The 126,708-nt window shown below is 45.3% G+C and overlaps 1 protein-coding gene across 3 annotated transcripts; it reads left to right on the plus strand.

The window, feature by feature from the left end:
* Nucleotides 1-23,756: 23,756 nt before the first annotated feature.
* Nucleotides 23,757-100,446, plus strand: INTS10 (integrator complex subunit 10). 3 transcript variants are annotated; one of them, XR_015869898.1, is made up of 18 exons: nucleotides 23,757-23,976; nucleotides 29,943-30,010; nucleotides 34,092-34,195; nucleotides 40,715-40,854; nucleotides 43,101-43,182; nucleotides 43,511-43,651; nucleotides 43,749-43,920; nucleotides 44,244-44,413; nucleotides 57,477-57,610; nucleotides 65,979-66,132; nucleotides 68,946-69,028; nucleotides 70,145-70,300; nucleotides 81,915-82,023; nucleotides 88,574-88,653; nucleotides 89,682-89,844; nucleotides 92,375-92,468; nucleotides 95,938-96,029; nucleotides 98,415-98,460. XR_015869898.1 is itself a non-coding variant. In XM_088448415.1 (18 exons), exons 1-18 carry the CDS (start codon nucleotides 23,848-23,850, stop codon nucleotides 98,569-98,571), a joined length of 2,214 nt encoding a protein of 737 aa, XP_088304541.1. In that variant the 5' UTR covers nucleotides 23,757-23,847; the 3' UTR covers nucleotides 98,572-100,446. The 3 variants fall into 3 exon arrangements, 2 of the variants coding, with proteins under 2 accessions (XP_088304541.1, XP_088304543.1); XM_088448415.1 differs by lacking the exon at nucleotides 95,938-96,029 and adding an exon at nucleotides 96,068-96,145 and having other exon boundaries at nucleotides 98,415-100,446; XM_088448417.1 differs by lacking the exon at nucleotides 95,938-96,029 and having other exon boundaries at nucleotides 98,415-100,446.
* The last annotated feature ends 26,262 nt before the right edge of the window (nucleotides 100,447-126,708 follow it).

A 126,708-nucleotide genomic window follows, 5' to 3' on the forward strand; every position in this document is an offset into this window, starting at 1 on the left:
GGCATTTTCAAGTAGTGTCAGTACAGTACATGCGGCCAAATTAAAAAAAAGTCAGGATAAAGTTAACCTGAGAGTGGTGTATTAGTTTAAGGGGAACCACATTCAGGGAGAAAAAAGTTTTGTTAGAAAGATTTTATTGAACCATAAGGCCTGATTCAGCATCTGCAGCTGCTGTGTGCATATATCCTAATGCTGCAGGAGGCTTCTGAAGGACAAAGACGCCTCCGGACAGAATTTCAGATCAGATGCCTTCGTCCGTAGATGCAGGATGATCGGATCAACATCATGACTATCAGTCGCAATGTTTGCGGTATTAGCCACCTGAGTAAGCCTAAACTTGCAAGGCCAGATAACCTGCATCAGCAGACACAGACACTGGCTTTGACACTCCCAGAAAACTGGGCCTACATGCCCCCATTGTTTGGGAACACACACAGGGCCGCTAGATCTCCATCCCTATATGGCTGCAGCATGTCAATCATACTATGACTTAGAGGGGACTGCGATTGCCATCGCAGTCAGTGATCGGCATATGCAAAGTACAGATCCTGCACATGTGCTGATCATTATACAATTCTGAATCTGGCCCATAGTCAATAGTGTGATGGAAAAATAAAAATCATAAAAAAATATTAGTCAAAAAAAGTAGCCCCTTTAACAGCAAAGTACCAAATGAATAAGCAAATACGTATAGGACTTCTTACTACTTATCATAACTGTTGTGTCTGAGGGTAAATCTGCCAGCCAGGTTCCAGCATCTGTGTAGGGGATTTCTGTGCAGAATCAGTCATTGGTGCAAGGAGAAGGGATGATTACTATCCTGCGCTTGTCCAATTTTCAATGTGTCTCAGCTGTCGTCTGCCCCTGTGAGTCAGAGCTGCAGCAACTGCCACTCTTACATTAGTACCGTTGCCACAGCAACCACTGGTACATTGCAGCTGTCACTTGTAAAGGACCCACAGTAGGCTGTCCTCTGCAGTGCCAGTCTAGATAAACACTGCCGTCAGCAGTGCACAGGGGAGATTGGGTAGCAAATCTAGGCTAAGTTACAGATTTGGCTTCTATTTACTTTATTTACATGAGCAAGGAAATGTGGGACCTAGTATAAGGAGGTACATCGGCTCTGCTCTCTGGAGGGAATTAGGCCAACAGGTAGTGGGGCCTATGGGGATATCCCCAATGTCTCAGTGAGCCAGACCAACACTGACCATACCTCATCTAAAATCAGCCAAAATAAAAGAAAAAACACCAAAATATCTTTACAACATTGTTATTTCTTAAATGAAATTCTCCTCTATGTATGTATATTGTTTAATGTGCTCTCTCCTCATCTATATGTTCTATTTTGAGCTCTACCTCTACGTCTTTAGCATACATATCTTCTGTATTGTGCTTCCCAGCTTAACCCCCTATATGTTCTTCACTGCTCTAAACAACCAATCCCTTCCAATCGATATGTTCTGTATTGTGCTCCCCTACCTTACACACCTTCTTCTTTATTGACAGGCAACTTCACAACGTTGGCGTCATTACATCATGTTCATGTCACTGCCGGGAACAGGGATCCCATGGCGGCCTGACTGCATTACCTCCTTCCCCCAGCCATACAGCATGCATCATGAGGCATGCAAAGCTTGCACTGTAGACTCTAGGTTAGGCACTGGCAGGGTCACCTGCTGTGCGGGGTCCTTGGCGGCTGCCTAAGCTGTCAAAGCCTCAGGCTGGCTCTACAACTACAACTATATTTTCATACATCAAGTGAATAAAATGTTTTGTATTTTCTGACTTAAGACCAGTACACACTAGATGATGTCTAGTGTGTACTGACCTCGTTAGCAACAGTACCCGGCGGGGTTCCGGCATCGGTAAGTGCATACAAGTGCAGATGGAATGAAGGTGGGGGCCATGCTGAATTCGGCAAAATGGCCCTTGTTACCAATGTCGCCCGTCGGACCTACATTCAGGAATGGCGATGTCGCTAACGACGATGTGTGGGAATGCGCATTGTCAGCAACATAGCGGATACACACTGGCCGATGTGCCATACATCGGGCGACATATCGCTTACTTAATGTGTACCCGGCATAAGAGCCTCCAAAAAAATTAACAAACATTTATATTATTTAGAAAATCTCAGTTGGTTGCCTTGTGTGCCTAGGCCTAAAGCCAGCCCTGTTGAATAGAAGAACATTGGCATGGAGGCACTCAGATATTACATTTGAACAAAATACAATATTTACAATTTTTATACTTTGTTAATTTCTCTTAAAAGTATATGTTAGTTGCCATTCTACAATGTTGCAAATTATTTAAAAAAAAAGTGTATTAATTTAAAAATGTGATTGTTGTGTTTTCAAAATATGTAAAAAAAAGTGATTTAAGATCAAACTTAATATATTGAATTTACTATTTAAATATATAATATAAATTAAAGTTTTGTGAAGGACTGAGAAATATTGATTTTAAATGGTGGTGTTCTTGTCAATTGGCAAGAGGGTGTGGTGAATAGGGCTTTCAAATCTAGCATAGCAATAGCCTTGTTCTAATTGACATCACAGAATAGGGGCTGAAATAAAAAGTGAGTTTAAAACACATGGAGAATGTTTTGCTGTGAAGGGTGTTATTATGGGGAGGTATGTGTATTATAGAGCTGATGGGGGAATGGGTTACTACAGAAGTGAGGGGGAAATGTGCGGGGAATGGGTTACTACATAAGTGAGAAATAGAAATGCCTTTGTTAGGTTGGTGCAAGAAGGTAAAACAGAGGCAGCTGTGATTACTTATACTGTACATAGGCTTAACATACCATACCATACTATTCCGGTGGCTGGCTGACTTCAAGGCAGGGGCGTATCTATAATAAGTGCAGGGTGTAGGGGCACACGGGCCCCCGAGTCCAGGGGGGCCCCGCACCGCATACCCTGCACCCATATAATTAAAACTCACCTGTCCATGGTCCCGCGTTGGGTGTCAGCGCTGCACAGAACACCGGAAAATGGCCACGGCGGCCATCTTTCCGTCGTTCTGCGCATGCGCAGTAGACTCTGGGCACACTCTAGTGCCCAGAGTCTACTGCTTCTGCGCTGGCCGGCCAGCCACGTCAGTCGGCTGCCGGCCACCGTGGAGAGAGGAGGGGACCCTGCATGGAGAATGCACACGGGCCCCCTCCTATCTTAAGACGCCCCTGCTTCAAGGGATATATTTACTAATGTGCAGGTTGTTAGAAGTGGAGATGTTGACCATAGCAACCAATCAGATTCTATCTAGCACTTTCTAGAAGGTAATAGCTGGAATCTGATTGGTTGCTATGGGCAACATCCCCCCTTCTAAAAACACGCACTTTAGTAAATATACCCCCAAGCCTACAAGGTTTAATTAGTCACAGAACCTGTGAAATTCATAGGTGTCCTGGTTTAAAGGGATAGTATGGTCCGCCTACATACAGGTAGTCAGTTTATTAGAAATTCATTGTTCACACAGATGTAGGAATTTCAGATATATAGTAAGCACATGAAACAGGTAAAATAATCATTTTGCATATGTTAGCAAGCAGAATGACAGCATTTGATTATTGTTAGTGTAAACACAATAACAGATGATAACTTGATGCAGAAGGTAAATGCCGGCCAGAGGCGTATCTATAATAGGTGCAGGGTGTGAGGTGCACATGGGCCCCTGGGTGTTATACTTACCTGTCCATTGTCTCCTGAGTTCTGCTCCAGAGGAGCCGGGTGACATTGCAGAGCAGCAAAAATCACTGGGAAAAAGGCGACGTCACCAAGCTAGAATCTACTGCTCCGTCAGAGAGGAATCGGTATGAGATGCCAGCGGCTGAATAGCCGCCGGTTCAAATACCAACAGTGAAATCCCAAACGCTGAAGATCCCAACTAGGGCTGGTAAGTAGCCTAACCCTCTCCTCTTCCCCCCTAACCCTCCCTTAGTGGTGCCTAACCCTAACCTCCCCCCCCCGATGGTGCCTAACCCTAACCCCCTTTACCGCACTCTGAACTGAACCCTCCCGGGGGTGTGCCTAACCCTAACCTTTCCCCAGGGGTGCAAACCCTAACTACCCCCATACCCGGCTAAGCACGCATACTTACCACTGTCCGGATGTTCTGGTTTCCGACAGACGGGATGCCGACGCCGGTATCCTGACGTCCATCAGGCTATCGGCGTTGGCGTTATGCCAGGCATCGGGATTCCGGTGTCCATATTTTGAATGCCGGCATCATGTCAACTTCATCCCATCTGGGAGGAGGAGATCTACACTGAGTCTGCACACGTGCCCTCTCTTTTAAAACGCCCCTGATGCTGGCAATGCTTTAGTTCTGTTAATAAACTTGTGAGTGGCATGAGAGATGCTGGCACAAATGGTTATAGCAATAATAGACAGACAATACTGGAAAATATACTATATGAAAGTAAAGAGGTCACAGTAAATTACAGTTAGGACCAAAGTCCACAAATTAACGTCCAGGTAACTCAAAACAATGATATGTGATGACTGTGAAAGGCACAGAACCCCCAACTGTGGCAGGTAGCTGAGAGAGCTTCAACACGTGATATACAGATGCAGTATGGTAAGTCTACCATGTAGAGGAGTAGCAATCAGAAGCAGGAGTCACCCAAATCCAAAGCCAGTAAATGAAGACAGAAGTAACCAAACTCCAGAGCCAGAAGACTCAGGAATTAGAACAGTCTAAAGCAGGGTTTCCCAACCACGGTCCTCAAGGCATACTAACAGTCCAGGTTTTAAGAATAACCATACTTGAGCACATGTGACTTAATTAGTACCTCAGTTGTTTTGATTTAACCATCTGTGCTTAAGCATGGATATCACTAAAACCAGGACTGTTAGTGCACCTTAAGGACCGAGGTGGGAATCACTGGTCTTAAGGAAATCTAGTAAGAAATGCTATCACCAGCAATTGAAGACAGGACAGGTGAGGACCTAAATTTGAAAGATCCTAATAAGATCAGGGAAATAACACATATGTTATGCAAATCAGAAACTTCACCCCCTTGAGAAGGGGTCACTAAACCCCAAACAGAGTTTACCTGGAAATAACTTGTGAGATTTCTCTGCATGGAAATCTGTGGTAGGAACCCCTGACCTTTCTTCAGATCACTAGCCTTCCAGGTGAACCAGATACAGAACCTGATGTTGCACTTTCCTGGAGTCAAGAATATTCTCCACCTTATATTCAGGAGAACCATCTACCACCACAGAATGTGGGGACTTGGTTGGTAGTCTTCAACTCTGGACCTATAAACATGTTTCAGGAAAGAGCAATGAAAGGAATTATAATTTTTTTTTTAACATTACTTTATTCATCAGAGCAAAACATAGTACATCACTTCTCAGAATATAATTGGTAATCATATTATAGTAATAGCATGTAGCTACCCAGACTAAATATATATTAATTTGGAGAAGATAAAGACCTGAGGCATCTTACCAAAAGGTATATCGAAAGCAGTTCTATATTTGAGGTTTAAGTTCCAGGGTCAGAGAATCTATAAAACCCTCCCACAATTGAAAAAAAAAAAAGAGGTAGTTTTGACTTCTCTATGTAAGGTGGTCTCCAGCCAAACCATCTGAAGGGCGTAGAATAATTTATTTCTAAATAAAGAAACAGATGGGGGCTGTGGGCGGTCCACATTTGGAGTATGTTCTTGCGGGCTACCGCCGAAATTATCAGCAACAATTTCTTGCTGTGACTTGGAGGGGAATTCAATTAGAGGCGAAGTTTTCGCCTGTCCGACATTTCACTTCATTCGCCTGTTCCAGAGGCAAATTCATTCTGTGCTCGTCCCCGATTTTCGCCTAATTCAATTGCAAAACAGGCGAACACGGAAATAGGTGAATGCGGAACAAGGCGAAATGTACTGAAAGAATTGGGGAAATCAGTCTGTACCCCAGAAAAAGATACATTAACATAGGGAATCAATATAGATGTGTACTAATAGCCTTAATATGACTATTTTGGGTACTTAACTTGTGTAAATTGCTTGCTATTAGTGTCTTTGTAAAAGTGGTGAAGAATAGCATTAAGCAGTATTTTTTGGTGAAAATAAGTAGTCCTGTCAAATTTGGGGTACTTGAAAATGGGTGCTAGTATAGTTTTATCTCTAAAGTGAACTTTTTAAAAACATGAAAAATGCACCTGCTGCACGCACCTGCAATACCCAAAACACCTGACCCATACTTGGGGACCCCCAAGTAGTCTATTTCGCTACTGTTAATCCCCCCCACTTTTTAAATTTTCACCCCAAAAATGACATGTCTCTTTTGGGGTGTTCTTAGGTTTTTGGTTTTTTTGCAGATTTGTCCCCTGGGGGGCTGTCCCAAGGGTTCTGAGTCGTTTCCCCACATTTGCACCCCAAAATAAAGATTTTGAACTTCTTTTCACCTGCTATTGATTGGAGAATCTTTTTTGGAGAATTCAATGCATCGAGTTTCCGCTTAGGCAAAATTGTCCTGGAACTGAATCTGGCTAAATTTTTTTAGGCAAAATTTTCTCAAAAAAACAGGCCTGATATCGCCCACTCTGCCGATAGTGGGAGATAATTAACTAAATAAGAAGCAAATCTACTAACAGATGTCCAAAATTCCCACATACAATGTACAAAAGTTACATTAGTCGCTCCACACTTAGAACAATTACTAGTGTCCGACAAACCCATCGCGAAATTGCGGTGGCGGGAAAGATACCCGTTATGATAAATGTTATAAAACATTTCTGTATACATGCTTGATGAGAGGACAGATTGAGAATAAAACAATGGCCCTCATTCAGAGCCGCACGTTAACAACAGTACGCTCGTTGCGTTCCGATGTTGACTAACCGCGCATGCGTCGGTGTTACACTGCGCATGTGCGTACGGCAGATTGCGTTTTTTTTTTCTCTCGTTCCTAAAATAGCGTACAGGAAGTGACATGTCAAATGTGATTGACAGAACAGGGCGTTTTTGGGTGTTGACGGGGGTGGAGATGAAAAAACGCAGGCGTGGCGAGGCGTTTTTGGGGCGTACATACATTAGCAGATGCGAACGTCAAATGTGTTCGGACCGTCTCATACGTCACTGAAACATCCGCTTTCCCTTCAAAATGCTCGCACAGCTTAGGGTCAGGATTACTCGACCACATTGGCGATGGCCTTCTCCTCCGTCCCGGGACTCCACGATGGTGCTGCGATTAATTGCGGCTGGTCAGTAAAGTAATTAGTGTTGGATTGAAATCCGGCTTGGTATGTGTTTGGAAAGCAGTTTATTGGGATAGCACAAAAGCGTACGCAGGTGGAAATCAGAGCTGCTAATGTCATGATTACACAATCAATTAGCGTACATTTTTGGGGTTTTATTTTGGCCACAATTTGTTGGTTATGGCCTATTGTAACAATAATGTCATCATCTTTTAATTAGCTCCCCTTTTTTTTGGTTTACTGTGGAATTTGCATCGCTATGTGATTTTTGAAACGTTCCTTAAAGAGGCCTTTTTTTTGTTTTAAGAGGATCAGTTTTTGCCTTTAGGGCCAGGATTAAATGTAACCCATTTGTACAATAATGTCACAATACAATGTCAGTTTTTTGATTTTAATTTATTGTTTAAACACAAACAAATTGGCCTAATATTTTGTTGCCTTTTTTTGTGGCAAAGATATTTGATCAAAAAAAAAAAAAACCATAACTGATAACATAAGCGTAAATACAAAATTTAAAAACATTTCACAAGAAAGGAGAGGGAAGTTTTGACCAGAAAGGAATATGAGCCAAGCACAGAAGGAGTGTGGGAAAAGTCGCCATTGCTGTCACCGTTTTCTCGCCCGTTTGGCTGGGTGAGGGTGGGCGCCAGACCGGGTCCGGGATGCCATCGGGCTGGCCTGTCCAGAGGCAGATGTTGTGGCCTCTGGACTAGGCACATTTGGAGGATTGGCTGATGTTGTGCCAGAGGTGGAGGATCCGGATGTTCCGGCAGGAAGGGAGGTCGGCTCCACCATGTGCTGGCGAACGAGCTGCTCCAGGGCATCGGCGATGCGGATGTTGGCCCTGGTATTTTCCGCCAGGGCCTGAGCAATGGTCACGTTGGCCGCAGCATTTTGCTCCAGGGCCTCAGCCACCCGTATCAGACTGGCGTCCATCCTCTGCAGAATCTCCGTATGGAAATCCGATTTAAAATTGAGTTCTGTGAGGAGGCCCACTGCCTGCGAGGGGGCACGCCCTGGACTGGCTTCTGCAGGGTCCTCAGCCGGATGTACTGGTTCCTCCCCTGCAGAGCCAGCAGAAATTCTGCGGCCAAGGCTCCCCTCTGGAGCAGACTCATCCGCCTCTGTCTCTGTTAGGAAATTTGTGAAAAGACTCACATTAGAATCTACATATTGGCACAATAGCATTTCAGAGTTGGTGACATCACAAGACTTACCTTGGCCAACATGAGGAGCCGCAAAGTCTGGCATGTCCGTATCCATGTTGGACACGCCAAACACCTCCACAGCCTGCACACACCCCTGTGCCATCTCTTCTAAGTCTGTCAACTCCAATGACACAGGGGTGGGACCCCCACCTGTCCCCCTTGCATGCCTAGCCCTGTCGGCAAGTTTTTGTTTGAGACGATATTTGAAGTCTGCCCATCTGTGGAATGAAATTGGAACCATTATCCTTTTTTTTACAATGGGGTTTGTTTATAGGATGGGAAAGTGTTTACTTACCGCCGTTTGACATCCCGGGCTAGACGGACATAATCACCCACCCTATTGACAGCAACGGCGACCTCCTCCCACATTCTCCACTTCTGGCTTTGGCTCATATTCCTGGCTGCCTGGGGCAGGATGTCAACGCACTTCTGGATCAAAACCTCCATCTCCTTGCTTGTGAAATGTGGCTGCCTTTTTTTTTTGGCAGCTTTGGCGGGTTGACTGGGGCCAGCAGTCTCTTCCATGTCATCCTCCTCACCTATTTGGGTAAATATGCAGATTTAGGCACTTCACAACTTGACCAATATATTTGTTTTAAAATAATCATGGAGACAAAATGCATGAAGGCCTTACCGCCGGATTTTTGGCCATTGTTTCCCTGGTCTGAAGCCATGTTTCTGCTTCCAGAATGAAATCAACCAGAAATTCAATGTGATTTCGTGACGTATTTATACATGCGTCCTTTGTTTGCGGCCGCATCATTGATTGTGCGTCCCTATGATTCATCCTTAATTTGTGCGGGAAAATAAACACTATTTATGGCTTGGTGTGTGTGGAGTCGAGGTGGGGTTGTTGGATTGTTGGCGGTTAAGTTGTTTGGATTTGGTTGTTTGCGGTTGGAGGATTTGGCAGAGTTGGTTTTTTGTTTGTTTTTGCTACAGTTCTTTTGTTTTTCCGTTCGCATTTTTTTCCTTTTTTCCACATCCTTTCCTGATTTGGTAAGTTTTGTGCAGTCAAATTTGTGGCCAATTGGTGTCTTCTTCTGTTTTTTGGTTAGTTAATTTTTTTAACACAAATTTCATCTTTTTTAGTTTTTTTTGGCTTTCGGACCCAAAGACCTTTTTTTGGAAATCTTATATATTCGAGTTGGGTAAGTCCATTTTTTGTCTTGCATTTGCGAATTAATTACCGCATTTTTGACTGTTGGTGTAGTGACTTGCATTTGCGAATTAATTACCGCATTTTGACTGTTGGTGTAGTGACTTGCATTTGCGAATTAATTACCGCATTTTTGACTGTTGGTGTAGTGACTTGCATTTGCGAATTAATTACCGCATTTTTGACTGTTGGTGTAGTGACTTGCATTTGCGAATTAATTACCGCATTTTTGACTGTTGGTGTAGTGACTTGCATTTGCGAATTAATTACCGCATTTTTGACTGTTGGTGTAGTGACTTGCATTTGCGAATTAATTACCGCATTTTTGACTGTTGGTGTAGTGACTTGCATTTGCGAATTAATTACCGCATTTTTGACTGTTGGTGTAGTGACTTGCATTTGCGAACTAATTAACGCATTTTTGGCGGCTTATTCATCATGTAATCCAGTTTTGCTTTTCCCTTTTCCATTTTTGGGGTCCATTTGAACCCTATTTGACGTACGGTGTGCAATGTCGTTTTCATCGATGGCCAAATGTGTGTTTCGGCTATTTTCTGTGTTGGCTTGCAACAATTATAAAAAAAAAAATTCACCCTCTAAATTTTTGAAGTCTCATTTTTGGCTTTTTTACAGTTTATACGTATCATGACAATACCCCGGCATGTAAGCAGCTATGGATGGTATCAGAAAGCTAAGTTGATTTTTCTTACTTTTGGGGTGGCTCAAAAGCCTTACATTGTAAACTTTGAATTTCAGGTAGATCTGGGGCGAATTGTTCTGGCCCTGCTCCCGGAAGACGACCAACCTCAAACTCGTCCCAGGCGTAGGCATCGTAGGCATGCAAGGCCCCAGATATTTCGAACACGTGTCACCCTTTTTGGAATGCCCGATGATGAGGTTTTAAGACGCTACCGTCTACCTCCCAAAATCATCATAGACACTCTCTCATTAATAGAAAGTGATCTTGAGCGGCAAATTGACAGTCCAACAGCAATTCCACCACTGACGCAATTTATGGCGGTGTTACATTTCTGTGCCTCAGGATCGTTTCAAACAACGGTGGGAATAGTGGCGGGCATCTCCCAATCCTCCTTTTCCAGGATCCTGAGGGCAGTGATGGAGGCACTTTTCAAGCACCTCCATCATTTTATTATAATGCCTTTGGATATGGGTGCCCTTAGTGTGGCCAAGGCCAATTTTTACCAAATAGCTGGCTTCCCACACATCATAGGGGTTGTGGATGGTACTCACATACCACTTCAGCCTCCAGCACGGCTGGAGGCAATATTTAGAAACAGGAAACACTATCACTCCCTGAATGTAATGGTGGTATGTGATGCCTCCCTCCAGATCCTGTCCCTGAATGCTAAATTACCCGGAAGTGCTCATGACTCCTTCGTCATCCGGCAATCAGGGATATGGCAGAAATTAACCAACCTACAAGCTGGTGATGCGTGGCTTCTGGGTAAGTGGAGACCTTTAGTACATAACAATGTTAAGCTTGATACACAGTGTTCCTGATGTGGTCTATTTTTGTTCACAGGAGACAGTGGATACCCTTGCATGTCCTGGCTGCTCACTCCTTATTTGGCTCCCACACCAGGGCCACAAAGTGCGTATAATTCCGCACTTACAGCCACCAGGCAAGTGGTGGAGCGCTGTATCGGCCTTTTAAAAGGCCGATTCAGATGCCTCCACCGCTCTGGTGGCGAGCTCATGTATGTGCCGGATATGGTGTCTAAAATTGTGGTCCTGTGTGGGATATTTCACAACATTGCCATAAGGAGTGGTGTCCCAATGCAGCCAGAGGATGCCTTACCTGAGGATGGCCCCCCCGAGGTTGGTCGAAGGTCAGTATGTGGGGGGGCCATACGCGATGATGTGGTGGCCAGATTTTTTAGGTAAGTTTGAACCAAACTCCAGTGTTTATACCTAATGTGTTTGTGTTTGTTTGCGAACATCTAATTTATTTTTATTTTTCTCACCATCTTCTGTTTGTTCACATAATCTTTGGCACTCCAACGCTCACTACTTCCTGCTACCCTTACCAAACCTGGATCTGGTCCTTTTGGGCATATATTCTGGAACCCATATCGCAACGCCATGTTTGTGGAATCATGTTGGCATGGTCCTTCGTCAACCAGTTCTTGATTTTGTGTTTTTATTTAATTATTTCTTGGTATGTGTTGTATTTGAATTTATCACTGTGTTTTTTTTTTGGGAGTGACCACTTTGTTTTCTCTGTTATGTTGTGAATAAATGTTTGGAGAGTGAAATGGTCTTCCTTTTTTGGGACGTTAACAGCAAGTGTAACCAGGTTAACACAAGTTACATTTGACTAAGGGGTAAACCAGTACTGACGCCAGTTGAGCTAAACTGAAATATGTTTTCAGCTTCCCAATCCACACCAAAAGGAAGCCTGGCCCAACCTTGGGATTTGTAAGATTGGCCTAAGCAGCTTGCGCACCAAGTAGGAACCTGGAAAATGTAGAAATATGTAACTGACACTACACCCAAAAAGGGAAATGACATTGTTACTGTTATGTGTTTCTTGTGTCTGTTTGACATACAAAGACAAAACACAATCTAACTTTTAAAAAAGGGAAATCCTTGCAGGAACAGTCTACTTATGTCATGCTAAACTATCTTGGTTTGGGTTTTTAAAAATGAGCCACAACGTATATTTGTCTTAATAAATTTAATTGGAAAATATAACAAAAATAAAAAAACTAATGCCGAAGGAGGCCAGACAGCCGGTCGAGGGCCACCAGAATGCCGATGACATGTTGGCGCATCTGCCCCACAACATCCGCCACCTCTTGCCGACGCCTCTGTTCCTCTGTGGGTGAGAAAAGTGTGTGGGTTAATACAACAATAGGGAATCCACATAAAAAAAAAAAAACACAACCAAATCACTCCTAAACCCAAAACCAAAAAAAAAAAGGGGGGGCTGGCAAAAATACAAGGCCTAGGTACAAATTCCCACAGGTATGATATGTGTATGTTTAAATCACCAGGAAGAGGTAAAGGCAAACCTTCACAATCACCAAAAGTCAAGCCACAAAAACACGAAGAAAGGCACGACACATGATTACATACAAACAGTTTGTGCTTTAAAAAAAAAAAAAAAAAAAAACATACCGGGAGACAAAACGGGAGCTCCGGCCAAACCTCCATGATCCTCCTCGGAGGATCCGTCATTACCCAAAGAATGGGGCGGAGTTATGATGGACTCCGGGGAGGGGGTAATTGGAAGAGGGGTGGGTGGAGGAGAGGGGGAAGTGGGACGGAGGGGAAGGAGGCCCGACATTTCCGGGAGAGGGTCTGGGAAGGATGGGGAGGAGTGGGGAATAGGGGAAAGATTTGGGGTGGAGTGTTGGCTGGGGGTTGGGGATAGTGGCCGGGAACGCCGTCTGGACGGACGGTGACGGCGGAGTCTTGGCTGTCCCCCTAAAATATGTCAATGAAATTGCGTTTAGTTTATGGACAAATCCGGGCAACCAAACTAAAAAAAAAAAAAAAAAAGCCAAATAGCAGTAGAATTAATAAATCAGAAATAGAGGGGAAACATGCACACGCAGATATGAGTACAAATAATAAATAGAACAGACAGGAAAACATGCACACGCAGATATGAGTACAAATAATAAATAGAACAGACAGGAAAACATGCACACGCAGATATGAGTACAAATAATAAATAGAACAGACAGGAAAACATGCACACGCAGATATGAGTACAAATAATAAATAGAACAGACAGGAAAACATGCACACGCAGATATGAGTACAAATAATAAATAGAACAGACAGGAAAACATGCACACGCAGATATGAGTACAAATAATAAATAGAACAGACAGGAAAACATGCACACGCAGATATGAGTACAAATAATAAATAGAACAGACAGGAAAACATGCACACGCAGATATGAGTACAAATAATAAATAGAACAGGCAGGAAAACATGCACACGCAGATATGAGTACAAATAATAAATAGAACAGACAGGAAAACATGCACACGCAGATATGAGTACAAATAATAAATAGAACAGACAGGAAAACATGCACATGCAGATATGAGTACAAATAATAAATAGAACAGACAGGAAAACATGCACACGCAGATATGAGTACAAATAATAAATAGAACAGACAGGAAAACATGCACACGCAGTTTGCCACACAAACACAAACATTAAAACCACAATACATAACACTTACTTGCCAGGATCTGCATGCGAAAGCATGCCAGCAAGCGGGGCGTTCGCCGTTGCAGGTCGGACCACCTGCGCTCCAGCTGCCCGATGTTGCGGCGTGAGCCGAAGGACCGCAGGCGGGACCGTGCCTCCGCATACGCGGAGCGCTTCTGCCGGTTGGTCATGGGTTGAGGCTGGCTGGTGATCCGGCGATCCATGACCTCCGTAAGCACCAGCAGCTCGCGCCTGGTGAATGCGGAGGCTCTCATGATGGCAATGGGGTTTTTCTTAAAAATCATTTTTGATAAAGTGTGTAAAAATTTTCTGATTGGCTAATGTATTTTGGAAATTAACAGGAGCAATTTTATTGGTTAGTGTATGAGTCATGTGTTCGACAGGGCCAGAAATCTCTGGAGAGTTAGGATAGGCTTGATGCAGTGACATGCGTAAGCAAATTTAAATAAAGAAATGAACCCAGGGAAATATGCGGGGATCCACAGCAATAGTACAATTGTTTAATTGTGGTTCACATGTTTTTTGAACAATAAAAGCGAATGTTTCATCCGTACGTATTCTGCGGGTAAACACAAACACGGACAAGAGTAAAGTTTCTTGCATTGTGTTGAAAAAAACAAACAATTAAGCTAATTGATACATTGATTGGCATGATACGATTGATGGAGGTAGGCAGAATAAAGGAGCAGGTAATCGACATCTGACAAGGCCACTTCCTGTTTATACTTGTGCGTGCGTTCCTTTCAAGGCATTTCGGGGATGTACGCTCGCTATTTCGTACGCTCATTAGTTAGAGGAGGGGTCGTCAGAGTTTTGGGAGGAATTTTAGATGCGAACGAAAATACGAGCGAGCCATTGAATTTAAATATTTTTGTACGTACGCCTAACGTACGTGCGCCCGCTTGCGAGTGGGTCTGAATGAGGGCCAATGATCGTAGTAGTTTATCCATGAGAATATGAGGAAATCTCATTCTCCAAGAAGAGTGTCCTGTTGTGATCCTATTATGGTCCATTGGGGTATGGAGGACTTTATAGTGCAGTGAAATGATCCCACCTCCCCCCATGGGTCGAGCCAATAAGAGGTCTAGAGAATTGAACCAATCTGAAGGTGATAAGACCCTGGTCACCGAGCTCACATAGTGTTGCGCGTGATGTATTGCCAATATATGAGACTGAGGGCCTGATTCAGCAAGGAACGCAGTTGATAACACGCACGCAATTGGGCGATTGTTGCGTACTGCATATGCATTGCAGTGAGCGTACGTGAACTAGTTATTGCGATCGGGACTGCGATCACAGAGGCTACTCAGACCCATCGCAGATTGATTGACAGGAAGCCCCATTTGTGGGTGGTGATGGTCAGGGAAACGCAGGAGTGCCAGTACGTTCGCACGCTGTTGAAGTGGCGTGCATAAATTATCCACTGCGATGCCATACACAGTATGAGGTCTCATAGCGTGCATGGTTGTTAGCAATTTCTGAGTAAGGTCAGAGCTTGTGCAAGTGTGTGTGAGGCCGTGATGGTACTCAATTGTACCGATGGTTTTGCTATTCTGCTAAGTATTACAGATGTGTGCAATGTAAAGTGGGCGTCCATATGTAGTGCTGAGTTTGCAATGCAATCGTAGCGGATTAGCATACTGTCGCAGTTGAACTGCTTGCGTATGCAATATTGCGTACTGTAGTGAATCAGGCCCTGAGACATCTTATATTTAGTAAAGATTTCAGCTATTCGTAAAGGCCGACAAGCCTTAATATCAACCAATGCACTAATCCACGAGACACCCATGCTTTTCCATGATGTGAAGGGCATGGATGCACAGCCATTTTGAAATTCAGGGTTAAGGAGAAATGGTAGAAAAAGGGAGTGGTGACAATTTAGATTCCGCTGTTTTCGCGTAAAGTGCCAGATAGTCATTAACAAAGGATTGCGGACAGGGGCTGGCTGGCAACTTTTAGCGTGGGGGGCAAATGCATACAAGCGGCCCTGGCAAGTATGGATGGCACCCTGCCATCCGACCCTCTGTAAGCAGTTATGTGGGGCCCCTCCAGCCATATGTTTCTTTTTGAACCTATTACAGGTCAGAGAGGTTTTCTGCTTTACGTGTAAAAGTGAAATCACAGACCTACTCTGCTTTTGCTCACACACTAGGTGGTAACGTGACAAGGGGGAATGCTCATTATGGGTGATGACAGGGTTTATATATGAGCTTTTTCATATGAGCTTTTTCTGTTATTGACGCTTTGTTTCACACAAAAAAAAAATCACTGGCCCAGTGATTGCGCTGAGCGACAAAATATGTGGGTCCCAGGGACCTCCACTTAAAAAAAAATAGGGTCCTACCTGACCATTTCTGGGTCCCATCACAATTTATGTTTTAGCATTCCCCATATACCACCAAACATCCCCACATACCCCTAGAATGCCAAGCTGATACCCCCAATAGCATGGTATTGTCTAGATTCACTTCAAGGAGAGGGCTCTGACGTTATCAGCTACTAGCCAACGTTATTTCCTACCATCCAAGTGGGCATAGAGGAGAAATGCAATCTTGTAGTGAGCCACCGAGCCCGAAGCGTGGCGAGCATAGCGAGGGAACAAGTTTCTTCTTTAGGTGGCCTTTATGGGCATGGAACTGCACTTCCACCCTCACTCACGCCACTTCCAGGTCCCCAGCACGAAGGGGAAATAAGCTCTACCCAATAGCATCAGTTTTATACCTAGAGGTCAGACTGCAGTTCCCAAACGACGAACCAATAAATACATTATTAAAATATACCATAAAGATTTTGTTCTCTTACCTTTGAACAAAAATGCTCAACGAATTCTCTGCATCTAGCTGTGCACTCTTCTGTCCTTTTATTATTATTATTATCCTTTACTTATATGGCGCCACAAGTGTTCCGCAGCGCCTTACATAGTACATAGAACTAATAGGTGAACAAGAAACAAGTAACTTACAGTACATTACAGTGCAGGACAAGGACACAACTTACAGTCAGGTCCATAAATATTGGGACATTGACAGAATTTTCAGATTTTGGCCTCTATTCACCACCACAATGGTTTTGAAATGAAACAAACAAGATGTGCTTTAACTCCAGACCTTCAGATTTAATTTGAGGGTAATTACATCCAAATCGGGTGAACGGTGTAGGAATTACATCAGTTTCAATATGTGCCTCCCACTTTTTAAGGGGCCAAAAGTAATGGGACTATCAACTCAAAAGCTATTTCATGGACAGGTGTGGGCTATTCCCTTGTTATTTCATTATCAATTAAGCAGGTAAAAGGTCTGGAGTTGATTCTAGCTGTGACATTTGCATTTGGAATCAGTTGCTGTCAACTCTCAATATGAGATCCAAAGAGCTGTCACTATCAGTAAAGCAAGCCATCATTAGGCTGAAAAATCAAAACAAACCCATCAGAGAGATTGCAAAAACATTAGGTGTGGCCAAATCAACTGTTTGGAACATTCTTAAAAAGAAAGAACGCACCGGAGAGCTCAGCAACACCAAAAGACCCGGAAGACCACGGAAAACAACTGTGGTGGATAACAAAATAATTATTTCCCTGGTGAAGAAAAACCCCTTCACAACAGTTGGCCAAATCAAGAACACTCTCCAGGAGGTAGATGTATATGTGTCAAAGTCAACAATCAAGAGAAGACTTCACAAGAGTGAATATAGAGGGTTCAGCACAAGATGCAAACCATTGGTGAGCCACAAAAACAGGAAGACCAGATTAGAGTTTGCCAAACAACATCTAAAAAAGCCATTACAGTTCTGGAACAACATCCTATTGACAGATGAGACAAAGATCAACTTGTACCAGAGTGATGGGAAGAGAAGAGAAAGAAAGGAACTGCTCATGATCCAAAACATACCACCTCATCAGTGAAGCATGGTGGTGGTAGTGTCATGGCGTGGGCATGTATGGCTGCCAATGGAACTGGTTCCCTTGTATTTATTGATGATGTGACTGCTGACAAAAGCAGCAGAATGAATTCTGAAGTGTTTCAGGCAATATTATATGCTCATATTCAGTCAAATGCTTCAGAACTCACTAGACAGCGCTTCACAGTGCAGATGGACAATGACCCGAAGCATACTGCAAAAGCAACCAAAGAGTTTTTTAAGGCTAAAAAGTGGAATGTTATGCAATGGCCAAGTCAATCCCCTCACCTGAATCCGATTGAGCATGCATTTCACTTAATGAAGACAAAAATGAAGGGAAAATGCCCCAAGAACAAGCAGGAACTGAAGACATTTGCAGTAGAGGCCTGGCAGAGAATCACCAGGGATGAAACGCAGCATCTGGTGATGTCTATGCGTTCCAGACTTCAGGCTGCAATTGCCTGCAAAGGATTTGCAACAAAGTATTAAAAAGTGAAAGTTAGATTTAGGATTGTTTAGTATGTCCCATTACTTTTGGCCCCTTAAAAAGTGGGAGGTACATATAGAAACCGTTGTAATTCCTACACCGTTCACCTGATTTGGATGTAATTACCCTCAAATTAAATCTGAAAGTCTGCAGTTAAATCACATCTTCTTTGTATCATTTCAAAGCCATTGTGGTGGTGAATAGAGGACAAAATATGAAAATTCTGTCAATGTCCCAATATTTATGGACCTGACTGTATATACATTGCTGAAATAGTGATTAAAGCACTCACAATAAGCTGCCGGGAGTTGGCAGTCCCGTGTTAGGTGCCCTAATGAGGAGTAGAGAGTAGAAGAAAATGTAAAGAGAAGCACGAGGGAAAAGGTTTCCTGCTCGTGTGAGCTTACATTCTAAGGGGAGGGGCAGACAGACAGGCGTGACACAGAAGGGGAAGATAGGAAGGAAAGAGCATGAGGTGGGTTAGGATGAGTGCTGGATGAGGGTGGCTGCGCACATGCTACAGGTCCTTATGGCTCCTCATCTTCTTGATGTGTGGGAGGCGGAGCTGGAGACAGGTGGAGGTAGGAAGCCGGGCACAGGAGTAGGAGATGGGGAGCTGGGAACAGGAGTAGGTGGTAGGAAGCCGGGCACAGGAGTAGGAGATGGGGAGTCGGGGACAAGAGTAGGAGGTGGGGAGCCGGGAACAGGTGTAGTAGATTGAAGTAGGGGAAAGGAATAGGAGGTGGGAAGTCAGGGATTGGAGTAGGAGGTGGGAAGTTAGGGACCATAGTAGGAGGTGGGAAGTCAGGGACCGGAGTAGGAGGTGGAGAGCAGGAAATAGGAGGTGAGGAGCCAGTTATAGGAGGAATCGGGGAGGGGAGCTGGGAGCAGGAGGGATAGGCAGGGACAGGAGAAGGGACTGGGTGCCACTCAGTATTAGAGGGGAAGGGGAACCCCATACAGGACATGGTAGAGGTGAGCTGGGGATAAAAGAAGTAGGTAGGAACAGGAAAAGGGGTTGGGTGCCACTGGGCATTAGAGTGGGTGAGGAGCTACATACAGAGGTGGTGGAGAGGACCTGGGGACAAGAGTAGGCAGGGACAGGAGAAAGAGCTGGGTTCTGGGTATTAAATGTTAAGGGAAGCCACATACTGTACAGGAGAAGGTGGAGGGGGAGCTAGGAACAGGAAGAGTAGGCAGGGACAGAAGAAGGGGCTGGGTGCCACTGGGTATTAGAGGGGGTGGGGAGCCACATACAGGAGGAGGTGGAGGGGAGCTGGGGACAAGAGGAATAGACAGGGGAAGCAGAAGGAGCTGGGTGAATGGGTATTAGGAATGGAGGGGAGGCGGGCATTACAGGCAGAAAGCCGGGAATACTGGAGGCCAGGTGCGCTGCAGTACTCTCACCCGCATTCGCAGCAGGCACCTGTATTTTGTAACACTTTAGGCTATGGCCGCGCTGTCCTCTGGCAGGTGAAATGAGAGACTGAGGGCAGAGCCATAGCTCCGCCCCTTACAAGTCAAGTCACAAGTGATGTCAGTGGGAGAGCTTTCGGCTCTGTTTGAGCCGAAAGCTCTCTGGGGCTTGCGGCCATGAGACCCTACCACAAGGGTCTCGTCGCAAGCGTGATGGTCTTGACCATCGCGACCATCATCCTGGCCGCTCGCATTAGCTGTGGGTGGTGACCCACAGCAATGCAAGCGGCCAGGAGGCCGCTGCATAAATAATAAAAAAAGACGTCCTGATTCAGGGCGAGCGCTCTGTCAGAGCGTCCGGCTCTGAATCAGGGCCAGAATGCTCTTCTGCAGCTCCACTGCACAGAGCAGAGCTACTATGGTGGCAGCCAGCAGCACTGCGACGCGGTGTTGCCCTCATTTCCGAGTCAGTTAATCACAGTGTGTGTGTGCCAAGATAGGGCTGGGCTGGCACACCACGCTGTCAGTCAGCGGTCCAACCTGATCTGCATTTTAGAGTCTTAACCATCTGGATGCATGCGCAGTGCGACTCTGGTGTATTCGCAGACTGAAAACATCAACCACTTACGAGCGCCATCGATAAGACGTGCACCTCTATCTCAGGCCCTAAGGCTTTTTTATAGATTCAAAAGCTTGTAGGGCTTGAGGACACCAAGAAGCACCCTTCTTAATAAAGACTGTGACTGGAGCCACCATAGTAGAGAAGGAATAGGTGAACCATCATAATACTTTGAAAATCCTAAAGACCTATGAAATGGCTTTCAAATTTCTAGGTAAAGCAAAAATAATGGCCACCCCCTGCCCACTTGTGTGTCTATCTGAGTAAATCTGCATCGGAAGACACTAGCCTTGGCACTCCCAGAAAATGGGGCAGACATTCCCCCGTTTTCGGGAAAAGCTGGCCCGTCCCCTCCCCCAAACATAGGGGGAAGCCTGACCGCAGATCAATAAACATCTGAGTTGTTTGTAAACCATCGGGTTTACGTACAATTCTACATCAGGCCATATATATGATGGCCACCACAAATGTTACCTCAGCCCCACCAATTGAGTATCATCTACAGGGCCGTAGTATGGCAAATTTCCTCCCTGCCCTGGCCTGATCATGATGGGGGTGGGGGTCTGCAGTGGCCAGGGAGAATTTAAGGAATAAATGTACTAAAAGGAGAGTTTTTAGAAGTGAAGATGTTGGCAACCAATCAGATTCTAGCTATCTACTAGAAGGTGCTAGTTAAATGTTAAGTAGAACCTGATTGGTTGCTATGGACATCTCCATTTCTAAAAACTCTCACTTAAGAGCCTTATGGTGCACACACACGGTTAGATTTGTTGTCAGATATGAACGATAACGATTTTAAAAATCGTTCATATCTGAAAGAAAATCTGACATGTGAGCCTGCAACGATGAACGATGCGCGTTCCCGCATGTCAGATAACGATATCTGACATCGTCTGTGTTTGCAGTCAGATTTTGACGATTTCATTCATTTTAATACTGTCTGAAATCGTTCATCTGACAGATCTGACCGTGTGTATGCACCATTAGGATGGTCTGGGTGGCTCTCTAGGTTGCATGCTGCAAGCCAAATTCAGGTGCCATGGGGCAGTGACGGGGCCGCCCTCAAGACCCTGCGCACTGGGTGGCGGAATTGCTTGCCCACCCCTAGTTACCGTCCTGATCATTTCCCAATGCGAACCTTGTGCACCCCTGATCAAAACAGTCCTTATGTAATGTTAAATGTGTAAGTTGTTATATTTCTTCTCATTAGATTATGCATCCAGGGAAATTATTTTGAAAGTTGCCAAGCAAACTTTTACAGTCAATTCAAGTGGACCACATTTAAAAAAATAAATAAAAATTAAACGTACTAAATGCTTTGAAAAATGATTTCCTACTCTTATTTTTCAATTACTGTGTTTATACCATGTCTCCAACAAATGATAAACAAAATATAGACTATACTACTTTCTACAGAGGAAAAGAATACACATGATTTTCACTTCTTTCAAATGTATACAATTCCAGTTACTCCAGGATAAACTGGGCATACACGTGCAGATAAAATGCCTGTCAGACCGACAGTGTATGTCCGCGGCATACACTGATTTCTCAAAGTGTATTATCCCCAACTCTGGCCCCGGGGGGGAGGAGACATTTCCCTGTTAACACAGGAAATGTCTGTCTATCCGCCACTGCTGGGCAGACACAGCCCGCTGCGGCCGACAGTTTACCTGTCAAATATGGCATTGGATGGGCATGCTAGACAATCCGGCATGCCCGACCGAGCAATATTTAACCCTCGGTTGCCCGCAAACACGCTACAATTATCGGGGCGATCCGCGGATATCGGACGGATCGCCCTGATAATTGTAGCGTGTATAGCCAGCTTAAGAATTACTTAACCACTTGCCTGGCATGGTCGTATCAGATACGACCATACCAGACTGTGCTTTCCCTGACATGGTCGTATTTGATACGACCAGTCAGAAAAGCACTGTGGGTGGCTGCTGGAAAATCATTTTCTAGCAGCCGCCAATCACAGAGGGACCTCCTGGTCCCTCTGCACACTTTGGACCTCATTCAGAGTCGGTCGTTGCGGCCGCACGGTTGTAAGGGAAAAGGGGCCGGATATGCAAATGATGCACTCGCAAGTTGCGTCCTTAAGATCGGATCGTTAGCTGGCCGACCAAGGGGAGGATGCGGCCGTAAGACAAAAAATACACCCCCGCTCTGGCGCACCCACCCCCTCCCGAGAGGACAGGGCAGAGAAGGCAGCACTGACAGCGCTGTCCTTCTCTCCCTACTCCGGAGAACAGCAGCCCAGCGGCTGCCGACAGGGAAGAGAAGGCAGCGTTGATAGCGCTGTCCTTCTCTCCCTCCTTGCCGGCTAGCCGCAGCTCGGCGGTTGCTGACAGGGCAGAGAAGGCAGCGCTAACAGCGCTGTCCTTCTCTCCCTCCAACTCCGGCTAGCAGCAGACGCCGAGCAGGGAAGGTAGTGCTATAAGCGCTGTCCTTCCCGCACTCCACCCACGCTATCAGCAGCCTCTCCCCCATTGTGGAAATCCCCACCTCCTTGAGTAAATCAGAGCCCTGGCCATTATATATATCTATATATATATATGTATATATACAATATATATATATATATATACATGTGTATATATGTGTATATATATATATACATGTATATATATATACATACATATATATGCGTATATCTATGTATATGTGTGTATATATACACACACACACATATATATATATATAGCTAAGGTGCAGCACTCCCTTATAAAAAAACACACAGACCACCAGGGAAATAAAGGAACGTTTCAGTACTTTAAGTACTATCTTCAGCCAAAACACACAGACCACCAGGGAAATAAAGGAACGTTTCAGTACTTTAAGTACTATCTTCAGCCATATGGCTGAAGATAGTACTTAAAGTACTGAAACGTTCCTTTATTTCCCTGGTGGTCTGTGTGTTTTTTTATAAGGGAGTGCTGCACCTTAGCTGCATATTCAGTCCTTTTTGTGCAGGCACCCCTGCAGGATATGTATCGTTTTTTGGAGTGCCGGACCTCTTGAAGTAAGTGTGTGTGTGTGTGTGCGCGCGCGCGCGCGCAGTGGTCACAATCAATGTTTCTATCGATGGCCATCAGTACTAGTATATGCCATAAAAATTGACATTTTTATGGTATACAGCAATTTTTTTTTTTTAAATTAGGTTGGATAAGTTTTAATAAGCTGTTCCTGACCTAATTCAATCATAAAATATACCGACAATTTCGGAGCGGTTTTTGGAGAAAGAATTCGTCAGTTAAGTGGTTAAAATGATTGCTCTGGATAAAATAATTAGGAATACCAAGCAGCACACAGAAGGTCCGGTTGGGGATAGATCCCCTTCAGTGAATGTACCCTGACGTCATAATTTACTAGTATCCACGTGGACATCGATTGGTTATAGTAACCTGTGGCGACTGCGAGCGAACTATACGCAAACAAGGCAAATCCGCCATACTGACCCCCGGTAAGGGCTTGTTGCTATGGTGATAGCAGACACAGAACGTGACGACATCAAAGTTGCGACGCAATACATGGCGCATGCGCAGAGCACTATCCTGGCCGTCGCTTCGGAAGCAGCTAGATTCCTTTCAATAGATTGACCACCGCTTCGTTTCAGGGCACCGTTCTGGTCATGGCCGGCCTCGGGGACTGCGAATTCCTGGTGCGGAGGGCGCGCGAGCTGGTGCAAGAGGACACGTGCGCGGCACGAGCCTGGCTGATCACAGCCCGCACCCTGTACCCGCAGGACTTCAACATCCAGGTCTGTACCCATGCACGGGCGAGCAGGGTGACAGGCCTGGGCTAGCAAGCAGCAGGGGCTTATGGCTGATGATGAGCTACAAGTCCTATGTACCGTGTTACAAATTTGGTGGCAAGGGGTGCTTGGAATAGTAATTCAGTCACAGCTGCAGGACCACAGGGTGGATACAAAAACAGTTTCGCTTTCCTTAGCTCTCATATCATGTCTCATCTTAAAATAAAATTGGCTAAGAGGGATTTACCTATCTATGTAACATGACAAGTGTTATTTATGTATATAAATAATATTCTGGGTGTGATGTGTCACAATACAGATGGGTAATTCATTATTCATTAAAGCAAGAAAGAAAACAGTATGTGACTACTGGGTGTACAACAGCGGGGATCACACACAGTCATTTGAGAAACGGAAAAAATATAAACTTAGCAACTACCAGAGAAGATGTACTGTATCTTGAACTAATAATGGAAGCACAGGCAGTACTGTATCTTCCCTATAATTAATACACGGGGATGGACAAGAAAAGAATGCGATGAAGTCTGAGAGGATAGACTAGGACACAGGTTCTCAAACTCAGTTCTCAGGACCCCAAACAGTGCATGTTTTCCAGGTCTCCACAGAATCGCAGTGAATAATTAGCTCCACCTGTGGATCTTTTAAAATGTGTCAATGAGTAATGAGTACACCTGTGCACCTGCTGGTTGACCTGGAAAACGTGACCTGTGTGGGGTCCTGAGGACCGAGTTTGAGAACCAATGGGCTAGGAGATGTGTCCACTTGGGGATATCTTACAAAGAGGACCAGCTAGAATAGCTATAGCATTATAATAGGAAGAAGGAGCTGCCCTGGAATTAGGCTTTGGTGTAGAAGAAGGTAGGCATATCATTGTGGAAACGGATACGGGGAGACAGATATTCCTCAGTATACTTAGATTTGCCAGACTCAATTGATAACTATATGTGTATCTTAAAAAGCTCTCCTCGTGGCCTCTAGATCTACCTATGACCTGCTGATCAATTCAATCACCTCTTAAGGTGCATACACACACACAATTATTTTTTTTTAATGATTATCGTTAACGATATCGTTCAATCGTTGAAAAAATCGTTCACTTTCTGAGTTAAGGGGGATATCCACTTAGCGATTTAACCAAGCGATTGCACGATAACGACGTTGTAGTGCAATCGTTTGCAAATCTCGCATGCATTAGGCATGCTTTGGGCGGAAGCAACCAGCGATGCGCGTGCCCGCTGGTCGTTTCCGACATCGCCCGTACATGCTGGTCAACCTGACGATCTCGTCAGGTTCAGCATGTGCGGGGATGAGGGATGTGCCTGGACTGAGCGAGTGAACATTGTCTAGGCACATCACTAGATATACAAACGAGAGCACGACAGCAATGTCGTAATCGTGCTCTCGTTTGTATATCTATAAAGCTGCGTACACACACTGATTTTTTTGACCGATTATCGTTAAAAGATATTGTTTAACGATAATCGTTTGAAAAAAATCGTTCACTTTCTGAGTCAAACGATGAACGATCATCGTTCATATGCGTTCACGTTTGTAGTTCAGTCAGACATGTCAACTCAACGATTTTCATTAAGGGAATATGCAAAAATCGTTTGTAGATCAAAAAAATCGTTCATTACACTTTAAAAAATCTGATAGATAATCGTTGGTAACAAAATCATTGTGTGTGTATGCAGCTTAAGTGGATACCCGCCTTTAAAATGATGAACGATTATCGTTCATGCGCGTTCACGTTTGTAGTTCAATAAAGAAAGGTGTTAATAGCCTGTGCGCTTCACACATAAGAGAGAAATGCTTCAAAAGGTTAATCAGGTGTGCACCCAGGGAACACAATAAATTCAATACACAATACCCAGGTAAACCTGCGCAGAACCTCAAACGGGGAATTACTCTCCAAAAGTGGTATGCTTGCAATCACCACACAGTCAGCATATGAAATCCATAAATCAAGTGATGCTGTATTAGTTCTTCATAATACAGGGCAGCACAGACGGTGTAATGGTTAGCGTTACTACCTCACAGCACTGAGGTCGTTGGTTCGATACACACTACGGCCCTAACTGTGTGGAGTTTGTGTATTCTCCCTGTGCTTGCGTGGGTTTCCTCCGGGTGCTCCGGTTTCCTCCCACACTCCAAAAATACACTGGTAGGTTAATTGGCTCCTAACAAAATTATCCCTAATGTGTATGTGTGTGAGCATGTGATAGGGAATATAGATTGTAAGCTCCACTGGGGCAGGGACGGATGTGAATGGCCGAATATTCTCTGTAAAGCGCTGCGGAATATGTGTGCGCTATATAAATAACTGGTAATAATAATAATACGATAATTACATGCGTCTGAAACCTCTTCAAAAGAAATACTGGTCTGCCCAGACATCAAAATGGTCACTTGTTAATTTCTTCAAACACACTGAAGGGCCTCTTGTTCCTCAAAGACAAATAAGGGAAAAAAAGGCTGCAGTAGTGTGATACAATTTTATTTCAGTGACAATATGTTAAAATAATGAGGCTGCGTACCAGACATTAAGGTATAAATTAACACCATCAAGCATAATGGGTCATAATAACCGGGTACCTCCTGGGTTCAAGAATCCACCCTGTCTGCCTTGGTCTGGAACAGCTACTCCTCAGAAATTATAAGGCTCTTTGTTAGCTGAAACGCGTTGGTGATCATTTCTGAGGAGTAGCTGTTCCAGACCATTTTGATGTTTACCTGTGTAACGTTTGTAGTTCAGTCAGACTGACCAACTCAACGATTTTCAGTAAGGGAATATGCAAAAATCTTTTGTAGTTCAAAAAAATCGTTCATTAAGCTGCATACACACACAACGATTTTGTTACGAACGATTTTCTGTTAGATTTTTTAAAGTGTAATGAACGATTTTTTTGAACTACAAACTATTTTTGCATATTCCCTTAATGAAAATAGTTGAGTTGACAAGTCTGACTAAACTACAAACGTGAACGCGCATGAACGATTATCGTTCGTTTGACTCAGAAAGTGGACGATTTTTTCAAACGATTATCGTTAAACGATATCGTTTAACAAATCGTTGTGTGTTTATGCAGCTATTACATTTAGTAAATGAACGATTTTAGTAAACTATTTTTGTTAATTTTTCCCTAAATTTTTACTAAAATCATTCATTTACTAAATTGTTGTGTGTATGCAGCTTTACTCTATAAGAATTTACCTCAGTCCCTGATCAGAAGCCTCATTCATTGTTCTCTGATAACCTTTTTTTTTTAAATTCAAGTGGTATTTTAATGGTTTTGACATCTTCATAACACTACCAAATAATAGAAAAACAAACCGCTAACCATATAAAAAAAGTCACGGATTCAAAGAATACAAAGTACATAAAGTGTGATAGATTGTATATAAAATTACTATTGTCCAAGAAGCAAATTGTCTTATTATGCTGGACACAATACAAAGAAATATATTTCTTATTATACTATGGGCCATATTCAATTAGGCAGCGAAAACTCGTTATTGGCGATACTTTATCGCCGATGATGTCATTTTCGCCGTTTTCACTTTTCCCCATATTCAATTTCAAAGACTTTTTTCGCAGGTGCGAAAAGTCATTGTCAAAATCCAGGGATAAGTTTTCACCATAGAATAGGTGTCGAAAAAAATGCAGAATTTGGGTACAAACTTAAAACAAAGTACCCTGCAGCCTTGGAATGTCCCCTAAAAGTATTCTGTGTTAAAAAAATTAAAAAAAAAGTTCCGTAGGACACCCCAAAAAAAAGTGGTTTCATTTTGGGGGCAAAAAAAAAAGTTTGGTGATAAACTTATAAACTAGCGAAATAGAATCAGGGGGATCCCCAAGTATGCGGCAGGTTTTTGTTGGTTGCGGCAGGTGGATTTTTAAAGTTCACTTTAGGGACTTAAAAATAAGCTTGCACCCATTTTCATGTACCCAAATTTGATGGGACTAGTTATTTTTTTTTTTTTAAATGTTGCTAAATGCTATTCTTCACCATTTTGTTAAAGACGCATTAAAGCACCTGTAGAGACCGTTTAAAAACCCCAAATACCTTTAGCAGGGCTTTTCAGGGGTACCCATAGTGATCCCCATGTTGGTGCATCTTTTAGGGGGTGACAGGCTGATTTCCCCAAAAGTGACAGGACTTTTAGCTACTTACCTTTCCACTGGGTCCCGTTTTTGCCGATTCCAAATTGAATTTGGCAATACGCGGCCACACGCCCGATACTTTATCCCCAAGAAAAGCTCAGATGACTGTGAAAAGTCCGACAACTGACTTTTCCCCTCTAATTGAACATTGCCCTATAACTGCTATTAAAATAATCAATGTGTGCTGGTAGCCCCCATTTAATGCAAAGCAGCTGTCTGTGTTGGTAACCTTAGCAGATAACCCTTCTTTTTATTACATTTTCCTCTACTCCCACCTACACTTCTGCCTCACAACTCTGCCCATTGCCACACTTTCTCTAATTATCTCAGCTGCACTGTTCTCCCATTATCTTATAAGTACTCCCCTGAGCAGGGCCCTCTCTACCCTTTGTTTTTGTATCTCCATCTCTTTTGTCTAGCCTGTATTTTATGTATTGCCTATATATTCCCTCAGCTTGGAGGTTGTGGCAATGCTAAAGGGGTCAATCCAATTAGGTGTGAGTTCTTTGCACTGCTAGTAAGTGCGACTGTATGCTGCACTTACGGACCTCCGGACTTGTATAATTTTGTTTCCAGCAGCATAGGGCTGCAAGCAACTATGTGCGAGGGGGGCGAATTACCATGCCGTTGGCGTTTCAATGCCATTGCAACAGCAATTCGCCCTCTTCGCACCCAATTGGACTTACCTCCTAAGAATGTGCATGTGAAGTTTAGCAGAAATAGGTGAAGGGAGAAGGATAGATTTTGGATGTATCGGACATAATTGTTGTGTTGGAGTACGCCAAGCTTCTGATATTTGCCCCAAAAAGTTGGAGTCAGGGGCAAGCTCCTCCAGATATGCAGGACGGACCCTCTCACGCCACAGTTGCTCCAATACAGTAGAGAGGCGCTAGGGAACATACTGTGTAGCTGTGTATAGTCTTAGGGCCTGATTCAGAGCCGCTCGTAAGCGGCCGCTCGTTCGTTCCGAGCGATGTTTGCCCAACTGCGCATGTGTACGGATCGTAATACGCATGCGCGAACCAGTCAGTGCGGCCGAAAATCGTTTGTTCGCTAAATAGCGAATGCCTGCTATTTTGAGTGACAGGAGGAGGCGTATGTGGGTGGTAACAGGGGAAGGTGCTTGAAAACGGGGAGTGGAGATCAGAACGCAGGCGTGCTTAAAGGTCAAAATGGGCGTTTTATGGGTGTGCATAATTAATACAGCAGCGTCATTGACCACGTCACTGGGTTATTTTATAGTCAGAACTGCTCGCAAGTTTGCAGTAGGAAAAACCAACCACAAGAATAGCGAGCAGTTCATACGCTGGTCGATGTACTCAATTAATCTAATAAATAGCGGACATGACGTAGGATGCGAGCGGCCAAGGGGCGTCGTTTTCCAAAAAATGACCGCATGTTTTGTACGCTCGTTCAGACCTAGAGACGTGAACAGACCACAAAGAGCGAACGGTTCATTTGACTAGTGACCCCTTTTTTCTGAACGAGCGAGCGCAAATAGCGTCCGGCTCTGAATCAGGCCCCTAGTCCCATATGTAAGCCATATTGCAATTTTAAATGAAATTTGTAAGCATTTATGTTTTAATACACACGTTCATGGGAAGATCAGAAAATTGTTGTTAATTTTCCACTGTAGCTTGGGGTTTATATTTTGGTTTACACTAATAGTTGTTCACACAGCTTTCTGTTAAACCGTCCTGAGTTCCCGCAGTGCTAAGTAGTTGGTGATGTATGTGATCTACCTATTTAAAAAAATTATTTTCATATATTTTCCCCCCTGTTGTAGTATGAGATGTACAGTATTGAAAGGAATGCAGAACGAACGGCTTCAGCTGGGAGACAGTTGTACGATATGTGAGTGATTCTTTCTATTCAATCCTGAAAAAAAACTAATGGCAAGAATTTAGGATAATAAAGCTAATTATACAGGGTGGTCCATAAGTGTGGAAACACCCTTATAAAAAGGAAACAAGTAAAGCTGGGTACACACTACACTATATTGTTAACGATTTGGCCGATACCGACGCATCGGAACGTCAATATCGTGTAGTGCAGGGCAGTCGGGCACCGGATCGTCCAGTGTGTATGGACCGGCTGATATGTCGGCGCTGGGATCGTGGGTCGCATCAGTGGGTACAGAGTCGTTTAGTATGTACCCATCTTTAGGAAATATTAATTCAGTGTCTACACATGATATGGGAGTGGGGGAAAACTTTTTAGGGCATTTCACTAGTATGGCAGCCATCTTCAAGTTGGCCATCATAGATGCAACTCTAATTAATTGGGAAGGTAGTCATGAAATTCTGCATCTGTTTGATATTTCACATAAGAAAAATAATGGTGTTCTTCGTTTTAACATACCTTTATTCATTCTTGAGTTTTAACATAAAGTTTATAGGCTATAGCGTTCCCGCCAGGCTGTTTTAGTGGGGGCCCCGTCTGATTTCAAAAGGGCAGAAAGCGCCCTACCCTTTTTGCGAAGCTGAGCTAAAACAACATGCTGGGTTGCCGCAGTGTCCTGCTGGTAAGTAGATGCATGCGCATGGTATCTATTCACAGGGGAGAGCTTGGGGGCAGCCCAGCATGTCCGTAAGTGCTGGACACGGCCCAGAGAGTGCTGAAAAGGGGGGGGGGTGTCTCTTCTTAATGCCACGCCCCCTTTTGAGGCGTGCACTAGAGTACCCTTTCTACGGTTCGTTGCCGGACCTAGAATGAACACTGATGAGCCTTGACCAACATGTCTGGCTGAATCTGAGCACAAGCATCAACAGATGATAACGATCTTGTATATTTACAGCAAAAATACATTCCTTCAGGTAACCCCACAGAAAGAGATCCAACAAAGTTAAATCTGGAGATCTTGGAGGCCACTTGACTGTACCTCTACGGCCAATCTACCTTTTGGAGAAACTGCACATCAAGATATTCCCTGACAAATGAGTCCATAATGAGGTGGGGCACCATCTTGGTGAAAGAAATTAGGATATGAGACCCATTCTCTGATAACAATGAGGGAAAAATCTCTTCATCTAACAACTTCTTGTAATGTGCTGCCTTTTAATGTTCCATAATAAAGAATGGTCCCACAATATGGGGGCCCCACAAACCACACCATACCAACTATTTTGCTGAGGCTGCAACTCCTCAGGCATCCATCCAGTGAGGGTTTGTCTCTGACCAGTACCTGTGGTTCTATTCATTTACCTCACCATTGATAAAGAAATTTGCCTCATCACAAAACAATAACTGAGGGTTCAGTTAAAGTTGCTGTGTTACCCAGTGTGCAAGCTCCACCCGACGGTCTGGGTCATCCTCAGTCAGGTGTTGCAACATCTGAATTTTGTAGGGGTGCCGTTTATGGGTAGACGAAATTCTCAAAATGGGCGTACGACTAACCTCACATTCACGAGACAGACGATGAGTGCTACATTGTGGGCCATTTGAAAATAATGCCAGCACAGCAGTTGTTATTTCATCTGTAACAGTTTTTTGTTGTCCACTTTTTTGTTTATCTGCAACTGATCCGGTTTCTTTAAATTTGGCAAGGAGTTTGGAAACTGCACTGTGAGTAATGGCCGGCCTATTTGGGTGAGGATAGTTAAAATCATTTGCAATAGCACGTTTACTTCTTCTTCCAGATATCAAGACAATCTCAACACGTTCTATTTGTGTTTAGTGCCATTGTCATTAATGTAAATACCTGCAAAAGAAAACTCAGTTAAAACTCAAAAATGATTAAAGACATGTTAAAATGAACAACGCCATTGTTTTTCTTATGAAATTCTGCATCTGTTTGATATGTCACATGACTACCTCCCAATTAGAAAATTAGAGTTGCATTCAAGATAGGCGCCATACAGTTGACATACCCTAAAAAGTTTTCCCCCACTCCCATATCATGTGTAGACACTGGATTAATATTTCCTTACTCCTTTCCTTTTCGTTTCTACACTTATGGACCATCTTGTATACTGTTCTAGAGACACGGATAGGATGGAATATTAATGTATGTTATGTTTTGTGTACTCCCTGACCATAGAGTTGGAATAATTGACTGAACTTCAAGATAAAGTAATAATGTGCTTTGAATTTGAATGATGTCTTTTATTTATAGTGTAACCAAGGATTTCTTATTTTATTGAATCTGGAAATTAATGTTACTGATTTAGACCATAATCACCGTTTGTTGTTAGATTCATATGAGAAACAGACGTGGATAAACATTTTATTCAATTAGAGAACATACACATTTGTGATATATTGCAAAGTTCTTATTATAATCTTTTAAAAATAGCCAACATTTAAAGTGCCATAATATTACGCAGTGCTATACATTGAGGGGTTCATGATCCAAATAAATATCATACACTGACATGAAACAGGAGGTCAAGGTATCGCTGCACAATTGATCTTAAGATGTGTGAGGAACACTTAATGCAGCCTAGCTGCCATCTTCTTGACTGTTTTATACTTGATCTGCCCTGTATTCTATCTGCCTATTCTTTTGCTGGATCCTATCATCTTATGTGATCAGAGTGTTTTTGATTCAGTCAGGAAACTGACGGTCGAAATGCGACCGCCGGCTTCCTGACTGTCTAATGCTGGCAGGGGTCTAATGACAGGCGTCGGGAGCCCGGCATACCAACCAAAGGTAAGCCGGGAGCGGACTGGGGGGGGTTTAGGCGCTCCCGGGGGGGACTTAGGGTTAGGCACCCCCTCGTGGGGTTTAGGCTAGGGGAAGGGGAGGTTAGGGTTAGGCTGTGGGGAAAAGGGGGTTAGGCTTAGGCACTTGGGGGGAGGTTAGGCACCCCTAAGGGAGTGTTAGGGTTAGGGGGTGGTTAGGTTAGGAAATAGTTAAAATACTGGGATTTTCACTGCTGGTCTTCTAGCGTCAGGATTTGAACCTATCCCTGACATGCATGAAGTCTCCTAAAAGTCAGTAGTCCTATGTGATGCAGGTTTCATGCAATCATGTGGCGAAACAGAGTCTGATTCAGAGATGGATGCAGTAGTGCAGCCGTAGCGTCTCTGCTAAAATATGCAGAAGCCGCAGGAAGTGGCGTAAGTAAAAATACACTCATTGCCGGCTTCTCTGATCCGCGTAGGTATTCAAAGATGCAGCCAACTGGTCAACTGAGTGACCCTCAGGTTACTCCATATGTCTGGGGTAATCACACTGCTGGGATCAGTGAAGCTGCGTCAAAGGTAGAGATGTGCGGTTCGATTTTACTCAGATATGTTCGGTTCTCATAAACAGCATCATATTGGCTACCCGGCTCTCACGTGTTTTGGATAGCCAATAAGATAAAGCCAAACTAATACGAACTTGCACTAATTTGGCGATAAGAACCGAATAAAACCAAACCCGCACATCTCTAGTCAAAGGACGCAGCCACTGGCTTTTACACACCCAGAAAACGGGGCCGAGATCCTGGAGCAGATCACATACCCAGCAGATACAGACAGCAGCAGTCAGCGGTAAAAGGCAGCAGCAGACATTTTTATTGTAAATTGCTGAACGCACTGTTCTGAGTAAGTATTTTTTTTTTTTTAATATAGGTCTTGTATGTTTATATGAGTAATAAACTGCACTAAATATGTTTTAAAGAGTAGTAACCTCCATTTATGATCCAATATTACTATATACGAACAAGGTGGCTGAGAAAATGTTAAGGGTGCATGGATCTCCATCCTATTTGTATAACTGCAATCACTAGTACAGCAGGGGACACTTCACCAGGAGATTAAGGCAGCACACACATCACCTCTTTTCCTTGCCACTATACACATTTACACAGGTGATACCTTCTGCTTATATTCTAAAAGCGTTCCAGATGTGTTACGTACATCTCTGAATTAGGCCCACAGCAAACATAACTGCCCGGCGAGTTTTTCTCTGTGGCTTGTAATTTTATATCTCGATTTGTATGTTCAGGTTTGTGAACTTCAACGACCAGCCAGTGGTTTGGAGGGAAATAAGTGTAATTACAGCAGCTCTTCGAAATGATTCACAGGATAAGCAGACACAGTTTCTAAGAGGTAAGAAACAACCTGTAATTTACATGTTAAAATCTCGCTGAACCAGTAAAATGCAGGATTGACACTCACTGTTGTGATGAAGGAAACCTTTAAGCCAGCATAAAGATGTATAATATCAGCCCAACGGCATCCGTTTCTGCTTAATCTAGGCCATCATCAGGGGCCCCATATGTGGGTAATGGCAGGAGAAAGTCTTGTGTACCAGAGATGAGGGGAGGTGCAGGTCAGAAGATGGATAACATTGAGAGTGTGGATTACTGCTACGTACTGCTACGTACTGAATTAAAATAAGCAGGATCAATGCATAATAAATGTTAAATAAGTGTAGAATAATTAATGGCTAATTGTATAATGAATATAAACCATAAAGTACAAGTATAAACAATAGAAAGACTGGTTGAATCGGTGATTTGCGCTTCCTCCTTGTCTTCTGGTCTCATGACCATGATTAGAATGTATGGCCTACTTGTAAGGCCCATGAAAATGAGCATGTTGCCCACCACTGAACTAAATCCGTGGGTTTAAAAATTTCTGTGCCCCTGCATATAATAATTTTTGTGCATTGATATTTTATTGGTTTTGACCCGTAGTTCCTAATGTCAGCGATCCCATACAGAATAGCGCTTTAGTGTATACACAGTTGTGTACAGATGCAGATTGGGACACAAACACCTGTGCACCTTTTCTAGCCTTATTATTTGTAGGTGGACAGGTACAAACGGCAGATAATGATGGTTGATAGCACTAGAGAACCGCTATTGTGTTCTTCATTGCTTGGGAATTTATTATACTTACATGTGTGTGTTTATGCTACCCCCACCCCCCCAAATCCCTCACATGAGACAGGGAGTTGTTCCTATATTGGAGAGGGTTTTTTCTCTTTATTAATGCCTAACAGTGAATGCGTGTGTAAGTGCATGTATAAATCAGGCGCATATGTTACTGGTGCTGACCTGTATTCATCATGTGATTGTTGCTGTTTCGTATATCGGGGGGGTAAAAATTGCACTTTTTAGGAATGCAATTTGCACCTATGATTTGAGGCGCAGTTGATGCTAATTCTTAATCTGTTGCAATATGTTTCCGCATTGAGAGAGTAATTTGTCCATGATGATGTTATTCTATAAAAAATAATTATGTGCTACTACAGGCAACATAGGGCCTGATTCAGACCCACTCGCGAGCGGCTGTCCGCTCGCAAGTGGGTCGATGTTGTGCACTGCGCATGCGCACGACGGGAGCTCCGTCGTGCGCATGCGCCAGACGCGACGAGCGAAGGACTTTCCTTCGCTCGTTGTGTCTGATCAAAGGGGGCGTGCTGTCGATGTTGATTGACAGCAAGCTCCCTTTGGTGGGCGTGCCGGGGGCATGCCTCCCTGCCGGGGGCGTTCCCAAGGGAACGCCTACCGTCAGAAGCCGGCCCACTGACATCACTAGTGATGTCAGTGGGAGTGATTTTGGCTCTGATAGAGCCAAAATCACTCCGGGCCTTGCGGTTGAAAACCTCAACCGCAGGCTCCGGCTCGCAGTTCCGATGGTCGCGATGGTCAAGACCATCGCGGCCATCAAACTGCACGCTCGTATAGGCTGTGGGTGGTGACCCACAGCTATACGAGCGTCCAGGAGGACGCTCCATAATTATGGAGGGCGGCCCTCATTCAGAGCGTGCGCTCTGCTCAGAGCGTACGTCTCTGAATGAGGGCCATAGTTTGCTGATCCATGTCAGTCACTTATGGAATTTATTATTTATATTAAACTATTTATAGGGCACCAAACGGAGGGCAAAACAATATGGGTAAAACAGTACTGTACGATACAGTGGGCAAGTAACAATTAGCAAATCTCAACATAGCCACTGATGCAAGGGAAATATTCAGCTTAAGCTGAAAGCAATAGCTATTGGCGTGGGAGCATAAAATGGGTCTGGGTTGTAGGACAGAAAGCCCAAGAAGGCGTTGTAGAGTGTAGCTGGTGAATTAAGTAATGAGAACAGGAGGGAGACGTTGTTCACCTGCTCTCATACATTAATACTTATTTTTTATGACGCATTGTTATCAGTGGCTAGTAGGAATTGATATCACTCCAGTGCTTTCATACTCTCTAAAGCACTGTGTGTCACATTTATTCCGAAAGCCAATTCATTGGATTATGGTGTGATAGTTAGGGGGGAATTCAGTTCAACGCGGTGAACATATCATACCGTAGGAATGGCATTGTAGAATGGCACATAGGGGGGAATTCATTTGTTTTCACCAGCGTCTCTGACTATTGCGTGCCCGAAGGAGTAATTCAATTGTTGCTCCGTTCGGGCACGACAGCCGTCGCCGGGATTTCTTTCTGCACCCTCCTGAAGTGGCGAGCAAAAATGTTAAGTGCTGGTTTTGAGTGTCCTAACCAGGACTTTAGACAAAAACAATTGAATTGCACCTTTGGGCACGCATTAATTAGTGTGCCTTACACAACTGGATCACCCCCATAGAGTTCTTTGCGCTGCATTTAATTTCTCCATAAAAGTGTATAAAACACTACATCCATTTAAAGAAAATATGTTAGTGCACAAAATGCACATCAGACACGAACATTATGTTGTTGGGTGGACTTCTTTAAAAATATGGTAATGTTCTCAGATTAACTTCTGAATGATTTTATAAGGCTATTTTGGCATTTAGGAAATACGCTTTTTTAGGTTTAGCTTCTGTGTCAGGATTTTAAAGATTTGACATGAAGCATGCTTTGTCTAAACCTAAAATTTAAGATAATATTTTCTCATTTAAGAAGCTAGTGCTTAATTTTAATTTTCAGTTTGGATTTGGTTCTGTTTGTAGCCTTTTTTTTTCTTTGTAAAACATTTATTCCTAATTTGTGTGTTCACTACATGCCCAAAAGAATGTGGACACCCCTTTGATTGTTTGCCACACCCAATGCTAGCAGGTTTTTAAAAAAACATACATACATGCAATCTGCATAGTCAAAACATCAGTAGAATGGGTCATACTGAAGAGCTCAATGACTTTTCAAAGTGGCGCTGACTTAAGCCGGGTACACACTGGAGCGATGTCTGATCAATTTGTAACAATAAATCGCCTACATCGCTCAGTGTGTATGGGCGTTTGCGCGCTCCTGCTGTTGCTAGATTTGATGTGCTGCACATTAAACCTAGCGACAACGCTAGTGACCTGTAGTAAATTACTGAAGGAACAGTGATCGTTCCATTGTTCATTAACTCGTTCCAATGTGTACGGGCAATCCCCGTTCAAGGACATTGGTTCCGACATCGTCACTCAATTGTATACCCATCTTAAGGATGGCACCTTTCCAGCAAGGCATTCTGACAAATTTCTACAGCTCCATAATAGCAGCTCCAGTCACCTGTAAGTGTGGTTATTGTGAAATGGAGATGTTGAAGAGCAAAAACAACAGCTCAACTGTGAAGTGGTAGATCACGCAGGCTCACCAAACAGGACTCCCAATTGCTGAAGAACATAGAATGTTAAAATTGTCTGTCTTCAGATGCAACATGTGCTACCAAGTTCCAAACTAGCAAAGTCTGCACAAGAACTGTTTGTCAGGTACTTTGTGCTTCTGGGACCAGGCACCTAATCACCAATGCGTAATACTAAGTGTCTGCTTTAGTTGTGTAAAGCATTTGATTCTAGAGGAGTGGACACGTGTTCTCTGGGGGTTGGGTATGAAATACTGGCAGTCGGGATGCCTACTGTCAAAATGCTGACAGCGGCATCCCGATTATATTAACCCTCCCCCCTTCTTCCCCTAACCCTCCTTTCTTGCACCCTAACCCTGCCCACCACGCACCCTTAGCATCCCCGTTAGTGCCTAAACTTAACCGTCCCCCCTTGGTGCCTAACCCCCACAGTGGTGCCTAACCCAACCCTCCCCCCCCCCACCCCGCTCCGGCTAACAGCTAAGACATCCCGGTGTACCTTTGATCAGGATGGCGGCTGTCGAGATTCCGGCATCAGGATTTCAATGCCTATCTTTGGCCCCAGGCTGGGCTTCCCTCGGCCAGCGTCCTATCCGCCGGTATACTCACTTCTTCCCGTTCTCTGGAGTTGACAGATTAATAAATGGTTTGCAATTTTGGTGTAGTTTGGTATGGAAGAACTTGATATAAACCCCATCGATTACTTTTGGAATAAATTGTATCACCAACTGCGAGCCAGGCCTCATAGCCCAACATCATTACCTGACCTTAATGTTCTGGTTACTGAATGCATTTGGATGCCCACATCCAAATTCCAAAATCTAGTGCGTGTAGTTTGCTACAGCAGCAAATGGGGTCTCATTGCATATTTAGTGCCTTGGTTTTGGAATGAGATATCCAGTTAGCACATACAGATGTGTCCACATACACATATCCTCACTTCACGTCAAATAGCCACGTTTGGTGCGCCACTTACTATGCAACTCAGCTGCAGCATGTAACTTTTTGTCCTTTTAAAATATGCATCTTAATGTGCTATACTACTCCTAACTACTTAGTACAGCATTTTTAGTACACTATTAGCGAATTAAGGACGTCATTCAGAGATTTACAGTAGTGCCACTGCAGCTGCAAATTATGTAATCAGCCGCTGTGCGAAAATATGCAAATGTTACAGCCCTAGGTATTTGTATTGAGCCGCCCACCAACGGCTTTGCCAATCTTAGCAAATGTGTACAAAGACGCAGTATTGGTGGCCGATCAGTCTAATCAGCCTTGTGGGTAACTCTATGACCGCGCAGAATGGCTGTGGGAACTGAGATGTCATGGGATCGCAGCCGCAGACTGAGACACCCCCTGAAACCGGTTGCGACAAACCTACGTTTGAGTCACCATCCCCTTTTCTGGTTCCCTGCCTGTCAATCACTTTGTGAATAAATCCTCACTGTGAGTGACAACAAGTAATGAAACTTGACGCATGCTGAGCAGTGTGAGACACATGCGCGGTTCACAGATAATCGCTCAACTCTGTAAACATCGGCACTGCGTACATCTGACTCAGGCCCTAAATCACCAAATTTAGAAAAAAGTATGTAATCTTAATCCAAAAGTGAAGACAGAGGTCCTACAGTACAGTATAGGGCCTCTATGTTTTTGTCTTGTTACCCAGATTCTGGTTTTATTTATTTTTTCTTGTGAATTTAGTGTCTTCATTTGCTGATAGTGTACTAAGGGCCTGATTCAGACCCACTCGCGAGCGGCTGTCCGCTCGCAAGTGGGTCGATGTTCTGGACTGAGCAATGGCACGACGGAGGGAGCTCCGTCGTGCGCATGCGCCAGACGCGACGAGCGAAGGAAAGTCCTTCGCTAGTTGTGTCTGATCAAAGGGGGCGTGCTGTCGATGTTGATTGACAGCACGCCCCCTTTGGTAGGCGTGCCGGGGGCGTGCCTCCCTGACGGGGGCGTACCCACGGGAACGCCTCCCGTCAGAAGCCGGCCCACTGACATCACTAGTGATGTCAGTGGGAGTGATTTTGGCTCTGATAGAGCCAAAATCACTCCGGAGCTTGCGGTTGAAAACCTCAACCGCAGGCTCCGGCTCGCAGTTTCGATGGTCGCGATGGTCAAGACCATCGCGGCCATCAAACTGCACGCTCGTATAGCCTGTGGGTGGTGACCCACAGCTATACGAGCGTCCAGGAGGACGCTCCATTTTCATGGAGGCCGGCCCTCATTCAGAGCGTGCGCTCTGCTCAGAGCGTACGGCTCTGAATGAGGGCCTAAGTATCTTATTGTATACTAAAAGTACTCCAGCACGGGAATCGCTAGTCGTGGCGGGCCATCTCGGTCGCGCCAGGCTTCTCGCGCCATATGGTGCAAAAAGGACCGGTGTACGAGGACACCTCTTTATGGGATTGATGTTTGGGTATCTGCATACTTTTGGCCATGTAGGGGTAAATCTACTAAGGTTAGAGATTTTAGAAGTGGAGATGTTGCCTATAGCAACCAATTAGATTCTACAGTGTACTTAACATTTAACTAGTAGCTTCTAGAAGATAATTGCTAGAATCTGATTGGTTACTATGGGCAACATCTCTATTTCTAAAAACTCTCACTTTAGTACATATATCCCATAGTGTATGTTTTCTAAAGAGAACGTCTGTCATGTATGAACTTCTTGTACTTTAGCTGTACAGTGAATGATACTTAAGTAGTGCATGGCTTACACCTATCACCAGTCTGTTGTATGATGTTACAAGGAGTGACTGTCTTAACAACGGGAATAAGTACATGAAATTTTCTTTAATTGTGATAGAGTTGTCATGTGTATTGCTCTGTAGAATGCAACCTGCACTGCTTCTGCATACTGCACCTAATTTAATTCAGTTTCACATTTGCAGTACGTTTGACTGTTTGAATAAATTATACTAGTCATGCCCCACAACTTGGTTACTATTTTTACATATTTCATGGATACAACAGTTGTTACAATGGAACAAAAATACTTAACTCATTTCTAATGTACATAATGCATACATGGTCAGCGAGATTTGGTCCATTGATAATTGTATTTGCAGGTCTGTTTGAGGCTCTTCCTGGTCGGGTACAATGTGAGATGTTGTTGAAAGCTACAGAACAATGTTTTAATACACTCGAAAGGGCTGAAATGCTGCTTCTACTGCTGAGACGGTTCCCTGAAACGGTGGTACAGCATGGGGTAAGCAGGTCTATTTCTATGTGTTATATTTTGTAATGATTGATCTATATATTGAAATAGATCTGTAGTTACATATCAAATTACATATTTTGGACTGTATTTCAGGAATATTCTAATTTAGTAAGCATAACCATGGGCAGATTAATGAAAAAACTTTGTGTTCATTCTTATTTGCCCATAAAACTAATTATATTTGTTCCAATATGACTCGGAAAGAAACCCAATTTGAATTTCTCCTTGGTGGACTATAGAGGAGTGGTGACATGGGGGTTTTCAGGAAATAGAAGATCATTTTTTTTCTTTTCTGCAATGCTGACACCTATTCATTATGAAGAGGGCCAGCTTTCAGTACACCCAGAATCTTAGGTAGGTTATCTTTGGGGGAAAAATCAAAACCCTGAAAGAGATGTTCTGCTTGCGTTATTTGTTAGCATGAGGACTCTGAACAGCTCCAGAACAGTGTTATTCCAGTGCCAGCCTCCATCCCCCCCCTAATTCAGGACTGTTAGTGCTTCTTGAGCTGGGTACACACTATACGATGTGTGTACCCAGTGACAGTGCAATGCGATGTAATGCAGGGGCGTATTTATAATGGGTGCATGGTGTGCGGTGTACGCGGGCCCCTGGTTACCTCTCCGGAGTCCCACGTCTGCTCCGGTGTCTGCACCTCTATAAAAAAGAATGGCATGCGCAGCACAGGGAAAAGGGAAAATGGCTGCCACGGCCATTTTCCCGGTGACCTGCCCATGCACTATAGACTCTGGGCACACTCTAGTGCCCAGAGTCTATAAGTGCAGCGCCGGCCGCGCACCGCTCAGTGCGCAGCCGCCGGACGGAGAGAGGAGGGGGCCAGTGACGGAGACTGCACACGGGCCCCCTCTAGAAACGCCCCTGATGTAATGATACATATTGTGTGCCGTACACACTGCACGATCCGGTGTACAGCAGCGCAATGTATCGTTACATGCTGCATGTAACTGCACCACATCGTTCACTACATAGTCCCATCTGCCCTGCAGAACAGCAGCGACAATGCGATGAATGACCGCCATTACAGACTGAATGGACATACACACTAAACGATGTGTACGATATATCATTCCGATCCCAGTTTAAGTGTTCAGAAACCCAGAGTATAGGATCTATGGAGAGGAGATAATTTATTTTTATTTATTAACAGTTTCTTCTATAGCGCAGCATATTATAGAACAAAACAGGGTAATAACAGACAGACATAGAGGTAAGAGGGCCCTGCTTGCAAGCTTACAATCTATAGGTGCTGCCCAACTGAACTGATAAGATTATTGGGCACAATACAATTCAGACACTGGCCCTCATTCAGAGCCGCTCGCTATCGGCAGTACGCTCGTTCCGAGCGATGTTCGCACATCTGCGCATGCGTACGGTTTTTAGTACGCATGCGCGAACCAGTCAGTGCGGCCGAAAATCATTTGTACGCAATATAGCGAGTGCCTGCTATTTTGAGTGACAGAATGAGGCGTATGTGGGTGGTAACAGGGGAAGGTGCTTGAAAACGGGGAGTGGAGATCCGATCGCAGGCGTGCTTAAAGGTCAAAACGGGCGTTTTATGGGTGTGCATAATTAATATAGCAGCGTCAATGACCACGTCACTTGTTTTTTTTTAACTCAGAACTGCTCGCAAAATAGCGGTTGAAAAAACCAACCACAAGAATAGCGAGCAGTTCATATCCTGTTCGATGTACTCGATTAATCTAATAAATAGCGGACATGATGTATGGTGCGAGCGGCCAGGGGGCGTTTTTAAGAAATAAAAGAGCGTATGTTTTGCTCGCTCGTTCAGACTTAGAGGTGTGAACAGACTGCAATGTGCGAACGGATCATTTGCATAGCCACCCCTTGTTTTTGAACGGACGAACGCAAATAGCGAACGGCTCTGAATGAGGGCCACTGTTGAGTAGGCATTTTGTTTGTGGTGAATTATACCTTAAAGCCAGTGTATTACAATAATGAAAACACTTTTCCTTTAGTTGGTGGATCATTTGTTATTTTTCTATAATACTGTAGTAAAGAAAATAAGAGTGTAAAAGTCTCGTTTTCTAGTTCCTGTTGGTATAGGTACATGCATCTATTACCAATATAAATAATATATATTAGGCACTTGCTCCCATACTCATGCTTGAATTTGTTAAATGCACTTAGTGATGCAGTATAGCAGTGTATGTCTACACATCAAATCGGAACTACCTGTTCTTTTTCTTGGCCAGGTTAGCTTGGGTGAAACACTGTTGGAAGCTGAGAGCCTTGAGGAACAAGAGTCCCCTGTAAACTGTTTTAGAAAATTGTTTGGTAAGTGTAATAAAACAAAATAACAGCTGTCATATTTCTTCATTAATGGCGATGTGTGCTGCTGAGAGTATCATGTATTTTATAGGATTTAAATGAATTAATCTTTATCGCTGCTTTCACTGTGAGACATACGTTACTGATATATAAAGCAGTGTTGGAAAGTTAGTATATGCCCATAATTGAGTAGAACTGAATAACGAGTGAGTGAGTGTGCTTTAATCCTACAGTTTGTGTGCTCATCCTCAGTGCAGCATACAGTATCCGCAGTTACTGTGTTTTGTTGTCATTCTTTTTTAAACTGATGTTTATAATCTTCCTGTATTGCCAGTTTGTGATGTTTTGCCCCTAATTATAAACAACCTGGATGTACGTCTTCCTGCCAGCCTGTTATTCAAATATCTCAACAAAGCTGCAGAGTTTTACATAAATTATGTGACCCGATCTCCCCAGGCAGACAACCAGCATCCAGGTATGACCGATTATGTATGTAACTTAATCATTCTAACAGAATGTGTTCTAATTATATTGCGTGTCTGTTTATTGATCTTGTGTTTCTTTGTACCCAGGCACACAGGACACATCTGATCTATTATCTCCCACAAAACGTACTTCCCAAAAATACATTATTGAGGGTCTGACTGAGAAGTCCTCACAGATACTGGACCCTTGGGACCGGCTGTTTAAGATGCTTTCTGTTGTTGGAATGAGATGTGATTGGCAGATGGACAAGGGAACCAGGTACAACAGTAAATCAATTAGTGCTGTTTTTTCAGTATTCCTTCGAGATACATAGATGCTTATTATACTCGAAAAATGTCAGGTTTTGTTTGTAGATTAAATTTATTTTATGGGTAAATTAGATGCATGACTCTACAACTTCACAGCACAGTGCTGGCTTACCTTAGTTTATGAACATAACTTTTCTTATTAGAAGCTTCATCTTCTCTATCATACTATCAGTCTCCCCTGCTTTTCATAACACCCATTACAAATAGTTATGTCATCGGATTTGTTTTCTTTATGTATCTATTTCTATTTCATTTATGTATTGTTCTGTCTAGGAATTTTAATGACTTGTTTCACCGCGTGAAAGAACTGTGCCGTTATATCAGCAACTTTGATAATGAAGCTCATGCTAAATACAAGAATCAAGTTGTCTATTCCACTACACTTGTTTTCTTCAAAAGCGTCTTCCAGTACATAAGTGCCATTCAGCCCTCCCTTTTCCAAGGTGCGTGCATGTAGGGTTACTTAGAGTAAGATTTCTCAGCAATCGTTCACAGAAGCTGACACTAATTCTTATACTTTATTGCCCAAAGTGCACAGGGTCTCTAAAGCTAAAGTTGATTACATTTGTAAATGGCCAAGTAATGGTAATAGCATGGGGAAAGTTCCCTCACCATGACTTAACTGCAAAATCATTCAACTTTTGCTTTCTGCTATAGAGATGCTTGTCAGGACCTGACCCACACCTAGGAGGCCATTGATAAATTCTATGTCTGTTGGCACCGGCAACCAATTATCTTACTGCAGTGACAGAGATTGTGTTGTCCATGCATTATAATTATGCCCTAGTGACCTAACGGAAACAAAAACATAATAACCATTGCTTTCTGCAAGGAAGATAATCTGTGTCTAGTATTACTCATAGCATCCCTAGTGTTAGAGCATGTATTTATGGTCACCATCAGAAACTTGAATGTCTGAAAAGTCTGTGGTAAAGCATGGTAAGACAAATAAGGATATTTCTTCTTCAGGGTCCATAGGGCACAACAGGGGAGACAATGGGGTGTAGGTGGGACCTGGAGGACCGGACATCAACAGCAACTCAGTTTCGTTGGTGTCCAGCCGGAGCTGGGTCACCCTTTTTTAACAGTGGGACTGCTTTAAGCAGCCCAAGTTAATTTTTTTTTTTAATTTATTTTAATTTCTAGTTATTTTACTACTGAGCAGTAGCGTGAGACAGTCCCTTGAATGTCTGCACTGCTTCTCCATCACCCCTCCGTGGCGCCATGACACCAGCCCTCGGCTAGGTACTCCTGGCGGGGCTCTGAGACGGACTAGCTAGCAGGCTCCCCAGACTGCAGCTCGGAATCCAGGGGACAGGTAAGGCGGATCCCGGCTGGCGGGGACCCGCATCTTTGCGTTGTCTCGCCTCCGGTCTCAGGAGACAGACCGGAGGCGCTGATGTGGACACTGTTTCGCCCAGGACTCCACTACACCACCAGGGCATATATATCACTGTCACAGGGCATATTTTACATGCCAGGGGACCCGGTGATTGTCAGCAAGGGGAGAAGGCACTCTCCCTCCCCCAGCTAAGGACGCCATTCCACTGCGGTTTTGCCCTGAGCTGTTCCACCCTCACCATCTGAGACTCACGGCAGCCAATATCTGCAAGCAGGTCTCCGGGAACTCTGGGTCCAGTCTCCCTGTATACCTTTCCCATGGGCCAGGTTATATAGCACTACCAGCCACTGCGGTCTGTGTAGTTGATTTTAGTGCCCACTGCAGCTATATTGTTTTTTTCTGCATTTGTATGTGACTTGTGCTAGCGCTGATCTCTATTTTCTATACTTTCAAGCTTATACCTTTCCTTTTATTCTACTATAACCCTGGCATACTAAGGTATAGGGGGTTCATTGTACCTCACAACTCCCAATATTTGTGAGGGCTATCGCATACTATATAACTCAGTTGCGCACTACACTGCCATATTACACATACATCTGGGTTGGTCACTGCACTGTGTCAGATTGTGTATTTTATTATTCTTGTGGCTATGTCTGGCAGAGGAAAGAATAACAAGCAGGCCACTGCTGCTGCTCCTACTCTGGTGTCTTGTAAGTCCTGCTCAGCGGGCTTAGCTCCAGAGGACCTAATTCAGGATGGTCTTTGTACTAATTGTTACACAGCCCCATGCTCCTCTCCTCCGGACCTTTTCACAGGTGCTGGAAAAAATTGCGGACTACCTAGCGGTCCCTGTGGTAGCTCCCCCTATGGGATGGCCACAGCAGGTGCTCCCTGCAAATCCTTTGCCTCTCCCATGGGTAGACGTACTTTCTACCTCAGTACAGAGTATGGCGGATACCTCTACAGCTTTTCAGCAAATGCTGCTTAAAAGAGAGACCTTTACCTAGTGAACCTACTAAGCGTGCTGTTACCTTCCCAGTCCACCCAGCTATCAAATTCAGATGTATCATCTGGGGAGGCAGAAGACACAGACCTATCTCACTCTGACTCCCCATCGGGAGACGAGGAGACCCCCTCTAAATTCAATATAGCTGCACTTGTGAGAGCTGTAAAATCTATTCTGCAAATAGAAGAGGCAGAACCCACTCCTAAGGCAAAACAGCCATTTTTTAAACGACAAAAGGTAGTTTTACCAGAGTTTCCTCACTCATTTACTCAACCAGCTATCTCATCACATGAGCGAGGCACAGTAAAAGATTTCAACTGCCTAAAAGTTTGTTCCTTTTGCCCTCTTCCCGATACTGATTGCACTATATGAGAAGTTCCCCCAACAGTGGATTCCCACGTAACACGTCTGGTCAAGAATGCTACCTTATCCATACTGCAACCTCCTTGAAGGAGACTACGGATAGAAGGATGGATGCTTGTCTAAAATCTATATACTCTCTTACAGGAGCTATTACTCGTTCTGCTAGAGCCTGGGTAAAAAAAGCCATTGAAAGTTGGGCAGAGGCCCTAGAAGAGACATTTCCCCCTGATGCTTCAAGGGAACAGCTGTCCTACATATCTCACATTAGAGATGCAGCCTCCTATTTAGGTGAAGCATGGATATTGCTCTCCTAGCCTCCAAGGCATCTGCCACTTCTGTAGTGACCCGCCTTATTGTTGGGCTCCACTCATGGAAGGCAGATTCGGACTCTAAAAGGGCTCTGGAGTCTCTTACTTATTCTGGGGATATCCTCTTTGGCCCAGGACTAGACAAAATTGTGACTACCTTGGCAGCTGCCAAGACGGCGTTCCTGCCCTCTGCATATATAAGCCTCGGATGTCATCCTTTCGGTCATTTCGTCCTCAAGGAAAACTTAAAGGTCCGTCCTTTCCAAGGCATCAGGCATCGACTAAGGCCTCCAAGCTTGGGTCCCAACAGACCTAGGCTACAAGAAGTCCACTTGCCATATCTGAGGTTAAGCCTTCAGCCTGACAGGGTGGGAGGCCGACTTCTGTAATTCGCCTAGTTTTGGCGTCAGACCACGTCAGAAGAGAAGTGGTCTCCCACAGATATACCCTATCCTTCCTCAGGCAACCCCCCCCTTCCCCCCAGCAGTTCTTTTGCATAGGACCTCCATCGGACACAAGCAAAGCCCTGCTGCTCCGAAATGCCATTTAGTCATTACTGATTTCAGGAGTAATAATTCCGGTCCCCGAGTCAAGGGCTATTTTCTACTTCAGGGTCCATAGGGTATCCACAGGATACCTTGGGGTATAGGTGTGACGTCAGTCGCAGGGCACCAAAGAGTTAAGCTTTCAGCCTCCCAGGATGCACTAGGTCCCCCTCCTATACCCCGCCCCCGAGCCAAGGCACCTCAGTTTAGTTTGGTGCCCGGCCGGAGTCGGGTGCACCTGTTGGAGTGGGGGCTAGAAGAGCCCCTGAAGCTTTTTTCTTCATGCAGCTGTGGCTGCACATCTGGATGAACAGCATGGACAGTCAGTCCTGACGTCCATGCTGTCTTCCCTACACCCCGCCGGTACCAGAACGCCGGTACTGATCCGGGGATGCTGGTGGGCATCTGGGGTCACAGCTAGCGGTGACCCCAGATGTTCCGGACCATGGGCGGATTCAAGGGGGACAGAGGTAAGCAGCGGGGTCCCGCGGTGGGTCCCCGCTGATCACATGGTCCTAAGTCCCCAGGCAGGGGGCTCCCTGGGGACTGGCTGCAGCGTGGAGCCAGGCGACCAACCTGCGCTTCCACTGCCCCCTGTGACAGCGGACCGCAGCAGAGCGGTAGCGCTGCGGCGTCCCAGGGGTTAAATGCATGCCAGGGGAGCGCGCCTTCCCTGTCTCACAGCCGGCGCCTCCCCCGCTGCACACAGCCCTCTCTGCACTGTGCTGACTGGCCCTGTGTCAGCGCTCCTCCCCCAGGCCAGCCTTCTCTCTGCTCCTCGGCGGCCATCTTTTCAGAAGCATGGTGAACGCTGCTGGAAGCCTGCATTGGAAGCATCGTGGTCTGCGTCCCCCCGCATACCTCTCCTACGCTGTGGTCAGGTCTGTGTATGCAGCGCTGTGTCCTACCAGGCCCTGTGTCTGTGTAGTTGAGTGATCAGCGCTGTTAGTGCAGGAATTGATTTTCTTTGCATTGTATGTGACTGTGCTAGCGCTGCTGCCTGTAACTTTTCTTCTCAAGACTGTCAGCTTTATTACTGTCCCTGTTTTTTCTGCTAAGCCCTTCCGGTGCGGTGCTGCAGGGTGGTCTCTCGCCTATTTAATATATAATTGGTGAGAGGGGTCACATACGTGGTGCCATCATGTCTGAAAGTGATTTTCCCCTCCGGCTACAGTGTACCACGTGTAAAGTACCGTTAGCGGAGGGGGAGGGTAGCGCGGAGGGCCTTTGCCGGCAGTGTTTGTCCATGGCGCGGCCTCTTACGGTTACAGCACCGGTACAGGAGCCGCCCTGGGCTTGTTTCGCTCAGGCGCTAACAGCTTTAGTGGGCCAGTTAGCTCCGCAGCCCGCGTTTACTCCGATGGGTTTGTCCCAGCAGTCTGTGGTGTCGTCACCCATGCAGGGTTTCCCACGACAATTGGTGGTACCCAACAGTCTCCCTATTTCCCCGCTCCCGGTTTCTCAGGAGCCAGCGTGGGTTAACTCCCTGACGAGTTCTGTACAGCACTTGTCGGATGTGTTGCAAGGGGAGTCTGTGATGAGGCCTCATAAACGGCCGGTGGCGTCTCTGTCCGCTCCTTATGAGGATGACGAAGGGACGTCTGATGATGGGGAGATTCTGGATCCTTACGATCAGGAACCTCTCCATACTAAGGACGCTGATGCTAAGTCCAAAGTATATATTCCTGGACTTATTCGGGCGGTCCGCACAACCTTGGTGATTGAGGACAAAGTTCCCCCAGCGGCTAAGTCTAAGTATGCCTTTTTCAAAGACGTGAAGGGCGATGCCACAGTCTTTCCTCTTTCGGGTCAGTTGGTGGACCATTTAGAGGAGGCGTGGAAACAGCCTGGCAAAAGATACCAGCCGCAGAGACGCCTGGCGGTGGCTTATCCGTTCGCGGATAATTATTTTGCAAAGTGGGAATCCCCTCCACAGGTGGATTCTCACGTGACCCGTCTTGTCCGTAGTGCCACATTGCCGATGCCATCCATGTCCTCCCTTAAGGATGCTACGGACCGCAAGGTGGAAATCTGCCTGAAGTCCGCTTATTCCCTTGCGGGGGGGGCAGCACGGCCGGCTATGGCCATTTGCTGGGTTGCCAGGGCGATGGAGCGCTGGGCGGATTCATTAGAGGCTTCTTTTGATTCCGACTGTCCGGCCGAACAGGCGGAGTTGATTGGCAATCTCCGTGATTCGGCCACCTACATCAACGAGGCGGCTCTAGACATTAGTACTCTGGTGTCTAGAATTTCTTCAGCAGCGGTAGCTGCTCGTCGCACCTTGTGGCTGCGATCCTGGAAGGCGGACGCAGATTCCAAGAAGGGTCTGGAAGCGTTGCCGTTTACCGGAGAAGTTCTCTTCGGTCCGGATCTGGATAAGATTGTGGCCACGCTGGCGGCAGCCAAATCGGCTTGTCTCCCGTCGGCCGCTGCTCCTTCTGGTTCTGGACCATCGTCCTTTCGGTCATCTAGGGCCCAGGGCAGGCCCAAACCACAGTCGTTTCCTCGTCAGGCTGGCCCTAGGAAATCGGTCAAGCCCCGGAAGCAGGCATGGAGTACCAGACGTCCGGCCCCCCAGCCAGATGACAAGCCTGCGGCCTAACGGTCCTGGCCTCCCTTTGGGGGATCCCAGGGTGGGAGGCCGCCTGCTGCAGTTCGCCCAGTGTTGGTCGGTCACTGCGACAGACACTTGGGTTCTGGAGGTGGTCTCCCACGGGTACGCCCTCTCCTCTCCGGCACAGACCCCCGGCTCGATTCTTCACCACGGGTCTACCATCAGACCGGAACAAGGCTACGGAGCTGCGGAAGGTATTGCACACTATGCTCCAGGCTGGAGTTATAGTGCCTGTTCCATTCTCCCAGAGGGGCCAGGGTTTCTATTCAAATCTTTTTTTTGGTACAGAAACCCAATGGGTCGTATCGTCCGATTCTCAACCTCAAAGCACTCAACAAGTCTTTGCGGGTACCGAAGTTTCGGATGGAGACCCTACGGTCCATCATTCTGGCGCTGGAACCTGGGGACTACATGGTGTCATTGGACATACAGTACGCTTACCTGCATGTCCCTATTCTTTTGCGCCATCAACAGTTCCTCAGGTTTGCAATCCGCAGCGACCACTTCCAGTTTCGGGCGTTACCTTTTGGCCTGGCGACAGCACCACGTGTTTTCACCAAGGTGATGACGGTCATGGCGGCTTCTCTGCGGCTGCAGGGAGTCCGCATGTTGCCGTACTTGGACGACCTGTTATTGGTGGCGGGATCTCCAGAGCTCCTGTTACGCCACTTGGACCTGACCATTGCCCTGCTGCAACGGCACAGCTGGCTAATCAACTGGCATAAGTCCACTCTAATCCCGTCTCGGAGGATTCTGCTTCTTGGAGCCTTATTGGACTCGGGACAGCAAAAGATCTTCGTGACGGAGGAAAAGATCTCTGCTTTACAGTCAAGGGTGCGCAGTTGTCTACACAGCCGCAGGGTGTCTCTACACTCGGCGATGAGGTTACTGGGCTCCATGGTGTCGGTGTTCGACATGGTGGAATATGCCCAGTTTCACTCCAGACCTCTGCAGCACCTGATCCTGTCAAAGTGGAACGGGCTGCCTCAGTCTCTGAAGTCCCAGACGATTGTGTTCACCCCGGAGGTTCGCCTGTCCCTTGCTTGGTGGTTACAGACGACCCACCTCAGCGAGGGACGTCCGTTCTGGGTTCCAAATTGGGTCCTGTTGACAACGGACGCCAGTCTTCGGGGCTGGGGAGCAGTTTCGGGTCCACATCTGTTCCAGGGCAGGTGGACGCCGACAGAAGCGGAGCTTCCAATCAATATCTTGGAACTCCGTGCGGTCTTCAATGCTCTCCAGCAGGCACATCGGTTTCTCCAGGGTCACCCAGTACAGGTCCAGTCGGACAACGCTACCACATAAACAGGCAAGGAGGAACCCGAAGCCGGGCGGCTCTCGTAGAGGTGTCTCGGATCCTGGTTTGGGCAGAGCGCAATCTTCCGGCCATATCAGCGGTCTTCATCCCGGGAGTGCTCAATTGGGAGGCGGACTTTCTAAGTCGCCAGGACGTTCATCCGGGGGAATGGTCCCTGCACCCGGACGTTTTTCAACTACTGGTGGACAGATGGGGTCTTTCAGAGATCGACCTCAGGGCGTCCCGGCACAACAACAAGTTGCCGTTGTACGGGTCTCGCACAAGAGACGAAGGGGCGTCTCTGGTGGATGCTCTGTCCGTCCGGTGGACGTTCCGGTTCGCATACCTGTTCCCTCCGGTCTCCCTTCTTCCACGGGTAATCCGGAAATTCAAACAGGAAGGAGGGACGCTCCTGTTGATAGCTCCCGCGTGGCCCAGACGGCACTGGTTCTCAGACCTTCAGGGTCTGTCCGTGGACAGTCCTCTGCGGTTGCCGCTACGACCGGACCTCCTGTCTCAGGGTCCTTGTCGTCACCCGGACCTGACTCGGCTGTCTTTGACGGCGTGGCCGTTGAGACGGCCATGCTGAGGTCCCGGGGGTTTTCCAGCTCTGTGGTGCGTACCATGTTGCGAGCTCGGAAACCGTCTTCCGCAAGGATATACCATCGCGTGTGGCATACGTTCTTCCAGTGGTGTCGACCGAGAGGTTATGCACCGCGGGAGTTTCGTCTGTCTCGGATTCTCGCCTTCCTGCAAGCGGGACTAGATCATGGGCTTCGCCTTGCTTCTTTGAAGGTACAGGTTTCGGCCCTGTCTGTCTGGTTTCACCGTAGGATTGCTACAATTCCGGATGTGCGCACCTTTATGCAAGGTGTTGTCCGCATTCAGCCGCCCTTTGTTCCACCTGTGGCGCCTTGGGATTTGGCTGTGGTCCTGAGGGCTCTCCAAGGACCGCCGTTTGAACCACTGGGATCAGTGGATCTTAAATGGCTAACAGCTAAGACTGTTTTCCTTCTGGCTATTGCTTCGGCCAGACGTGTTTCTGAGTTAGGGGCTCTTTCTTGTAGACCCCCTTTCTTGGTTTTTCATGGGAATAGGGCAGTACTCCGCACTCGGCCCGAGTTTCTTCCCAAAGTTGTTTCCCAGTTTCATGTTAACGAGGAAATCGTTGTTTCGGCCTTTAACTCACCGGGTCTTTCCGTGGGTGAGGCCTCTTTGGATGTTGTGCGGGCCTTAAGGACTTATGTTGACCGCACTTCTTCGTTTAGGAAGTCGGACGCTTTGTTTGTCCTCTATGGCTTCCGTAAAAAGGGTTGGCCTGCTTCAAAGCAAACGTTGGCAGCCTGGATCCGTATGGCTATTTCTGAAGCTTATCTTCATGAAGGCCTACCGGGTTCCTCCTTCTCTGAAGGCTCATTCCACTAGGTCTGTGGGTCCTTCGTGGGCAGCTCGACATGGTGCCTCTGCAGTCCAGATCTGCAAGGCTGCTACGTGGTCCTCTGTCCATACCTTCGTGAGGTATTACAGGTTTGACACCTTCGCCTCTCAGGATGCTTCCTTCGGGCGGCGGATTCTCCTTTCTGCACAGGAGCGTCCCCACCCTTAAAGGATACTGCTTTGGGACATCCCCAAGGTATCCTGTGGATACCCTATGGACCCTGAAGTAGAAAATATGAGATATGGTAAGAACTTACCCTTGTTATCTCTATTTCTACGAAGTCCATAGGGTTCCACAGGACTCCCGCCCTGTCGCACCTGTGCTGCAGATGGGTTTGCTCTGGTCACCGGTTTTTCCGTCTCCCTCTGGTGAGAATGTGATTCTTGTGTGTGTCCAGATCTTTTTTTCCTCTCTCTTCCTTCTCCTCCTCCGGCCTATGGCTTGGTAACTAACTGAGGTGCCTTGGCTCGGGGGCGGGGTATAGGAGTGGGACCTAGTGCATCCTGGGAGGCTGAAAGCTTAACTCTTTGGTGCCCTGCGACTGACATCACACCTATACCCCAAGGTATCCTGTGGAACCCTATGGACTTCGTAGAAATAGAGATAACAAGGGTAAGTTCTTACCATATCTCATATTATTCTACCCTTTTCTTAGGTCAGAAGCTCAACGGGTCTCATCGGCCTAACCTCAAATCTCTGAACAAGTTTATCAAGGTGCCCAGGTTTCGTATGGAAACCTTCCGCTCTATTATCATAGCTATTGAGCCTGGCAATTTTATGGTGTCTCTGGACATTCAAGACACTTGCCTACATGTACTTATAGCGCCTTCTCATCAACAATATCTTCGGTTTGCAATACTACAGCATTACCAATTTCAGGCTCTGCCGTTTGACCTCTCAACGGCCCCTCGGGTCTTTACCAAAGTCATGGCAGTTAATGCGTCCTATCTTTGTCACAAGGGATCAGACTACTCCCATACTTGGACGATCTCGTGCTGTTGGCCAGCTCCCCAGAGATTCTTCACTGCCATCTGCAGGTAATCATTGCTTTTCTACAAACGCACGGTTGGGTAATCAACTGGAAAAGTCTTCCCTGCCACCTTCTCAAAGATTGGTACATTCGGGAGCCCTCCTGTACTCTCAGGTTCAGAGAATCTTCCTAACAGCAGACAAGATCTTAATAATACAGCACTGAGTGCGCAGATTGCTCCGCAGTTGCAGAGGGTCAATTCACTCTGCAATGCAGACTTTGGGTCCACCTTAGACACGGTGGAGTTTGCTTAGTTTCACTCCAGGCGCCTACAACACCTGATCCTCTCCAGGAGGAATGGGCTACCCCATCTGCTCAGATCCCAGATGATGGGCCTCTCTCTGGAGGTTCGCCTGTCCCTAGTGTGGTGGCTACAAACATCCCATTTAGACAGGGGTCGTCCCTTTTGGATCCTGGACTGTGCTCTCCTCCCAACGGACGCATGCCTCCGAGAGTGGGGCGCAGTGACCGGCCAGCACTCCTAAGGCCGCTGGACCCCAGTTGAGGCAGTGCTACCAATCAACGACCTGTAACTTCGAGCCGTCTACAGAGCTCTCACTCTGGCACAGGATAGTCTTCAGGGCAGGCCAGTACAAGTACAGTCCTACAATGCCACAGCAGTGGCCTACCTCAATCACCAGGAGGTACTCGAAGTCAGACAGCAATGGCAGAAGTGTCCCACATTCTCACATGGACCGAACGCCATCTCCCAGCCATCTCCGCAGTATTCATCCCAGAAATTCTCAATTGGGAAGCGGATTTCCTCAGCCGTCATGACATTTATGCAGGCGAGTGGTCTCTACATCCAAAAGTATTTCAACTACTGGTGGACAAATGGGGTTTACCAGATGTGGACCTCATGGCCTCAAGACACAACCACAAACTTCCAGTGTATGGAGCCAGGACAAGGGACCCCAACGCGGCCTTCGTGGGATGCATTATCTGTGAAGTGGACCTTCCATTTGGCGTATCTCTTCCCTCCAATATCCCTGCTTCCTCAAGTTCTTCGAAAGTTCAAGCAGGAAGGGGGTACAGTCCTGTTTATAGCTCCGGCTTGGCCCAGACGCCATTGGTACTCCGATCTTCAAAGTCTCTCCATAGACGTTCCTCTACGAGTAGACCTGTTGTCTCAGGGTCCATGTCTACATCCGGACCTAGCCCGACTGTCTTTAACGGCTTGGTACTTGAGACATCCCTCCTAACGGCTAAGGAATTTTCCAACTCTGTGGTCCAGACCATGCTCAGAGCACGTAAACCGGCCTCAGCCAGAATTTAACACCGAATATGGCATACATATTTCCAATGGTGTGCTCCTAGAAACTATGACCTTCAAGTTTTTAAGGTCTCTAGAATACTTGCCTTTCTTCAGGCTGGATTGGATCTCTGCCTCCGCCTAGCGTCTCCAAAAGTACAATTCTCTGCTCTGTCCATCTGATTCCAGCGCAGAATTGCTCCTCTACTGGATGTTCACACCTTCCTGCAAGGTGTTCTACGTATGCAACCTCCTTTTATCACTCCTGTGGCTCCTTGGGATTTGTCAGTGGTACTCCACGCACTTCATGAACCTCCATTCAAACTTCTGGAATCAGTGGATGTCAAGTGGCTCACTGCGAAGACTGTTTCTTCTGGTTATAGCATCTGGCTGTTGGGTATCTGATTTAGGGGCGCTTTCATGTCGCTCCCCCTTTTTAATCTTTCATCGGGACAGGGTTGTTCTTAGTACATGCCCGGGCTTCCTTCCCAAGGTGGGGTCTCGTTTCCAGCTTAATGTGGAAATTGTGGTTCCGACTTATCAATCACCAGACCTCTCGGCAGGTGAGGACTCTTTGGATGTGGTCCGTGCTCTGAAGATCTATGTGGACCGTACTACTTCCATCAGGAAATCAGACACACTCTTTGTCTTAAATGGATTCCACAAGAAGGGATGGCTAGCTTACAAACAGACTCTGGCCAGATGGATTTGCATGACTATCTCACAGGCTTACACGCAGACTGGCCCTCCTGTGCCGGTTTCAGTATCCGCTCATTCTACTCGCTCTGTGGGTCCCTCGTGGGCAGCCCGGCATGGCGCCTCAGCTGAACAGCTATGCAAGGCAGCCACCTGGTCTTTTCTGCACACCTGTCTTAGGTTTAATGCCCTTGATACATTTGCCTCTCAGGATGCTTACTTCGGGCGCAAGGTTCTCCTCGACGCTCAGGAGCGTTCCCGCCCTTGAACAACTGCTTTGGGACATCCCCATTGTCTCCCCTGTGGAGCCCTATGGACCCTGAAGAAGTAAAGGAGAGTTATGGTAAAACTTACCCTTATTAACTCTTTCGTCGAAGTCCCATAGCGTTCACAGGGCGCCCGCCTTGACACACCTGGCTTCTATGGGTGACTTCTCTTCATCACTTGTTTCCTTCTCTGGGCGAGAGTGTGATTCTTCAGTGTACCAGTTTTCCTTCTCTCCTCTCCTCTCCTGCTCCTGCCTTGGGCTTGTTAACAAAACTGAGTTGCCCTCAGGTGTGGGTAGTGTGTAGGGAGAAGTACCGGAGCATCCTGGGATTGAAAAGCTTTGCTGTTGGTGTCCGATCCTCCAAGTCGCCCCTACACCCCATTATCTCTCCTGTGGACCCTATGGACTTCAAAGAAAGAGAGTTAACAAGGGTAAGTTTTACCATAACTCTCCTTTTTGAAATTTTTTACGTAAAAATTTGTAGTATTAGTAAACTATATAATAGGAAAGGTACTCTACATATGCCAGGTCACCTTCGTCTACCTAGCTCCGCCAACCTCTGTATCCACTGCTACATGCCCCGCTCTGACAGATCTTCTGTCCTGTCCCACCCATCTCTCTGCTACTCCATCTGGCCCTGACCACTTTGCCACGTTCAGCCTCCATATTTACCCCCATTCAGGTCAGGTCCTCCTTCTCTCCAGCTAGGACTATCCCCTCTCCTTCGTATGGGTATGCATGTAGGAGACAAAATGTCTAAAAATGTATGAATGGGGGAATTAAAAAGAAAAAGAAATATAAAAATATGCACATGGTGAAGCTGCAAACAATGGTGGAACTTTCCTGAGGTGCAATTTTGGCACAGGCCTCTGGCTGCAAGAGTTAAAGAACTTATCTGTAAGTGGAGTCCGTTTTAAAACTATTAAATGTATTTTCAAATAGAATAGTTTTACAAACTTGCACACTTAGGGGGTAGATGTACTATGCCGTGGAGAGAGAGAGAGAAAGTATCAACCAATCTGCTATTAACGGTCACTTTACAGGCTGTGTTTGAAAAATGACTGCAGCTGATTGGTTGGTACTTTATCTCTCTCTCTCCAAGGCTTAGTACATCTACCCTATATTCAGTTATGTTGTTGTCCCTGGTAAAAGAGAACCTAATTGTGTGCTTCTAGTGTCACAAGTTAACTGAGGACTTTTAATATTTTCCATTTATTAAAAAAGAGCTTGCACTTCACATGTACTCTCTAGCAAGGTGAAATTCTCCTTTTCTGAATCTTCTTTATCTGCTTTACAGTATATACATTTACAGTACCTTATTTATTTGAATGCATTGTGTTGTAGGACCAAACACTCCAAGTCAAGTGCCCATTGTCCTGTTGGAGGACATACCAAATGTCTTCAGTGAAGTTGAGCTTGCTACTGGAAAGCACATTCACAAGAGAAGGAAACTTGCGGAGACCAGAGAGAAAACAATGGTACATTTTTAGTAATCTTTGAGAGAAAAACTTGTAGGAAATTTTGTATCTAATGCTGCATTGACCTAATATTATAAAATGATACGTTGGAATGAGTATGTGCTGTGGATGGTCCTTTAATAGAATAGCTATAGTGTGAAGTAGGCAATACCAATTACAGCATTTAACCATTCCAGGTAGGAAGTTTTGGGAAGATGGATAAACTGTCCTAGTGATCTAATAACATATCACCATCTCTCATTTCAAACCATCATAGTGAGAAAACTAGTGTTTGTAAATGTGTAGATGATCTTTTTTGGTAGTTTTGTAGGATACAGCTTCAGTGGTGCATGGAAATCCTCAGGGTAGTTGTGTCCTGTGCCAACAGTTAACAATTGAGTTTTGTACACATTCAGGGGGAGATATATCAAGCATTGAAGAGAGATAAAGTGGACAAGTTGCCTATAACAACCAATCAGCTTCTAATGCCTGGTTCACACTAGCAGATAAATTCTGCAGATCTGATACACTCTGACCCGACAGAACGATTATCGGATCGGTGTGCACCTATACACACTGAGCGTTTTTTAGCTCAATGTGTGTGGCCTTCACTGGATCAGGAGGACGGGAATGAGATAGCATGTGCTGCTCATCAGATTCCTGACTACCTGAGCTGACTGATGGAGGAGAGTTTTAAACAGTTTATAGGCTCTCGCTCCTGCAGACACACTATACAATTATAGTGCTGATCGGTCCAATAAATGTATAGAGGGGTATTCAATATGAAACGTTAACCTCGCCATCGAAGATTTCGCTGCACATCGGAGCTTTTGCCGGCGAAAAAGTACCGCGCGCGCTCCCGCTTATCCCTGTATTCAATATGAAATCGTCGAAAACGGGACCCGCCGATACTTGGATCAGCGAAAACAAATGGGAATTTTTGGGAAATAATTGTAGGACCCCCCTAAAGATGTCCAGACCTCGGGGTTCACTGTGGGTACCCCGTTTTTTGCCTGCAGAAGAAAGTTGGGGTTTTTAAATAGCAGCGGCAGGTGTTTTTTTCCCGACTTTGAAGAAGTGATGCAGAAGAGCATTTAGCTTTTTTTTTCGTTTTTAAAAGTGGTCTCATCAAATTTGGGGTACATGCAAATGGGTACTAGCATATTTTTAAGTCCCTAAAGTTATTTTTAAAAAATTCGGCATAAATGCACCTGCCGCTACTTTGCGCAATGAAATAAACACCTGCCACATACTTGGGGACCCCACCAGAATTAATTTCGTTACTTTTTCATTTTTTTTCCCTTTTTTTTATATTTTCACAACAATTTTTTTTTTATATTTTTTTAGGGTGACCCGATTTTTTAAACATTTCCATTTAAGGGGACATTCCAAAAAGTACAGGCTATTTTTTATAAGCCTGCACCCCCAAACCCCAATTCTGCACTTTTTTTCACTTGCTGTAGTGAATTGAAAAATTATCCCTGTATTTTTAGAAATGACCCTTGACCCCATTAACGAATAAAAACGTGAATTTTCCGGAAATATGCCTGGAACCCCCCTAAAGATGTCCAGACATGGGGGATCACTATAGGTACCCCTATTTTTGCCTGCAAAAGAAAGTCTGGTTTTTACATAGCTTTGGCAGGTGTTTTTTCCTGCCTCGCTATTAGAAACCCCGACTTCCTTCAGTAGTTAAAAATGGGGGTACCCATAGTGATCCCCCATGTCTACACATCTTTAGGGGGGTCCCTAGAATATTTCCCGAAAATTCCCGTTTTTATTGAACCTGTAAAAAAAAAAGTAGCAAAAATTTACAATAAAAATGACATAAGGTCCCGTCCCCCCCCCCCCAAAAGCCAAACCAGCCCCAGGCTTGCCAGCCAGTGGTGGTTTCTAAAAATACGGGGAACAAAATGTGTAGGGTTCCACCGTATTTTTGAAACCAACACCAGGCTGCAGGGACTAGTGCTGGTTTTAAATATAGGGGGCAAAAAAGATGTGGGGTACCCCCTATATTTAAGACCAGCACCAGACCCAACCGACCAGGGTGTAATACCACAGCCCAGAGACCCAATCACTGGGGCTCCAGGTCCAAAGCATTACACCCCAAGTCGGTCAGCGCAAGCCGGTGATCTCGGGGGAGTCGGGTACCCCCCCAAAAAGGGTCCCCCCTCTCCCGAGCACCACAGGCTTATGCTGAAGCCTGGGGCTCTTCCCCATACCCCTTGCTTGGTGAGTATGGGGGTAATAGGGGGGCCAAATAATGTAACACTATTGTACTTTACAGTGGAACTACAAGTGCCAGCATGCCTGCCATTTTGCACTTGTGGAACTACAAGTGCCTGCAGACATGCGGCACCTGTAATTTCACTGTAAAATAAATAGTTAAAATAAGACACTAAAATTACACACACCTACCCATTCACACATACTTACCTATACCAGATGTTCGGTCCCCTTGTCCAAGTAGAATTTCCAAAAAACATGGCCCTGCAAAGAAAAAATCATACTCACCTCTATCCTGGCGCTGGTCTCCGCAGTAATCCACATACTTGGCAAAAAAACCCAAAAAAACGAATACACGACCAACGAACGAGCTATGAACCTGCTCGTTGAACCTGCAAAAAGTCTTTGAAATTGAATACGGTGTAAAACCAAAACCTCCGAAAATGACGTCATCTGTGCGAAAACATCACAAAAACTGAGTTTTCGCTCCATATTGAATACCCCTAATAGTGTATACTTGGCTTAACTGTCATTTATCTAGCACAGTCTATGAAATGACAGAAGCTGAATGGTTTCTTTGGGCAACTTCTACACCTTATCTCTCCATGGCTTGATACATCTCCCCTTTAGTGCTTTGCGCGGTCATGTTTTTTAATTGTTGAATGAATGTAAAATTGAAGCATTGTAATAAAGATGCATTTTGGGGGTAAAAGATGCTTGACACTAGCAAAGTTGCAAAGGACCTGGCGGCTCACTCATGCCAGGCGTCTCTTGCCACATGGCATATTAAGGCTAGGTGAGGACACATCTGTACTTTCTTGTCCAGGAACTTGATGTGTGTCCTATGCGTAAATACTTTAGAATTATCTTACATGTCTTTCTTTTTCAGGTTCCATAGGGATCCACAGGGATACCATGGAGATAATGTAACTGGAGTGATCCAGGCACCAAACAGTTGAAGCATTCAGCACCCAGGATGCCTCTGATCCTCCTCCACATATACCCTGCCCTTGGCCTCAGGCATTCAGTTGTACATTTGGTGTTGCAGGATTCAGACGCACCTTTGTAACGGGACTGCTCAGGCAGTCCTAATCTTTTATTTTTCTTTGTTTTGAGTTAGCAGTGCTGAGCGTTTGAATTATGACTCGTACACTGCGACTCCATCGACCTCTGCCGGGCTGCAACACCAGTAACCTCTCTGGTGATTTTGTCGGGTCACGACAGAGCTTGCTAGCAGCTATGCTGGGGCCCATACTGCAACCTGACGCACGGAGATGTCAGGTAAGGCGATTCCTCGCTTACGGGGAATTGCGTGCAGCAGCCCTTGCTTTAGTCACCGGAGACTCACCGGAAGCTGCTGCAGTGATGGCCCGGAGCGTCCGCATTCTCACTAGACCACCAGAGCCTTATCGTCTGATGCCAGGGACCGGCAGCAGACGCTTCTGCTGCCATGAGGCCAGTGTACCTGGCTGGTTGATGCAGCTTAGGGAAGGTAGGCTCTCCCCCGGCAGCTCCGACCCAGACGCAGTTCCTTCGGAGGTTTGCGATCATCTGGTTCGTTCCTCCTATCTGCCTCGTGTATATGAGACGCTCACAGTCCACTATTGGTGCGCTGTTGTAGCTGTTGGTCTCCGGAGGTTTTGGGTCAGTCTCCCTGTATACCTTTCCCATGGGTTAGGTATATAGTGCTCTATATCCTACCAGGCATCATGTTTTGAGTCGTTGATTCAGAGCCCATTGCAACTAAATTGCATTTGCATTGTATGTAACTGTTTGCTAGCTGCTGTATTGATACTGCCTTTTATTTCTAACACTTTTTCTCCTCATCCCTCTGTTGCAGGTGTGTGGGTTATATTTTATTTTTTTTTATACTTCACATTTACTTGTTATTTGTGAAGGCTGACACATTACATTTCTTTGCATTGTTACCTTTATAATTGATATGTAAAAAATGTAAGGGAATCAGGAGGGGGAAGGCCCCTGTTCTGGTTTCATGTAAAGCTTGTTTGGCGGGCTTGTCCTCTAAGGACTTTATAAAGGATGGTTTATGTGCTGTCTGTTATAAAGAGCCACCTCACAAGTCCAGTTTACCAGTTCCTGTACAGGAGCCATCGTGGGTGTCCTCCTTGTCTCAGGTAATGAAGCAGTTTGTGGATGGTATGGCTACTCCCACACTGCCTCCTTGTATGGGGTACCCACAGCATGCTATGTTTGCCCCTCCTATACATCCATCCTGGATGGATGCTCATGCCCGTTCAAGTCAGAGTATGGCGCAGTCAGCTGTTGCGAGCAGACCGGTAGTCACTAAGGCGCCTAAACAGAAGTTATCTTTTTATCGGTCTGTTCAGCATATGGATTCAGACGCATCATCGACGGAATCGGATGATGAGCAGGGTTCTTCTTCGAGGTCTAGCTTGGGAGAGGAGGACCATCCTTCTACAGTGGATGTTCCTTCTTTGGTGAGGGCGGTTAAATCAATCCTAGATATACAGGATGATGAACCAGCTTCTAGTAAGAAGGCTCCAGTGTTTAAACACCTGAAGGTGGTAAAAGCTGAGTTTCCTAAATCCGAGCAACTCACTGAACTTACAGAAGAGGCATGCGGGTAACCCGGATAAACTATTTTATGTTACTAAAAGATTAGCATCGTTGTATCCTTTCCCAGCTTCTGAATGTACTAAGTGGGAAATCCCTCCTACTGTGGATGCTCATGTGACACACTTAGTCAGGAATGCTACGTTGCCTATTCCGTCAGCCTCTTTTCTCAAAGATCCCACAGATAGGAAAATTGAAACATGTCTTAAGGCAATATTTTCAGCATCCGGAGCTGTTACTCGTCCAGCTATGGCTGGGGCTTGGGTAGCCAAACGGTTGAAGAATGGACGGGGACTTTGGAGGATTCTCTACCAGTTGCTACCAGAAAACAGCTCACATATATCTCCCACATACGGGAAGCAGCCTCCTATTTGGGAGGAGCTGCAATAGATGATGGACTCTTCGCAGCGGCAGCCTCAGTGGTGGCTTGTAGGGTCTTTTGGTTAAGGTCCTGGAAAGCTGATACACAGGGTCAAAGAAGGCTCCTTACCTTTCTATGGAGATATACTTTTTGGAGCAGAGTTAGATAAGATAATAGCTACCCTGGCAGCTTCAAAATCTGCAGGTCTGCCATCTAAGACTACATTAAAGTCTAGGCAGTGTTCTTTTTGGTTCTTTCGTCCTCGGGGACGAGCACAGGAACAGGATTCTTCCAGGCCGTCTTGTTTTCGCAGGACAACCAGATGACAAACTAATAGGTCTGGGCTGGCCAGACGTCCAGCTTCTAACCGGACTACAAACCCTCGGCCTGATGGGTGGGCCGCCTCCTGGGGGATCCCAGGGTGGGTGGTGGGCTGACTTCTTCAGTTTGCAGATTACTGGCATCAAACAGATGCCTGGGTCCGAGAAGTGGTCTCTCAGGGGTATGCCCTCACTTTCCGGAGGCATCCTCCCCAGAAGTTTTTTTGCAGAAATCCTCCATCGGATGTGGTCAGGGCCTTGGCCCTTCAGGAAGCCATTTACTCCTTGCTGCAGGCAGGGGTAATAATCCTGGTTCCTGTGTTGCAAGAAGGAAGGGGTTATTATTCCAATCTATTTTTGGTTCAGAAACCGAATGGGTCTCATCGCCCTATTCTAAATCTGAAAACCCTCAACAAATTTATCCGTGTACCCAAGTTCCGTATGGAAACTCTTTGGTCAATTATTTTGGCAATGGAGCCTGGGGATTTTATGGTTACCCTGAACATTCAGGATGCGTATCTGCATGTGCCTATTAAGCCATCCCACCAGCAATTTCTACGGTTTGCTGTCCTGCAATAACATTACCAGTTTCAGGCACTGCCCTTTGGTCTATCTACAGCCCCTCGGATCTTTACCAAAATAATGGCGGTTATGACGGCCTATATCAGGCGTCGGGGAATCAGAATACTACCATATCTGGATGACCTTTTGGTATTGGCACAGTCTCCAGTTGTTTTACAACACCTTCTCCAACTCACCATTGCCTGTCTAGAGAAACACGGCTGGATCATCAATTTGAAGAAATCCTCTCTTTCTCCAACACAGCAGATGGTACATCTGGAGGCACTTCTGGATTCTCAGGCACAAGAGTGTTTCTGCCAGAGGACAAGATTGCGGCTCTATTATTGCTAGTACACAAGCGAAGGGTATCCATTCTGTCGGCAATGCAGGTCCTGGGGTCAATGGTATCCACCTTCGACATGGTGGGGTATGCTCAGTGCCATTCCAGGCCTCTGCAAAAATTTATTCTCTCCAGGTGGAACGGACAGTATCATCTAATAAGATCTCAGAGGATCCCTCTCCCTCTCTCTCTCTCTCTCCTTCTCCTCCTACTTCATCCTCCATCCTCCTTCTTCATCCTCCTTCATCCTCCTCCTTCATCCTCCTCCATCCTCCTCCTTCATCCTCCTCCTCCCTTCCTCCTCCTGCCTACAACGTGAAAACAGTAGCCTATCTCAATCATCAGTGAGGCATGCAAAGTCATGCAGCCATGAGGGAAGTGACAAGAGTTCTGATTTGGGCATAACGTCATCTTTTGGCTATCTCTGCCATATTCATTCCGGGCATTCTCAATTGGGAAGCAGATTTCATAAGTCGTCAGGACATACATGCCGGAGAGTGGTCTCTCCATCCGGGAGTTTTTCAACTCTTGGTGAACAAATGGGGACTACCAGACATAGACCTCATGGCATCACATCACAACCACAAGGTCCCCAGGTACGGGTCCAGAGAATATGACCCTAAGGTGTTTAAGGTTTCCCGGGTACTGGCTTTTCTCCAGGCTGGATTGGACCTTGGTCTCCATCTGGCCACTTTGAGAGTGCAGGTTTCTGCACTGCCCGTATGGTTCCAGAGAAAGATTGCTTCTTTACCAATGTTAGAATTTTTTTTCAGTGAGTTCTCAGAGTTCAGCCTCCTTTTGTCCCACCGGTAGCACCGTGGGATTTGTCTTTGGTTCTCAAGGGGCTACAAGCTCCCCCATTTGAACCTCTGGACTCTGTAGATTTAAAATGGTTGACAGCGAAGACACTTTTTCTCCTCGCTATCTCTTCTGCACGCAGAGTCTGTGATTTGGCAGTAGTCTCTATTTTGACAGTGCTCTCTTGTCTCTCCCCATTTTTGATTTTTCACCAGCATAGAGCTGTTCTCCGCACAAGGGAAGGTTACTTTCCTAAGGTAGTGTCCCATTTTCATGTGAATGAAGAGTTTGTGGTTCCAGCTTTTTAGTCTTCATACCTCGCTTTAGGTGAAGCCTCCTGGGATGTAGTTTGTGCTCTCTTTATCTATGTGGAGCGTACAAACTCTTTTTTTTAGAAAATCAGATACACTTTTTTTTTTTTTTTTAATATATGGTTTTCACAAACGAGGATAGCTAGCTAACAGTCTATGGCTGGATGGTTACTTATGACTATCTCTCAGGTATACACACGGGCTGATCTCCCTGTTCCAAATACGGTGACAGCACATTCTACTCGGTCTGTAGGGCCATCATAGGCGCTTTGTCTTGGTGCCTCTGTGAGCAGTTGTGCAAGGCAGCCACGTGGTCTTCTGTTCACTTTTCTCAGGTTCTATGCCTTTGATACTTTTGCCTCTCAGGATGCTTCCTTTGGGCGACGAGCGTCCCCATCCTATGGGAACTGCTTTAGGACATCCCCATGGTATCCCTGTGGATCCCTATGGAACCTGAAGAACATAAGAGTTGTGGTAGACTTACCATTGATATCTCTTTTTTTTTTCTTCGACGTCCACAGGGCCCTCACCCTGACACACCTGGCTGCATTGGGAATTTTTTTTTCGTTCTCAGATTCCCTCATCTTGTATGAAAGTGTTTCTGGTGTACGATTGTTCTTCCTTCTCCTCTTTCCTTCTCCTGCCTTGGGCTTGTTTACGAAAATGGATGTCTGTGGCCATGGGCGGTGTATATGTGGAGGAGGACCAGAGGCATCCTGGGAGTTGAAAGCTTTAACTGTTTGGTGCTTGGATCACTCCAACCGCATTATCCCCAAGGTATCCCTATGGACCCGAAGAAAAGAGTTATCAATGGTAAGTGTACCATGACTCTTATTTTGGCAGTTTTCTATAATGTATACTACTTTAAATTCTCCAGAGTTCAGATGACGAAGACTTATCTGGAAAAGGTCGAAATCGCCATGTGGTAGTTAATAAGAATGATCTTGCAAATCCTACTGAGGTCCTTGAGAGCTTTAAGATGGCGAGAGAATGTTGGGACCTATTGCACTCATCGGATACCCTTGACAAAGGTAAAAAAAAAGTCCATACATAGATCATTACCATTAAGGGCCAGATTCAATTAGAGGTGTAAAGTGCCGTTTGGAGATAAGTTTCCGCGGATTCGGTCTCTGCGCCTGTTTTCAAAGTATCTCCATATTCAATTCCAGGATGATTTCGCCTAAGCGGAAACTCAGTACAAAAAAGTGGAAAATAGTTATTTTGGGGTGCAAACGTGGGGAAACGACTCCTTGAGACAGTCCTCCCCCCCCTTCCCCCCCGAAAGGGTCTGCAAGGATGGGTCAGGTGTTTTTGGGATTGCAGGTGCGTTTTTGACGTGTTTTTTTTTATTTTTTTTAAAGTTCACTTTAGAAACCTTAAAATATGCTAGTAGCCATTTTTAAGTACCCCAAATTTGACTGGACTACTCTCTTTCACCAAAAAATACTGCTTTATGCCATTCTTCACCACTTGTGCAAAGATGCTAATAAGAAGCAATTTAACTAACTTAAGTACCCCAAACACTTTTATTAGGGCTATTAGTACACATGTACATTGATTCCCTATGTAAGTGCATCTTTTTTTTGGGGGGGGTACAGACTGATTTCCCCAATTCTGACAGTAATTTCCTGTTCCGCATTCACAGCTTTCCGTTTTCGCTTATTTAGGAATTGAATAGGGAGAAAAGCGAGGACGCGCACGTAAACTTTCCGCTCTGAAACAGGCGGAAAGTCGGACAGGCTAAACTTTTCGCCTCTAATTGTATATGGGCCATAGTGTTCATTGTTGTAGATTAGTGCTTGTATGGCTTTTTTGTTTTATTTCACATGTAATATAAAGTTACTGAATAGACAGATTTAGATACTTTGATAATGTTACTTTTCATCTTAATATAGTTTACTTTAAGAACAAGGACCGACAGTATTTTGTGCTCAAACATTACTCTTATTATTCATGAAATCAATTCAAACTTTTCAAATCGCATTACATTTCATGGCATGTACAACATTGGTATTTATTTTCAATTTGATATATTAACCAATTAATATTTGTTGTATTATGATTAAATGATTCATATAAACACATGGGCCAGTATCCAAGTAGCAGCGGTAAATCACCGCTATACAATTAGCCCCGGAGTCCGGCCCGACGCCGGCACTTATCAGGAATCGTTTGTCCGGGACCTGATAAGTCCTGAAAAATAATCCCTGAAAAGTTCTGTGTTTTTGTCACCGTGATGGTGAAGACACACATAGGTCCATGAATTTATCATGGATAAAGTCTTTTGGGCCGAATAATCCTATTTGTTCTCCCGAACAAATAAGATAGTGATAAAAAAAATTGGTGAAAAACAGGGATTATTGGCGAAAAATCCTTGTTTTCGTCCCAAAAAATATATCTGGGCTAATTGGATACCGGCCTTTATATTAATTCGTGTATCTTGCTCTCAGGTTGATTAAACACATTCTTATTCCTATCAGTGGGGTCTCTTTGATACTGTTAGATTAGATGCTAGTGCTGCCGCAACTCTAAGATACCATTATTTGAGATGCTGGTGCTGCCACAACACTAATATGCCATTATTTGAGATGCTGGTGCTGCTACAACACTAATATGCCATTAGATGAGATGCTGGTGCTGCCACAACACTAATGGAGCATACACACGGTCAGATTTGTCAGATGAACGATTTTACCAAAGATTTTAACTATTTTTGACTGCATTAAAATGAATGGAATCGTCCAAGTCTGACTGCAAACACATCAGATGTCTGATATCGTTATCTGACCATTGGGAACGCGCATCGTTCATCTGACAGATGTCAGATTTTACTTAAGATAAAATTTGTTATCGTTCAGATCTGAAGAAAAATCTGACTGTTTGTATGCTTCATAAGATGCCATTAGATGAGATGCTGCCGCAACACTAAAATGCCGTTAGATTAGATGCTGGTGCTGCCACAACACTAAGATGCTGTTAGATGAGATGCTGGTGCTGCCACAACACTAAGATGCTGTTAGATGAGATGCTGGTGCTGATGCATCACAAAGATGCCATTAGATGAGATGTTGGTGCTGCCACAACACTTTGATACCGTTAGATGAGATGCTAGTGCTGCTGCAACGTTAAGATGCTGTTAGATGAGATGCCGGTGCCACTGCAACAACCTTTTACTAAACCTTAATCAGAGTGCAATGTGTTGTGCGTTATTCAAAGTATATCGGGGGAGATGTATTATCTGCTTTTCCCCCATGTATTAATGTGGGGTTGGGTGGTAAATGCTATGTGCCCGTCATTACCGGAGCTGCTATCTACAAAATAGAGTGCCGCTGTGCCCCCAATGTGTCAATGATCAGTGGCACTTACCATTCCAACAGCTGCAGCTGTCATTCCCCTATCACCACAGCAGGGATAGCACTGTCCCTGGCTGCGGTAGCTGCCGCCTCCGGGGTGCACGTGAGATCTAGCAGTGCTTGCGTGATTTCGCACCTGCCTAGTGCTGCCGGCCGAGAAGGGAGACACAGTGCATCAGCACTAGGCTGATGCGCTGTGGGCTCTGGCAGGGATCGCCGGAGGGGGGAGTTTTCACTCTCACACTCCGGCAGACGTCGGTAGTGCTTCCTGCTTCACCTCGGTAACAATACGTGCCGCTAGAATACATCTCCCCACCTGTTTTTCCAATAATTATGTGTTATTTTAAACGCTCATAATCTTTTGTCTGTTTTTGGTGATTGATCTCCTTTTAAGGAGAAACCTCATACACACACAATTGTGATCTCTGTCATAGCAGTCTATTCTCCCTTTTTATAAATAGTATCTCCTCTGTCTTCCTTTGAATACGTAGAGTTCTCCAGGATCTGCTTACCATGGAAGACAGACACCTGGCTGTGGTTAAGGATATTCCTCACAGATATGGTTATCTATCAGGTAGGCAAGTTCTTGTTTCAAAGAGTTACATATTATACGTATCTTAAGAACGCTCATTCAGCATCTAGAAATGTACAAAAATAGTTTTTGTAATGTGTTTTACTATATTTGGAAAACAGTTACGCGGATGAGTTATCATTCAACATGCCATGCAACACTTTTTCGCCCCCAAAAATGTGTCTTATGGTGCATACACATGGTCAGATTTTTCTTCAGATCTGAACGATAACAATTTAAAAAATCGTTCATATCTGAAGGAAAATCTGACATGTCTGAATGATGTGCGTTCCCGATGGTCAGATAACGATATCCGACATCTGACGTATTTGCAGTCAGATTTGGACGATTCCATTAATTTTAATGTAGTAAAAAATCATTCTTAGTTCAAATCGTTGGTCAGATCGTTCAAATCGTTCATCTGACAAATCTGACCGTGTGTATGCACCATTAGATGCAAACTGCTTCCCGAGACTTCACTGATTCATTTCATATGTGATACTTGTATATCTGTGTGCGACTGAGTCTGTATATGAAGTGCAACGGACCTTGGCATGGAAAGCAGTTGCGGCCGCATACGTTTGAGACGAAGACTCATTTTCGGGTGAAAAATATGCTTAGTGTAAGCGACTTTGTGCACCATGACGGGCTGTTTGCCGAAAAAACAGCAATAGTGTATGAGGACACATCTGTAGGGGGCAATTCAATTAAAAGTGATAGCTGTGAGTTGCTGGTGTTCTGATTGTTTCTCTGGCAGCACGCGCCCACAAACATCACAGATTTTCATTTGCAGCCCACAAAGATATGCAAGAAAATATATCATGTGGCTTTCCCGTAATTGCCCTTATAGGACCTATTGCGTCAGATTACGGTAATCCAGGTGTAATAGTTTTGCCATATGTATCAACTGGAACATGTCAGTTTTAGCTAGAATAATCCTGCTTTTCCCAGTGTCACTGTGATATGTTGCTAGTGGGCCAGTGCATAAGTAACAGTCCTCCAGTTCAAATAGACCTAGTTACAGGTTTTTATTTTATTTCTAATAAACAACCTTTTAGCCAAATGTTTGTCTCCTAGTGACTGGAGGTTGATGTTTGTTGTGTACTTTTCTTATATAAGGGGCAACATAAGAAAGCGATAAACAGCCTTCACCTCATGGCAGCTCTACAGGGATCTCATTCACCTCCACAACAGATCATGAGTCAGGGGACCCTAGAGCAGCAACAGTCTCTGATCCAGCTAGCAGCCTGTCACTTTGCCCTCGGAGAGTACAAGGTAATGAGACCCTGTAGTATGCTTACCTAAGATTTTCTTCTTCCACCACAGGGCACACAGGCTTTACGCTGGGTATAGGTTGGTGGAAAGGAGTCTGGGCACCACACAGTTAACTTTGTTAGACACAGCCCAGGCTCCCCCTTCCACCTATATCCAGCCCCCAGCCACAGGCCACTTCAGTTTTTTGTGTTGGTGCCTGCGATGAGGCACACTGTGGTAGCTGTAGTTTTTTTTTTTTTTTTTTTGTGCTATTGAGTAGGCAATGCTGCTGCTCCATCACCCAGCGGCCACGGCGCTGGCGACGTGCCAGGGTCCTCTGCTGGATGCTCTAGTCTCGGTGGAGCTCCAAGCCGCAGCCAGCGGAAGGTAAGTGCGGCTCCCTTGTCTAATCACCGCTGGTATGGGAGACGACAATGGTGCAGGCAGGGGGTGGCCTAGGTAGTTTCCGCATCCTCCCAAGACCACCAGGGCAGCAGGCAGCTGGGCGCTTTGGGTGACCATTGCCCTGGAGTCATGCCTGAAGGGGAAGGTAGGCTCTCCTCGCTGGCTCCACCCCCGCCCCTTGACGCTTTTCCTCTTAAAAGGAAGTCTGTTCCAGTGTAATTTCTCCTTCTCTCTCCCTCCCTCACAGATGCTGGGCAGCCATTTTTTCAGTGCCTGCAGTTCAGCTGATCTTGGAGAGTACAGGCTCCCGGTCTCCCTGTATTCCTTGCCCTCAGTGGTCAGGTTATATATTATTGCTCCTGCCTTCCCTGTTGGGGCTGGTTTGTTGAGCATTTATTGCCTTATATTGCATTGACTGTTTGTATGTTTGACTGTTAATGTATTTTCTCCTTCATCCACTAGGGGACACTGGAGTTCAAGACAGTGGGGTATAGACGGTGGTAGAGCAGAGCCTGGCACTTTAAATAATTTAGAAGTGTGACTGGCTCCTCCCCCTCTATGCCCCATCAGCCCCAGTTTTTAGAATGTGCCCGAGAGAGCCGGTCGCACATCAGGCTGTCTCCAGCCTTTCTCATATATTTATATTTTTAGCTATTATTACAAGCACTGAGGACAGGCAGGCTGCTTACTGTGGCAGTCTGCCTGCTACGGGGGAGCCGCCGGGAAGGGCACCACACGGCTACTGCAGCCTGTGTCCGGTGACCCTAAGGAGGGGGCACACATACTGGAGTCATCCGACCCTGCGAGGACCCGCCACTGCTGACAGCGGCATGTGACCGGGTTCCACGCCGCCCCCTCAGCCCAGCATCCCGGCCGCAGCAGTTGTAAGTATAACCACTGCTGCTGATAGCAGGAGCAGTGGATGCATAGCTGGGCTCAGTGACATAACATGTCACTGTTAGGAGACCCGACCATCCCCCCGCACGCACCCGAGTCCCTTATCGGGTAACAGCAGGTGCTAAGTGGTCCAAAAGAACGCACTGCAGTGGCTGTCGCTACTTAATGGCCCCTTCCAGCACCCGCCGCGGCCCTCACAGGCAGCGTCCGGGTCTCGGGCTTATCCCTAGTCGGCCAGTTACTCATGTAACGCTGACAGGACAGTGCAGTGGCTAGCGGGGGCGGAGCTTATTACCGGCGGCCATAGCATCAGCCGCCCATTCCGAATGGCGCGTCCTGCTTATCTAGCGGCGCCGTCTTAGTCGGGCTCTCCCTCTTCTGCCATATATAAGGCGCTTCGCAGTTGAAACCGGCTGGGTCCGGGACCTCCTCGCTACAGAGTACATATGTAGTGCTGGGGTAGGCGCGCTGAGCGGCCGCCGCGTGCGGACGCCAAATAGGAGCTCCAGCACAGCATCCAAAAGGTCTGGGGTTCAATTCCCCCACTAAACATCACCTTAGGTCAGTGTCCGGGTCTCTGATTATGGGGAGTGGCGCGATGACAGCGTTTAGATCCCCGTTGCACCGCGCACCCTCCCACCCTGTACACACGCTATACACTAGGGTATCTCCAGCTTACGAGGTAGGCAGGCACATGCGTGTCCCATCAGGGAGATATTACACACAGCAGCTGCCTGTCCTGTGCAGCCGGCCAGTCCTGGAGCTGGTGTCCCTATGCTACAGCTTGTTCTGCAGCACATGGAAGCATCCACTGCAGAAGTACTACAGGTACCAGCATAGCATGTACACCGCAAGGGAGGAAGCACAAGCACTGCCTTGGCTAATTAGCAGCTCGCCTCAGAGCAGGCTTCCCTGTTATAACTAGTCTATAGTAACAGGCTAATAGCCTTTAAGTACCAGCGCAAGGCTCTGATCCCGCAGCGGCCCTTTCTGTGTGGTGTTTGTATGTTCTCCATGTGCTGGCAGCACTGCATTAGCTATTACCATCTCTCCTCATCTAAATATCAGGAGGAGACGCCGCGTCCCGCAACTCCTGGCTGGGCTGAGCAGGCTTCCCTATTAGCTACTCTATAGCATAGAGCTAATCGCCTTATGTTATACAAAGCAGCGCTGTATGATGTCACGCTGCTGCCACAGCAGCACAACTTCAGTGCTCCCGTTAGCCCCTCTCCTGTCTTGCAGGAGAGACATTGATTTATGCTCAGTTTTGTGTCAGGAGCCTTGATTGCGCCCCGAATTCCCTGCACTGACCGGACTTTCAGCCTACTCCGCTTATACGACTAAGGGGGCTAGCAGCTCTATGCTGAGAAGTGTAACAGTTTGCGCACACACAGCGCGGTATTTCATAATCAAACAGCGTCCCCTGCTTCCCTTTTAAGGACAGTAATTACTACTGCACACAAGTAGTATAGCTCAGTGCACTACTTGCAGCTAGAAGTGCATTAGCGCAGGTCTCTTACGCCCACCACGCTGTGAGTGCTTCAGCAAGGGATGCCTGTCCTTGTATGACAGGAGTTTTAGTGCTAGCTACAGTGGATAGCTGGTTGCTAGCGGTAGGGGAACTAGCCCAATCCCGCTTTTCCACTATTAACACCGCGTTAAGCGGTTCTGAAAGGGGCCTGTTGTTCAGCCGATGCATCACGGCTACAAACGATGTGCTGACATTACTTCCAGGACCGGTGCACAAACGCAGTCCGGCCAATTGCAGTGCCGCTTGGTTTACCCCGTCAGGCTCCCCTTCGTTCTGTAACATAGGGTGCCTAGATTAATCTAAGGGCCTGTTATCTTAACCTGTTAAGTATCATAGCCTCATGGTGTATTAGCTCCACTGTTCTGGTGCTGCTGCCAGAACTTATGGTCATAGCATACCCTTCACCCAGGGTTAGCACATTTTTGCGTCCCATCCCCAGGCTTATGCCTCACATTGGCTTCCAATGCATATGTGGATACCATTATAGGCTGGTCTTAAAACCTTTCTCACCAGCTTTCTATGTTTACCTTAGAAGGTATGCATAGGTGCATCTTTTTATATCATGTGTTCCCTTTGGCAGCACATACAGGAAGAGGTTATTGACACGCGGCTGGTGTGGTTCTTGGCGTTGCTGCCTCACAGCGCTGGGGTCTTCCTGTTGATTCCCACTTTGAAGAATGGGTTCATCTGGCGCTTAGATGGCTCACCTGATAAGGCGAGTACGCCAGTAACATAAGGGTCCCAGGATCAATACCAGTCTGGGACAGCACACTGCTAAAATATCCTGCCCCTACGCCGTAGCAGAATGATGGCCACACGCGGCACATGAACAGTCTTTGTATGTATATTGTATTTTATACTAGCCCTGCTGTATAAAACACATGATGGAGTAAAATTTGTCCTTGGGCTCAGTTCATTCCATGGCTTCAATTATTGCTCATGTTCTAATTTTAAAATGTTACGTCACCTACTAAATTTGTATGTAGGTACGCATATCCATATGTGGATATCGCTTCTTATCCTTACCGTAGGAGCAGGGGTAGGATCTGTTCTTATCAATTTATGTCTAATACCTAGCATATTGATAGAAGGAGGCTGCGATTGGAGGCTGGCTCTCCTGATGCGGTAGTTGGTATAATGACTACGCTTTACACTCTCTCTCCCTGGGGATTGGGTTGTGTGTGCATATACATATATATATTTATGTATATGTGTAAAATGCCTATACCTCCACAATCATTAGGTTTACCTATAATCCGTACAAAGGAAGCCGCCTGGGATTACCAGAAGCTGTAGGCTACATAAATACATATTAATATTATATGGTGGCTCTAAAAACTAGAGTCATGTGCTGCAGCTTACATGGTGATAGTCACAATTCTCTGAGGCATTGCTTCTAGTATGGATCCTAGACATGTCACATGTGTATGTGTGTATATATATATATATATATATATATATATATATAATATATTTACACCCTCCTGGAGTTATAGTTCCATTCCTGCCAGTCTACAGCGCCCCGTTTCGGGGGACCTATTATCATTACAGTGGTGCAATCGGTAGCAAACTTGTAAGACGCCCATTCCTTGTATGAATATTTCCTTATAATTGGGAAACAAAAACCTGTTTTTTTGTTTAAACTACTGGGGTTATCTCTATTGATATCTCCCTTCTTTACTTGGGATGACCAACTCGTTCTATGTCTAAGTACAGGTACTCTTCTCAGTATCGATTCCGGTACTCCATATTATTGTAGCATATCTCAATAATATGAGTCTAAAGGGCCCTTAGGTACAATTCATCTGGAAGGCCAAGGACCACCTGCCGATATAGGCAGGGTCAGACCTGGGTTATATTAGACTGGTGGGCATAATACGCACTTCACCATTATAAATATTTCTGTAAGGATACTTAAACTAGCAGACTGTTTTTGGGGTCTATGTATAATACGGCTATACAGATACACGTCTCTAATGGAACAAGCTCAGGTATAGAGTCCTGCTCTACGACCTTCTTGTCTCAACTAAAAATTTTGCTAGTTTCCACAGTATTTTCTACTGCACATCTCCAGACTGAAGTCCGTGCTGTAGAGCAATTGGTCTTAGCCCACTGAAGCTACTCTCTATACCTATTGTGGCGGGTTGCTGTGTGATGGTAAAGGTCAGTGACATTCTACATAGCGTCCACAGGGCTTCTGGTCGCTCAAAGGTAAGAGCTTACTAATACCTCGGATGATGCTCCTATTTCATGCAACCTGACATACATAGCTTTATTCTACCTTACGCACCCTAGCTGCTGTCCTAGCAGCCATCCGCTCTTTTAATCAGTTGGCTCTACACTTTAGAGTTTTCCTAGAGTGTGGGGGCATAATTACAACATTGGATTGGCGACACTATTCTACTAGAACATAAGTGTGATCCACGCAGGGGACCTGGTTGGGTTCCTGTTCAGTATCTGTTGATATTTTTATCACACTCATATGGTTGTCCTAGTGCTCTGGCCTTGTTGTATGGGATGCTTCCCTATATTGGTAGCTCTTCCTGGGTGGCTGTTGCATTAGTGCTGCTTTACTGCTAGGTTCCTGGTTGTTTTCATACTATGTTCGGGCCAGCAGTTGGTACTGACTACGCACTTCTATCATGTTGGAAGTTGTCTGTTGTTTTCTTTTTAGCGGCAGCATTTCCGTTCCTGTTTTATCCCTGTTTTCATAATGGGTTGTACTTCCGTCTGACCCTCTGAAAGGTATTGTAGTCTCAATCCTCTCTCTCTTTCGCCTCGGTCTCATGCCCAGTGGGATCTCCACTCGTTGGAGACTTCTATGGTCTAACCCTTTCACTGGTTAACAACTTTGTTGTAGTTGGACCTCAAGGATGGTTCGGGGCGACTGTTCAGTCTTGTCTTTTGCCTCCCTGCATACTCTTGTTGGGAGTCTGTGGACAGGATCAGCTCTGTATCTGTGGTTTGGTATTGTTATACTTTTATATATGCGATTATGTCCAGCAGTGCTGGGATTCTGCTGTCTGCGGCTGCTGCAGCTGCCTGTTTAGACTCTAGTAAGGTTCTCGAGTTTGTGCTCGTTTACTGCCCTTCTCCTATAGATTCTTGTGGGGCTCTCTGCCACCAACAGTCTGGTTTGGTCTATTTCAGCTGAGATTACAGATTCTTAAGTTTCTCACGTGTTTGTTCGCTCAACAGCTGTTCTGTTCCTTTTGACTTGCGCTGTAAGTTGTGGAATTTTCTGTGACTGTTTAGTGAGGAGTAGTGTTTGGCTCCTGTGCTACAACACTTGCTCCTCAGCTTCCGCTGGGCCTCAGGTTCTTGGCGGTCCCTGTTTCGGTTTGGCCAAGGGATCAGCAAGTTCTCCGCGCTCCCACCCAGGAGGTTGGCTTTGGGACGTCCCCACTGTCTTGAACTCCAGTGTCCCCTAGTGGATGAAGGAGAAAACAGGATTTTGGTACTTACCGATAAATCCCTTTCTCCGATTCCACAAGGGACACTGGACGTCCGCCCAGCGCTGCGTACCTGCCGTTTCGTTTGGTTTCTATAGTTGTGTGACTGCATGTGTTCCCTGCAGTGGGTTCCTCTATTCTCCTTCAGTCGGTATTGTTCCGTTCTGTGGTCTTCTCCTTTTCCTCGTTTTTCTGTTGTCTTCCGTCTCCTCTCGGGCTCAGTTCTTAAACTGGGGCTGATGGGGCATAGAGGGGGAGGAGCCAGTCACACTTCTAAATTATTTAAAGTGCCAGGCTCTGCTCTACCACCGTCTATACCCCACTGTCTTGAACTCCAGTGTCCCCTGTGGAATCGGAGAAAGGAATTTATCGGTAAGTACCAAAATCCTGTTTTCCATAGTCCGTTTCTGCATAGCCCCACTTTATATCTGTATATCTGTGGTGCATTTACATTCTCTGCTTTAACCTATTTTATCTCAGTTCTTGCTTTGGTGTGTTTCTTCTCCTTGGATTCTGTACTATGTTTTCCAGGGGTAAAGCTTCCAAGGAGGAGGGGTGCTTCTAAGCTGAGTAATTGTAAGGCTTGTGCTGCTGTGGTTTCTACACAGGTTCTAGACCATGATGGTCTCTGTGTTGGCTGTTTTACTACTTAACAGCGGGGGGCCCTCTCAGCTGCGACTGCCAGCCAGGAACCTGGATTTCCTCGCTTTCCCAGGTAATGCTACAAGTAGTGGATAGAATCTCCTCTCCTGTGGTTGCGCCCTCTGTGGCTGGCCCTTCAGGTGTGGTCCAGGGGTCTAATGTGATGCCATCTCCGTTGCTGCCTGTCACTATGGAACCTCCTTGGATGTAGTCCTTTACGCAGTCAGTTCAGGGATTAGCACAGGAGTCTGAGTCCTTTAACAGATACTGGACAGGAAGCGCGCTACTAAGCATCGGCCTGCTAAGAGAGAGAGCTTTATATCATTGTCTGATATTGAATCTGACTCTTATGTGTCCTCTGATCAGGAGGAAGATCTATAGGTGGTTTCTGATGGGGAATCTTCATCTATTCCAGAGGATTCCCAACCTCAGGTAGACGTGGTTTCCTTGATTATGGCAGCTAAATCTGTTTTTACTAATCAAGGATGTGGAACCAGCCCCTGTATCCAATGCTCCAGTGTTTAAATGGCAAAAGAAGGCAGTGTTAGAATTTCCTTTATCAGAACAGCTTGAGGATCTTTTGGCGGAAGCTTGGTGTTTCCCAATTTCAAATCGCATTACTACGTTTTATCCTCTGCCGGCTGCCGATCAGGCTAGATGGGGTGTCTCCTCCCCTGGTTGTTGCGCATGTTGTCCGCTTGGTTAAGAATACCACTCTGCCTCTTCCTAATACGGCATCACTTAAGGATCCGACGGATAGGAAGTTAGAAAATAATCTCAAGTCTATTTACTCCAATGCGCTCGCTGTAGCTCGCCCAGCCCTTGCTTCTGCCTGGGTTGCTAAAGCCATTGGTTGCTGGGTTGACGCCCTGGAGGATGGCCTTACATTAGCTGCCCACAGGAGTGATCTTTTGTCTCTCGTGGAGCATGTCTGGGAGGTGGCTTTTTATCTTGGGGAAGAGGCTATAGACACTGATATACTAACTTCCAAGGTGTCTGCCTCTTCAATGTCCGCTAGGAGGGCTCTCTGTCTTCATTCCTGGCGGGTGATTCTGAGTCTAAGAAGGCCCTTGAGGCTCTCCCCTTTCCTGGGGATGTTCTCTTTGGTCCGGAATTGGACAAAATAGTGGCTACGATGGCGGCATCTAAGACGGCCTTTATACCTTCTGGGGCAGCTCCTAGGTCGCAATCTTCTCATTTTCGGTCTTTTCGTCCGCAGGGTAAGGCCAAGGATTGGTCGGTCTCTAGGTCCCAGGGTTCCTCTGCCAAGGATTCTAAACCAGCAGGTAAGCAGCCCTGGGCATCTAGACGCGCCCCACTGCTAAGCCTTCTACATGACTCGGCAGGCCTCCACCTGGGGGACCCCAGGGTGGGCGGCCGGCTTCTTCTTTTTCCGAAATTTGGAGGGTAACCACGGAGGACGCCTGGGTAAGAGGGGTAGTCTCCCACGGGTACGCATGACCTTTTGGGAGCATTCTCCAGCCCGGATTTTCTCAACGGATCTTCCTTGGAATCGGGAGAAAGCAGGAGCTTTGCCGGAGTCTACTCGCTCTCTTCTGGCCTCCAGGGTCATTGTACCGGTTCCTGTGTTTCAGTGGGGCTTGGGCTTCCACGCCAATTTGTTTTTGGTCCGGAAGCCAAATGGGTTATTCCAACCAATTCTCAACCTGAAGTCTCTCAACAGGTACTTGAGGATTCCAAAGTTCCGAATGGAATTGCTCCGCTCCATTATTCTAGCCGTGGAGCCCGGAAACTTCATGGCTTCCCTGGACATCCAGGATGCCCATTTGCATGTTCCCATCAATCAGTCATCAGCGATTCCTAAGGTTTGCGATCCTGGAGGATCATTCCCAGTTTCGGCCTTTGCCTTTTGGACTTTCCACGGCTCCTTGTTTGTTCACGTAGGTCATGGCAGCTCATCTTCGGAGCAGGGGACTCCAAATTTTCCCATATCTGGACGACTTGCTTCTCCTGGCCGTCCCCGGATATTCTCAGGGAGCACGTCCAGGTCACAGTGGAACTTCTCCAGCCTCACGGGTGGATCATCAATTGGAAGAAATCTTCTGACACCCTCTCAAGAGATGGTGCATTTGAGGGCCTTGCTGAACTCCAGGGTTCAGCGGGTGTTCCTCCCTGCAGACATGGTTTGGGACTTGCAGTCCAGGATTTGTTTATTTCTACAGCACCACCAGGTGTCAATTCATTCTTGCATGCAGGTGCTGGGCTCTCTAGTTTTCACCTTCGACATGGTGGAGTATGTCCAATTTCATTCCGGGCCTCTGCAGTTGGAGATTCTAGCCCGGGGGAACAAATTCCATCTTCAGCTCAAGTCCCAGATGATTATTCTTTCTCAGGAAGTTCGTCATTCCCTGTTGTGGTGGCTCCAGGAGTGCCATCAGCTCAGGGGACGTCCCTTTTGGGTTCAGGACTGGGTCCTGTTCACCACCATTGCATGTCTAAGGGGGTGGGGGGTGGTTTCCTGTCAACAGATCTTTCAGGGTCTGTGGTCTATTTTGGAGAGTTGGTTGCTGATCAACAGTCTGAAACTCTGAGCGGTTTACAGAGCTCTTTGTCAGGCCTTGCCTCTCCGTCCGGGACGCCCAGTGCAGGTACAGTCTGATAATGCGACGGCTGTCGCTTACATAAATCATCAGGGAGGCAGTCGCGCCACCATGAGAAAAGTCACTCGTATTCTCCGGTGGGCGGAGAGGCATCTTCCATCCCTGTCGGCAGTTTACGTTCCGGGAGGGCAAAATTTGGAAGCGGACTTCCTAAGACGTCAGGCGTTCATTCGGGCGAATGGGCCCTGCATCCGGATGTCTTTCAACTCCTGGTTCTTCGTTGGGGTTTGCCAGACATCAACATGATGGCGTCTCTGCACAATCACCAGATGCCGAGGTACTAGAGATCCGGAGGCCTTTCTAGTGGATGCTTTGGCAGTCCAGCGGACCTTCCAGCTCCTGTACATCTTCCCTCCAATCTCTCAGATTCCTCAGGTCCTCCGCAAATTGAAGTTGGAGGGCGCCAAGATGATCCTAGTGGCTCCCAATTAGCCATGAAGGGCGTGGTACGCAGGCCTTCAGGGCCTCTGTCGACGCTTCTCTGCGTCTTCCACTGAGGCCAGATCTTCTTTCTCAGTGCCCGTGCTTTCACCCGGAACTGGCCCGTCTCGCTTTGACGGGGTGACTGTTGAGATATCAGTCAAGGATTCTCCAGGTCAGTCATTAACACTATGCTTAATGCCCCTAAGCCCTCTTCGGCTAAAGTTTACCATCGAGTTTGGAGGACTTACTTTGACTGTTGTTCAACTAGAAATCTCAACCCCAGGTCATTTCGACTCTCTCAAATTCTTTTTTCTGCACACGGGGCTGGATTTGGGCCTTCGCCTTGCTTCACTGAAAAGTGTGGGTTTCAGCTCTTTCGGTCCTCTTTCAGAGACAGATTGCACTGATGTGTGATGTTCAGACTTTTCTTCAGGGGGTCCTCCATGTACAACCCCTGTTAGCTTCTGCCCGACGAGTGTCTGACTTGAGCGCTTTATCCTGACGCTCTCCATTTCTAATCTTTCACGAGGACAGAGCTGTCCTTCGACACGCAACTAGGTTACCTTCCTAAGGTTGTTTCCAGGTTCCACATCAATCAAGAGATTGTGGTTCCGGATTCTTCTCCAAGGGAGGCCTTTCTGGATGTTGTGCGAGCCCTCCGGTTTTATGTAGATAGGACAAAGGACCTGCGTAGGACAGATGCTCTTTGTCATGTACGACTTTCGCAAACTGGGTTGGTCAGAAACTAAGCAAACGTTGGCCAGATGGATCCATTTGACCATTCGCCACGCTGTGGCAGATCTTTCTGCACCGTCCGTGGTGAAGGCTCATTCAACCCGGTCGGTGGGAACTTCGTAGGCAGTACGATGTGGTGCTTCTGCGGAGCAGCTGTGTAGGGTGGCCATGTGGTCTTCTGCCAGTACGTTCTTGAAGTTCTATTCCTTTGATACAGTCGCAGTACCTGATGCGGCTTTTGGGAGAAGTGTTCTCAGCGCAGCCCAGGAGCGTCCCCTCCCTTAGGGAATTAGCTTTGGGACGAATTAGCTTTGGGACTTCCCAGCGTAAAGCCTGTGTCCCCTATGGAGGAATAAGAAAAGAAGATTTATGTGCTTACCTGTTAAATCCTTATCTTCGATTCCATAGGGGACACAGGGCTCCCCACCCTGACGCACCTGGCTTGTGGAGCTTGCTCTATTTTCGGTTCTCTTCCTTCTTCTCCATCTTGCTCCTTGTCTTTGGTTTGTTAACTTAACTGAAGTGGCCTGTGGCTGGGGGCTGGATATAGGGGGAAGCAGGAGCCTGGGCTGTATCTAACAAAGTTAACTGTGTGGTGCCCAGACTCATTTCCACCAACCTATACCCAGCATAAAAACTCTGTCCCCTATGGAATAGAAGAAAAGGATTTAACAGGTAAGCACATAAATATCCTTTTACATATGAAGCAACATTACTGTTTATTTAGTGTACAAAATAATGACCATTTAATTTTGTAATGTGAAGCCAACAGTAAAAACTATTTGCATGGAATGATAAAACTGTTGTACTTAGTCTAAGAACAAACTATTAAATCACTTAAAAAAACCAAAACAAAAAAAATACTAGTTTATGAACAAACTATCACTTAAAAAAAAAAAAATCACAATTATATATTTTTATATTTTTAGCTGACATGCGAGAAGGTCCTGGAGCTAATGAACTTTATTGTGCCTCCACCTCAAGAAGTTTCCAAGGCAAGAGAAGAACAGTCGAAAGTTAAACCTAAATTTAGAAAAGGTTTGTCTACGTAGTATCATTGCTTCAAACACACAGCACCAAAATCCATGGAAGTGTCTGATATGATCACCGGGTATTCTATGCTGACTTTAATCAGCTCTATAGCCTTTGTTTTTTTGTTTTTTTTGTAGTGAATACTAGTTTTGTGTATGTGAAACATAAATACATAGTGTCTATAGACTTGCGTCCCATCCCCAAGATATCTCATTATTCTATGCATATATTCCAAAATATGGTAAACTCTGATATTCAAAATACTTCTGGCCCCAAGCATTTTGGATATGGGAGACTCGACCTTCACTTATTTCAATCTGGCAATTAGCTGGTGTAGATAGGTATAACAGTGACTATACTCATCCTATAGAAGCTGAATGGTTCACAGATTTTTTTATCTGGAAGACTGTTTTTTTTTTTTTTTTTTTTTTTTAGAAGACTGTTCTGCAAAAAAGCAGTATAAGAAAGACACTGTTAAATGTTAAAATCAAGCAACAAATGTAAAGCTGGTCCATGGCGGATCGGAACGACTATCGTATATTGTGTACCCTGAAATTCGCTCAATTCATACGATGAACTGTGTGGTCGTATCTTCCCATCAGATGGGATGATGTTACTGACGATGCAGTATAGTTACATTAGACGTGGTGATACGTGGCATGTGATATATTGTTAAATTGCATCGTTGGGTCACCTGGTCGTCCAGGTGTGTACCCAGCTTTAGACCATAAAGTGTATTAAAAATAGAGCATTAAAACAAAATTTATATAACCACATCACCTATACCCCAAGGTATCCACAGGATACCTTGGGGTATAGGTGATGATGTCAGGCACGGACACCACAGAGTTAAATTTTCAGCCTCCCAGGATGCACCAAGGTCCCTCTCCTATACCCCACCCCCAAGCCAAGGCAATTCAGTTTTGTGGGTGTCCGGCCAGAGGTCGTCTCACATTCACAGAGGGGGCTGTAATAGCCCCAGAAGATTTCTTCAGAGTGCAGCGGTGGCTGCACAAGATGAGCCTTACAGCATGGACAGTCAGTACTGACGTCCATGCTGTCGCTCCTAAACCCCGCCGGTACCAGAACGCCGGTACCGATCCAGGCATGCTGGTAGGTAGCTGGGGTCACTGCTAGCGGTGACCCCGGCTACCTGGACTGTGGCCGGATGTACGGGGGACAAGGTAAGCGGCGGGGTCCCGCGGTGGGCACCCGCCTGTAACACAGTCCTTTTTGGTCCCCAGGCAGGGGGCTCCCTGGGGACCGGCTGCGCGTGGGGCCAGGTACTGACCCTGCACCTTCCGCTAGACCACCAGGGACAGCGGACCGCAGCATGTGCAGTACAGCGCGGCGTCCCAGGGGTTAATAGCAGGCCAGGGGAGAACGCCTTCCCTGTTTTACAGCCGGCGTCTCCCCCGCTGCACAGTGCCATTCCACAGCGGTCTGAGCGGGCTGTGTCAGCGCTCCTCCCCCGGGCCCGCCTCCTCTCTGCTCCTCGGTTGCCATTTTCTCTCTGCATGTGCTGGGGATGGCAAACGCTGTTGGAAGCTGATACAGGTGCCATTGCGGTCCGGGTCCCCCGCATTCCTCTCCTTCAATTAAGGTCAGTGTATGCAGCGCTGTTTCCTACCAGGCTCTGGTCTGTGTAGTTGATCGCAGTGCTTGTAATGCAGGATGTTATCTTTGCATTGTATGTGACTTAAATGCTAGCGCTGTCTGCCTGTACTTTCATTTCTGTCAGCCATTTTCCTATCCCTGTTCTTCTTCTGCTACAGCCTTTGCGGTGCGGTGTTGCAGGGTGTTTATTACCTCACAGTAAACATGGTTTTAAGTGTGTGGGAAGTCACATACGCTCCGTTCACACTCCTCATGTCGGAAAGTGAACGAGGATATCCCCTTCCAGCTATAATGTACTGATATAATGTGCAGTTAGCGGAGGGATATGTAGACGGGTTTATGGAGGGCATGTATCATGCCCCATTTCTGTCACTGTGCCTGCACAAAAAGGGACCGCCTTCGGCTGGCTAAGATGCTTACAGCCCTTGTGGGCAACGTCCCCTGCGTTTCCCCATAGGAGTTATCTCAGCGAGTGGTGGTCTCATCACATCCAGGGGTCCCTGGGCAGTTGATGGTACCCCAGTGTATCCTGTTTTTCGCCCCCCCAGGTCTCGCAGGAGCCTGTGTGGGTGAATTTATTGTGCAAATGGTATAGCACCTGATGGACGTTTTACAGTGGGAGTCACCATTTCGGCCTTCTAAACAGCCTTTCGGGTCTCAGACGGCTAAGGATAATAAGGACATGACGTCTGATGCCGGTGACATTATTGACTTTTTCAGACACGAGCCCCTTAGTGCAGAGGAGGCGTAGTCTGGGTCTAAAGTCTATATACCTGGCCTTATACGGGCAGTCCGTGCGGCTTTTTTTTTATTACATATCCCCCATGGCTAAATCCAAATATGCCTTCTTTAAAGATAAGGGTGTTGCCACTGTAATTCCTCTTATCTGGTCAGGTGGATCATTTAAAAACGGTTGACCTTTTGCATACCCCTTTGCGGATAATTACTTTTCCGAATTGGAGTTACCTTTACGGGTAGATCCTCATGTTACACGCCAAGTGAGGAGTGCTAGGTTGCCCATGCCCTCCAGGTCCTCCTTGAAGGAGGTTACAGATTGCAAGGTGCAAATATATCTAAAATCCAATTCCCTTGCTGGAGGGGCTTCCAGGCCGGCTATGGCCGTGTGCTGGGGGGCCAGAGCCATGGAGCGCTAGGTAGGTAACTGGATCTCTGCACACTGACTCTCCAGCAGAGCAGGTGGATAGTGGCAAATTCTGGGGCTTCGTCTTTTCAGCCCGGTGAGCCCAGGGTAAGTCTAAAATACAGCTTTCCAAGACAGTCAGTAGCCAGGAAATCTGCTCAGCCATAAGGACAGGCTTGGAGTACAAGACGTCCTACTCCCAAGTTGGACTATAAGCCTTCAGCCTCACGGGACGGGCCTCCTCTCGGGGGACCCCAGAGTTGGAGGCCGGCTTCTCCAGTTCGCCCAGTGCTGGTGTCTGATCACCACGGACACTGGGGTAAGAGAAGTATTTTCTTGAAGGTATGTCCTCTCCTCCCGGTAAAGGCCTCCCAGACGATTTTTCGTTACAGGTCTTCTGTCAATTCAAGACAAGGCCCTGTAGTTTTTGAGGGTGTAACACTCTATGCTCCAGGCAGGAGTTATAGTACCTATTCCGTTGCCACAAAGGGGAACGGGGTATTACTCCATCCTCTTTCTGGTCCAATGGATCTTACCAGGACATCCTCAACCTCGAATCCTTCAACAAATTCTTAAGGGTTCCTCGGTTCAGGAGGGGGACCCTGCATTCCATCATTCAATGGAGCCTGGGAAGTTTGTGGTGTCGTTGGATATATTCAGGGTGACTACCTGAATATCCCTATTTTCTTAACACACCATTGTTTTCCTCAGGTTTGCAGTGGTCGATAAGCATTTCCAGTTTCTGGCATTGCCCCTTGGTCTGGACTCCGCGCCTCACGGTTTACCAGAGTCTGGCAGTTATGGCAGCCCACCTGCGGATGCAGGGGGTCCGCTTGTTACCCTATCCGGGCGACCTCCTATTGTTACCAGGGTCTCCAGAGATAGTTCTGTGCCATCTGCAACGGACAATATCTGTGTTGCTACGTTACGGCTGACTGATAAACTGAAAATGGTCCTCTCTGATTCCTCACAGAGGAGGCTCCATATCCCAACATCTGAGGATCTTTGTGATTGAGGGAAAGATCTCTGCATTACAGGCAAAGGTACGCAGTTGCCTGCAGAGTCGCCGAGTGTCTATTCACTCGGCATTGTGGTTCCAGGGTGTCACTGTTCGACATGGTGGAGAGTACCCAGTTTCACTCTAAACCTCTAGAAAACATTGATCTTCTCCGGATGGGATGGGATGGGTTGCCCCATGGGATAAAGTCAATAGTGCTTTCCCCGGAGGTTTGTCTCTCTCTGGCCTGGTGGCTGCGAAAAACTCACCTAAACAAGGGGCACCCCCCTTTGGAATTGCGGACAGGGTCCTTCTGACGACGGACGCCAGTATCCGTGGCTGGGAAGCAGTGACGGGTCCACACTTGTTCCAGGACAGGTGGACACCAGCAGATTGTGCTCTTCCCATAAACATCTGAGAACTCTGAGCAGTATTCAAGGTTCTCCGGCATGCAGGACAGGTCCTCCATGGAAATGCCGTGCGGGTACAGTCTGACAACGCCATCATGATGGCTTATGTAAACCACCTAGGAGGTTCCCAAAGTCAGGCGACACTAACAGTGGTGTCCCGAATTCTGGCTTGGGTGGAAGGCTATATCCCTGCCATCATCGGCAGTGTTCATTCAGGAATCCTCAGATGGAAAGCAGGCTTTCTCAGCCGTCAAGACGTGCATTCCAGGGAAATGTCCTCTTCATCAGGAGGTGTTCAATTTTCGGGTGAACAAGTGGTGCCTTTCAGAGATGAGACTCTTCTGGTAGACGTATGTAGGTCCAGTGGACTTTACAGGTTGTGTACCTCATCCCTCCATTATCCCTTCTTCCTCCAGTAATGGCAAGAAGGAGGCACGCTCCTGCTGATAGCTCCAGCGTGGGCCAGACAGCACTATTACTCAGTTCTTCAGAGCCTCTCAGTTAACACTCCGAAGCTGTTGCCTCTACGCCCGGACCTGTTGTCTCAGGATCCTGGCTGATATCCAGACCTGGGTTGTATGTCCTTGACGGTGTGGCGGTGGAGACTGCCCTCTTAAGGTCTAGGAGTTTTTCCAGCTCTATAGTTAACAGGGACTCTGTCCATGCTAAGAGCTCGGAAGCTTTTATCTGCAAGAATTTACCATCAGGTATGGCATACTTTCTTTCAGTTGTGTCGCCCTAGAGGCTATGCTCCTCTGGTATTCCGGATATCCAGAGTGTTGGCTTTCCTACAGGTGGGTTTTAGATAACTGTCTTCGCCTTGCTTACCTGAAGGTGCAGGTTTCTTCCCTGTTAGTATGATTTCATCGTAGGATTGCTACTCTTACTGATGTCCGCACCTTTGTGCAGGGTGTACGTTATATTCAGCATCCCTTTGTTCCATCTGTGGCTCCTTGGGATTTGGCTGTGGTCTTTAGGGCTCTCCGAGGACCGCCATTTGATCCACTGGGCTCAGTGGATTTCAAATGGCTTACGGCTAGGACTGTATTCCTTCTGGCCTTTGATTTGGCCAGTAGGATCTCAGAATGGGGGGCTCTGTCATGTAGACCTCCCTTTTTCTCATCTTTCCTAGGAACAGGGCAGTGCTTTGGACTTGCCCTGGTTTTTTACCTACGGTGGTGTCTAGTGAGGAAATTATAGTATTGACCTTAACTTCCCCAGTCCTGTCTGCTGGTGAGGCCTCCTTGGATGTGGTACGGGCTCTAAGAATTTAAGTTGACCGTACCAGTCCATTTAGGAAATCAGACTCTCGGTTTTGTGCTTTCTGGTTTCCATAAAAAGGGTTGGCCTGCCACTATGCTAACTTTGGCAGGATGGATTCACAGGTCTTCCTGTTCCATCCTCTATTAAAGCTCTTCCACTAGGTCTGTGGGTCCTTCGTGGGCAGCTCGACGTGGCGCCTCAGCGGTGATTGGCAGCCACGTGGTCATCTGTCCATATTTTTGTAAGGTATTATGCTTTTGATACCTTCGTCTCTCAGGATGCTTCCTTTGGGCGGCGGATTCTTCTTATAGCACAGGAGCGTCCCCACCCTTAAAGGATACTGCTTTGGGACATCCCCAAGGTATCCTGTGGATACCCTATGGACCCTGAAGTAGAAAATATGAGATATGGTAAGAACTTACCCTTGTTATCTCTATTTCTACGAAGTCCATAGGGTTCCACAGGTCTCCCGCCCTGTCGCACCTGTACTGCAGATGGCTTTGATCTGGTCACTGGTTTCTCCGTCTCCTTCTGGTGAGAATGTGATTCTTTTGTGTTCCAGAATTTCTTTTCTCTCTTTGTTCTCCTCCTCCGGCCTATGGCTTGTTACGAAACTGAATTGCCTTGGCTTGTGGGTGGGGTATAGGAGAGGGACCCTGGTGCATCCTGGGAGGCTGAAAATTTAACTCTGTGGTGTCCGTGCCTGACGTCATCACCTATACCCCAAGGTATCCTGTGGAACCCTATGGACTTCATAGAAATAGAGATAACAAGGGTAAGTTCTTACCATATCTCATATTTTTGGTCTAATCTAAGTTTCTTTTGTTCATCTGATGTCTTTAAAAATCATTTGGAAACCAACTGATTTAATTAAAAACATCACTTAAAAAAAAAAAAAAAAAAAAAAAGGTATCCCTGTAATCATAGACTGTTGTATACTCAGACTTTTTGTCAAGAAAATGTAATGGCCCTTTTTTAAAATCCACATTAAAATGTACATTTTAGTTTGCATGTAGATTAATAAAACCTATTTTGTAGCAAAACCTTTCATTTACAATCCATTCCACTAAAGATTTATTTTGCACTATATACACCAACAGTAGATGATTTTCCTTATTTGTATTATAGGCTCTGATCTCAAGCTTTTGCCTTGTACTAGTAAATTCCTAATGCCTTATTGTCTACATCTGTTGCTGGCAAGTATAAAGGTGAGTACTGTACATACGAAAGGACTGGAAAATACAGTATATAGAGGGGAGGGGGGTTGGACTGCGCACCCTCATTTTAAACATAAGAGATGCTGCCTTGCTGAGACTTGTAGTACAATGCAGGGGACAAAAAAATGCGGGTGCACACTCTCAGTACTACGAACAATGCTATTCAAAATAATTCTGATATACTCCATGTTAATTGAAGAGTTTAAGTGAGGTTTTTAGTACATGATTGGCCAACAATGTTTGCCCATCCACCGCGTCAAGGTGAACCCCATAAGATAGATCCCTAACATCCCTAATACTAACACAGTATATACTAAGTTTATGATGCAGAATTGGCCATATGAGGGCAGCTCAGTTGTAGCATTGCAACTTATAATATCCTTCTCATTTTGAATCCACAAACATGAGCTCTGATCACCCCAATCTACCACAGACATACCAGTGGTGGCATCCATGCTGCTTCTTGCAAATCATGGGGTACCAGCCTCATGTTGGCATGGCTTTTCATCTTTATGGTGACCCTGATCATTACAAAAATGGGTAACAAATACTGTTGAAATCTACTGAATATGAACTCTATTCACAGACATCATAATTTATATCTGAGGATACTGCACAAGTGATAACTGCTTTTAGACGTTAAATATACTTATTTAGCTGTAATGATTACGGTTTCTGATACATGCTGAGGCTTCTGATAATTTAAGAATTTGTATTTTATTTCTGTTGCTTCGTGTGGGTTACAATGCTCTGATAATAAATACCTGTTACACCTACTCACCCCCGTCACAGTAGCTGATTGACACAATCCCATGCGATTCTGTGCTGTTTAGAAATGTATGTGCTGCAATTTAATAGCGATCTGTGGTTACTGTACACGCACAGTCTGACAGTTTACAAATTTATAATCACTACAACTTTTTCAGAAAAATCGTGTCTGCAGTTTATTCTTTTTTGTTCTGTGTATGTATATATTTTGCCGTATATGTGATTAATATTGTATGCCTTTCCTTCCTTAGCTCAGGGCCTTCTCCGATAATAGGGATGACATGATTCTGGGCCATCTGATTGTGTTACTGCAACATGACTGGCCCAAAGGAGAGAACCTGTTCTTGAAAGCTATAGGAAGGATCTGTCAGCAAGGAAACTTCCAGTATGAAAACTTCTTCAATTATATAACAAGTATCCTTTAACTGTTCTAGTAGCAACCACTTTACATATTTACTTGTTACTTTAGGCCTCCGTTGCACCAGCTTATTTGTATACTGTACTTTTCACTTGTTCAGAATTGCTATACATAGTACAATTCAAAACCTTTGCAATACATTACACCTTGCAGTTTGAAGCTATTTTTTAAATGTGTGCAGTCTGTCTAAAAAGGAGAGGAACATGACTCACATGCTAAAAACATTACTGTACCTGATAAGTAGTTTTACTGAATGTAAACGGCCTTATGTTTGACCTGAAATCAAGGCTATTTACACCCATCAGCCATAACTTTAAAACCACTTACAGGTGAAGTGAATAACATTTATAATCCGTTACAGTGGCACTTGTCAAGGGGCGGTTGGGGTATATTAGGCAACAAGTGAACAGTTCATTTTTGAAGTTGATGTGTTGAAAGCCAGGAACATGGGCAAGTGAATCTGAATGGGAAATTTAGCAAAGCTTGGAGAAAGCTAAGTACCAACCACTCGGCTCCTAGCTGTCATTTCACAGGCTGTGTTTGAAAAATGACAGAAGCTGGTTGGTTTGTGCTTTATCTCTCTACAAGGTTTAATAAATCTCCCCTGAGTGACTTTGACCAGGGATAAATTGTGATGGCTAGACAAATGGGCCAGAGCATCTCTAAAACGTTATTTCTTGTAGGGTATTCCCGGTATGCAGGGGTTAGTACCAAATGTGGTCCAAGGAAGGACAACCGGTGATCCAGCGACAGGCTCATGGATGCCAAAGGCTCATTTATGCGCACGGGGATCAAAGGCTAGCCCGTCTGGTCCGATCACACGATGCTGGCTATGATACAAACGTGTCGACATACAGTGCATCGCAGCCTGCTGAGTATGGGGCTGCGCAGCCACAGACCGGTTAAAGTGCTGATGCTGACCCCTGCCCACTCCCGAAAGGTCCTACAGTGGGAAAGTGAGAGTAAGAATTGGACCAATGAGCAATGGAAGAAGTTGACCGGTCTGACCTTTTCTTTTGCATCATCTGAACAATCGGATGCGTGTGTATCATTTACCTGGGAAAATGATGGTACCAGGATGCACTATGGGAAAAAAATCAAGCCGGCTGAGGTAGTATGATGCTCCAATTTGAGGAACATGCCAAAGTGTTCAAGGTGTTGACTTGGCCTCCAAATTCCCCAGATCTCATTCCGATCGAGCATCTGTGGGATACTCTGGAAAACACAAGTCTAAGCCATGGAGACCTCACCTCGCGACTTACAGGACTTAAAAGATCTACTAATGTCCAGATACCACAGGTCTTGTGGAGTCCATGTCTTGATGGTTAACCGCTGTTTTGGCGGCATGAGGGCGCCCTACACAATATTAGACAGGTAGTTTCAATGGTATGGCTGATGACTATATACTTGTAAATGATTACCAAGAACCCCTTTTATGTGTAATTACCATGCACCTTTTTTCTTTCATCCAATAGGGGACACTGGGACTGTGGATATAGAAGGAGCTGGCGGAGCCTGGGCACCAAATAGTCAAAGTTTTAATCAACAGCACAGGCTCCTCCTCCCCTATACCCCACCCCCTGTAGCCAGTTTCAGTTTGTTACCCAACGGAGCTGGGCACATTTTTTCAGCTGCCTCTGCAGCTGGTTAAGTTTAATATTTAATTTTTACTTGAGCAGCAAGCGCCACTGCAGAGGCAGCACTTATGCCGGCCACTCCATCACACTGCTCTGGTGGGCGGCGCACTGGCTTCTGTGCCAGTGATACCGGCCTGTCCCCGGAGCACACAGGGACACAGCCAAAGCATCAGGGTAAGGTAAGAGGCACTGCGGGGACCTGGAACACAGCGGCGACCCACCCCCCCCTCTGGGAGGGATAGCAGTGGGCACCCAGTTTCCTCTGTGCACCCATTGGACCACCAGGTACATAGTTGTTGTTTGAAGCGGAGACTCCATTACAACTAGTTCTCGGGGTTGGCCATGGGGGACACTCCCTTCCACAGGGCAGCTCCCAAAAGGTCTTTCTGTCGGGCAAAACATTAATAATGTGTGATGAATACCTCATTATCCTACGGGGTATGTTGCAATTGCCTTGTTAGGGCCATGTCCTAACATAACGGAGGCGTACACTCTCCAGAGTCCACAGTGCTCAGATGCGTCCCTTACAGATTCCTCTGTCTGTCACTGCCTCACAGCGTTTGCTACACATATACAGTATATGTAATCACTGTTTTATGTGTCTTTTATACTACAAAAAAAACCAAGGTGACGGAGGTCATATACACTGCTCTGGCAAATGCTGTCCTGTGACTTCTTTCTGTGCTTATCAGCTCTGTTGTGGAACATACGGATAGCAGCAATTTGTCAAATACCAATTCAACACAAAGACCCATTCCACCTGGTGACATAAACGCATGGCTTGCTTGCAGTGTGTGTATGTGTGGGGGGAAATAAAAAACTTTCTGTAATGTTGCAATATTTTATTTTTGCCAACGGTGAGAAACCTTTTGCTTAATGCCCTCTGCAGACATTGACATGCTGGAAGAATTTGCTTATTTAAGGACAGCAGAGGGGGGTAAGATTCATTTGGAATTAATCCCCAATCAAGGATTGCTGCTCAAGTGAGTGTTTATTACTACTAAAATAATTGTTTTATGTCTTTAAACTATGAGTAGTAGATGGTAAATATACCAGGTAAATAAAATGAGCCTTTATTGTAATGAGCACGACCATGTAAGCATGTATTTAGAGTTTTTCATTCCAGTTTTCAGCTCTGATTAACACTTATCTGTGGAAAGCACTATACTTGGGGGTGGTACAAAATGTCGACATGGTCTAAATGGCGACATAGCATTTTTACAGTGTTTAGGGATCTAAGCCTTGGAGAGAGAGAAAGTGGATGGAGATAAACTACTAACCAATCAGCTCCTTTTTCAAACACAGCCTGTAAAGTGACGGGAGCTGATTGGATGGATTTCCATCCACTTTCGCTCTCTCTCCAAGGCTTAGTGCATAAGGGTCTATATCCCTAGTCCTGACATGTATTATTGACATTATGTCCATGTCGACATGACTACATTCCCTGTACTTACTGTATAGATCACGTAGTGAATTGTTTAATATTAACTATCCAATACAAACAATGTAATCTTTGGCTGGATTGTTCTGCAATAAGGATACAATATTCTAGTGCATACATGAATTACATGTGTGTCCCCTTCTGAAGTTGTAGGCTGTTACAGCAAACATATAAACTTCAACATATTGGCTTACAAAGGAATTCTATCAAGCGCTTCAGTGAATGTCATCTGATAGAGAGTCCTCTAAACCTTGTATAACTGATTATTTTGCAGTATTAAATATAGGATTACGCTACCAAGTTCATTGGGTGCAGTTAGGCCCGTATTCAATTTGAGCTCAGCTGCGACACTCTTTCGCCTCCCAGACTTTTCACCTACATCGCATGTTTTGCAGGCGGAAAAGTATTGCGCGCGTACTGTGTATCGCCGTATTCAATTTGAAAGTAGGCGAAAACTGGACCCAGCGAAACTTGAACAAGTGGAAAGTACTGTCAGTTTGGGGAAATCAGCCTGAGACCCCCCAAAAGATGCTCTGACATGGGTGTTAACTATGGTACCCCCCGATTTGGCTTGCTGAAGGTATTTGGTGTTTTTAAACGGACTCAATAGCTGCTAAATAGAGTTTTTGTATAAGTGGTGAAGAATAGTATTCAGGTGTTTTTTTTTGCAGAAAATAACTTATCCCAGCAAATTTTGAGTATGTGAAAATGGGCACAGCATATTTTAAAGTTGCTAAAGTTAAGTTGAAAAAATCGTGAAAAATTCACCTGCCGCAAGCACCAGCAAAGAAAAAAAACACCTGGGGCATACTTGGGGAACCCCCCAAAGTCAAGTTCGCTCCTTTTTATCTTTGTCCCTCAACTTTTTTTTTTTTTGCCCCCAAAATCAGTGATTTTTTTTTGGGGTGTCCTTAAGTGTTTTTTTTTTTTTTTTAAATTGAGAGTTTACTTTTGGGGGACTGTCTGAAGGCTGCACGGGGGTTCCCGCAACGTTCTCTTTCGCCTATTACATTGCATTGACTTTCCGCCTAGGCAGAAAGTCTTTCAAATTGAATACGGAGTAAAATCAAAACAGGCTTTTCGCTCCAAATTGAATACGGGCCTTAGGATAAAAAAAACAACAACTATTATTATTTCCGGAGAATATTCAGGAGATGTGGATTTTTATGTACTGTTTTTGTGCGGACAGTAATACTGTATATATATATATGTATATATATGGGCTGTCAGTCAGCTCAACACTCTGTATCGGGAGAGTAGTTGGTAATCCTAGGGCTAGTTCAGCCACACTCAAAACAGACAAATCTGTGTGTACACACAACTGCATAGCCCACAGTTCCAACTTTGCGCCCTCATTAAACTTGGCCTATGTGCTAATGCCCCTTTGCCACCCAGCTACGCCTATTCATCCGCAAGTGGAGTTATGACTGAGAATAGCCCTTAGGTGCATGATCTCGGTCCTCGGTGCTTAAAACCACAAGAACTCTCTGCAAAGCAGACATGCAACTCAGAACAGGGAACCCTATGTTCTTACAAAGTGTTCTTGAAGGATTGTTTCATAGTAGTATTAATCCATTACCTGGATGGTAATATTTTTCTGATGGCAACCATTGCCCAGGTTTTCATTAAAAGACCATTTCCTATTGTTACTCATGCAGTCTATACTTTTTCTACTTTGGTGAAGAAAACCTTCCAAGTGCTCCTATATGAGAGATCAATTTATAGTATATCTAATGTTCCTTTTGTTTGCTCTCTTATTTTAGTGTATTGGCATGTAGCAGAACTTCATATTTTAGCTTTTATGATTTGATGAAAAACTTTAGATTCAAATGAAAAAATATCTCTCCCCATCCAAAGCTTATTGCTATAGGATTTGTGTAAACTCTGGTGAATGCATAGAGTAGCACCCACATTGCTTTAAGTTTAACTATAGGGGGTAAATTTACTAAGATTCGTGTTGGTCTGAGATTGCAATCTCGCGTGAATTTACTAAAGGCAAACTCAGGTGAGATTTCTCGTTTCGCTGATAAACGCAGGTGAGCTTTCTCTCTTTTCACTGATGAACTTGGGTGAGATTGCAAACTCAAACTCACCATCGGCCAAACTCAGAAGTACTTTTCATGAAAAAGATATAACTCGGGAATTTACCAAGATTCGAGATTACAATCCTGGGAGTTTCAAATAGACCACTTCCTGGGCTGCGAGTTTGGCAGAAACATACACAGATCAGTGTGTTATTTGTGTATGTTTCTGCATGTAAACACTATCTAAAAGCTTATTGTAAAAAAAAATTACGTTGTTGTCCCCCCCCTTCCCAAAAAAATAGCATAACCAACCCCGGACTTGGGCTGATAATGTTTTGGCTGGGGAGACCCAGTGAAAGGGTACCCTGGCTGTGGCATTACACCACGGCTGGATTTGAGACCAGTGCTGGTTTTAAAAATAGGGGGGCCCCTACGCAGTTTCCCCCTCGCCCTATTTTTAAAACCAGGACAGGCTCAGGAGCCCAGTGCTGGTTCCTAAAATAACGGGGTAACCCTACTTTTTTTTCCCCCCATTTTATTGGGGAACCGGTACTTGTCTGGGGCGGGTTATGTTCTTTTGGGGGGACCCTATGTAATTTTTTTTTTTAATGTTAACCCTTTTTTTTTTTACACAGGTAGAACACAAGCAGCCTTCACATATCTATCTGATATGTGCAGGCTGCTTGTTCAGGGGAGATGAGCAGAAAAAACACTGCAAACTCAGGTGAGAAATCTAAACTTGCTTCTCGGATGAGAAATCTCGATCTGCTTCACCATCGCCCAACTCACAGCTAAACTCACTTCTTAGTAAATTTGAGTTTCAGAGGCATCAAATCCCTCGAATTTCTGCAAATCGAGTTTAAAAAAAGAAAAAAAACTGATTCTTGGTAAATTTACCCCTAGCAGTTACTTTAGCATGTAAAATTGTGTTGCAACCACATTTGAAACAAGTGAATTGTGACACAAACTCTGATGTACATGTTACAGCTAAGTACTTTATCCCCCTCTGAAACGGCGGAATAGGCACTTAGAAAAGGATGTTTTCATATCTTTCCGCTGTAGCATTTTAAAGATTGAGGGTAAGTTGTTTGAATGTTACTGTTTACTGTTTTTGAAGGAACGCTAGCACTACCCTGGGGTTGCTGCAGCAGGAATTCATACCTGTCCTACAGGCCAGCATAGCAACCAGTGACAGGTACCAAGTCCACAAAGCCTGCTCATGATGTGCTGTGTCCGTCAACATTTTTTTTCCTCACAGCCCCATAGTTTTTTGATGTTTGATGTACGATATTTCGCCCATATTTTTTTCTTTTTAGTTTCTTGTTCTTCATTTAAGTGTGAAATTGTGACATTCAGCATTTTCTCTCATGGGTGACTGATGTTTGTTTCCAGATGGGAGCACTTTTACATTACATAAGACCAGAGGCAGCCATTCTGCTCTCTGCAGAACACAGTATGTTCAGGCTTATTTGTTAGTGCATGCCTCTTCTCTCCAGTGTCTCATATTCGCATGCAGAAGAGAGTGTTTTAATAGACTACTTGTTTCAATAGAACATAGAGTGGTAAGATTCTGCAGACAATATTCTTACAAGGATATCTTTTGCAATCAAAAACCCACCTCCCTGGGTGCATGTCTTCCTCCACACAATGATAGTGCAGTCGGCTGTTTACAGTCATTGCATCTCTTTGCCCATGCAGGAGCCAGTTACTGCCAGATGATATCGGTTGTAGCATCTGCTACTGTACTAGCCCTGGTTTTGGTACAAGGTTTTAGTGCAGGAAAATGCTAGCATATTGGTATAAACAGAAACTGGCATCTTTTTAATAAACTCTATAAATTGGACTTGCATGGTAAACATTGTAATGTGATAAATGTTCAGTGTTGCACAGTTACAGATGTGTCCTGCTACATATTTACCGATTGCGCTACAAACGTGTGCACTCATCGTGCCACTTAATTACCCGCAGCATAAACTACGGTACGCACTGCGAACGTACCATGCATTCCTATTGAGGCAGGGGTGTGAACGCAGTGCGTGTACCCGCTTGCGTGTCGTGATTCGCTGCATATGCAGCAGTGATGTAACAGGACACATATGTAGATATATGCAGTATCTTTTCAATAGGCTCCTTAAAGAACCTGGAGAAACAAGGGGCATGTTTTAGTGATTTGCAAACGGATCATAGCTGTTTGCTCCAAAGCACAATGGGCTTAATTTACAGAGTTTCAAATGGCCTAGGCACACAGCACAGAATACTCAAGTTTGGCGAGCAAATGTTGGTATTTCAGGAGTTTGCATAGCCTGATGGTAGGATTTGGGCATAGCATAGACACTCCATAAGGAGTAGGAGCACCATATGTTAGGGGGTAGTGCAAATATGATCTCTAATTTACTGGAGTATATTTGTTGAAATAAGGTAAGAGATGGGAGAAGACGGGTTCAAAGGCACTCCTTGTGCTGTGGAATGACGCACAGCCTATTTTACTCTGCATAAAGGATTTCAATGTATTACCAGTACTGCTCTGTTAGTTTCTGTACCTGGTAATAGGACCCCAAATGAAAATTTCATTTCTAGGCAGACTTTACCCAAACAATAAAGCTCCAAGCATACAAAGTGCCACGTGATAACAGCCATGATGTTCTCTTACTATTTAATTCATCAAGTCATAAATGAGTCTAAACTGAGCACAGTTTTTGGGTAAAAATGTCAGTTTATTGAAAGAGGCAATCCTTAACATGGTATATGGCTGGATTTTTGCAAACCCAAAGACACTTAGAGGAGTACATATATGCAACCAAATATCAGTAAACTGGCATAGCATTAGAAAAGCCAGGGGTTCCTTGATATGCACTTTGTAATTGAGGTCCATTACAGTGCTATATACATTTTATACATGGTCATTAAAGTTTTATGCATAGACCTTTACAGAAAAATGCACTGTTACCCATTGCAACTTAACTTGTCATTTCCTAGTGCAGCTTAGAACATGGATGCAAACATCTGACTGCTACGGCCAAGAACTCCTTTGGACCAGTGTATATAAATGTCCCCCCTTTTGTTTTCTTATTCCTAAAAGAATACTGGGTAAATAGCTGGATGGTCCCTCCATTCTATCTTTTTGCTTTGCAGTAGACCATATTGTGAATGTCTTACAAGACTGGATAATTGAATTGTTAGCATAGGTTGATGCTTTGGCCAAGGGATTAATCCACAAAACACCACCTACTGGACAGGCCTGAGAACACAGCATGATGTCATTCTGCCTTTTGGATGACCGGTAGACACCTGTGTGTGTATATGTAGTATCGCACATCATCACATTGGTGTGGGGCAGTGTTGCTGCGCAGGTGCATATGGTACAATCACACAACATATCAGTGTTTCCTAACCTTTCTTAATTATGAACAGACAATGTGTAATAAATGTATGAATTGGAGCAATTATTATGCTTTCTGTGGCAGACATCACACAGTGACCCGTGGCATTACCAAAGGTGTTAAAGAAGACTTCAGACTGGCTATGGAACGACAGATCTCCTGCTGCTCAGAAAATCTCATGACTGTCCTGCATTGCTTTTGTATCAATGAAAAAATCTTACTACTGCAATGTTTGTCTTAAGGGATATCTACTCCAAATTATATTACTATGTCTGTAATATGTAGTAAGACTATTCATTGGACTAACTGCCTCGTATTGTAAATAGTAGTAGAATGGCTGGAGTCGTTACGTCATCAAACATATTTATGAATTGTTGTTTTTGTTTTTTTTTTATATATTTAAAATTAATTTGTATTTCATGACTACAATATTTGGTGGTGTAAGTAAAAGCTAATTGTGTCATCAGTCAGTATGTACACTTGAAGTATTTGGCTTGCAATGTATCTGTTAATTTAACAAGTCTTAGCAGCAATGAATCACATTGTAGAATAGACTTAGAAGTTGGTTCATGTGTACAAATAATATTGCAGCCATTGTGACAACACCACCTACCTTTTGCCGTTAACTGCTTAGATATACAGTTCATCCAGAAAGTATTCACAGCGCTTCACTTTTTCCACATTTTGTTATGTTACAGCCTTATTCCAAAATGCACCTAGTTTATTGAATAAGCAAACGGTTATTCCTGGAGGAGAATCTAGTTTTATATGGCTGGCTCCTAAATCCAAAGGTTTCTTTTTTTTTTTTATATATATATATATTTTTATTTTAAATTGAAGCACAGAAATCTTTTACATATACATAATTTAAAAAATACGATACTGAGTTCAATTACATATTTAAAATCTATCAGTGCTTACATTTTTCATTAATCTCAAACTCAATACTATGTTTCCACACATTAAATCTTGCGATTTCTTTTTACTAAACAGTTGGAAATATTTTAACAATAATTCCTGTCAATCAAATAACATGTGTTTATACTGAATTAGCTTTTGACAGTATAAAAATAAAAGAATAAAAACATATGATGAAATAAAGTTCCGTCTGACGCTCACCCATCGTCATCCCCAAGCCAACATCCCCAATTCAGGTGCACAGTTCACCCCAAAGGTTTCTTTAAATGTGGATGAATCAACTGTTATACATGTCTTCATGCGGACCATAAAAGCAACACCGTTGTTTCATTTGCGGCTAAAAGTACATTTAAGATTGATTCTAATTGCCATTCAAAATATGTGATATGTTATCACATGTGGCTGTGGTATCCAATATGTTATCCGGACCCAGATTTTTGGAACATAGGTGATGTGTTTTGAAGAATACAAAGGCACATAGTCTTCCCAGCCATGCCTCTACATGCCCCTCCGGGAATATCAAAAACATCAAGGTAAAAGAATTAGAACAAATAAACCCAGCTGTAAGAGGTGGAGACAGATTTCGGGCCCTCTGTAGAAAAGAGGCTTTTTGGATACATACACTGGAAACCTTAGTCACTTTTGAGTTGAATGACAACATTGAATTAGTGTCTAAAATTATGGTGGGGTTATGCAGGGGGGTATTCATATGGTGGACTCTTCAGGACCCTGGAGGCTCAACAGCGGCGGTCTCCTGTAGACCCACGTAGATCCTTTTATCTCCGTAGAGGTATACACAATGTTCCTTTCAGTTTACCAAGCTATTTCTCTATGAGCTCTGCAGTTTCCCACCCCCCTCTCCCTCTCCCCTTTTTTGTTTCTCAAATATCTAGACTAGTTTGAAGATCAGGATTTCTGTAATTGATTAGATGTAGGATTGTATCTACTTTATATTTTTTTCCCTTCATGACTGTTTTATATACCTATATTTCCCCTGCTGTAGATTACTATGATCAGCTTTTCTGAGTAGATATTTGGGACATTGGGTTTTAGACCTCTTTATTACTCCCCATCGTTCTCAGAGATTAAGAGATCCTAGGTAGGATGAATTCTCATGCATAAGAGAAAAACTTGATATAATTGTCTATATTGGTGAAATGACAGTTATTAAATGTCCGGTATGTTTCAGGACGTATTTTTGGTGTCATTCTGTATGTATTTATACTTTGTGTGTATATATATATATATATATATGTGTGTGTTTATTTTTGTATTTTTTCGGATACATAGTACATACACATATAGTTTTATGAAATTCCTTACTCTGTCCAAGGGATTATATATGATCTATGGATATTTGGTTTTGAAAAAAGATTTACTTATTTGTATAAGTTTTTATATATTTTTTTTTTGTCATCTATATAGATGCATTATATCATCTTATATAAGATGTTTATATGCATATTCCTAAAATGGAAAATGTTAATGCTAACATAAAAAAGTGCATATGATCCCTTAAAAAATATAGATTAATTTGTAGATCGATGTCCATTATTTTATCTATATTAAAACTTGCCATGGTGATGTTACTTACCTCATATATAGATGCGATATGTTATTTATAGGAAAAAAGGAGTAAAAAAAGAGGGGGAAGAAATACCCTCCCTTTCCGATGTGTTTTTTTTTCTTTTTATATAGCCATCTGTTTCCTTAAAAATTAATAAGGTAACAAGGGGTTAAAATTGTTTGTGTCTTAACCACTCTGGATTGGATAAGCCCAGTATAAAGAGATGGCTCAAAATAAGGGGTGTTACTTCTGAAGAAACAGCCTCCCACATGTAGCTGAGATACGAATCAAGTCCAACCCAAGTGACGTCTGCTGGAGGACTTGCTCCATCTTGTAAGACCAGCTGTCTGTTTCCAGGGACTCCCGCATCAGCTGGGCCTTCACGTGTTCTAGCCATCAGCGTCAGTGTGCACTCCCCTAGTGAGGTATCGCTGACCCAGGCTGCCTGGATCTAATCACTGGGTGGAGCACCGTACTAGGAAGACAGAGGCGGGCATTGATGTAAGCAGGACTGGAGACACTGACACCATTTGGTTCTTTCCCCCACCACAGTGCATTGTCGTACCACGTTAGTAACTCAGATCTGAGTCACAATATACTTAGAGAGCCGTGCACGGCCAGAGACTATTAGTTACCCATATGGAAAGATTCTCTGCGCATCAAATTAGACCAAGATATGGTCAACTCTGTGAAGTTGAAAAGGTGTCAGATTTAACCTGCCAATAACAAATATAACCACACGCATATACTGGTGGTTTCTTTTTATGCCACGGAGACCAGTTCTTTTGTACCTATCACCTTACTAACATTCTAACCTGAAGGAAATTGCTCCGAGACTGTTGCAACTCATTATTAGGGCTTGTCTCTCCTTCTAACATTTATTCCCTAACATCAGATTCATCCTGGATTGCTTATTTAGGACTCCTCCTAGTTCTTGTTATTAACTAGGATTTGTTTCCTAGGCTGATGTGTATTTGTAGAATATCATGGTTACAGGGTGATATGTTGTGATATTTTGCAAACATCTTTTGGTATGATATATTATACATACTTGATGTTTTTAGCATGCAGATTCATTGAGAGAAAATCCTTCCTATAAACCTCTAAGGATGACGCTAATTTGCGTATGCAGTCATACAATAAATAGAGACTCCAGACTCAGAACATGTGGTTCCGAAGCACAAAGTATTATTCAAGTAAAAGTACAGTCAGTTACACGCTATGATCTGTGTACAATTTAGCGCATAGGAATTATACAGACCCCAAGTACAGTATGCATACGCATGCGCTCTGGACCAGATCCCGGCATTCAGAAAGAAAACCTCCGTCTATCAGCATTCAGCAAGAAGACTAAAGACCCAGTGTTTGAGCACACATGTTTATACCCCCACAGAATAGACAGGACAATAGAGAAGTTTCTTGCTTATGCCATTGGTTCCCATGGGGGAACCATCTGTTACAGAGCGTTTAACAGGCTGCTTCAAATAGACTCAACCCAGCCTCCAACTAGGAGTCTCTGCCCACCCGTCCCCTAACAGTCATCCTAACAGTTGTTCATAAAATATACATTTTGTTGTTTGAAGTCTCTGCGATCCATAACTCGAGAATGCATGATGCGATCTCCCCACCGAATACACCGGAATACTGTGGAAAGAATACGCATCAATACAAAACCAAACACGGCTGTCTTAACATGTATAAAACCTTAGTTATCAAATATCTTTATTGCTCAGCATTTAAACTAACTGAACCAACTTAAATCATATACTTTAAAGCTTATTAAACCTTATGTGTGAGTATGTAATGTGTGAGTATTCGGGGTTTGATATAAAGACGTATTAATGTGTGTATGAGGAAGGGTGCACTTAACTCTCACTAAGTGAACATCTTAACAGTGTGACATGCTGAGCCAGATAGTTCCACATGCCCACTCTGTCAGCAGTCCCCTCCACCTGTCCCAGGCTTCAAAAGAAAAAACTCTTTATTCTCCCAGTCTCTTGTGTGAAATGCAAATAGCCCAGCTACAAGAGACAGACCTAGGATGACACTCTAGTCTTTGAAATCATGTCATTGCAGGAAGCCTGCTAATGTAAGGTGTGTATTCGAGCCAGACCACCTGTAGTGAGAGCAGACACTGTCCAGGAAGCTTATCTACACAAGCTAGTTGTCACGTAGTCATTTGCTTCATTCAGCTAATGCAATCAATTTTGGCATACTGTAAAGTCATTTCTGAAATATATCCTTTATAATACGTAAAGTCATGAAATAGGCTTCTGGTGAATCGCCGTAACTTGCTAATAGTATTATCGCCACATGTACTAAAGTGTGAGTTTATCTAAAATGGCGCTTAGGCGGCCATCTTGCAAAATGGCGTCTTGCGGCCGGTCGCAAGATGGTGTCGCTGCGATTCAATTTTAAACTGATCTTGTCTCAGCCAATAATCTAGTTTCGACAGTCCATCCTTTGATAGCGAACAACATGCTATCACAATCTGATCTTAAAATTTAATTTAGGCTTACATTTAAATATTATTTAGTGTTATTATGGGATGGCACAAGGTGGTTCTTAATCCATCAATAATGTGTCTCTGAGTGGGGACATAAAACTACTATTATACGCACACCACGGATCTTGGAAGATCATGTGAAGGGTGTGGGGATGTACCAGTCTTATAAAAGCAGTCTTGAAGGGGAATTGAGACTTTACATTATGTGAGGTGTTTTAAAAATAACATTTCAATAATACATTCTATGCATGGCTAAATATAATACATTAAATGATGGTATTTCCTAGCTCAGGGTTGTAATGCAGTTCTGTATTTACCTCGGTATTCATACTGGCCACTATCATAATTTCATTCTTTTGTTTTACTCTATTTTTACATTTTCCACACTTCAACACAATAGGAACACACCGGACGCATATGCCAATTATTATGATGACAATCAGTATAAGGATTAAGAATTTGCCTATGCTGGCGATCACTTCCTGGACCCATTCCCCTAGACCTGGGAACCATTTCACTGGGTTCAGCCATGAAACCCATCCTATCTTCTCCCCTACTTCAGCCACTGAAGCGTTATGGTTCTTACAAAATTCCCACTTTAGCTGCAGAATTTCATCCATCTTCCGGTCTATCGCCTCCTTAGGGTCGCTAGTATCATTGGTGACATAGGTGCAACATTTTACTCCAAATTGGGTGGCTAACATTACGCAATACCCTCCAGTAACAGCAGTTAAATAATTCAACACTAGCCTGTGTTGCACCAGTTCTTTCTTGTACGCTTGCAATTTCTCCCTGTATACCTGAATGTGTCATCGTACATCTCGGTGATATTATCTATCAATTTAACAAGTTCCTGAATATATCTAAAATTTAATGTACCCCGAGCGATCCTGGTGGGATCCAAGGCGACTAGAACTTGAAAGCCAGTTGTCTCACTGATTAACTGAGTGGCTTTATGTACGTCACCAGGTACCATATTTCTTTTGCCTCTGTGTTCATATTGTGTGTGAAGATATGGTGACGGTGTGTTTTTATGTATACTCAGCATTTCAACATGTGTGAGGGTCATAACTTCTGGGACTACTCTTCCCAGGTAACACAAACCTTCGGAACTCGGGGAGAGCTATTTATACGCTTTTCTTCCACAGATGAAATATACATTATCAGATAGAACATAAGGAATGGTATGCATCATTATCATTAAACACATTTCCCTTGCAAACAATCCTATTTCTGGTTCTTCCATCTGGTACATGCAAGTTTCTGGCTGTATTATTTTAGCACAATAACCATTTGGCACCGTAGCAATTTCTTTGGTGGAACTCAATGTATACCAATACCTAAAATGTTTCCCACCAGTCTTAATGGAGCGTAACAGATCATGGTTTATGGACTCATTATCAGCTGTTTGTGAGAAGGTCATTGTCTGATTATTCCCCGTCACTTCCCAACTCCCGGGTCTATTGGGGTTGGTTATGTTTAAGCACAAAAGTGATCTATCTACTTGGAATTGATGGAGTTTGAAATGAGGTGGTTTGGATGAGAGAAATTTTCCATCCAATGTTTTCCCTATTTGCAATTCTAAAATTTCTGTGATATTCAGCTGAAATGGCACCAACCCTACGTTATGCTGTCCCTGTGGCACATGTGAACACACCCAGCAATCAGGTTGATTTAACACTTTGCCTACCATTCAATGATAATCCTCTAGAGGATACCCACCCCAGTACGGACTATATTTACGTTGGCACCGTTGGATACAGTTCTCATCAACTAGACCCACAAAGCTCACAAATACAGGAATCTTCAGACGATAAACCTCCACACCTTCCCCGAGTATCCGGAATGACAGCTCTCTTAACAATAACAGTACTAAGATTGGTCAGACACTCCCCTGATTGGCATTGCACACCTCCTGACTCCACTCCATCAGCAGTGTCATCAGCTCCCGTTTCCTCAATCGGTCCCCCATCACAGACACTGGATATCCCCGAACTGACCAGGATGGTGAACAATCTAAAAGAGAAAATGAACACAACAGGCCTGTCCATTGTCACAACAAGATCTGTAAATTTCAGTTCAGGTATCTCACTACAACCTGTTCAATCCTCCCGGAACAAGCTCGCGATCGACAGGTCCACGCTATCGGCTTTGTCTCCGACTTGTTTCTCCACCGGTTGATTGACCTTTTTCCAGTGAGTGGAATGGACCCAGGTATCTCTCTTGGCCACCTTCAAAGATGTAGTACTCGTCAGCAGCACCTGGTATGGACCCTCCCACCGATCAGTCAAACAACGTGAACGCAAGAAATTTCTGATCATTACATATTCTCCTGGTTCAACATCACGACAGTTAGTTTCAGGCATATCATTAGACAACAATTTCAGTTTCTGCTGCTGTTGCTTTAACTGCTTACTCATTGATATAAGATACTTTACAGTTACCTCGTTGTTACACTTCAGGTCTTCCTGTGGACTTATAACCAAATGAGGTTGTCTACCGAACAATATTTTAAATGGGGACAGATTCAGCGGAGGTCTAGGAGGGTCCTTATGCTATGTAGGACCAAAGGTAACGCTTCTGGCCATCCTAGTCCAGTCTCTGCCATGATTTTACTTAGCTTATTTTTAATAGTCCTGTTCATCCTCTCTACCTTGGCACTGGCTTGCGGTCGGTAGGGGGTATGAAGTCGGCTATTAATACCCATCAGCTTACACATATTTTGAAAAACATCACCTGTGAAATGGGTACCCCTATCACTCTCGATGATTTTAGGGATACCGTACCTGCATACAAATTCCTGAACTATTTTCTTGGCAGTGAACGCAGCAGTATTAGTGGCCACTGGGTAGGCCTCAACCCAGTTAGAAAATACGTCTGTGCACACTAATACATACTTAAGGTTCCTGCAGGGTGGTAATTGGATGAAATCAATTTGTATCACCTGGAAAGGTCCATCAGTCGGTGGAACGTGGGACGGTTTGGTAGGGATCGCTTTTCCTATGTTGTTTATCAAGCAGGTCAGACAGGACATTGCTATCTTTTCTGCTTGTGAAGAAAAACCTGGTGCGCACCAGTATGCCCTCAACAACTTCCACATACCCTGTTTACCCAGATGAGTCAGGCCGTGTGCTGCCTCAGCCAGGCTGGGGTAATATGCATTGGGGGCTACTGGTTTACCTTGTCCGTCCCTCCAGAGCCCAGAGGACTCTTGCCCACATCCCTTGGACTTCCAAATGGATTTTTCCTGAATTGAACACAAATTTTGCATCTCAATTAATTTCAGCATATCAATTGTTTGAAATGACATAATTGTTTCAGTTGGAGAAAACATTTTTAACCCTGCTGCCCATTTTGCAGCTTCATCAGCTCTGTTGTTGCCCAGTGGCACCGGGTCATCCTCACATGTATGGGCTTTGCATTTAATTACTGCCACCACTTTGGGCAGTTGGATTGCTTCTAAAAGATGTTTTATGTGTCGGGAATGTGCAAGTGGTGTGCCTGCTGCTGTCATAAAATTTCTCAGACGCCATAGAGCCCCAAAATTGTGCACTACCCCAAACGCATACCTCATGTCAGTGTAAATGTTTGCAGATTTGCCTGCTGCCAGTTCACATGCTCTAGTCAGTGCTACTAACTCTGCCACCTGGGCTGAGTGAGGAGGACCAAGAGGTTTAGCTTCTATGATGTCTGTGTCATTTACAACAGCATAACCTGTATATAATTCACCTGTGTCTGTTTGTCTATGACAACTCCCATCCATATAAAAAGTTACATGACACACCTTTAGAGAATATGGATGTATGTCAGGTCTAGCAGTAAAGGTCTGATTCAGATATGTCATACAATCGTGCGTATCATTATGTCTGCCGAACTCACCTCCCGCCAGCAACTCCTCTCCTTCCACCCTTTGTACATCATGTTGTACATATGGTAGGTATGTTGCTGGATTCAGCGTACTGCAACGTTTAACAGTAATATTTGCAGGAGCGATTAGAGCTAGTTCCCATTTGGTGAACCTAGCCGAGGAGACGTGTCTGGTTTGAGCTGAGTTCAACAGAGCAGATACAGCATGGGGAGTGTAGACAATCATATCATGGCCCAATACTACGTCCTCACTTTTACTCACCAATAGAGCGGTAGCTGCTACACTTCTCAAACAGGTGGGGAGTGATCTTGCCACAGTGTCCAATTGGGCACTGTAGTATGCCACGGGCCTACTGGCATCACCATGTTTTTGTGTAAGGACACCTGCAGCACAACCATTGGCTTCCGTACAATACAAATCAAAAGGTTTTTCATTATCGGGTATTCCCAATGCAGGAGCTTTCGTCAGACTATCCTTAAGATTAAGGAAAGCCTGCTCTGATTCCTCTGTGTGTATGACACGATCGTGTTTTGAGGAAGAGACTAAGGGGGTCATTCAGACCCGCTCGCGAGCGCAGGACGCTCGCAAGCGGGTCGATGGTGCTGAGTTGCGCATGTGCACGACGGAGGGAGCTCCGTCGTGCGCATGCGCAAGACCCGAATAACGACGGCCAAGCTGTCGTTATGGGTCTCGCACCAAAGGGGGTGTGCTGTCGATGTTGATTGACAGCACGCCCCCTTTGGTGGGTGTGCCGGGGGCGTGGCTGCCAGACGGGGGCGTTCCCATGGGAATGCCTACCATCCGAGTCCAGCCCCACTGACATCAGTAGTGATGTCAGTGGGAGTGATTTTGGCTCTGATAGAGCCAAAGTCACTCCAGGGCTTGCGGTCACCGAGACCCTACCGCAGGGTCTCGTCGCAAGCCCGATGGACCATTGTGACCATCATGGATGCTCGCTATAGCTGTAGGTGGTAACCCACAGCTATGCGAGCGTCCATGAGGCCGCTCCAAGTTGAGGGAGGAGGGCCCTGATTCAGAGCGAGCGCTCTGGTCAGAGCGTCCGCCTCTGAATCAGGTCCTAATTCCTGTAAAGGCAAGGCCAAAATAGAAAAACCTGATATCCACATACTACAGTATCCACACATTCCCAAGAAGGTACGAATTTGCTGTTGATTCTGCGGCAGTGTCATATTTTGTATGGCCTGGATTCTATCTGTTGTACGGTGTCGTAACCCCTGGGTTAGGCAGTGTCCCAAATATTTGACTCTGGATTGGCACGCCTGTAGTTTGTCCTTAGCCACCTTGCGTCCTGTTTGTGAGAGATGAAGTAACAAAAGTTTAGTATCATTCAAACATGACATACACGAGTCAGAACATAGCAATAAATCATCCACATATTGAATTAGAACAGATCCATTGGCAGGTTGAAAAGATTGTAAACAGTCGTGCAATGCCTGGGAGAAGATACTGGGGCTGTCTATGAAACCTTGGGGTAACCGTGTCTATGTGTATTGTAAACCTCTGTATGTAAATGTGAATAGATACTGACAGTCAGGATGGAGAGGCACAGAGAAGAAAGCAGAACAGAGGTCAATGACAGTGAAATGGGTTGCATTTGGTGGGATCTGCATCAAAATGACAGCTGGATTTGGCACTACAGGGAAATGGCTCTCTACTACCTTATTAACACCTCTAAGGTCTTGTACCAACCTATAACCCCTCCCACCACTCTTCTTCACCCGGAAAAAATGGGACTGTTGGCTACACTAGCTGTACGAACTAAAATTCCCTGTTGCAATAATCGCTCAATTATTGGAAAAACCCCTAATTCTACCTCCTGTTTTAGTGGGTACTGGGGAATTTTTGGAGCTTGCCTACCGCTTTTTAAATTTACAATTACGGGACTTACATTTGCCATTAATCCAGTGTCCTGTCCATCTTTAGTCCAAAGGGAATCTGGAATTAGGGACAACATTTAATCTACCTGTGATGGAGTTTCATTTAAAACTGTAGAGTGATACATTATCCTTTGAGGAGTGTCTAACATATCCCGCACCTCGTATACCATTCTCTCTGGGATATCTAAAAATACACCATCAGGGGTGCAATATATAACACATCCCATCTTACATAACAAGTCTGCCCAGTAGGTTAGTAGGAGCCGCAGCAGCCAGGAGAAAAGAATGCCTGGTATGCAACGACCCAATAGTAACCTCTGTGGACTTTGTTAAAGGATAATGTTCCACTTTACCTGTTACACCCATTGTTGGTACTGTCTCGTTGGTCACCTGCAAATTAATGGGAGATTTTATCACTGACCTGGTCGCCCCTGTGTCTACAAGAAAAGGATATTCAGTACCAGCTACATCAACCATCATGACCGGTTCTTCCCTAGTACTTCCCGTTAACCTGACTATCTGTAGACTACAGGTATGACCTGACCCCTAGAGTTGGCTACCATTCTCCAGTAAAGAATTTACGGCTACAATTGGAGCTGGTACCTGCTGAACATTTGCTGGCCTTTGTGCATATCCCTTATGGGGATATCCAGATCTTCCCTGATGTGGGATCCCTGCTCTTTTTACTGTACAGTTTCTACTTAAGTGCCCTGTTTGTTTACAGTTAAAACATGTTCGTGTATCGGGTGAAGACATGTGGTGTTGTGAGGTTTGCGCAGAGGGTAAAGGTGGTGGATATGGGTAAGGATAGGGAGGGTAAGGGTATTGTGGGGGATAAGAAGTTGGTGGGTAGCCTGGGACCTGTGGTTGCATCGGGTTAGTGGGATAGAGTTGTGTTTGTTGTTGCGTGGGGTTAGTGAGAGCACATACTTGTTCTGAAGTGAGTGTGTGTGCAAGTGTGTCTGTTGGCTGTGATGTTACCGTCATTCCCTCCAGAGCTTGTATACTGACAGCCATTAGTTTTTCGCTCTGGGCTTCTCTCTTCTTGGAGATGTTTTTATCATGTTCAATGGCTGTTTCTATGAGGGTATCTATTGTGAGTCCCCACCAGCCAGGCTGTGAGGTCTGAACCCGAGTTTTTAAACTCTCTTTCAGACCGTCCACAAGTACTGTGACTATCATTCCCCGGTGGTGAGTGCTATCTTTAATATCCTCTATCCCAGTGTACTGGGTGATAGCCTGCAGAGCCCGATCGCAATAATCTTCTGCAGATTCACTCTCCTTTTGCTTAATGGTGAAGATTTTGTTCCAGTTAACTACTACTGGAAAATATATACCCAATTGAGTTACAATGCTTGAAATGTTACCTTGGTTTACTTGGTCTGTTAAGGGAACGTCACCATCCAATACACAATCCGTGATACATTTTGTCATGCGTGGTAGACAGGCCCTTAACACCACACGCCAATCTTTATTAGTGGGTTCATGTGAACTACCCAAATTTCTCAAAAATCAGGTGCAGAGGGCATTAACACTTTCCTTGCAGTTATCGATGGAGATGGCGGCACCACTCGTGATTGTGGTGATGCAGCATCTATCATCTGCACAGCATGGGAAATGGCAGACATTAGAATATGCTCATCATCCGCATCATGAACATTTTCTTTATAGTTGCTTAAGAGAGGGTACAAGTTGCTTGTTAAATTTTTATGGGTATTTTTGGTAACTGTACTTTCACCTCCATCCACATAAGGTGGGGGAGGTGAGCGTGAACTGCTGACAATACTCTCCCGACGCTACCTTGCCACATGGACGCGCCATTTTGCGGCTCGCCCGTATTGCAATTTAGCGCCGCGGATGTATTTTCTGGCAATGTGCTCACGACGCTAGTTTGCGTCGTTTGAACATATTTAAGCCACGCATCCCCTTCATGCTGCCACAGTTTTAAACATTCAAAATATTTAACCTTTTTCTCTCGGGAGCGCATCAAACTGATGTGATCCCGGACATTGTCTAACACATTTTTATTAAAACTACCAATTCTGGGAAACGGTCTAACACTCTTCCTCGTCATATTAAACCATAAATCACAATACCTTATTGCATAAGTACCGTACTTGGTATGCATGATACGACGGGCCGATCCGATCGGCGCCTCTATTAGCAGCACATCATTGTCTAATATCTCTACTGTTTGCGCGGCTCCCATTCTGAGACAACTCCTACGCTTTTCAATAAAGATTTAAACTGGTGAAAGACAATCAAGATACTTTCACTTACCTGTGGACGATTTAAGTCGGCGGCGCCCACACACCTGGATATGATTTAGTAAGGCAACTTCCACACCTGGATAAGATTTGAAAAAGGCAACTTCCACACCCGGATAAGATTTAGTAAGGCAACTTCCACACCTATGAGAGTTTATATGTCGGCTACTCTCACGCACCTCTCTACAACAAAGACAACATGTACACCTGCTACTGTGTATAGAACGGTAAAGCTACTTACCGAGCGGCTAGACCAACCCTTGCACCTAGCCCTTAAAGGTCATACGGTACCTTTAACTTTGTTCAACAAATATTCACTGTTACACACTTTTTTCCTGCGCAGAAAAATAAACGTTAACCCAGATATTGGTAACAATTGGAAAAAAAGTAAACCTCAACGGCTTTGTTAAAACACGTGGCAGCAGAACCGGAAGTGCGTATACGCTATTGTGTGACCAGCCGCATACACAATAATGCGACTACCACACAACCGTATAATGACTTTTTAACTGCGTACACAAAAGTGCATCTTTGCTGTGCGCAAACCTGCGACTCAGCCGCGTACTCAATACTGCGGCACCCCTTTTAAAGGTTAGGTTCTATCAACAAAGGAAAACAAACTTTTTCCTTTCTTGTCCCTGGATTCTAGTCAGCTTCCTTTGCTTACACAAAAACGGATAGCGATTTTTCAGCACAAAGCGGTTACAGGAAAACCCTGTATGTGGCCACTCCACCCTTTGCTGAGATATCGATAGCCGTATGTGCCGTGTGAGTAGGTAAGTGACTTCACTCGACAAGCCCCCATCTGACGATATTAAAATGAACCTCTATAGACCCCTGCCTGTACCTTCTAAAATCCTTCCTATAAACCTCTAAGGATGACGCTAATTTGCGTACGCAGTCATACAATAGATAGAGACTCCAGACTCAGAACATGTGGTTCCGAAGTATTATTCAAGTAAAAGTACAGTCAGTTACACGCTATGATCTGTGTACAATTTAGCACAAAGGAATTATACAGACCCCAAGTACAGTATACATACCAGATCCCGGTATTCAGAAAGAAAACCTCCGTCTATCAGCATTCAACAAGAAGACTAAAGACCCAGTGTTTGAGCACAGATGTTTATACCCCCCCAGAATAGACAGGACAATAGAGAAGTTTCTTGCTTATGCCATTGGTTCCCATGGGGGAACCATCTGTTACAGAGCGTTTAACAGGCTGCTTCAAATAGACTCAACCCAGCCTCCAACAACTAGGGGTTTCTGCCCACCCTCCCCCTAACAGTCATCCTAACAGTTGTTCATAAAATATACATTTTGTTGTTTGAAGTCTCTGTGATCCATAACTCGAGAATGCATGATGCGATCTCCCCACCGATTACATCGGAATACTGTGGAAAGAGTACGCATCAATACAAAACCAAACACGGCTGTCTTAACATGTATAAAACCTTAGTTATCAAATATCTTTATTGCTCAGCATTTAAACTAACTGAACCAACTTAAATCATATACTTTAAAGCTTATTAAACCTTATGTGTGAATATGTAATGTGTGAGTATTCGGGGTTTGATATAAAGACGTATTAATGTGTGTATGAGGAAGGGTGCACTTAACTCTTACTAAGTGAACATGTTAACAGTGTGACATGCTGAGCCAGATAGTTCCACATGCCCACTCTATCAGCAGTCCCCCCCACCTGTCCCAGGCTTCAAAAGAAAAAAACTCTTTATTCTCCCAGTCTCTTGTGTGAGATGCAAATAGCCCAGCTACAAGAGACAGACCTAAGATGACACTCTAGTCTTTGAAATCATGTCATTGCAGGAAGCCTGCTAATGTAAGGTGTGTATTCGAGCCAGACCACCTGTAGTGAGAGCAGACACTGTCCAGGAAGCTTACCTACACAAGCTAGTTGTCACATAGTAATTTGCTTTATTCAGCTAATGCAATCAATTTTGGCATACTGTAAAGTCATTTCTGAATATATCCTTTATAATACGTAAAGTCATGAAATAGCTTCTGGTGAATCGCCGTAACTTGCTAATAGTATTATCGCCACATGTACTAAAGTGTGAGTTTATCTAAAATGGCGCTTAGGTGGCCATCTCGCAAAATGGCGTCTTGCGGCCGGTCGCAAGATGGTGTCGCTGCGATTCAATTTTAAACTGATCTTGTCTCAGCCAATAATCTAGTTTTGACACTCTTTATTCCAAAATGGAATAAATTAATTTTTGCCCTCCAAAATTCTACACGCAAGATCCTATAATGACAACGTTAAAAGTTTTTTTTTGAGATTTTTGCAAATTTAATTAATAAAAACAAAACACTAAAATCACATGTACATAAGTATTCACAGCCTTTGCTCAATACTTTGTTGATGCACCTTTAGCAGCAATTACAGCCTCAAGTCTTTTTGAATATGATGCCACAAGCTTGGCACACCTATCTTTCGGCAGTTTCGCACATTCCTCTTTGCAGCACCTCTCAAGCTCCATCAGGTTGGATGGGAAGCGTCGGTGCACAGCTATTTGCAGATCTCTCCAGAGATGTTCAATCAGATTCAAGTGTGGGCTCTGGCTGGGCCACTCAAGGATATTCCCAGAGTTGTCCTGAAGCCACTCCTTTGATATCTTGGCTGTGTGCTTAGGGTGGTTGTCCTGCTGAAAGATGAACCGTCGCCCCAGTCGGAGGTCAAGAGCGCTCTGGAGCAGGTTTTCATCCAGGATGTCTATTCCCTCTATCCTGACGAGTCTCCCAGTTCCTGCCGCAGAAAAACATCACCACAGCATGATGCTGCCTGCCACCACCATGCTTCACCGTATGGATGGTATTGGCCTGGTGATGAGCGGTGCCTGGTTTCCTCCAAACATAATGCCTGGCATTGACGCCAAAGAATTCAATCTTTTTCTCAAGACCAGAGAATTTTGTTTCTCATGGTCTGAGAGTCCTTCAGGTGCATTTTGGCAAACTCCCGGTGGGTTGCCATGTGCTTTTTACTAAGGAGTGGCTTCCGTCTGGCCACTCTAATATACAGACCTGATTGGTGGATTGCTGCAGAGATGGTTGTTCTTCCTTTAAGGTTCTCCTCTCCACAGAGGAATGCTGTAGCTCTGACAGAGTGACCATCGGGTTCTTGGTCACCTCCCTGATTAGGGCCCTTCTCCCACGATCACTCAGTTTAGACGGCCGGCCAACTCTAGGAAGAGTCCTGGTGGTTCCGAACCTCTTCCACTTATGGCTGATGGAGGCCACTGTGCTCATTGGGACCTTCAAAGCAGGAGATATTTTTCTGTACACTTCCCCAGATTTGTGCCTCGAGACAATCCTGTCTCGGAGGTCTACAGACAATTCCTTGGATTTCATGCTTGGTTTGTGCTCTGACATGCCCTGTCAAGTGTGGGACCTTATATAGACAGGTGTATGCCCTTCAAAATCATGTCCAAACAACTTAAGCTGTAGGAGCATCTCAAGGATGATCAGTGGAAACAGGATGCACCTGAGCTCAATTTTGAGCTTCATGGCAAAGGCAGTGAATACTTATGTACATGTGATTTCTTAGTTGTTTTATTTTAATTTTTTTAATAAAATTTGCAAAAATCTCAAAAAAACTTTTTACATGTTGTCATTATGGGGTATTGTGTGTAGAATTTTGAGGACAAAAATGAATTTATTCCATTTTAGAATAAGGCTGTACCATAACATAACAAAATGTGGACAAAGCGAAGCACTGTGAATACTTTCCGGATGCACTGTACCTTTATGTATCTATTAGTACTACCCTCTGTTTGCAGTTTTACATTCCATGGTGTGGATGTCAGCATTCTGTCCTACTGATAGTAGAAAGGGTCTCAAAGTTAGGTAGGTGCTTATTTTGCAAAATAGACCCCATACTGTAGGTCTAACAGCTATACAGTATTGTTTTTTAAACAAAGTCACAAACTGAAACATATCCCTTCAATACTCTCAAGGGAAAACGTTCTCAATGTAATTGCCTACAAAAGTTTTATAAAAACATAACCTACAAACTAGTGTGTTTTTTTTTTCTTCTTTCATTTTAGTTTTGTGTGCTGGTCCACTATTCTTGTACACATTTGTCATGGTCATGTTACAGGTAGTAGACAAAAATACATACCCAAATATAAAGTGAACTAATAAATTATTTCACCACGTGTTGCCTGTATGCACTATGGCATTGAGTGTACTGTACCAGGAGCTGGTATTTTGCCAACTGACGCCTAATTAATAGTAGTGGACAAACGCTCTATTAAGTATTGTTACAGAATATCTCATAAATGTTTCATTAGGTCTAGATCTGGTAACACAGGTGGTCATCAATGTATTGCTCTCTGGATGGGCCATGGTCTTCGAAGAAGTCACCTCCTTTCAGGACAGAAATGCCGCAGCATGGGGAGGAATGATTGCACCAAACCCATGCATGGAAAATGCCTCCCCACAATCCTCCACTGTTCCAGAACAATTCACCTGCCAGATATGCACTAATCTGTTAGGTGAACAGCTAGTGAGGGAAGATCAGTCTGGATTATCACCTTCCTCCACTGCTCAGTAGTGCATTGCCTCTTTTTTTTTTTTTTTTTACACCACATAACTTGCAAACATGCATTGCATTTGGGGAAGCAGGAGGGGTTATGTGGGGGTGGTGTATCCAATCAGATTAGTCTTCTAATGCCTACTCCTGTGGTCCAACCCATTTACCCCAGTGTCAGCTAGCAGAGTCACCCAGATCTGATGATAAGGAATATATATTACAGTATATATGCATTTATAAAATGTTGCATGAGAAAAAGCTCTGTGCCCACACCCTAAGCAGGGCACTGGAAAAAGATCTGAGCGCCTAGAAATGTGTTTTATTTCCCCTAATGGAAGCAGTAACTAACCATCTATGGGCCATATTCAATTTGGCAGTGAAAAGCCAGAATAGGCGAAAATTTTTCACCTATGATGTCATTTTAGCCTATTTGAAATTTCTACTTTAGGGTCCATAGGGTATCCACAGGATACCTTGGGTATAGGCGATGCGGCAGCAGCATCGGGCACCACAGAGTTAAAACTTTAGCCTCCCAGGATGCACTGGGGTCCCTCCTCTATACCCCGCCCCCCAGCCAAAGCCATCAGTTTTTTCGGTGCCCGGCCAGGAGTCGGAGCACATGTAGCAGAGTGGGGCTGTTACAGCCCCTGAAGACTTCCAAAAGCAGCTGTGGCTGCACATCTAGAGCTGTACAGCATGGACAGTCTACAGAAGTCCATGCTGTCACTTCTTCACCCCGCTGGTACCAGAACGCCGGTACCGATCCGGGGATGCTGGTGGGGGTCTGGGGTCACGGCTAGCGGTGACCCTGGACCACCCGGACTGTGGCCGGATCTAAGGGGACCAGGTAAGCGCAGGGTACCCGCCGGAAGACACAGTCCTCAGTCCCCAGGCAGGGGGCTCCCTGGGGACTGGCTTGCGAGTGGAGCCAGGTATTAACCTGCGCTTCCACAAGCCCCAGGGACAGCGGAAAAAGTCCGGAGTCCCTGGGGCTAAATGCATGCCAGGGGAGTGCGCCTTCCCTGTTTACAGCTGGCGCCTCCCCCGCTGCACAGTGCCTCTTCACAGCGGTCTGGCGGGCTGTGTTCAGCGTTCCTTCCCCGTGCCCACCTCCTCTCTGCTCCTCGGTGGCCATTTTATGAATAATGTGCAAGCACTGCTGGACGCTGATGCTGGTGGCTGTGTGGTCCAGGTCCCCCTGCATACCTCTCCTTCAAGCAACGTTAAGGTCAGTGTATGCTGCGCTGTTTCCTACCAGACTCTGGCCCTCATTCAGAGCCGTACGCTCTGAGCAGAGCGCACGCTCTGAATGAGGGCCGGGCTCCATTTTCATGGAGCGTCCTCCTGGACGCTCGTATAGCTGTGGGTCACCACCCACAGGCTATACGAGCGTGCATTGTGATGGTCGCGATGGTCGAGACCATCGCGACCATCGAATTTGCGAGCCGGAGCCTGCGGTTGAGGTTTTCAACCGCAAGCTCCGGAGTGATTTTGGCTCTATCAGAGCCAAAATCACTCCCACTGACATCACTAGTGATGTCAGTGGGCCGGCTTCTGACGGGAGGCGTTCCCGTGGGAACGCCCCCGTCAGGGAGGCACGCCCCCGGCACGCCCACCAAAGGGGGCGTGCTGTCAATCAACATTGACAGCACGCCCCCTTTGATCGGACACAACGAGCGAAGGACTTTCCTTCGCTCGTCGCGTCTGGCGCATGCGCACGACGGAGCTCCCTCCGTCGTGCGCATGCTCAGTCCATAACATCGACCCACTTGCGAGCGGACAGCCGCTCGCGAGTGGGTCTGAATCAGGCCCTCTGGCCCTTATTCAGAGGCGGTCGGAGTATGCAAGCGGTCGCTCAGAAACTGGTCGGACGTTTGCATCCTGACCGGCCGCCTCTGTTTCTGTCGTTAGGCTGTGGGTTTACACCCACAGCTCTAACGACCGCTAGGGTGATGGTCGCGATGGTCATAGACCATCGCGACCATCGGGGCTTACGACGAGACCCTAGGGTAGGGTCTCACTTGTCGTAAGCCCCGGAGAGCTTCTGGCTCTGTCAGAGCCGGAAGGTCTCCACTGACATCACTAGTGATGTCAGTGGGGCCTCCCCCAAACGGCAGGCGTTCCCATGGGAACGCCTCCGTTTGGGCTGCCACCCCCCCGGCCCGCCTTCCAAATGGGGAGAGCTGTCAATCAACATCGACAGCTCGCCCCCTTTGTAAAGAGACCCGCTACGACCGGCGCTGTCGGTTGTAGCGGGTCTCACGCATGCGCACGAAGGAGCCGGCTCCCTCGTGCACATGCGCACTGGAAAAACATTGAGGCGGCCGTGCAGTCGTAGACCGTACGGCCACCTCTGAATGAAGCCCTCTGTGTCTGTGTAGTTGAGCTCAGCGCTGGTAGTGCAGGAAGTTATTTCTGCATTGTATGTGACTTAATGCTAGCGCTGTCTGCCTGTACTTTCACTTCTGACTGTCTGCCATATTTTCTATCCCTGTTTTTCCTCTGCTAAAGCCCTTCCGGTGCGGTGCTGCAGGGTCATCATTTCCTCACTATGAAAGTATTTGTGAGGAAAGTCACATAACACTCATCATGTCTGAGAGTGAACGTGATTTTCCCCTACTGCTAAAGTGTACCACTTGTAATGTACTAATAGCGGAAGGTAATGTAACACTGGGAGTTTATGCAGGGTGTGTTTTCTAATATCACGACCAGTTACTGTGTCTGCTTCTGTACAGGAACACCCTGGCCTTGTTGGGCTTGGGTCGGCTGGCCACACCCCCTGCGTTGTCCCATAGGTGTTATCACGGCAGTCGGTTGGGTCCTCACCCATATAGGGGTTCCCCAGGAAGCTGAGTGGTCCCCAGTGTCTCCTGCTCTCGCCCACCTAGGTCTCGCATGAGCCTGTGTGTGTGGGTTCACGGCCAATTTGGTACAGCACCTATCGGTCGTGTTACAGGGGGAGTCATCTTTGCAGTCTGCTAAGCTTATACATCTTGGTTATTGAAGATGGCGACCCCCCCGTGGTCAAAACTAAAACCCCTTGGCGATTAATTATTTTTCCCAAGTGGGAGACTCCTCTGCAGGTGGACTCTCATGTCACACGCCTAGTGTGGAGTACTACGTTACCAGGCCCACCATGCCTCCTTCAAGCTTGCCACGGATCATTAGGTTGAAATATGCCTAAAATCCAGTTATTCCCTTGCTGGAGGGGCGTCCAGACCGGCTATGGCCGTGTGCTAGGTGACCACAGCCATGGAGCGCTGAGCTGATAATTTGTAATTGTCTCTGGACTCTGACTCGTCGCCTGAACTGGAGTTGGTAGGCAATCCCAGAGACTCAGCCACGTATATTAATGAGGCAGCCGTTTCCAGAATCTCCTCGCCAGCCGTGGCAGTTCGCCGCACCCTAGGGTTGCGCTCTTGGAAAGCAGATGCAGATTCCGAAGAGGATTTGGAATGCTTGCCCTTTAATGCACAGGTCCTTTTTGGCTCTGATTTGGACAACATTGTGGCGACTCTGACAGCAGCTAAGTCTGCGTGTCTGCCATCGGCTCCGATCCCATCAGGGTCTGGCGCTTCGTCCTTTCGGACCTCTGGGGCCCAGGGTAAGTCCAAAGTGCAGTCAAGCAGGCTTTAGAGCACAAGACGTCCTACTCCCAGGTCAGACGATAAGCCTTCAGCCTAAGGCCTCCCCTTGGGGGACCCCAAAGTGGGAGGCCGACTTCTTCAGTTTGCCCAGTGCTGGTATCTGACTACCGTGGACACTTGGGTCAGAGAAGTGGTCTCTCTGGGGTACGCCCTCTCGTTTTGGCGAAGGCCTCCCAGAAGGTTTTTCACTACAGGTCTTCCATCCGTCAAGGCCATGAAACTCCAGAAAAGCTGCACTCTATGCTCCAGGCTGGAGTTATAGTGCCTGTTCCGTTATCCCAACAGGGAACGGGATATTACTCGATTCTCTTTCTGGTACACAAACCCAATGGGTTTTTACCGGCCAAAACCTTGGGTGCCTAAACAAGTCTTTCAGGTTCTTTGGTTCAGGATACAGACCCTACGTTCCATTATATTGGCAATGGGACCTAGGGATTTTATGGTGTGTCTGAACAATTATGAAGCCTATTATCTTGGCGCAACAGCAATTCCTCAGGTTTGGGATGCTAAGCTGCCATTTCCTGTTTCAGGCACTGCCCTTTACTCTGGCCACTGCGCCTCGAGTATTTACCAAACTCATGGCGGTTATGGCAGCCCACCTTCAAATGCAGGGGGTCCGCCTGTTGTCCTATCTGGACTACCTCCTGTTGTTAGCAGGGTCTCCAGAAATACTTCAGCGCCTTCTGCACCTAGCAATATCTGTGCTGCACAATTATGGCTAGCTGATAAACTGAGAGAAGTCCTCCCTGGGGCCCTCACTGAGGATGCTCCATTTCGGAGTCCTGTTAGTCTCTCAATACCAGGGGATCTTTGTGACAAAGGACAATATCTCTGCATTACAGAAGTTGCCTTCGCAGCCGACAAGTGTCTGTGCACTCAGCAATGCGGTTACTGGGCTCCATGGTGTCGATGTTCGACATGGTGGAATATGCCCAGTTCCACTCCAGACCTCTACAGCAACTAATCCTCAACAGATAGAATGGGTTGCCCAATTGGTTAAAAAAACAGACAATTGTGCTTTCCCCAGAGGTCCGTCTGTCTATAGCCTGGTGGCTACTAACCGCTCACCAAAACAGGGTGCTCCCCTTGTCAATTGCGGAGACTGGGTCTTTCTAATGACGGGCGCCAGTCTCCAGGGCTGGGAAGCAGTGACGGGTCCACACTTCGTTCAGGGACGGTGGACGCCAACAGAGTCTGCATTTCAAATAAATCTCTTGGAACTTCGGCCAGTATTCAAAATTCTCCAGCAGGTAACACATGTCCTCCACGGACAGTCCTTGCAGGTACAGTCAGACATCGCCATTACGGTGGCTTACATAGACCGCCCAGGAGGAAACCGAAGTCGGGCAGTTCTGACAGAAGTGTCCCGCATTCTAGCTTGGGCAGAGGCCAACCTCCCTGCCATAATTCGGCAATGTTCATGCCAGGAGGCCTCAACTGGGATGCAGACTTTCTCGGCCGTCAAGACGTGCATCCAGGGGAATGATCTCTTCACCAGGAAGTATTTCACCAACTGGTGAACAAATGGGGCTTTTTCAGAAATAGACCTCATGTCCTCTCGACACAACAACAAGCTGTCTGTGTACAGTTCAATTACAAAAGACGGAGGGGCTCTTCTGGTGGACGCTCTGTTGGTCAAGTGGAACTTCAGGTTTGCGTATCTGTTCCCTCCGTTTTTCCCTTCTTCCTCGAATTATTCGCAAATTCAAGCAAGAAGGCGACACGCTTCTGCTCATAGCTCCAGCGTGGGCCAGGCGGCACTGGTTCTCAGATCTTCGAGGTCTCTCAGTCGACACCCCAATATTGTTGTCTCTGCATACGGACCTGTTGTCTCAGGGTCCTTTCCAGCACCCGGACCTCGGTCGTCTGGCTTTGACCACATGGCTGTTAAGTCAGCCCTCTTAAGGTCCAGGGGTTTTTCCAGCTCTGTTAACACCATGCTCATAGCTCGGAAACCTTCTTCTGCAGGGATTTACCACCGGGTGAGGCATACTTTCTTTGAATGGTGTCGTCCTAGAGGTTCTGATCCTCAGGTCCTTAGGATATCCAGGGTTTTGGCTTTCCTACAAACGGGCTTAGATCACGGTCTTCGCCTTGCTTCACTGAAGGGTGCAACTTTCTGCCCTGTCAGTCCAGTTTTCAGCATAGGATCGCTACACTTCCTAATGTCCACACCTTTATGCAAGGTGTACTTCGTATTCAGCCTCCCTTCGTCCCGCCAGTGGCTCCTTGGGATTTGGCTGTGGTCCTGAGGGCTCTCCAAGGACCGCCATTGAAACCTCTGGGCTCAGTGGCTTTCAAATGGCTTACAGCTAAGACTGTGTTTCTTCTGTCCATTACTGCAGCCAGAAGGGTGTCAGATTTGGGGGTTCTCTCAAGTCCTCCCTTTCTGATTTTTTCATAAAGACAGGGCGGGGCTTCGCACTCGCCCTGGTTTTCTACCTAAGTTGGTATCTAGTTTCCACATTTAATTTGGAAATCCTAGTACCGGCCTTTAATTCCCCAGTCCTCTCTGCTGGTGAGGTCTCTTTGGATGTGGTACGTGCTCTAAACCTGGCCACACATCTAAAGATTATCTGTCCAACCAGCCAACTAGTTGATTGGTTGGAATGAAAATCTGGTAAGGAATACAATTAGCAATTTGCTCCCAAACGCTGGAAAATGGACCAAAATTATTGTTTGAACAAATTGTTTAGATCAAACATTTAACAAACTTGTCTGACCCACCATTTTCAACTGTTTTCTGGCATTTAGGAGCAAATTGCTGATCATCATTTACTCCCATACGTTACCAGATTTTCATTCCAACCAATCAACAAGTTGGCTGGTTGGATGTAAGTTGGACTAGTGTGTGGCCAGCTTAAGGATTTATGTTGATCGTACCAGTTCCTTTAGGAAATCGGACTCCCTTTTTGTTCTTTATAGTTTCCATAAGAAAGGTTGACCTGCCACTAAACTTTTGGCAGGATTGATTCGCATGGCCATTTCTCAGGCTTACATTCATAAGGGCCTTCTTAGACCAACCTCTCTTAATCCTCACTCTTCTAGGTCTGTGGGTCCTTCGTGGGCAGTTCGCCGTGGTGCCTCAGCTGTTCAGCTTTGCAAGGCAGCCACGTGGTCTTCTGTCCATACCTTAATCAGGTATTATGCATTTCATGCCTTCGCCTCTCAGGATGGTTCCTTCAGGCGGCAGATTCTCCTTCCAGCACAGGAGCGTCCCCTCCCTTAAAAGGATACTGCTTTGGGACATCCCCAAGGTATCCTGTGGATACCCTATGGACCCTAAAGTACAAAATAAGAGATATGGTAAGAACTTACCCTTGTTATCTCTATTTCTACGAAGTCCATAAAGTTCCACAGGACTCCCGCCCTGTCGCACCTGTACTGCAGATGGGCTTTAATCTGGTCACCGGTTTTTCCGTCTCCTACTAGTGAGAATGTGATTCTTCTGTGTTCCAGACTTTCTTCTCTCTCTCTTAGTTCTCCTCCTCCGGCTTATGGCTTGTTACAAAACTGATGGCCTTGGCTTGGGGGCGGGGTATAGAGGAGTGACCCCAGTGCATCCTGGGAGGCTAAAGTTTTAACTCTGTGGTGCCCGATGCTGCTGCCGCATCGCCTATACCCAAGGTATCCTGTGGAACCCTATGGACTTCGTAGAAATAGAGATAACAAGGGTAAGTTCTTACCATATCTCTTATTATCCCCGTATTCAATTACATTGACTTTTTGCCGGTGGGAAAAAAAGTCAATGTTAAAATATTCGCCTGCCTTTAGCAGATGAAAAATGCAGAGTTGGGGTTTAGGGGTGCAGGCTTAAAAAAAATTAGCCTGCACCCTTGGGAATCACCCCCTAAAAAGATCTGTCTAAAAAATCGGGACACCCCCCAAAAAAATGTAAATTTTGGGGTGAAAAAAAAAAATAGGAAAAACCACTTCTAAAATAGTTAAATAGATTTCAGAGGGGGTCGGAAGTATGTGGAAGGTGTTTCCTACAATGCGGGTGACAGCGGCAGGTGCATTTTTGCAGAATTTAAAAAAATTATTTTAGGGACTTAATATGCTTGCACCCATTTTCATATACCCCAAATTTGATGGTACCACTTTTAAAAAAAACAAAGTGCACTTCTGCATCACTTCTTCAATGTCGGCAAAAAACACCTGCCGTGGCTAATACAAACCACGACTTCCTTCAGCAGGCAAAAATGGATGTACACATAGTGATCCCCCTGGTCTGGACATCTTTAGGGGGGTCCTACTATTATTTCCCAAAAATTCTCATTTTTTTGCTGATCCAAGTTTTGCCTGTTCCCGTTTTCGCCTAGTTTGGAATTGAATACGGGGAATAGCGGGCACGCGCGCGATACTTTTCCGCCTGGAAAATAGGCGAAAAGTCCAGCAGGCAAAAAGTCTGGACTTTTCGCCTCAAATTGAATACGGGCCTATGTCCCCTTACTGCTTGAGTAATAAGGATACTCTGTCTTTGCTAGAATAATGTGCAAGAACCTTAATTTTACAGAGGTAGCAAGTTTCCGCATCTGCATTACCATTCATTTATTTTATATGCAGCTGCCCATTTTACTAAATTCATTGCTGTAACCTATGGCTACAGATTGTATTTTAAGTGATGTAAATAACTCATACCGGTCAGGATCTCTACTTTTAAGCAATGAAGAAAACAAATGAATTTTACTTCATATAAATATGTGCTGTCACCCCATAAAGTGACAGAGTGACTCAAAACCCAGCCTAGTATCCCACACAACAGGAAGTAATATGATGGGCATGCTTCTGTTACCTGGCTTGCTATCATAAAAAGTGAATTGTTGAAAGACTATGGGGCCTATGTTTTAATGATAGTGGAAGTCCTCATCATAACTGACTCTTTTTTTATTTAAAATTTGCCCGCTATGTACTACATGTAACTTGCAGGGTCAGCTCAGTCACTCGATAACTGCTGTCCCTGCGAGTTACAACCCAGGCATATTGGGATCACATTTGTGAAAGACTCCTCCTGAGAACCTGTCACTGCATATGCTCTTAAGGTGCGTACACACTGGGTGATTAAAGTGGACGACTAAACGATATCGTTATCGTTCAGTCGTCCACTTTATCGTCCATTTTTAACATCAAAACGATGAACGATAACGACGACGCGCGTTCCCGAGGGTCATTCGTCATTATAGTTCATTGAGTAAACATGCAGGCCAATCTGACTATGTCGTCATGTTTCTGCATGTTGGGGAATGGGGGAAGAGAGCCCGGCGCTGAATATCGTTAATGATATCGTTCAGCGGGTGTGCTCAATGTCATGAACGACATTGAGCACACCCTGCCGGGAACACACTAGACGATATCGCTCAGGGAGCATATAGTCTAGGGTGTACGCTCCTTTAGTGTCGGGTTCAGGAGCTGGACGGAGGCTACGGGAGAGGGATCACAAAGTCTCCATAGGCATAAATCATTGTTTTTTGGCGTTTGGTACATAGCGCTGCAGACCGCAGTCCCCATTATCATTGGGGAGTACAGTTTGACCAGTAATTATCCATTTGCAGCAGCGTTCTGTGAAATCACCTGCATTAGACTGTTAGTACATCGTGGGGATACATAAAATTATGCAGAAAAATCTCAGCCATCTCTTTGATACGCAAAAAAAAAAAAACACTCATTACACATTAACATTTTAAGTCTGGGTTAAGTGGCTTTATTCTCGTTACTTACTTCCACAATGTAAAGAGCAGTTTGCGCTTCTTTCACTAAACATGAAGTACTTGCAAGGCATAAATACATCTTTAGAAGCCACAGTGTACCATTCAATTTGCCATATAATATCCCTTTCACATTGCAATGTCTGGTTGCCTGAGACCCCTTTCCGACTGGCGGCCCAAACCGGCTTATTGCAGCAAGTGTGAAAAGGGTATAAGTCAGCTTGTATGCCCAGAGTTACTGCATCTTTTGTAAACCAATGATTATTTCTGCAGTTATTTATATGTTTGATCTTCGAGAACTAGCCCTTTGTGGTGATCCTCTTTATGGCTGCTCTCAAGCACAGCCAGGTAATTGCCTATATGGGTATGTATCACTATCATTGACACTCATTTTGAAGAAATTGGTTAAGCCTCTTGATTAGGCAGATGGTCTAGAGCTTTATTATTATCTTGATGCAAGAGCAGCCATAAATGGTCATATGTGCTATGTGAATTAAGCCTGTGTCCCCTATGGAAGTGTGAAGAATAAAGTGATAGATGAGATCTAAAATTATTTGTCTAAAAAGACCTTTTTCCGGAATGATGTATAGCCCGTAACGGCAGAGACTTACCAGTGCAACTGCAATAAAAACCCCAAGTACACAGAAAATCGCCCTGAGTTGTACACTATTAAAGAAAATGTTTGTATTAAGGCAAATGGGAAAATCCTGTATTTATCCACAGGAAGACATCATTTAAAGTCAAGATTATCTCTGGGCCTGATGCACATTTGTACACAATGCCGATGTTTGCACAAAAGGAGCGTGGTTTTTTTGCCACTGCATGCATCAAGGTACATTCCCATAGTTGCATGCTGAGTGTCTTTATTTGCAGTGTGTGTAACAGGCAGGGAGCGTATGGGGGAGGCAACAAGGAGTGTTAGCTAAAACTGCAGGTGTGTCTCAATTATTTTGGAGGTGTGCCACATCCTACATCTGTGAACTCATAAGCGGGAAACATGGCTACGGCGTCTCCGTTACGGCGGCCATAGACTCAGGAAGTTGCTGTTTGCCTAATCTGCATCCGATGCTCTGTATGTGTACGCAGTTGCGGATAGCTGCGATGGCTCAGGTGTGCTTCTCAGTACAAGTCCCGGACACTATTGCATTAGCAAATTTTCGCACATCTCCAGCTGCAAAAAATTAAATAAAATTGCAGCTGCAGGAGCATTAGAATACAACTCTAAATCAGGCCCTTCAGCCACTAATATTTTATTTTTGCAGATAACAGCAGAAAATATGTAAAAAAAATCAAAATGCAGACCATCAAATTGTTGAAATAGATTTTTCTTATTTAAAAAAATAAATAAAAAATCCCTGATGTCTCAATTCTCACGCACGACAGCTGCTGTAAGGTAATGAAATAACTGACCAGTAGCCAATTTGAAGAAGAATCAAAATAGATATATAACTGG

The sequence above is a fragment of the Taudactylus pleione genome, unplaced genomic scaffold (genome assembly GCF_031769625.1).
Source record: "Taudactylus pleione unplaced genomic scaffold, aTauple2 ptg000454l, whole genome shotgun sequence".
In the NCBI taxonomy this organism is placed as follows: domain Eukaryota; kingdom Metazoa; phylum Chordata; class Amphibia; order Anura; family Myobatrachidae; genus Taudactylus; species Taudactylus pleione.

What these genes read in the sequence shown, in the direction of transcription:
- INTS10 (XM_088448415.1), top strand. Translation starts at nt 23,848, where the DNA reads ATGGCCGGCCTCGGGGACTGCGAATTCCTGGTGCGGAGGGCGCGCGAG. An exon ending in GCAGACACAGTTTCTAAGAG is followed by an intron (nt 34,196 to 40,714) that starts GTAAGAAACAAC and finishes TTGTATTTGCAG; the next exon opens with GTCTGTTTGAGGCTCTTCCT. An exon ending in AGACCAGAGAGAAAACAATG is followed by an intron (nt 57,611 to 65,978) that starts GTACATTTTTAG and finishes TAAATTCTCCAG; the next exon opens with AGTTCAGATGACGAAGACTT.